This window comes from Rhinolophus sinicus, linkage group LG14 (assembly GCF_036562045.2).
Source record: "Rhinolophus sinicus isolate RSC01 linkage group LG14, ASM3656204v1, whole genome shotgun sequence".
Classification (NCBI taxonomy): domain Eukaryota; kingdom Metazoa; phylum Chordata; class Mammalia; order Chiroptera; family Rhinolophidae; genus Rhinolophus; species Rhinolophus sinicus.
In genome coordinates, this window is record NC_133763.1 from 3,793,520 (window position 1) to 3,915,448 (window position 121,929).

At 42.3% G+C, this 121,929-nt stretch overlaps 5 protein-coding genes across 12 annotated transcripts; 4 read left to right on the forward strand and 1 right to left on the reverse strand.

Moving 5' to 3' along the window:
- Positions 1-17,735: 17,735 nt before the first annotated feature.
- Positions 17,736-39,304, forward strand: SNX16 (sorting nexin 16). Its single transcript, XM_019726292.2, has 8 exons — positions 17,736-17,919; positions 19,588-20,061; positions 23,877-23,963; positions 26,142-26,290; positions 31,057-31,126; positions 35,704-35,840; positions 36,385-36,504; positions 37,406-39,304. The coding sequence occupies exons 2-8, from the start codon at positions 19,687-19,689 to the stop codon at positions 37,500-37,502; spliced, it is 1,035 nt and encodes a 344-aa protein (XP_019581851.1). The 5' UTR covers positions 17,736-17,919; positions 19,588-19,686; the 3' UTR covers positions 37,503-39,304.
- A 12,824-nt stretch (positions 39,305-52,128) lies between these two features.
- On the reverse strand, positions 52,129-77,313 carry CHMP4C (charged multivesicular body protein 4C). Of its 2 annotated transcripts, XM_074318498.1 has the most exons (6): positions 77,180-77,313; positions 72,106-72,602; positions 57,416-57,593; positions 55,207-55,321; positions 52,476-52,641; positions 52,129-52,301 (listed from the first exon to the last, which is right to left on the reverse strand). In XM_074318498.1, the coding sequence occupies exons 2-6, from the start codon at positions 72,293-72,295 to the stop codon at positions 52,237-52,239; spliced, it is 714 nt and encodes a 237-aa protein (XP_074174599.1). In that variant the 5' UTR covers positions 72,296-72,602; positions 77,180-77,313; the 3' UTR covers positions 52,129-52,236. The 2 variants fall into 2 exon arrangements, with proteins under 2 accessions (XP_074174599.1, XP_074174600.1); XM_074318499.1 differs by lacking the exon at positions 77,180-77,313 and having other exon boundaries at positions 72,106-72,690.
- Positions 77,314-80,697: 3,384 nt separating this feature from the next.
- ZFAND1 (zinc finger AN1-type containing 1) lies at positions 80,698-89,599 on the forward strand. Its single transcript, XM_019726294.2, has 8 exons — positions 80,698-80,812; positions 81,845-81,887; positions 82,862-82,901; positions 84,088-84,215; positions 84,303-84,394; positions 85,130-85,251; positions 88,182-88,337; positions 88,441-89,599. Exons 1-8 carry the CDS (start codon positions 80,758-80,760, stop codon positions 88,609-88,611), a joined length of 807 nt encoding a protein of 268 aa, XP_019581853.2. The 5' UTR covers positions 80,698-80,757; the 3' UTR covers positions 88,612-89,599.
- A 2,599-nt stretch (positions 89,600-92,198) lies between these two features.
- On the forward strand, positions 92,199-94,980 carry SLC10A5 (solute carrier family 10 member 5). The gene has a single exon (XM_019726293.2). The coding sequence runs from the start codon at positions 92,293-92,295 to the stop codon at positions 93,607-93,609; it is 1,317 nt and encodes a 438-aa protein (XP_019581852.2). The 5' UTR covers positions 92,199-92,292; the 3' UTR covers positions 93,610-94,980.
- Positions 94,981-95,591: 611 nt separating this feature from the next.
- On the forward strand, positions 95,592-112,187 carry IMPA1 (inositol monophosphatase 1). 7 transcript variants are annotated; one of them, XM_074318493.1, is made up of 11 exons: positions 95,673-95,746; positions 95,997-96,051; positions 97,573-97,694; positions 98,477-98,597; positions 98,959-99,092; positions 100,436-100,540; positions 102,046-102,091; positions 104,254-104,362; positions 105,665-105,773; positions 109,601-109,752; positions 110,599-112,187. In XM_074318493.1, exons 4-11 carry the CDS (start codon positions 98,535-98,537, stop codon positions 110,712-110,714), a joined length of 834 nt encoding a protein of 277 aa, XP_074174594.1. In that variant the 5' UTR covers positions 95,673-95,746; positions 95,997-96,051; positions 97,573-97,694; positions 98,477-98,534; the 3' UTR covers positions 110,715-112,187. The 7 variants fall into 7 exon arrangements, with proteins under 7 accessions (XP_074174592.1, XP_074174595.1, XP_074174598.1 ...); XM_074318496.1 differs by having other exon boundaries at positions 97,573-97,677; XM_074318491.1 differs by lacking the exon at positions 95,997-96,051 and having other exon boundaries at positions 95,592-95,746.
- The last annotated feature ends 9,742 nt before the right edge of the window (positions 112,188-121,929 follow it).

The following is a 121,929-nucleotide window of genomic DNA, read 5'->3' on the forward strand; positions in this document are numbered from 1 at the left end:
GAAAATGATTGAAGGCTTTCGTAATTATTTCTAACATCTGGATTTGGACAATTAGTATTTGTTCTGGAGCTTAAAAGTGGGTAGCATTTCACATTATCAAAGATCTAGTGAGTATTGGAATTTGGGGAGATTATTTTCCTGAAAAGGTGAAAAAATAAATACTTGAAATTATTCCTTCTCTCAGCATGTAAAGAAAATATATTTGTGTTTCCTTTATAAGCATCAACATTTGGGGCATCCTTCATCCATTGTGGTGTTTTTTCATGTATTGGGACTGTGTATGTGTTTGTGTGTATAATATAAAAATGCAAAGTATATTCCTGAAAATTTAAATCATATTCATTTCAAACAGTATATTTAAAAAGTAATTACTGGAAACTTTCTAAACAAGTAAATCAATTAAAATCCTAAACATTTTATTTACACACACACACACACACACACACACACACACACAGAGGGTTCCAAAAAAAAAATGTATGCATATTTTAAGAAAGGAAAAAATGGTATTAAAATTGTAATGCTCAATATATATTGATAACAACAAACGAATACAAGTAACATTTGACTTCTGCAATTACAAGAGGTGCTCAAAATGGTTACCATCAGCGTAATTTTAATACAGTTATTTTCCTTTCTTAAAATGTATATATATATTTTGGCAACCTCTGTATATACCGGAGGTGCCAAAAAAATGTATATAAGTGGACACTTTGGTCAATGTTGCTCAAGCAGTAGTTCACCGTAATCAGACACGTCTGGATGCTGATGGTAACCACTTTGAGCACCTCTTGTAATTGCAGAAGTCAAACGTGACTTGTATTCATCTTTTGTTATCTGTATACATTGAGTGTTACAATTTTAATATTTTCCTTTCTTAAAATGTGTATATATATATTTTTGGCACCATATATATGTGTGCGTATGTGTGTGTGTGTGTGTGTGTACACATATTTTGAGAAAAGTATATATATACTTATTTTGAGAAAGAAATAAAAATAGTTTTGCTTTTAAAACATTTATTTCAGCAGAAAGACAACTAAAGGGTTTTTTTAACTTATGTTTCTTAGGTTATATGATAAAGTCATTATTTCCAGAGAATAATTCTTCTTTCCAGTTGCATAAAACCATTGTCATAATAATTTGATTTAGATTGGAAAGAAACAATCATAGTCTCTTTTCAATTAAGAGACATACTTCATTTTCCAATGCCTCCATTCTCTTCATTTCTCCTAAAACTCATTACAAACCAAATAATTTTATCCAGCCCAAGCAGCCTCTGGAAATGCAATCAATGGTTACAGTACAATTGTGAAGTTTTAATGTTGTCTTTTATCTTTTTCTTAGGAACATTTTACATTAAGGGGCGGAAACTCTGGCTCTTTAAAAATATTTCCTTAAGGTACTATATCTGCTATGAAACAAATATATAAGAAAACTATAGCTTTTCTCCAGGACTAGTATAATACAGCATAGCATGGTTAAAATACATTTTGTAAGATGTGACTGTATCAAGAAACAATGATTGTTATTATATGGTCAAAGAGAGTAATTAAAAGGAAGTCTTCTTATAAAATTACAATGCCAAGTATGTGGACTTTTAAAGTTGGCAAACTCAAACTGCATTTTTTTCCAAATACATATATTTTTGAAATGTAAGATGTAATTTCAACAGAAATGCTATTCTTCTGAATATTGGGTAATCAAGCTGGACTTTGTGATAAGATGTACAAAGGCCAAAATGAGAGATATTTAGAGGTAATATATTGAAATAAAAATTTGATGAAGGGAAGGAAAGAAAAATAATTCAGCAATAATTCTTAGCTCCTAGAATTTCAGCAAACAATTTACATACTTGTATGTAGTTATCTCATCTACTCTTTTCACCAATCCAGAAAGATTGTTAGCATTGCCTGCATTTTATGGATGAAGAAACAAGCTGAAAATGAACAACTCATTTAACCAAGATCACACAACTGGTTAGTGTCAGAGTAAGAATTTCAAACCAAATGTCAATTCAAAAATCCTTCCTTTATTAACATGAAGATTCTTCAACCTACGATGCTGCCGTTTCTTTACATCATTCACATCAAAGTCAACCTCATACACTGTTGGTGGGAATGCAGACTGGTGCAGCCGCTATGGAAGGCAGCGTGGAGGTGCCTCAAAAAATTACGACTAGAATTACCATATGACTCAGCAATCCCTCTCCTGGGTATCAACCTAAAAAATCTGAAAACATTTATACATAAAGACACGTGTGCTCCAAAGTTCATTGCAGCTTTGTTTACGGTGGCCAAGACATGGAAACAACCAAAATGTCCTTCGATAGATGAATGGATAAAGAAGTTGTGGTGCATATACACAATGGAATACTATTCAGCGGTAAGAAAAGATGAAATAGTGCCATTTGCGACAACATGGATGGATCTTGAGATTATTATGCTGAGCAAAATAAGTCAGACAGAATAATCCGAGAACCATATGATTTCACTGATATGTGGGATATAAAACTGAAAGCAACAAAGGAACAAATAAAGAAACAAAACCTCATAGACATAGACAATAGTTTAGTGGTTACCAGAGGGTAAGGGGGTCGGGGGTAGTAGATTAGGGTAAAAGGGATCAAATATATGGTGATGGAAGGAGAACTGACTCTGGGTGGTGACCACACAATGCGATATATAGATGATGTAATACAGAATTGTACACCTGAAACCTATGTAACTTTACTAACCATTGTCACCCCAACAAACTTTAATTTTAAAAATGTCATAATTGAAAAATATATACTAGTAGGAGTTTATCTACATAGCCATCTCATTTTTCTCCTCGCTCATCCATCAGTCTGTTGGACAGACCTTTCTTGAGCCCAGGTGCTGCACAGGCCAGGTGATGTGCAGGTACCAGGGATTCAAGGATATATTCCACATGGTCTTTACCCATGAAGGTGGCTAGTCTAAAGGTTAGAGGAACACATGAAAGCCCTTTTTGTTTTTTGAGGAGTTCCTTCTTCTCTCAAAAAGCCCTTAATATTTTGCTTCCATAAAAATGTGTTTCAATTAAAGTAGTCACAACTTAAAAAATGAAGTTACGTATTAACACATTTTTAATGTATGTTGCTATTCTTCTCCAGTAATTTGCATTATCTTTTCTTATGATCAATTGAATTCTTAACAAATACCTTTTGATAATATTTGCTAATGTTAATATCAAACTACGTATCTCAGAGACCATAGTAAGTGACTTGTATATAAATAATATCAATATATTTTATTTTGCTATCCAATGGATTTCTTGCAGAGCTGCTTTAAATGTTTCTTTTAAAATATATGCCTGTGAAATGCTAAATTTTGCCACAAGGTGGCACTTCTTGGATTCTGAATGAAGTATAGCACGCAAGCAGCTCTGAAAAAAACAATATCCATAGAGAATATATTATCTCTTACATGTTCTTTTAAAGTAAATGCTACTGAGATAAAGCCATTTTGGGAAAAGGAGAAAAAAAATAGAAGCACAATATGTACAACTAAGTGCTCTTTCAATGGTGTCTGTGTGTGTGTTTGTGAGACAGAGAGAGAGAGAGAGAGAGAGAGAGAGAGAGAGAGAGAGAGAGAGAGAGAGAGAGACCATAAAGTATCTATTTAGAAGGAGCTCGGCTCCGAGTGACTGTAGCAGAACACAGCCCCCAGGTGGAAGGAGCCTGACCAGGTCGTTTCCTCATTTACTCCATGAAATCCAAGATTGCTCCTTTTTCACTCGTAAGGAGTGTACCTCCCACTCGATGTGGATGCAGGGTGGAATATGAAATCGTTCACTTAGGAAAGTCTTCACTAGCCTTTGAGGGAGTCTCAAAATACAAAGCATCCATTCGTCCAACAAACATACGTGGGCCCAGACTACATTCCAGACGATGCAAAAGCCAACACAGTGGCGTGACTAAGAACGTGGGCCTTGGAGCCAAGCTGCCTCAGCGCCAGTGCAGCTTCCACCCCTTGCTGCCTCGTGTGCGAAACGGGCGTAAGTATACAGGCTGTCATAAGGATCAGATAACTCAGCATAAGTGACGGTTCTAGAAGAGTGCTTGCCATGGTTAAGTGTCAAGCTTGCTAAGGGTCAGCTATTATTAAGAGGCACTGCAGAGGGTATAATCACATCCGCAAATACCGTGACACTGCCCCCATGAAAAGGTGGGGTCTCATTGCATTTCTGTCGGTATCAGCTGGCCTTAGTGACACATTCTCAACAAACGGAATGGGGTGACTTCCAAGGCCAGTTTGAAAAGAGTGGGACCACTTTATCGTGAATGCTCCCCCTCAGAATCCACTCACCATGTTCTGAGGAGACAAGGAAAGGCCAACAGCCCTAACTAAGGCTCCAGGCGACAGTGGCATCAGAGGGACGCGGTGGTGAGGGAGCCACAGGTGCTCCCATTGCCCCTGGTGGTGCTGAGTGGAGCAGAGCTGAGCTGCGTCCGCCAAGCCCTGTTCACACTGCAGGCCCAGGAGCAGGATAAATGTTGTTAACTGTTTGAAGTCACTGAGTTTTGTCATGGCCAGTCACTCATCAATAGACAACCAGAACAATACCAGAACCACACACAACAAGACCCAGTTCCTTCCTTCAGACAGGAGTCCAGCCTCGTGCACAGGGACAGTGAGACCCACTCAGCAAAATCATGGACTTTGGGTCCCGATCGTCCAAAACCCCAAACCTGTTTACTGCCAGCGCTCTGCTCCTGCATCCGGGGACGCTGGTCATGACACTTGCCCTCTGAGGATGGCTCAGTGCCCTGGCACATCCTCTCCCTGCCCTGCGGCCTGCCTCGCTCCTCTTTATTCTGGACACCAGAGACAAGTCATCTGTCTGAAATGCACATCTGATCCGAGCTCGTCCTGCCCGCCCACTGCCCGTGCCCCACACGAAATCCCAAAGCGCCTCACCTGCTGCCAAGGCCCTTGGTGAGCTGGTCTGCCTGCAGCTCCTCTGCTCTGTCCTGGGCTTGTCCCGACTCAACACGGTGTGCTATTCACTCTGTGAACTTTTCTTACATTTCCTTCAGAAACCCGAAGAGCTCCAGGGCCTCACAGAGTCGTCTCGACGTGGTGTTCCAGCCACAGAAGGGTGAGCCTTGTGTCGGAAGCCTGGAAGGCAAAGCAGGTCTTACCTGTGGGTTCTTGAAGAGGTGGCACGGCAGTTTCACAAAGAACTTCTCAGAAAGCTACCTGAGAATCCCCTTTATACAAATCTCGCTCCCTTGAAGGTTTTCCATTCTGAGCAGCTGGCAAAAATCTTCTTTCTGCATCCAGCTGTCTTACAGCCAGGTAGCCTACCCTCCAGGCTTCCCACCCCTTCATGCACCACACCTGGGCTCCAGGCTTCCACTCCAGCTCAACAGTCAAGGGAATCCATCCAGGAAGGGTCTAGGACACCCAGAGACCTCAGCAGGTCAGGCTTCCAGATTCCTCTCCTTTCCTCAGAAGGGAAGTATAAACGGAACTTCTGAGAAAAGCAGTCTCAGCTCCCTCTCGGTTACTTTCCTTATTACAATAATAATAATAATCATAATAATCAGCCCATTACTAGGTTATGCAAAGGCCTGATAAGTAAGACTGACCCCTCCACCTTAACGTCAATGGTGAATGGAAAGTTGCACACATTCATACATTCATGGTTTGCCCCTAATACACTTGACGGTACCATGCTGGCCTCACCCCCAGGCCTTAGGAAATACTGTCCTGCCCAGAACGGCCCTCCACCTACTTCCCATCCCATCCCCTTCACCTGCCTCACTTCCCATCATCCTTCAGGCCTGAACTGGGTGTTACTTCCTCCAGGAACTCGTCACTGAATGTGCCCCTCCACCCCCCACCTCCACCCCACAGCGAGTGTTGGCACAACACCTGCTGTCACGCCATTATAGTGCTCACTGTGCTGTATTGTAATTGTCCTCTGTCTCCTTCCAGATCTGTCCTACATGCAGTGAGAGCAATAACTAATTGTTTTGTTTACCATTGTATCTCGGTTCATTGTGTGGCAACCGTAAGTGCTCAATAAATACCTGTTGTTGGTAAAAGGAATAAATGGTATAACGTGAGCAAAATGACTCACAGAGAACCTGACACTAGTCCCCAACTCCAAGTACAACTGTCTCGCTCTTCTTTATACTGACCAGGTAGGTCCCCTGCTGAGACACCCTTCCTGGCATCTAGAACACATCCCTGTTCATTGATTTAAATGCTGATCTCTACTTAACGACTTACTGAAGTCAGTAATATCAAGTATTTACTTTTAAATGGAAAGCATTTGAAATCACACAAGGTTCTCGAGAAATGTGGACAGGCTGAATGAATGGGGAGACAGACATGGAAACGATTTCAATACAGTGTGACAAAGGCCAAAATCAACACAAAGCACAAATACAAGCATAGAGAAACAAATGCCCACTAAGCTTGGGAAAACCACACGCAGGATTTAAAATGTGAGTTTTATGAATGGAATCTTTCCAAGGAGGGAGAAGAAACAGCACAGACCAAGGAAAACGAGACATTTCGCATTTACGACAAGTGATTCATCCAGGATACGGACGAGAGAGAGAAAAAGAAAATTAGGAATGCTGCACTGAAATGGTAGGTAGGGGCCAGGGAATAAAGGTGCTTGGGGGCCGGCTGCCAGGCTAAAGGGTTCTGTGCTTTATCTCATGAGTAAAGGGTCGATAATAAAGGATTTGGAGCAGGTGATTATCATGTGTGGAGAGTTGTGTTCCAGAATTCTCACTCTAATAGCACAAGTGAAGAATGAATGTCCAGTGTCAGGAGACCGATTCCGGGATGATTGTATTGGTCCAAGGCAATACATGCGAAGGCTTGAAGAAAGGTGTTTGTAGTGATGATGGAAGAGAAAACAGTTTAGAAAGCTATTTAGAAGCCAGTTGACGGAGACTGCTTCCGAAGTGGAATTCTGAAACAATTCTCAAGTTCTCGCTTTGGGTGACCTGGTAGGTAGGAATATCACCACCAACCAACGTAGAGAGGGGAAGAAACATCAAGGCAGGGCGGGGAAGTGATGCCTCTAAAGTGCTGACCTGACGTTCAACCAGCGACTGGAAACACGCCTCAGTGGTCTGTGCCCCTTTTCCGTCCCGCAGGGTGAGGGCCAACTTCACCATTTCTCCAGCTGGACGGTCGTCAACACGCAGATGCTCCCATCACAAGCGATCACAACACAGCCCGTCCTTCTCCCCAGGGATCGCTAGAGAAGGAGATACACTTCCTCCATCTGCGCTAGACACCACCTACCCTGACTTGCCTCAAACGAAGACAGATCCCAGCGGAAGTATCAGCTGATCGGGAGTGAGTAAGAGCTCTTCAGACCCGTCCCAGCCTTTCTCCAAAAGCGACACATCTGCACCTATTAACTGGGACACCATCCAAGTTCTTCTGCCTCTTCTGTAGGATTTGCAGATGCCCCCATCACCGATCACCTCTCATCCTGCCATTAACTCTCCTTATAGAGAACATTATTGATTGTTTTGCAGCACCCATGTTCCACTCTGCCTTCCTAACAGCACCCAGATTTTCATTCAGCTATCCATCCTATCCCCTCTGCAACCCATGCACTTTGGGTCAAGCTGATTCAAAGTCTCCCACCTCAGGGCTGACCTTGGTTGACTTACGCCAGCAAACTAGTGCTAGTCTCTTGGCCAGTGTCAATTGTGTATTGTTGGGCATGCGACTTAAACAGTCGAATCAAGATGAATCTCAAGGCTTGCTTGGAATATTCAGATGGAGTTCTTTCCTCCACAGGCATAAACAAGGACACATATATTCGTGACTAGTCCTGGCGGCCGTCCTCACTGTGAGAAGAATGACACTCACGCTGCAGAAAATAGAACAGAACCAGGAATTCCGCAGATCACTCAAACCTCACATCTGTCCTATTTCTGGATTTTTAGGTCATTGTGCCAACATATTTTCTTATTGATGTTTTAGCAAGTGGGAGCCATACTTCCTCTTACTGATACCCCCCAAGTCACACCGACTAACTCGGAACCTGGTAGTGAAATGTGAAACAAGCTGAAGGAAAGAAGGCTGGTTGGTGCAGGGCACATCCCAGGCTGAAGATAAGGAGGCATCCTGATAAGGAGGCTGCAAATTTGATGGTTAACCTGTTAGTTGTTGTGCTGGGAAAGAAACAGCCTTTCTTCACAAATGCTGCATTCTCCCAACAGGCACACCACCTCCCTCTTCAGGCCTCCATGAATGTCACCCGGGTGATGTGGCTGACAGGACCGACGCTGAGCTGGCCCCTCAATAAGAACATTGGAGAAGCCTGCTGGCTCCAACTACACGTGCATCATACCTTTAGAACGTGGGGTACTTAGCAACTGGTATCTTTAGGCCTGGGACTCAGCTGCCCTAGGTCATAAGTCTCATTGATCATCTACTTGCCTGTCTTTATCTCTGTGTAAATCTACACCATCCCCATACCTATATCCATATACGTGCTTGTGTCTGTGTACACGTAGATTTATATCTATATATGTCCGTGTCCGTGTGTAAGTCGATACATCCAGCTGCATACATAACACTACGTTGTTGTGACATTAGGGTTGTCTAGCAACTAAATGAGTTAATATTTACAGGTGCTCAATGAATAGCTGTTGAATGAATGAAAAGTGCCTGCACCATTCTAACTTCTCAATGAAGGCTAGGCTTTATTATGTGTATTTATGGTAAGGGAAGGTAGTAACGACCGAAAATCCCAACTGAAGCTTGCTTATCAATGAGGACGTGTGTCACCTCAGACAATTTCAAATCTGGAGCAGAGCAGACTCGAGGCACAGCAAAATCAAGGCTCAGGGACATCGTCCGGATGCTTTCCCCGCTTCATCCCGCCATCGTCACACGGCTTCATCCCAAAGCGATGCCCTGGCAGTTCCAGGGTGACTGCCACAGACAGTCAGGACTCTGTGCTCCCTTGTTCACACCCAGTTGCTTCCCCGCAAGCAAAGGAATGAAGTCCTTCCCTTTTCTTGGCAAGCAGTCCAAAGTGACTGTCCAATTTAAGAATAACGAACATTTTAAGAGATGTTAACTGGCTCCCAGAACCTGTGGGAAGCTGGGGGACCACGCAGCCGGGAACAAAGCCTGAAACCAAACCATGAAACGAGTCTCCTGAGGCTGCTGCTACGATCACTGAGCATTGGAGCCATTCCCTCGGTGCACCCACGCAGCAGGCGTGGGAAAGGATACATAGGGTCAGTAACACCTTAGGTGTGATCCAGACCCCGGCTGCCGAGAGGCTGAGGAAGCAAATACATGGCCATTGGAATTGTACAGTGAGCAGTGGGCTCTGACCTCTCGCCGAGACTCATGGGACAGGAACGCCCGACACACAGATCCAGGAGGTCCACTGCAGAGCTGTGCCAGGAGCTTCTGCCAACTCAGCACCCACACGGCATGGGGCTCCCTGGGGGCAAGAGGACTGGGTGTGCAAAACTGAAAGTGCTTGCTCAGCAAACTCGGTAGCACTTCAGGATTCAGTCAAAAGTGAAAGAAGGTTCTCCATTTCCCTTGGCAGCAGACTGTGGCACAGTGGGTCTCTGGTTCGGTGGGTGCTGGCAGCATTGCTGGAAGATCCCCAGCTTACATCTGGGATGGAAGAGTGACTCAGAAGACACTGAATGTCTACTCTCTGTTAGTGGAAGGCTGGTGTGACGCTGTGCAGGCAAGCATGACTCAGCCAGAGGCAAAGCAGTGACGGCGGCTCATCCAGCAGCAGTGGAGCAATAACCAGACCAGAGTCCCGGAGAGCACAGGAGATGTCCCCTGGGGACTCTAAGGATAGGTAGGAAAGGGGAAATCGACAAGAGACTCGAATTCTTTTCCTTTTTTTTAAAGATTTTATTGGGGAAGGGGAACAGGACTTTATTGGGGAACAGTGTGTACTTCCCGGATTTTTTCCAAGTCAAGTTGTTGTCCTTTCAGTCTTAGTTGTGGAGGGCACAGCTCAGCTCCAGGTCCAGTTGCCGTTGCTAGTTGCAGGGGGCACAGCCCACCATCCCTTGTTGGAGTCAAACCGGCAACCTTGTGGTTGAGAGGATACACTCCAACTGAGCCATCCGCGAGCTCAGCAGCAGCTTAGCTCAAGGTGCCGTGTTCAATTTTAGTTGCAGGAGGCAGAGCCCATCATCCCTTGCGGGACTCAAGGAATTGAACTGGCAACCTTGTGGTTGAGAGCCCACTGGCCCATGTGGGAATTGAACCAGCAGCCTTTGGCATTAGGAGCACAGAGCTCCAACCGCCTGAGCCACCGGGCCGGCCCCGAGACTAGAATTCTTCAAATGAAGTTTGAAACTAGCAAGATCTGGGTATCGATGTTAAAATCCTAAGTCCCATATGGATCCCATATGTGATCAGAGAAGCATCTGCCATCTGATTTCCTGGAAGGAGAGCCTCTTAGGAGAAGGGAAAGGGAGAACTTTGCTAACTGGTTTCCATTTTCCTCCTACAGAACATGTGAGGTCGCTGCCCTGGAATGCTCTGCCAACTGACTTTTGCCAAGTTGTTTTCTTCTCTATATTCAAATCTCAGCAATGAAGACACATTCTCAGAGAGGTCTGACCTGATGTCCCAATGCCACAAGCACTCTGATCATATTACTCTATTTTATTGTCTTCAAAGAACATCGATCTAGCTCAATTCTTCAAACTTATTTCCCATTGTTTATTGTCTGTCCCTGCATAAACAGTCACCAGAACGTGAATGCCAGGAGTTCACCCTGTTAACTCATTCCTAATCCTTCTGGTTCATCCAGTTTTTCAACAAGAAAGAAGTAAGCCATCATAACCAATACCAGAGAGCAAATCAGAAAAACAATAGAGAAGCTGAGGACAGGGCAGCACCAGATAACATCAGTTTATCACGACAAATTATTTTAGGGGCCAAACTAGGATGCATAAATGATACCAGAGCTAGATAATGGCCTAAGAGAAAGAAAAACAGAAATGAAACCATTTGGGCTAGCTACCATAGTGTTAAATGGGGTGAGGAACCAAGAGCTCCTAGAAGTAAGTGCAAAGACATCCTTTTCAACTGATGTCCTGCCAAGTGTGGCTCTTTGAAGGGTCCAGGCTCTACCCAGCCCTCCACCTCCAATGCCAGAGAATGTGTGCTGGAGTAGGAATCTGAGCGTGGGCTTCCCGGGGGACAGACAGACTGGGCTGGAGTCCCAACCTAGCCAACCAAGTTAACCACTCAGAGAATAACTTTCCATAGAAAAAGGACAAACGAATCAGCCTCTCAGAGACTCAATCTGTAAAGTAAATTATAATAGCAGTACCTATCTAAGGGTATTACTGTGAGGACTAAATACATTAACGCATCTGAAATCAGTAGTGCAGGTCTCTGCTCATAGTTAACTACTATTCATTCATGCAACAAATATCCATCTACATGATTATTCATGTCGTCTATCTTTTTAATGAACTACTTAGTTGACTCACGTGATAATAGCTATTGTTCATTTTGCCAGGTCCTGTACTAAACACTTAACAAGGATGACTATTTTTATTTTTTACAACAACCCTGTGAGAAAAGACAATTATTGTTGTAATTACAAATGAAGATGAAAAGATGTCAGAAGTAATCCAAACAAAAGGCCAGAGGGAACCCAGGTGATTTAAACCTCCCTGAGAGATATGAAGCTCGCCCAGAAGATGAGCAGGAATTCTGGTGTTGAGGGAATGGAGACTTATTACTTCTTCCTGGGTTATATTTCTGCCCCCGAGAACTTTTTTTTTTCTTTTTTTGGAACGATCTCTTACACACTGGGATGTTTGCAAACTGGCACTGCGACCTCAGAAAACAGAATTCCTTCTCCATGTTTATACCAGGTGCTGGAGCATATTGGAAACTTAATTAAGACAAGATTTAAATGTACAATAATACCTGATTTGCTGGTCTATTTAATTTCAGAAGTTTAGCTTTTTTGCGTGTTTGTTTTCATTTTATTTTTGCTCTGCTTGATGCCTTTGATAGATCTTACCATTGCTCACCAGGCTGTGATATTTTCTGATTATCTACTCCAGGTTTTAAATGATATGCATAAATTCACAAAACATGAGATCTGAAGTGGACCTTAGAAATCATCTATCTGGTCCAGTGGTTTACAAATTATTCAGAATAAATGAAAGAATCCTTTCTCTTTAATCAGATGTTTCACTTTGTTTCATAGAACTAGCTTCCATTTAATGTTTCTCTGAAACCAAAGTCCATGGAGAATGTATGTGTGTGTGTGTTTGTTTATTTATATTAAACCACCATGCTGATCCAATGAGAAAACTTTAATCACTCATTATCATTCATGTATTCAATTCAGTTCAGTCCCACCATGTGCCAGTGGTTCTCCAGCCAGTGGAGAAGAAGAAAAAGACTTGCTCTCTGCCTCAGGAACCATGTGGTCTAGTCAGGACAGCAGATGTGTAGAAATAACCACATCCAGTGAGAGTAAGACCAAAGCAGAAACTTTCAGGGGCCTGTGAGGACATGGAGGAGAGGGGTTTAGACAAGCTTTCGGAGAGGAGGTCACCTCGCACTGAGACTCAGAAATGGGATGGAGGAGGTAGGGAACTCAGGGCAAAAGCAACAACAAATGCCATCAAGAGAAAAACTGAAGAGCTCAGAATGGGAAATAATTGACATGGCTGGACTTTGAGATTCATTGCATGGGACAGGTACTCAATAAATAGCTGGTTAGTTGATTAGCTAATTAATTAATCTGGAGGAAATAGGCTATAGAAGTGGCTAAGAGTCACTGCATGAAGGGGGACATAGGCCTACTCAAACCATTTGGATTTTATTTTCTAAACTAGGAGTTGAAAATGCAAATGTCTACATGGGTCTTAGAGGAAATGTAAGTAAAGTGGGCCAGGTGTAAAGCAAATGGTAACTATGGGGATTCTACATGAAGTGCCTGCCTCACTCAGGTACCGCATACGGTGCTGTCAGCACGGGGTGTCTAACATGCCCCTGGCCTCCAGGCTGCACACACACACATAGGACTCACAATGTAACGTGGTACTTGCCTCCACTCACAAACCAAACACAATGTGATTATAGAGGAGGGGCTTACTGATGCCATTGGAGGGAATCAGGAAGGTAATACCGATGACATTATACTCGAGATGGACTTGAGGGGAGAGTAGCTCATCTCTCTATCTCCAGCTATACCTGAACACTCTTCTGTCCGATCAGGTTGGTCACCTCACTGTCCCACAACCCCCCACAATCTGTAATGTCCTCCCTCAAGCCTCTGACTTTGCCCGGCGTGCCCTGCCTCCCTCCTTCCTTATCCAATTCCCACCAACCCGTAAAGACCTAATGCAACCTTCCTCCTGCATAAAATCCATGAGGACCTTCCAGGTGTGAAATGTGGAGGCAGGACCAAAGGCAGGACACTGCTGAAAGGCTGGAAGGCATTTGGGACCGACAGAGTGTGCAAGTGTCTGGGAAAAGGGGTCTCACTGTGTGTGGTGAGAAGCTTACTAGTTTGGGAGTCAAAGACTCACTGGCTCGGTGATTACGGGCAGACCCTTCGCCTCTGTGTTCTTCAGTAGTCTTAGCTCTAGCTGGAGTCTTAGCCTCCCATCATTATGGTCCCTTTGAGTTCTAAGATTATACCTGTGGTTTTGTGAAGAGATTGGTCTGTTGTATTTCCAGTAGGATTTGCACACATGCTTTCACCATGTTCCTTATGTAATATGATGAGTGGAAAATCACTAATCAATAGTAACCGTGTGGAAGGCAGGCTTCTCTGTACCATCTCTAAATGCCATGTAATTCCTATCCCGGGTTTAGGAAACTACAAAGGTGACAGGTTCATTGCAATAAAGTTGGCTGTCCTATTGCCCTGTTCCCATTTTAATCAGCTCCTGTTACTCTAAGAATTGAGTACTTGTGGGTCCTATTCTAGACCCTTACAGTGTCATGGCAGTGAGAAAATAGAGAGCGGGTGGGGTACAGACCCTAAATATTAAGACACAAAAACACTGCCAATGGAAAACAATACACATGAACTAGAGAATCAGTGGAATTATACCAAAATAATAACTGAAAAATACTTGGTTTTTTTAATGTGATTTTCGTTATCATAAATCACTGAGAAATAATTGTTTGCACTTTTACTTTTACTTTTGCTTTTACTACTCATTTAGTTTGCTTCATGCCAGCTTTCTGTATTAGCTGTACTTTTGATTATAAGCAAAAGAACCATCTCTGGCTAGATTCAAGCAAAAAGCAAATCTATTGAAAAAACACGAGTCTCTCATGAACTCCAAGGAAAAGTGGAGAATGCGGAAGATCAGATCAACCCCTGGGACCTCAGCAGTGGGGCTTTATGGACCTTCTCACCACAGAGTTTCCCCCAGTCTGACTTTAGCTCCTATGACTCCCAGTCTGTATCTCTCCCCCTCCACACCCATTTTAATTCCTAGGAGAGAGCATCCTTTGGACACAATTTGTGTCAAATGTCTTCCTCAGGCACAATCAACTATGACAAAAAAACATTTGTTACAAGAGTAACATATTACAAACATGGCCATGAGGGACCTAGCCTTGTAGAAGACAAACCAGTTCTACATAAGAAGGTAATGTTACGCCTAGGAAGCAACCTCAAATGATGTCTCCCTACTGTACGTACTTTTTTCTGCTGTGTTTTGTTATTACTTTTCTCCCTTCCCCTAAATCCCTCCTCCCTTCAGTTACATATATAAAATAAAACTGTACATTAAGTGGACTTAAATGGTCTTCCATTCCTCTACACATTAAAATGTATACAATTCAATTTGATTGTGTGCACTGTATAAAGGCATCCAAGCTTAACTAAAATATTCAATACATGGAGAGCAGCCATCAAATATGGTCTGTGATAATGCAGCTTTTACTCTTGACAACCATGGATGTTCTTTCTTAATCATTAGAGATATTCAGGAGCCCAGAAATAAACCCACACATATTTGGTCAATGAATTTACGACAAAAGAGCCAAGACTATACAATAGGGAAAAGATATTCCCTTCAGTAAATGGTGCCGGGAAAACTGGACCACCACATGTAACAGAATGAAACTAGACTACAGTCTTACACATCAAAATGCATTTAAGACTTGCATGTAAGGCCTGAAACCATAAAATTCCTAGAAGAAAACACAGGTGGGAAGCTCCCTGATATCAGTTCTGGCAATTTTTTTTTTTCTTTTTGATCTGACCTCAAAAGCAAAAAATCAACAAGTGGAATTACAACAAACTAAAAAGTCTCTGCACAGCAAAGGAAATCATCAAGAAAATGAAAAAGCAACCTCCTGAATGGGAGAACATATTTGCAAATCATATATCTGGAAAGGGATTAATACCAAAAATATATAAAGAACTCATACAACTCAATGACAAAAAAAAAAAAAAAAAAAAAAAAAAAATCTGATTAAAAATTAGACGGAGGATCTGAATAGATATTTTTCCAAAGAAGACACGCAATGGCCAACAGGTATGTGAAAACATCACTTATCATCAAGGAAATGGGAATCAAAAATACAACAAGATACCACCTCACACCTGTCAGCACGGCTATTATTAAAAAGACTAGAAATAACAAGTGTTGGCAAGGATGTGGGAAAAAAGGGAATCCTTGTGCATTGTTGGTGGGAACGTAAATTGGTACAGCGACTATGGAAAACGGTATGGAGGTTCCTTAAAAAAACTGAAAACAGAACTACCATGTATATGACGCAGCAACTCCACTTCTGGGTATTTAGCCAAAGAAAACAAAGTCGGTAATTTAAAAAGCTAACTGCACCCCTGTGTTCACTGCAGCATTATTTACAGTAGCCAGATATGGAAACAACCTAACTGCCCACTGATGGATGAATGGATAAAGAAGAAGAACATGTGGTGTGTGTATATACACATATAGCTATATGTGAAATCTTGCCATTTGCAACAACACGGATGGACCGTAAGGGCGTTATACTAGATGAAACAGGTCAAACAGAGAAAGGCAAATACCGTATAATCTCACTTATATGTAGAATTTAAAAAACAAAACACCAAGCTTATAGATACAAAGAATAGATTGGTGGTTGCCAGAGTGGGGTGCTGAGGGAAATGAGTAAAGGGAGTCAAAAGGTAAAAGTGCCAGTTATAAAATAAATCATGGGGATGTAATATACATGGGGATATAATACGGTGATTATAGTTAATAATACTGGACTGCGTATTTGAAAGTTACTAAGAGAGTAAATCTTAAAAGTCCTCATCACATGAATAAAAAAATCTTTTGTAACTATCCATAGTGATGGATGTTAACTGCACTTATTGTGGTGATCATTTCACAATATATACAAGCACTGAATCATTATATTGTATACCAGAAACTAATAGAAGGTTATACGCCAATTATACCTCATTTTTAAAAGATTTTTAATTAAAAAAATATGATCAGTTCATTTTCTGAAAGTAAAATCTAAACATTTATCAACAGCAGATATTCTGGAAGACAAAGGACACAGACAGTATGTATATCCCGTATGCTCCTTTTAATATAATCTGTGTAGGAAGCTCTTCTTGGACAATTTCAATGACCTTTTCTAGACCTTTATCTTCCTCCTGTGGGATGTGTATACCTTTACTTCTTGGAAGTTTAGTTTTCCTTGGCTCCCTTGATACTGGGCTATGAGGTTTTCCTCATCACAGGCATCGTTTTCCACCTACAGCCCTGTCCACCAGGGAGGGAAATATTCCAAGACTCTCGTTTCTTGTCTCTCTCTCCCCTTATCCACTTACAGAACTCATGGATATAACTGCCACCTCCGGGCCAAAACTGCCAAGTCTATTGTGAAAACTACCTCGTGTGTTAGTCTACTGTTTCTATAGAATTCCCTTCCTCGGTCTCCTTCACACTGGAAGAGCCATCTTATCAGCCCCACGCCATTATTTTGCCACAAACCAGATTATCTTCGTGTGTTCATTGTGAAATAACAGCTATCAATGTTTCCCAGCCTTGGGAACAATTCCAACTCTTTGGAAATCGTGCAATGATCTTTCTATCACATTGCACACATTTACAGGTCTGTAGAGTGGTCTGAATTTTGGTATTGGCCTACCAAAGTACGACTTTCCCGAAACCCTTACAATTCAGATGCGTGAGTCTAACAAGCCTAATACTGTATCATTTGGGATCAAATTGCTCTACCTGTAAAACGAAAAACAAACAACAAGAACACTAAAGAATGTCAGTTCTCTGCCAAGTGAGGACTTCTGAACTAACGTAGTATGAAAAGGCTGTAGAGCGGTGTTCTAGCTTCCCAGGCTTAGGATAGACTGCCATCCCTTAAGCGCTGCTAATTCTGGAAAACCACCTATAACCCACTAGAACCAGCCCAAGCAGATGGTGACTACAAGTCCCATGGTGCAAAACAGGAGCCCTGACCTATCTTGGCCATAGTTTCTCCTGGGAACTGTTTTCTGCTTTACCTGTCGGGCAAACGAGGTAGCGTAGCCTCCATTGCCCAAAGCGTGACTTATAAGAAATAAAGCTGGAGGGGAGAAAGTAGAATTCTTACCCCAAAACTAGGTTCAACCAGCTGCCAGGAGGCCCTGGCCCCACTGCTGTCAGCGCCTCCGGGGGCGGGGCCCGGGCCTGACGTCACTTCCGGGAGCGCACGCCCCGCCCCTCGCTCCACGGCGCGGGGATCAGCGCGCCGCAGCGCAGGCAGAGCCCGGCGGAGGCGGGAGCAGCTGCTTCGGGGGCGGAGGGTCACGTGAGGCCGCTCGGAGCCGTGGGTGGAGACGCAAAGCGGCGGTGCCGGAGGGTCGGGTTTAACCGTCCGGGGAGCGCGGCCGATCGGGATTGCGGAGCGGGCTGAGGTAGGGACGGGGCAGCGGGCGCTGAGCCGGGCGCCGCGCCGGGACACCTGCGCCCGGAGTCGGGCGGCGGCGGGCGGGCTCCCGCGGAGGGCACCGGGGCGCCGCACAGCCCGGCGGGCCAGCGCCGGCCACCGCCGCTCCGCCTCCGGGCGCTGGCCGGGTGGGACGGTCGCGGGGCTCGGGGATCCCGGCAGCGGGGCCGCCCACGCGCCGAGCCCAAGACGGTGGCCTGCTCGGCACCGATCGTGCTCTCCCGGTGGCGCTGCGCCGGGGGTCTGCGCTTCGCTCCCGCCACCTCTCCTCCCGCCCGCAGGCTGTGGCTCGGGCTCCGGCCGCCGCACCTGCCCGAGGGCGTCCGGCGTGGGCGCGCGGTGTCGGTCCTCGAGCATCTCCCTGCGGGAGCGAAAGCGCACAGGCGCTTCAGGAGCCCCCCGTTTTCTGGACGTTGGGGAGGCGCCCCCCCGTGCAGGCAGCGGCGGTTCTATGGATGTGCGTGTGTCCCCCCCCCCCCCCCCCCCCGGCCCTGCGGCCTCAGGTAGGCGCGTGGCAAAGGGCAGGGCCGTGGCCAGGCCTTGACAAGGCTGCGATCTCAAACTTTTATTTACTCCTTTTTGGGGAGGCCTTCAGGCGGAACCGAGGAGCGGTGAATCAGCAGCTCAAGTTTCTTGAATCTCTGAGGATGGGGAAGGTTGCCCAGAGTCACATGCCGAGTTAAAAATCTCATTTCAGCATCTTTGCAAGTGCGAGCAGCGCGTCTGCCTTTCTAGAGTTGTGGACATGTGTTTGCTTAGGAAGCCTTGTCGTGTGTGATTTCACTGGGCTGTAGTTACTCGTTTATTTAACAACTTAGCAGTGAGCCTTTCTTCTTTGTATTGTTATTAAATTCTGAAATAAACTAGTCTTTTTGACAATAGAGGTTGTTGAGTATGAGTTACAAAGATTTGCTAAGTACCCTCAGCTTACAGCGTAGCAGAATTAGTGAGTTTCTGGAAACTATGCAGAACATTTAAACTTTTAATCATTTAATCTTGTTGGATATAAGTGTAGTGTGCATTGGGTTATATTTGATTAATTTAATATGGCCAAATTTTTTTTCAATTTTGATCCTGGGTTTAATGAATTGTGACTTTAAGAACAGTTGGTATTTAGCTTATATAATAGCATCTAAGCTCATGGTTCACTGTCACTACTCTGGATAATTCTTTAGTTTCAGTAATTAAATCAAAAAAGATATTGTGAATAATTTTCCTCGTCCCTTCCTTCCTTTCCTCCCTGTACTGTATGTAGTACTGTCAGGACCATAAGCAGAAAATAAAGCTTCAGGAAGGTCTTTACCACTCTTCCTCTTTCCAACTCTTATGTAGATGAAATCAGGTTAAAATGAACATTACAGAAATCTCTTACAAAGAAATAAAGTGGGAGAGGGGAATGGATAACATATAAGTGTCAAGATAAAGGGTGTGGAGTAGTTCTGCTCTCTTTACCTTTCAAATGGGAGTCCTTAGAGACGATATTTTGCAGTTAAGCGAAGAGATTCAGGGTGTCTTTCATTCTAAATAAAATAACAGTGTCGCGAAATTAAAAGAGATGGACATGAACATTTTATTTTCTTTTGAATAATGTTCCAGATTAAAGACTAATCTTTCACTATGTTCTCCTCATTTTTAGATAGTGAATTCCTGAGAAGACAATAATGGATTGCGCATTAGTTACTCTCTAAGTGTTTGGATTCAGCAGTGTGCAGCTTTGTTGCAAAGGCCAAAAAAGATGGCAACTCCTTATGTCCCAGTTCCTATGCCCATAGGGAACTCTGCTTCCAGTTTTCCAACCAACAGAAACCAAAGAAGTTCTTCTTTTGGGAGTGTCTCAACAAGCTCAAACTCTTCCAAAGGCCAGTTGGAAGACTCAAATATGGGTAACTTGAAACAGACCAGTGTACCTGATCAAATGGATAGCACGTCATGTGACTGTAGCAGTCCCGTCGTTAGGACTAAATTTACAGGTACAGATTCTTCCATTGAGTATTCTACTACACCAAGGGAAAGTGAAGAACAAAATCCTGAAGCAGTGAATTTGGAAGATAGACCTTCTACACCTACCATTCTGGGTTATGAGGTGATGGAAGAACGCGCTAAATTTACTGTGAGTATTGACTTCTGTACACCAGGAGACAGTGAAAGATTGACTCACCTGTGTTCTAAACCTGTTAAGTTAATTAATGATGGCATGTACTTGTAATTTCTTGAAGATAGAATTCACATGATTTTTACACCTCTAAATTCTGTCATTGTAGTAAACTTTTTGTTTTTCTTAAATGAATTTTCACAAACCAGACACACCTATGAAACTAGCACAGACATTACTTAACCACCTCGCGTGCCCTTCTTCGGTCACACCCACTCGCCTGATAACCTACATTCGTTTTGCCTATTTTCATACTTCACATAAAGGGAATTGCAGAGTATGTACTCTGTTGGGAGGGGTCTCTTTTCTTCAGCATTATGTTTATAAGATTCATCCTTGACCTTGCATGTAATTGTAGGTAGCTCATTTTTATTGCTGATAGTATGCCTTTATGTAAATATACCACCATTTATTTATCCATTCTATTCTTGAAGAGCATTTGGATTATTTCCAGTTTGGGGCTCTCACAAATACTACTGTTATGAACCTTTTAGTACTTGTCACTCAGTAAACCCATGTACGCATTTCTGTGTGTTATCAGCCCTGGGGGTAAAATTGCTGAATCATATGCCCAGCTTTAAAAGACACTGACAAACAATGTCAGAGTGGTTGTACTAATTTATACCCCTTTAAGCATTGTGTGAGAGTTCCGGTTGCTCCACACCTTCCCAACATATGGTATTTATCCGTCTTTTTCACTTTGGCTATTCTAGTGGATAGAGTGATATCGCATTGTGATTTTAATTTGCATGTCTTAATGACTAATTATATTGAAGACCTTTATTTGCCATTTGGATATTCTCTTTTGTGAAGGATCTGTTCAAGACCTTTATTCATTTTTCTTCGGGGAAGCCTTTTCCAGTTTGATTTGTAGTTTTGTATACGTTGGGTGTAAGTCTTCTTTCAGAACATGTATTATCAGTATCATCTCACTCTCTGGTTTGCCTTTTTACTCCCTTAATGATACATTTGATAAACAAAAGTTCTTAATATAGTCCAACTGACTAACTTTTGATTTGATCAGAACTTTTTAAAATCTGCCTATTCCCACTAAAAACATGTTGTCCTATGTTCTAAAAGCAATTGTTGGACCTTTCATATTTAGATCTGTAAATTATAGAATTAATTTTTGTCCATGGTGTGAGGTAAGGGTCAAGACACATTTTTTTTTCTCCATATGGGATCAAGCGATCAGGTTTTTAATTGGAAAGACCTCTTTCTCCTCTGCATTTGCACGATTGCCTATGTCATAAATCAGATGACCATAAATGTATGAGTCTGTTTCTGTGTCCCATTTTTCCCTCCTTTACCACCAGTTCCACACCATCTTAATTATTCAAGCTTCACAGTAGGCCTTGATTATCTCGTGGCCTAAGTACTCTAGCTTTGTTGTTCTTCAGGATGGTCTGGGCTGTTCTTGGTCTTTTGCAATAGGGTTTTATCAAACCTATGGACTAATCTAGGGAGAACTGACATCTTTATAATACTGCGTCTTTGACTCTGTGAACCTGGTCCATTTACTTAAGTCTTTTACTTCTTTTAATAATGTTTTGTAGTTTTCAGGGCAGACGTCTTACATCTTTTGATTAGATTTATTTCTAGGTATGGATGTTCTCTGATGTTCTTATCTTTTTCTATTTGTTCTTTGCTAGTTTATGTATATTGGGCTTTTATATTTTTGTATCCAGGGACTTGGCTAAGTTCACTTATCAGTTGAAATAGTTTGTTCTTTCTCTTGGGTTCTTTAAAGTTTTATGTTTACATCAACGTTTCATACTGTAAATTTACAACAGTATAGAAGGACCTCCAAGAAAAAATTATTGAGATAATTTATTAAGAGACCATCTTTAGAGTTACATTATCACGACTAATGATGTATTGGGAGATCTCCATGAACCTGACTTTTTTTAGAGTGATTTTGGAAATTATAATAAACTGGTGGCTCATTTCCTTACAGTGACCTACTTACAAAGGAATGAGCATTCATCGAGGTGACGTGTGAAAATGCAAGTTCATAGGCAAATTTAAGGCAGTGGTATATAAATATGAAGTCTTTCGCAATATTATAGAAGAAGAAGTAAGCAACAGATCTGAGATTAATCGTATTCATTTATCCACTAATTTAACATATTTTCAGTACCTATTAGGTGCCAGGCACCATTACCTTTGTATCTCCTTTGTGACTACCGTGTTTCCCCGAAAATAAGACCTAGCTGGACTAATGTGTCTTTTAAAGCAAACATTAATATAAGACCCAGTATTATATTATATTATATTATATTATATTATATTATATTATATTATATTATATAAAACCTGGTCTTATAGTAAAATAAGACCAGGTCTTATTGTTGCTCTAAAAGACGCATTAGAGCTGATTGTCCAGCTAGGTCTTATTTTCAGGGAAACAGGGTATCAGGACTTCCTGGAGACTGAAGGGTATCCAAATAATCTTTCTCACTTTTATATGTTACAAAGATAAATTATTTGTGTTTCAGTGTCGTACTTCAAAGCTATAGGATTCATTGTTAATTCTTGTTGATTCTCCCCCTTAAAAGCTGAAAGAGATGTCTGTCAGAAAAATCCAGCGGTAAGGACGGTGTGTGGTGCCTAGGTAATGACTTGTCTCTAGAGCATCCAGTAGGACCATAATGTGAGCCACCAATGTGAGACATAGTCGTAATTTGAAATTTCCTAGTAGCCAGGTTAAAAGACAGTAAAAAGAAACAGATGAAATTATAATTAATAGCATTTTATTTAACATCACATATTTAAAATATGACCATTTCAGCATGACAAGAATAGAAAAATCATTTTAATGAAATATTTTTGCATCTTCTTTCATACTAAGTCTTTGAAATCTGGTGCATATGTTACAGTCACAACATATGTCCCCTTGGACTAGTCACAGGGCACATGTTCAGTCGCCACATGTGGCTGGAGTGCTTCTCTGCAGCTACAACGGAAAGTGACGGCACAGCAGACAGCAAGGGAAACAGCTACTCTTTTTAAGGGAGTTTCACTCATTCAACAGATGGTTATTATTCAGCTCTTTATATGTGCCATGTATTTAGTTTAGCCCAAAAACCTATACCAGAAAGTACCAGATTTTCTCTGAGATTCTGTTATAAATAGTACTTCTCATAATAAATTCTAAAATTGTACTTAAGAAAAGTAGAATCTGGTTTTTTCTTATCCTATGCATTTTAAAATATTGACTTGCTGCAACCAAGTTTTTCTATTCACTAGCCTAGATGATTGCGTATAATGATAGAAATGTAAACTTCTATCTAATGTGGGTAATTTTTAGCTTGTATTTTAGCCTTGAAGATTAAAACATCAAATTTATCGGAAAACTTTGCCTTGTAGTTATTGAGTTTAAAAATTAAACTGATTGTGTAGGACAAAAGTGGTTATTTTTCATAGCTTTTTCAAGGATGATTCTTTTATCAGTTTTAAAATATGTTGGCATAAAATATATTTTGGTAGCTGATGAGTTCATTTATTATTAGTGTGCACCATAAAAAGTATTTTGTCTCAAATTTGTCATAATCTTGTGTCTTAAGAAAGAAATCTTGCTTTTGGTGCCTGCATTGGTGATTTGTGCATTTGATGGTCTAGATGATTTCTGGTATTTTTTACGTAATAATTGTTATGCTCTAGATTATCAACTAAACGTTTTTAAAATATTTGACTTGAATTTTTAAATATATTTGCATATATATAGTTCTTTTTTCTTTTAACCCTCTTTCTATCCCCCACTCCCAACATAGGTTTATAAAATACTAGTAAAGAAAACCCCTGAAGAAAGCTGGGTAGTTTTCAGAAGATACACTGACTTCTCTAGGCTTAATAATAAAGTAAGTACTTTAATAAATCTACAACTGACTTTTCAATTTTGAATTATTATCTGTTCCTGACAGTTCTGCTGTTATACTTGTGTTTTTTCTTCCTTGTTAATTATTGGAGTGAAGTTGTTGCTACGGCCTAAGAAAATTCATTTTTATTTCACTTTACTAGCCTGAAGTCCCGTCTCTCCATATAACTTTCTTATTTTGGAAACAAAAAATTATTTGAAGTATCAAAATGTGAAATCCTTAAAATTATTAATGCAAATACGATTAAAACACAGCTGTGTATGATTTAGTGATTTCGATGGGCTCAGCTGGTTTGGCTGCTTCGGATCAAACACCGTCAAAGGAAGCCTTTGCCTGGACTGGGCTTATCTGGAGACTCGGGGCAGGAATCAGCTTTCCGGCTCCTTCAAGCTGATGGCACAGTTCACTGGCCTGTTGTTGTAAGACTGAGGTTCCAGTTTCCTTGCTGGTTGTCAGCCAGAGGCCCTTCTCAGTGCGGGGAGACCCTGCTCCAGTCCTTAATATCTTCTGAAGTTCCTGGGGTGGTTCCAATGTGCAGCCAAGGTTTAGAGTCACTGGTCCAGTAGGAGGGTCCCAAGCTAACATAAGCCCTGTTACACACCCACTAGAACGGCTAACATGAAAAAGACGGACCATGTCAAGTGTTGACAAGGCTATTTAGCAACTGTAACTCCTGTGTATACACACACCGCTGGGAGAAATCAAGCAATAAAACAATCAAGGTGTAAAAAGCGTAGCTAAATTTATTTACATTGTGATGAACGTCATTTAAAAATGAATTCATGATTTGAAAACCTGTCGCAAATTGTCTTTTCTAAAGATGTCCACAGCACTATTTTCAGTCCCCTGTGCTCTTCTAAAATTGACCATCAAGAGGTAGAATCGATTTTCCCTCCCCCTTTAACTTGGGTGAGCTTGTGACAACCAATACAGGACAAAGGAAAGGCTGCTTCCTGACTGGGCTACGTCATACAAAGTACACAGCTTCCTCCTGACTTTCCTGACATGCTTGCCTTTGAAGCCCAGCCCCTGTGCTGTGAGCAAGTCCACGGCTCTCCATGTTAGGCTTGTGGCTGAGACCCCAGCTCAGGTCTCCGACAACAGCCAGCACCTTCATCCACTGTGTGTATGAGGAAGCAGGAGGGAACTGCAGACGATTCCAGCTCCCACCTTCAGGTCTTCCAGCCGAGGTCCCGACTCCCTGTGGAGCAGGACAAGCCATCCTCACCTCACGCTGCCTTGTGTGAATTACTAACCCACAGAATCCATTGCCCAATAAATGGTTTTTTTGTATCACTGACCTTTGCGGTAACTTGTTACACACTTCTAGTCACTTGAACAGAATGTATAAAGGGAAATCTAACCCAGCTTGGCAGATTAGAAAAACCTTCCCTAAGGAAGTAAAATTGAAGCCAAACATGCAAAATGGATCATAAACCAAAATGTAAAAGCCAAAACTGCAAACGTCCAGGAAAAAAACATAAAAGAGTATCTTTGCAACCTTGGCGTGAGCAAAGATTTCTTAGATAGGATCTAAAAAAGCAGAACCCATAAAAGACAAAAATGGATGAAGTAGATAACATTAAAATTTGAAACATATGCTCTGTTAAAACTTAAAATGAAAAGTCAGGCCACAGTCTGGGAGAAAATATTTGTCATACATATATCTGACAAAGGTCTGATATCCAGAATATATAAAGAATTCTTGCAACTTAATAATAAAAAGACAACATGATTGTTTTTTAAAGTGGAGGGGTCAGAAGATTTGAATAGATAATTCATCAAAGAAGATACGCAGATCCAAATAAGCACATGAGAAGATATTTAATATCATTTGTCAGTGGAGAAATGCAATTTAAAGCCACGATGAAACACTACTACACACCCACTAGAATGGCTAACATTAAAAAGACGGACAATGCCAAGTGTTGACAAGGCTATGGAGCAACTGAAACTCCTATGTATACACAGCAGGGAGAAATCGAGACGTAAGACAAGCATGGCGTAAAAAGTTTAGCTAAATTTACTTCTTTTATTTTAAATTTATGTCTTGAATCAGAAGCTTATTTCTTGAATAATTTCACGTCGTCAGTCGGATAGATTTTGTCGAATTGGTATAATTGAGTTGAGCATTACGTATTCTTTTTTCTTCTTTTTCAGTTAAGAGAGATGTTTCCAGGCTTTCGATTAGCACTTCCACCAAAACGCTGGTTTAAAGATAATTACAATGCTGACTTTTTAGAAGATAGACAATTAGGATTACAAGCGTTTCTTCAAAATTTAGTAGCTCACAAGGACATTGCTCACTGGTACGTAATGAATTGAAATAAGAGGTTATAAATGTATTTCAACAACTCGTTTAAACCAAAGAATAAATCTCGGACCATAGTTACTCAAGGTGAACAAAAACAGGATAGGAGTATAATTACTGGTCCTCTCTAACAAAGCACAGCGTGGAATTTTCTTGCTTTTTTTCAGTAAGCACTTTATTTGGCGTTTGGTTTGCACTAACATTTTTTGAAAAGTCACCAAAGTTAAAAACTCAATGTATCATACTCAAACCACTGTAAGCTTGATTTTAGTATTTAAAATTGTAGCAGTCATTTAAACAAAGTAGCCCTTGTATTAGATTTTTGGGTAATATGACATTGTATAATTTTGAGAGTAATATTCTTTATAGTTTTTTCAAAGTAATGCAAGAATACGAAAATTGTGAAGTTGGGTTAATTTATGTAGAGGATAAAGTGAACATACCTCCTTTATCCAGAGGGTAAAAGGAGAGAAGAGATCTCTACAGATTTGTTGCTTCTGAATGTATTAGATTGGTGCAAAGGTAATTGCGGCTTTTGCAATTATTTTTAACCTGTTAAACCGTAATTTTGCACCAACCTAATATTTACAGGAAAATTGTTTATTAATACCAACTGGGTATCTAATTTTAGAATTTACATTATCAGATACATTAGAACTATTTTGAAAAAGTAGAAAGCAAGGCAGCAGGAACATATTGTACAGGTACCTATGTCTATGCTGTCTTTAGCAGCTTTTTTCACATGAGGATGGAGACCACCCCGTCTCAGTGTTTCTACCCGTTCTGTCGTCTGTGTTACGCATAACGCAACGCACATACTGTGCAGGGACAGCTCACTGCTTCTGTGTGCTCCCCAAGCCTGATGGCGCTGGTACCTCTGCCCACCGCCCTCATTCTCCCAGTGAGAGGAGCTGCAGACCCGTCAGACCCATTCTCTCAAGCCCACTTTCATCCCTGCTGTTGCCTCTCTGACAGCTCCTTGGGATGTCTCCAGTGCCCTCAAACCTGAAACAGACCCGAAACCTTGCTCTCTGGACTCGCGCCCCCCCCCCCCCCCCCCCAGCACTCAGCAATAGCATCTGCCCAGCACCTGAGAGTCGTCCTTGATGCTCCCTTCCCACCTTTATCCCTCGCTTTGCGTTTTAAATTCCACTCACATCTGTCCCCTTCTCTCCAGTCCTGCCGCCCCTGCCCCAGTATATGACCGATCTTTTAAAAATAATTGTGAAATGTAAACATACCTCTAAAAGAAAAACAGTAGGCAGAAGGTGAAGGTTCAGGGGATGAAGTAGTTTTGTAACAAGTTTGAAAATACAGTAAAACTTTTAAAGAAAATATTTTGAAGAGAATCGAAGGACGTGTTTAGGTTATAGGGCAAATTTACTCTGACAATAAAAACAGTGCTAAAGGATGCCGTGTGTGGGCTCCTTATCTTCAGGCCAGTTAAGTCAAACCCGACCCTAATCTTACGAGTTTCCCCAGACACACTGAAATGGTACTCTAGATGATACGTAAAGGGAATAAAAAGAGATAGAGCCTTTCCTTACCTTTAATTCCAGATTGTTGGATGTTCTCCTAGTCAGATACTTTTCTCTCCTATCCTGATGTTTTTCTTGCCTTCATTATCCTGGTCAAATGGAAGCAAAGTATTAAAGACTGAATGCAGAAGAGAACTGAGCGGGCTATACTGAACCTATCAATGAACAATTTTTAAAAAAAGAAAGAAAAAGTAAGACTTCTAAAAAAAATGACTTCCATTTAATCCATAGACCATTTAATAATAATGTAGACTCTTTGGAATTTATATTTGATTTGAATTCAGTTGATGCATTTATAAATCATACATTGATAATATATAGGAAATCACTGAGCCAGAACCATGACACACATAGGCAGTCAAGTGTTTATCAAATCTAAAGTTCTCTAGTCGGTGATTCTCAAGCAGGGGTAAGGGCTTCCTTTTTTGGAGGAAAAAAGTATCAGAATTTCTGAGAAAGAAATTGTTTTCTCAAACACGCTATCCCAGAGATTCTTGCGTTCCCCACTCGTGGGACGGCAATAGAGCTTGAGAGTATTGACTGCCTTCCTCTTCCAACTCAGTCCTGTTGAAACAGAAACAAAGTGAACCACTGAAAAAATGTTTTGTAAATCAAAGTTGTAAAGCCAGTTTTAAATTGCATTCTTACGCTACAGATTAAAGAAAGTAGGGCCTCAACTATATTGACAAAAACTATTGGAAAAAAAACCTCAGAACTATATTGAAAAAAACTTCGGGAATCCATTGGATTTCATTTGAGTAGAACTCGAGTGAACCATAGATCATAAGGGTTTTTAGGGAAGGAGAATGAAATGGAAAAGCCACTCCAAAAAAAGATCCCCAGCTGGATATGTTTCAACATCACTGTTGATCTTGGGCTAAGTTGCTGCTGTAACCAAAGGTATAAAAATGTTTCCCAGCGGCAGCATTCCACCAGAGTAATTTCTGAACATAAAGACGTTACTAAAGAATGAGGGGATCTGGGCATATACCTATAAGAAAATAATGCCTCACGTTGGGTTGTCGGACATAAAGTCCTAAAAGATACCCTTCCCTACGCTTCTTAGGACTTTCCTTTTCTGCCCGAAGAGCCATTATCTCAGTGTTTCATCCAAACTTTTAACTTCTCAATCTTAAGACTAACTTATTTCCTGTGAGTCATTTTTGCCAAATAGTTGGTTCTCCGATACAAATAATGGGTGGTTGGAAAGTATATCTAAGTGAAAAGAATGTGCGGTGTTCCTGTACTTCTCGTGTTATTAGACCAGCTGCAGTATTCTGGAGACTTTGATTAAAGATAGAAACACACAGGTGAATGTGGTCAGAGAGAAGTGGCCAGTATCCACCAGAAGGGAGAGAATCCAAATGAACCAAAATATAAGAGAATCGAAAGGTAGAAAAAGACACATAATTGCACCCAGAAGAGATCTAAGAGCTAGCTCTGCCACTTCCACTGTGTCACCTTGGGCCACTCGTCTTACCTCTCAGCGTTGGTATCATTTGTGAAATGGTGAAATAATGCCTATCCTCACCTCCCATGATTGTGGTGAAAATTAAAATAGCATGTGTGAAAGTCCTGGGTACTTTGAAAATGTTAGAAATGGTAGCAATGTGAGGTGGTGGATGTGTTAATTCGCTTGATTGTAGTTCCTGTTTCACAGTGTATGCATGCATCAAATCTAATTGTACATTTTAAGCGTACACATGTTTTAATTGTCCATTATACCCCAATAAAGCTGGGGGGAAAGGTGGGCCCCATGAATGCAGAGACCATGTAGGCTTTGACATGAAAAGAAAAAGAAGGAAAGAAAATGTTGACGTATTAGTATTGCTTCTTGGAGGCATAAGGTTAGAGAAAATACAACATTCTTGACATAGATTTAGGATTATCGTGTGAAAGAGCACTTTGATTTACCCAGAATAATCCCAGAAAGCAGAACAAAGACTCATGAACAAAAGCTGCAGGGAGAAAAGTCCCAGCTGAGTGAAGGAAATAACTTCCTAATTTTCAGTTGTTCAAACATAGGATGGTTTATTTGAAGAGGTGGAATATCCCCTGGTTTGGAGATGGTTAGGTGTCCTGTGGGCTGCACATGTAAAAGGGATCAAAGCATACCTGCTGTGCGTGGTTCCCTGACCTCCTTTCAGACCCTTCCATCTCTGTCATTCCGTGATTATGAATACTCGAGCTTGGGGTTTCCATCAATGTATCCCTTATTACCTGTATTGTCAAGATTATATAGTCCAGAAATTTGCTCCCCTTTGGGGTCTTCTGGATTTCTTTCTTAACACTGCTTCTCTTTATTAATTCATATTTTTCTTTTGGAAAGATTTCACTAAAAATCCCATTTTGCTCTTCATGGCCATCCCTTGTCATCGTCAGCCTATCTGGCCCGTTCTGAACCTCAAACCCCATCTCCTTTGCAGCGTGGGTCGACGTCCTTTCTGTGGTGCATTAAGAAATCACATTTCTATTCTTTTACACCTAAAAAAATTTAAGTCTCCATGTGTATGTTTTAACATTCACATGGAGTTGTCTCTCTGTCCAAAGCTGTTTTTAGAGAATGGAGTATTTTTGTAACAAGGGAGGTCAGTTTTCTACCTTCTTAACCCATTTCTGATCATTGCAACGTATAAACATAACAACACCATATTATTTCATTATTTTGAAATTAACAGTAATTCAGAAATGGGATACTCCGAATGTTTTCTCCCGAATTCTCTAAAGAAAATACTTAAGAAACATGATTGCAAGAAAAATCCTTAACTGGTTTCTGAGTAAATACTCTTCAGTGACTTTAGATGCACCTCTTAAAAAAGAAATCAGTATAAGTTAAAAATGGTATTTCTTCATAACAAAATAATGGCTTTTTTAGGCTATTTCAAACGAATGTTTCTTTGAAAGTGATAAAATATCTATTAACCATTTAGGTCTACCATTATCCTGAATTATGTTTTATGTCCTGTACTTTTTATGTAACATGAATTCACCATCTCTGTTTCTGTTCATAAGATCTTAGAAAACAGTTTAAATCTTTTTATCTTCTATATATTTTATGTTTATATTTGGTTACTTGTATAAAGCCATATAAACCAACTTGTTTATTTTGGTATATCAGCAACCAACTTGCTTAAAACACTGTGTAGTTTCAAAGTAACTTTTGCTTTTTGCTAACTTTTGTAAGCTTATTTGTACACTAGCTAATTTTTTTTTTTCCTTTGAAAAGCCTGGCAGTGAGAGAATTTCTTTGTCTGGACGACCCACCAGGTCCATTTGATAGCCTAGAAGAAAGCAGGGTGAGTGCTGTATTGTATATCACATGAAAAGAGGAACAAATAATTCAGTACAATAACTACATTGTTCCTTGAATGGAATAGCAAACAGCAAAATATTATCGTGTCAGACCATTGCAAGTTTTGCACAGAAAACTTTTAATATTTGAGTCAAAAGTTTCTTTCAATGAAATACAGGACCTAGTTCAGTGAAAAAATAAAAATTCATACATGCCATATAGTCAGTGAATGTCCAGCATTAAATCCTGCATTTTGTTCTCTTTATTTTCACTGTTTCCAAAAAAAAAGAGAGAGAGAGAGAATTATTTGGAAATTTATTTTACTACATTTAAAAGTACTATTTGTATGTTGCGTTTTCTTCCACCTAAGAATCAAAGTCAAGAACCTACAATTAAAATCAAATTTAAAACTTAACTTTCAGAGGTAGAAGTTATTATCTTGTTACCAATTCAGCTCAAGCTTGATGCTACTCAAATTACAGTAATTGACGTGTTAAAGTGGCCTATTTCTTGAAGCAATTGGCTAGATTCACAAAACAGATTTGGTAATAATAGATCAGCTAGGATTTTTTTGTAACTTTTTTCCCCAAATGCTTAATGGTGTTTAAATGGAACAGATTTAATTGGTAGGTTTGTAATGTTTTCAATTAAACTGAGTCACTTCTTTGTATTAGAGTGAATGCCATAGCTTTTTAAAAACAGCTTTATTGATGTAAAATTTTCATCTATAAAATTTGCTGTTTGCTGTTCCATTGTAAATGTACAATTTAATAATTTTTAGTAAATGTGCCACCATCACCATAACCCAGTTTTAGAAATTCCCGTCACCTCAAAAAAGAATTCCTGCAAGCCATTTTGCAGTCATTCTACACTCCCAGCCCCAGACAACTACTGGCCTGTTTTCAGGCTCTACAAATTCGCGTTTTCTGAATTTTCAGATGAACGGAATCATGCAGTGTATATACATGTATCTGTGTGTGTATGAAATCAGTATTCAATCAGTATACAGTATGTGTAACATGTACAGACTTTGCATATATGAAAATCGCGATCTTTGCACGTAGTTTCTTTCACTGAGCATCATGTTTCTGAGGGTCTCCCATTTCACAGCTCTGTCGATCGTCTGTACTTCTTACTGCTGAACGGTTTCCACTGTGTGTGCCTGCCACACTTTGTGTGCGCACTCCCTGGTTCAGAGACATTCACGGTGTTCCCGGTTCTGTGCTCTTAGAAACAACGCTGCCATGAGCAATCTCGTAGAAGGCTTTGTGTGGACATACGTTTTCATCTCTTGGGTTGATCGCCAGGAGTGGAATATTTGGTTCTACAGCAAATTATCTTTAACTTTTTTAAGGAACTCACAGATATTTTCTAACATGGCTATACCATTTTACATTCTTGCCAATAGTGTATGAAAGTTCCATTTTCTTCCCTGTCCTCACAAACATTTTTTTTTCTTCCATTTTTTCTAGGCTTTAAAAATTAGGGAGATTTTACGTTTAAAATTTACCTCCCAGCTCCTCTTCAAAGATTGGTAGAGCTGGCATCCCTGAGTGTCCCTTCCCCGAGGCTGCAGTTGGCTCAAGATGAGCTCAGTCTGCCCTTTTCAACTGCAAGCGCTCTCCAATCCCCACCCCCCCATCAGCCTAGGCTTGGCCTCCACCAGTTCTGTGCAGAGAGGAGGGGAAGCGGAGGCTGCCGAGGGAGGAGTGAGGGTGGATGGTGCTATGGAGGCCCTACAGCAGCAACCACAGCACTGATGCAGGCATGTCACACCTAGTGTCTCTCTGTCCTTGGGATGACAGCTGCTCTCGTGGCTGTGCACGGGTAATACTTCAGTATAGTTTTAACTGGCACTTCCCTAGTGGTTTTTTTGTGTTGACCACTTTTTCATGGGCGTTTTAGCCATTCGTTTTCTTTGATGAATTGTCCACTTAAGCATTTTGCCCATTTTTGCTGTTCATCTTACTGAGTTGTAAGAGCTCTTTATTTTTTATATGTGATTCATAAATATTTTCTCCCAGTCTATGAGTGCCTTTTGGTCTTACTGGTCTTTTGAAGTGCTAATGTTTTTAATTTTAATGAAGTTCATTTTATCACTTTTTTATGGCTTTTGCTTCTGGGTTGTATCAAAAGACCTCTTTGCCTATTACAAGGTCACAAAGGTTTTCACCTACATTCTTTGCTACAAGTCTTATAGTTTTAGCTCCTACATTCAGGTCTGTGATCCATCCTGAGCTAATTTTTGTTGTAAGATGTGAGGTAAAACTCTTAAGTTCCTATAGATATCTGATTGTCTCAGTACCCTTTATTGGATTTTGTTGCTCCTTTATCAAAAGTCAAATGAACATAAAAGGAAAGGTTTCTTTCTGGACTTTTTCTTCCATTTTCTTCCATTGACCTCGTTCCCTATCCTATGTCAATACCCACGGTGCTGTTTACTACAGCTCTCGCATGTTTAAGTGATGTGTCTTTCCCATCCTTTGCTTTCAGTCCGTTTGTGTCTTGCAGTCTCAGCTCTGTCTCTGGTACACAGCATATAGTTGGGTCTCGCTCTGTATTGTCAGCTATCTGCCCTGTACAGCTGCCATTTTGCAATTTGTTTTCTACCCATCACATCTGTTTTGGTCTTCTTCCTTCTTAATTGCTGTCATGTAAAATAAATATTTTTAGTATGCCATTTTGATTATTCTGTAGAAATTTTTACTTAGTTCTGTTTTTTCAGTGGTTGCTCTCGGTATTAAACTGTGCATATTATTAATACAGTCTACCTCAAATAATACTTAATTCCAGTAAATTATATGTTGGGCTTCAATATTATCTCCTTTTCCTCTCCCCTCCTTTGTGTTCTTATTGTTATATATTTTACATCCATATATGTTGTAAACATAACAACAAAGTATAGTAACTTTCTGTATACAGTCTTTTGTCTTTCAAAGAACTTAGGGGAAGAAATGAGAAGAACATTTTGTACATTCTTTTATATTTATCCATATAATGACTATTTCCAGCCCTCTCTTATTCCTTCCTTCGGATTGGAATTATCGTCTGGTATCACATCCTTTCTTGTAAGGCAGGTCTGCTGGCAACAAATTCTCAGTCTTTGTTTTTCTGAGAACATTCATCTGTGAAGCAGTTTTGTTGACAGACTTTTTCTTTGAGCATTTTGTGTCATTCTACTCTCTTCTGGACTCCATTGTTTCTGGTGACAGTCACATTCGCTTATAGTGTTGTTCCGATGTACGTGATGAGTCATTTCGTCCTTGCTACTTTCAAGATTGCTGTTTTCTTTGACTTTCAGCAGTTTAATTATGATATATTGAGGTGTGTATCTCTTTGTATTTATCATAATTTCGCTCATTGAACTTCTGGGATTTGGAACATATGCTCTATGTCAGACCTGGGAAGTTGTTGGCCATTATTTGTTCAAGTACTTTTTTGGTCTTTGTTTCTCACTCTCCTCCTTCTGGGGTTCCCAGACCTGTATGTTTGTACACTTTATATTGCACTACCTGTCTCTAAAGGTGCTTTTCATTTTTCTTCAATCATTTTTCTCTCTTCAGATTGAACATTTTCGGTGTTCTTCTGTCTTCAAGCTCACTGATCATTTTTCTGTCACCTCAAGTCTGCTGTTGAGCCCCTCTTGTTAATTTTTCATTTAAATTATTGTACTTTATAAAGCCTGAATTTCTGTTTTTTTGTTTTTGTTTTTGTTTTGATTTTTTGTCATTCTGTTTCTTTATTGAGATTTTCTATTTATTGAGTCTATACTGTGTTAATTACTATGGCTTTATAATCTTTGTCTCTGGCAGGGTAAGGGTTTCCTTCCTTGGTCTTCAAACTGTGTATTTGCTCTTCCACAGGAATTTTAGAATAAGCTTGTGAGTTTTATGAAAAATTCTATTGGAATTTTGTTTGGAATTATAATACATCTATTGATTAATTTTGAATAGCACTGTCTTTACAGTATTGAATCTTTTTATCAATAGATCTTTGCTTACTTAGGTCTATTTTTAAAGTCCTTCAATAGATGTTTAAATTTTCTTCCTTAAACTTCTAAGGAAAGCAGTAGGATCTATCTGTATGTTTTTATATCATAGTTGGTATTATATTCTAACTTATTACTGTTGTATTACTTATTTTTGTATATTTACTTTACATGTTATATCCTAGATGAAATCTCTCATTAATTTGTAGATGCTTTCGGATTTACCATTTCTATGTACTATTATTGAGCCAATTCAAATGGAATCAGTAGCCATGGTTTTTTAAAAAAGTATAATCATTTAGGAGTGGGCACCAATAGACTAAGGAGAATAGCAATAAAACAGTGGTTGTTAGTCATTTTTTTTTCATTCCCACTTCAGACACACTGGTGGTGGGTGGAGATTGAGAGAGCCAAGATATCAGGGACCTAAAAAGGTGGAGAATGAACTGTTCGGGTTGCAGCCATATTTTCTTGATTGTCCCTGTTCCTCGAGTCTTCCTTCAGTAATGCTCTAGAGAAAGACATTTTTATTAATTACTGCATGCGTCATTAAATGTATTCTTTTTCCACACGTGGCTTTGTTTGTTTTTAAGGCATTCTGTGAGACTTTAGAGGAGACAAACTACCGTTTTCAGAAAGAATTACTTGAAAAACAAAAAGAGGTGGAGTCACTGAAGAAGCTGCTCAGCGAGAAGCAACTTCACATAGACGCACTGGAGCGCAGGGTCAGGTGTGTGGTGCTTGCCCTTTAGGCTAATCCAGCTCTAATACTCTGGGCCACATGCCCTTTGTATTTGAATATGATTTAGGGAATTTCTAATTCTAAAAGTCACAGACTATCGGTGCACTTCCTTATAGATTGAGAAAATTGTCTTTTGATTATTTATTTAGGAGACTGAGCATTTGAAGTATAGGAAACACAGGGAAAATGAGCCTCTAGCTGTTCAACAAGATGAACATTATTCCTTTTAATCTATCTAAGTGGTATCTTTGTTTCTAGGCATTTATGCCAAATTGTCACATATGAAAGTTCTAGTTTGACTTCTCATCAGCATATACTGAATTGATGCTACAATCATTTTAAATTAATCGTAAGTGCTAATGTATCTGTGGGCTCCCAGAGTCACAATTTATCAGCCATATGACTGACTACGTTAAGACGTAATAGTGGAAGCCCAATGAGGTTACATGCAGGCACAGTAATAAATATATACACATATTAGTCAAGAAGATATTTAACAAGAAAATAACTTGTTGCTGGGATTCACTTTTAGAGCATTGTGTTTAGAACCTGAAGAATCACTGCACTTGTCAGGGACACAAGATGAACAGATCCTAAAGGTGGAGTCCTCTGCACTTGAACTTGACCAAGAAGTCTTGGATGAAGAATATAGGTATTTAATGTTTAGTTTATTACAACCTGTTCATCTGAATAATTGGAGGGAAATTGTTATACTGTGTTTCCCCGAAAATAAGACCCAGCCAGACAATCAGCTCTAATGCACCTTTTGGAGCAAAAATTAATGTAAGACCCGGTCTTATTTTACTATAATATAAGACCAGGTCTAATATAATATAAGACAGGGTCTTATATTAATTTTTGCTGCAAAAGACACATCAGAGCTGATTGTCCAGCTAGGTCTTATTTTCGGGGAAACGGTAATATTCTATAGAGTATTTTTATGAACTCACTTTTTATTTTATCATGAATCTGCTGTATCATATTCTAGGCTGTCTGTCCTGAAAACGAATCTCTGGCATCCAGGCTGTACATTTTCTTATTCCTTATTTTGGAACTATGTCTGAATTAACTGGGCTGTGACTCAATTAATTTTGTAAATCTTGACAAATTACTTTGATCTCCCAGTGTCACTCTTTCCATTCAAAATGTGGGATACTATAATAGCAACCACCCTGCCTACAATTAGGAATGACGAAAAATGGCATTTTTGAAAGCACGTAGAATTTTTTATTGCATATAAATCCAAGTTTTAATCATGAATACTTCAGTGGTAATAGTTAAGCTATAATTATGAGCACAAATTTTATGCTGGTAAAGGTAATTACCAACTAGATTTTTGTTGATAAATGATAGTTGGAAGAGCTGAAAGAGTTACAAACATCTCTCCAAAAGTGCCATCTGGCATGACAAGTTAAAAATACTAAATTTCTAATTGAATATTTAAATAGTTTTCCCATTAAATATTTAAATAGTCTTTACACGAGGTAAAAGATTTTTCAGAGGTGATAGCACTCATCCATTCTTGACACTGACGTGTTTCTCTATTTTTGCAGAGCTCATAACAAGTCATGTTTAAGTTTTGATCAACCTGAAAATTCAGTAGCAGAGATAGAAGTAGCAGAAGTGGCGTACAGAGCTGACGAAGACTAATGCATCGTAAGCAGTTCCCTCCATTTCTACGTTTCAGCTCATTTAGAGTACAAATATTTAAAAAGAAAAAAAAAAAAAACACTGAAGCATTTACAGAAAACAGCAAGAATGCACATGTATAAAGTTTACATAAAGAAAAGTTTTTTAAGTTATTGGAATAGGAAATATATTCACTGCTGCTTTAAATTGTCTTTTATTCAAGCTTTGTATTTACTACTGTGCATAAATTATTTTGGTGTTTTGCCAATATATTGCTCCACACTAATGTGTGTTTAAAGTACCAGTTATATTAGTCAAGTGGAAATTAATTGCATGTTACTATCTGGCTGATATGTACTTCTTCGTATCTCTTGACATGATATATTTTTAGTAATGGTTTGAATCAGTGGTAAAGATGAATTGAGTTTTAAATATTAACATGTCTACCATCTCTAAATAAAAATTGCTTATTTGGAATGTTCCTGCTATTCGAAAGAAGAAAACTTTCTAGTACCAAAGGAAAATGATTTGAAAGAACTGTAATAACATAGTTCAACGATAAAATAGCCTTGATTTTAAATGCTAATTCATTAATATCAAAATACTAGAAATGTCCCAGTTTATTTTCATTTTTTTTCCACATAATCTTCATCTTAAATCTCTACCTGTAGAATCAGTGAGTTTGCCTCTTTCAGAACACTACCTCTTTTTGCTAATCAAGGCATACTCTTTTGAAAATAGATTATAGATTCTAAGCAAACAGGGAGTTATACAAAAAAATAAATATAAGAAGCCATATATACTGCAAAGTTCCTAACGATGTTGACTCCTGGCATTGCATTTTTATGTCTGTATATGTAAATATGTTACTATTCTGTATTCTGGCTGATTTTCTTTTTAATATATTTAGCCAAGTGACGCACTTTATGGTAATTAAACTTTTTTGTGCCAAGTTTAATTGGTGAATTTCTTCAATAAGTAAAGTTGGGGAAAAGAATTGTGTTATGCCATCACTATTTCACTTTTTATGAAAGTCTCCTGGGGTCTGTAAGTCACCTTTACGTAGAAGGGTTTCCTTCAGCATTGCGCAGAGTTGTCGAAAGTGCCTTGTTTCATTTTTATAGTAGGAAGTTTTGCATATTGCTGTTAATAAACATTGTAATCGTGTTAATAGTTTGAAATCACGGTTGGTATATTGAACTCCGTGTACTTTCCAAAAACTGAGGGAACCTTGCTGGGGAAATAGATTAATGAGTATGTCAGTATCTTGATAAGCATATTAAGACATGGTGATTTAAAATTCTGCTGATATAGATGAACAGACCCAGTGCTTATTGTTAGCCTGTGACCTAAAAGGGAGACTGCTTTTTACCAAAGGACCAGAAATTTTAAAAGTCTTCATCAAAATGCATAAGCATGCTCTTAGAGTATTTGACACAGAGTGTATTAGAAATGTGTTCACTCTGCTGGGAACCAGAAAGAGTATAACAAACTGCTGTTTATTTCAAAATATTATTCTAGGCTTTACAAAGGTTTAAAAAGAACAATCATTTAAATTAATATCATTTTTAGGGGAATGAAACAAGAGAATCTGTGCTAAATTCCAGGTATTACAGTGCTATGTGTCTGTTTTAAAGTGAACCGTACACTTTCAAAATCTGCCCTTTCGGAAGATTGTATTTAAAGTTTTGGATGGGTGAAGAAAAACTCTTGTAAATTAGGCAAACCACTATTATTTATATTAGAATTTACTTTTTTACTTTTATAATGCATTTTATTCCCAGTATTGTATTCATGTAATAAATTATTTTTTCAGTACAACAGTCGCTGTGTTGTTCAGATGTTGAATACCGTTTTCCCCTCCAGTTTCTACGTTCTCCCTGTCCCTTACGGTTGTTGTAAAGGTAGTCACAGCACTTATAACCGCTGCATTTCACAGATGTGGAATGAGTTATTACGTTTACACTTTATATTACTGATCATTCTAAGTCTTGGGCAGTAGGTGCGATGCACTTCGTATGTAACCAATATTAATAAAGAAAAATGAATGTAACTGAAACAGGAAACTCTTTTGTGGGTAATCTTTTAACCTTTTAAAAATGAAGTTTATGTGTGGGTAGTCCAGCCGTAAAACTTAGCCTTTTAAAATGTGTTTTATGTGTTTACTATACTGACATTAGCCATTTAAAGCACACTTAGGTAGGAAACTGTGTTCCCGAGATAAATCATCTACGCTGTCTGCTTCAGCTGTCCAATAGTCCAAGGGAACAGTGGCCTTAGGTCTAAGAATAATTTGTCTGGTTTTGAAATGGATTTTGTAATTTACAGGGATAGAAGGGTCTTGGGGTTATGTTACAACAAGTTTGTATTCCCAATTAGGAAATAGAAGAATCTAAACTTTATCCTCTGGGAGGTTTTCAAAGAGCTACACATTCGAGCCACATTTTGTCTCTTCCTAGAATTACCTTTCCTGCGTCGCACTTTCCTTCTATGCTGTTGGCTTCGATTAGCAAAAACAGTCACCAAACCTTGTATTTTCAATACATGTGCTCTTAAGGCTGGTGGCCGCTACGTCACACGGTGTATGTACCCTTTCTGAGGACTGACGGAAGAAAATTCTCTTAGGTCTCAGTTCCGGAAAAACCTGTGGTTTTCCTAAACCGTTACTGATTTTTTTTTTTTTTTAATCTTAAAAAGACTCTGTTACTGTCTTTCTCTTTGTTTTGTTTTTTGGGCAATTCTAAGCCAAATTGTGGTTGACCTATAGCGCTTGCTATATGGAACCTTATGAGTTAACTGTTTTGTGTAGTAAACATGACTTCATTTTTCTATCTTATTTTCTCTTACGTCCAATCTTCTTCCCTATTTAGGTTCTTGTATTAACTAAAGTTCCAGATTTGCGTATTCTCGACTACATGAGGTGGGAACTTGTCTTAGCCTGTGCTAACGCTGCAGCAGAAGTGCCAGCGACTAACAAAGCTAACTGAGTCTTCCCTTGCGAAGGTGTCTTTACGATCAGTGCCTGTGGAATGAAAACTTAGAAATGCTAGTTTGTGGAGAGCCGTGGGTAGGCCCTTGGCTGGAGCACAGTAGTAATAAACTCAGATTCTGATTTTTCACCATAGCCTCAAATTAGAGCAGACCCCACTTGCCACTTCCCGTGTATCATTGACAGAAAAGTAGAGCAGCGTCATGACCTCCACCCAAAACGAACAACGATAGAAAATCCAGCCAATGTCGACTCAGTAGATGAAAGGTAGTGTTTTGTTATAATAGATGCAGATGAGAATAGGTGTGGCCTTGAAGTCCCTCATGTGACGTTTGCAGCCTAGCTCATTGCAATCAGAGGAAGTGGGGTGAGTGAGGTGGTGTGAAGCCCAGCTTGGGGTGACGAAGCCCATAACTGGAGGACCCTCTAGAGTTAGCTCACCCACCAGCCCAGCCTTCCAGTTCCCTGCACAGCCAACCTCATTCACTGACTAACCCAGCAGATATTTTGCAACCCTCTTCTTTGCCCCCAAACATAGGAATTGGATAAACTAAATACGGTCGACACTTGAACAACGTGGGGATTAGGGGCGCTGACCCCCACTCCGTGGAAAAGCCAATTACAACTTGTGACTCTACCGCCAGCCCTTTGCATCAGCGGATTCACACAGCGGATTATCAAAAGTATTTTCACATTCCCAACCGCAGATTTACAACCTTCAGATGTTTTCCATCAGTGGTTGGTTGAATCTGCTCATGGGAAACCCAGGATAGGAAGAGCCCACTACTGATAATAGCCCGGCTATATGTGGGTCCTTGCAGTTCAAACCCGCGTTGGTCAAGGGTCGACTGTATTTGTTTCCTCCACTCCTTGCAGCTAGCCTAGAAGCTTCTGGGAACCAACTGTTAGACACCCTGCCGTGCGGCCTCCCCTCTTGTTTGATCTCTGGTGACGTCCAGGGGGTACTGTGAAAGCCATGTGGCAAACGTGAGATGTGATGAACGGGACAGAATCATGGAGATCCAGCCTCTTGTTAAACCTTATACGTGGTAGTTTTTTATTCGTTGCACCAAGATGAAAATTATCTTAAATTTGGGTAGTAGATTGCAAGCTTGAGGAGGTAGGGGCTGGTGAGGCAAGACTTTGGGGGAAAAAAGGCTTTCTTCCTGGGATGATAGTGTATATTTTGTGAGCAAAGAAAAAAATGTAAGGGAAAAACTTGTTTTATTTGAAAGCTAAAGGGGACAGAAGCATCTGTTAGGCCTAGCAGAGGCCGCTTACTTCCGAGGCCCCTTTTGGCAAACCAAAGAGAAAACAAATACTCTATTCTACGTATATGTATTAGTCTTCTCTGGCTGTTAACAACAAAAAACCCCAGACCAGGGCTTAAACAGCAAACATTCATTTTCTGGAGGCTGGAAGTCCAAGATCAAGGGGCCCCTGCCCCAGGGTTGGTGTCTGGGGAGGGCTTTCCCTTTGGGTGCAGACGGCCACCTTCTAGCTGTGTGCTCACGTGACCTTTCCTGTGTATGCGCACGGAGAGCAAGCTCATAGGGACCCCCGTCCTCTAGGATGAGGGCTCCACCCTTGCGACATCACTTCCTCTTATGTACTCCCTCAGGGGCCCCATTTTCAAACACAGCCAGATACATTTCCAAGTCCACTGGGGGTTGCATGACTTTTGAGGGAGCACAAATGTTCAATCTGTAATTCTGGGATGGATGGAACATCATTAAATGTTTACAAAGATAGTTGTCGGTTGTCAAGATTCAAGTGGGTGGCCTAGTCAACAAACACTGAGCCTCTTCTGTGTGTCGTCCTGGCTATAAAAATTACTGACAAGCTCACGATCCCTTCAAGGCATTCAGAGTGACAAGGTTTTCTGCAGGCTGGTGTACATGGCAGCATGATGGTTAACGGGGTGACAGAGGTGTTCGTGCTGAATTAGGAACATGAGAGGGCCAGTAGTGAGGGCCGAGCTTGGCAAGAGGTGGAAAGCGAGTGCATTGGGCCAGTCAGCTCTGGCTTGTGTGAGGGACACGTGTCTGTCCCTGACTCGTTTCCCTCCTTCAGTGCATCAACTCTCGCTCCAGAACACATGGGAAGCCCACTCCTGATGTGACAGGTCAAAGCGGGGCGCGCACACCATACTATACACCTCAATCACTTTACAGTAACTTACGGCACGTAAGTGTGTATCTGTTCTCCCGTGTTGTAACAGAAGTTGAAGGCCTTTGCTTCAACTCCACTGATGGGCATCTCTGTGTATCTGTCTTCCTACCCTCAGGTGTTTCCTGGTTCCTAGGTTTGGTTTCTATCAAGTGAAGATATGAGACACGTAGGAAGGAATCGGACAGAAAGCACAATGTTTCCTGTTTGGTTTTGATTTTTCCAATCCTGTACTGCTATCTTGCCTATACTTTTACCAAGTCTTTCCAGCGGTCCTCCCTGGTGGCAGCCCACACGGCCACCTCTCTGTTCCTTGAGTCTACTAAGGTCTTCTGCCTCCTCTCCCCGCCACAGCCTCTGTCTAGGTCCAATTTTCTCCAATGCGTGGAGCCTCAGCACCTTCCAAGCTCACTTGCCTCTTAATTCAATTCTATTAAGAATATACTTTAATTGGAACAGTCCTAAATTTGAGTTTTGGCCCTACACTGACCAGGTGGGCTAAGTTACCTTGCCACTCTGGGCCTCAGGGCACATTTAAAATGGAGACAGAAACAGTGCTCACCGGTTTCACAGAAGGAGTGCGTGTGAAAGGGCATGTGAAGTGCTGGACAGAGGGCTGGATGTCTCCTGCAGCCCGGAAATAGCACCCTCGCCCAGGTCAGCGGGGTGTTGTGCGTGTGCTAAGTGAGGCCGCGTGCGATTTTGTGTGCACAGGTAAATACGGGTACCAGTCAGGCATTTCTGCCTCACCCAGTGCCCACCACACGTGTTCTAAAAAGATTAACAGTCCAATCACAATCGGGAGATTTAAAAAAAAAAAGAAAAAGAAAAAGAAACAAGCTGCCTACAATGCTGAACGGCCCGTATTCCTTCCTTTTGTAGGCTCACTCAATGATGGCGGAATCTCTGTTTGAACAGACCTTTTCATGGAAATACATCTTTAACGCACCCAAGCTGACAACAAACTGGAGCGCACCTCTTCCATCTCTTCCATCGCACGTCGTCGCTAACTGCACTAGCCTTTTGCAGTTCATTGAATATTCTAAATACTTTCCCACTTCAAAGCCTTCAAACAACATTTTCTCTACATTTTCTTCCAACAGAAGAAGAAAACCACACATAATTAGGGAAATCTCAACTTCCTACTTCAGCAGTCTTTCCAATAAGTCTTGTTTCATTAGTAACGCTTGTAAATTGTTTTAGAAACACTGGAAGTCACAGTGAATCTTCCAGTGTAAACGCGTGAAACAAAAGGCATGTTATTTAGGGACAGAAAGAAATAAGGAAATTGTGGAAGCTCATCTCGTTGTGGTCAGAAATCAAAGTCCCTGAAACTTATTCTTGGAAGCATTCTTCATTTAACTCAGTCTTGCCTTTCAAGTATGTCAAAGGAATAATATTGATTTAGGGTGCTGTCAAGACGTAAAAGTGACATGGAAGTCACTTCCTAAATGTATCTTCAAGGTACAGAATGGTCTCTGGGACTAAACAATACAGTGTGCCCTGTGCCTTGGTTGGTTCCTCTTTCAATTACAAAGTGAGTTTTAAACTTAGCAATGTTTGAAAGTGAACATTATTAGGTAACTTGATTCCCTTATGTTTTACAAGCTTCTGCTACAGTAGGAGAAGCTCTGCTCTAAGAACGTTGCATTTTGAGATCTGGAAATAAGAATGTCTTCCCGATCAACCAACACACCTGCACATGTTGAGGTATCAGATCAGGTCTGTGAAATCTGGAAAAACATTGGCAACGAAGACATACTCTGCACGCTGGCCTTGGACTCTGTCTAAGAAAGAGCCCAGCCACCTCAGGCATTGCTCTCAGTCACCCAACACTGTGTCGGCTGCACACAGTCAGGCCCTCAGTCCCCAAACACTGGCCACCTACTGAGTATCAGGGCGTGTCCTTGACACGTGTCTGAATGCACACAGCCCTTCATGAGCCAGCGGCTTCTCGTGGGCCCTAAACTCGACAGGCTGTGGCCCAGCTCTGCGTGCGACATTCCCACTGGGACGGTGTCGTGCAGGAGACCCTGCTCGCTGCGCCATTTGTTGTGCAGGGAGTCATGCGGGGTCTCTGCTCCCGCTCCCCACAAGAGAATGCAGGACATGGTGAGGCCAAAAACGAACACCCACGGAGCCATAAGTAGGGGAGTGATACCACTATATTCTCGCTGGCGGCATCTGCCTCTCTGCAATCCGCTCTTGCCAGCTCAGCCACCATCTTCTTGCTAGCCCCCATTTTCTGCTGGCATAGCCACAGCAGTTATATTAGTGGCCAATGGCTCACTGGTTACAGCTGACGGCCAACTAGCCACAGCTGATGGCCATGCAATCACAGTTGATGGCCATTTACTACCTGAGCCAGCACCTGTCTGTGTGAGGCCGAGAGCCTGGAAACTACTTTCTGGGGCTGTGTCCCCACAGACGGCCAGGAAGTTACATCCATAGCACGCTGTGCATTCGCCTCGAGGACCGCTTACCACTTGGGGTTGCCCTCACTTGCTGTAAGTCCACCCACCACCGAGACGCAGCGGCGCGGGCAGGCCAACGGCAGGGCACTCGTTTGTTGTCTGAGTGGCTGCACGGTGCTGATGGGTCCTATGAATTCCTTGAGAAGCAGCGGTTGGGTTCCCAGGAAAGCAAGGCATCTCCCAGTGACCACAGTCGCAGGCCACCTGTACTCAGGGACGGCAGGGCCACCCCAGGTGCCACTGCAAGCCTGGCATTGCCACTGGCAGCCTCACCTTACTGGTCCCCAACATGCACCTGAGAGCGAGATAAAGCAAAAGCGTGGATTCCAGGCGACTTCCTTTCAGGCTCCGTGAAACCACATGGCCTGCCTCGTTGCCTAGTTTATCAAGGACTGTTTTCAGTTCTAAAGTTTCAACTAATAAAATCCAGACTTACCCATTTCCCACCAACGGAGCTGCCTGCGGCGCTTTGCGGGCGGCGGGAGGCCCGCGCTCACGGTGTGCTTAGCGCGCCGCCTGGTGGCAGCGACGGGGTGGCGCTTGCTGACATCTCATTCCGGGAGGGAAAAGCTGGCGGGGCAGGTGTCGGGAATGCCGCAAATGAAGACAAATCCACAGATCTAGGGACACGCGCTGCTGTTTTACAGGCTGGTCGGACGTAAAGGAGATGTATCCCAAGGAGATTGCCACTGACTGTCTCATCGAAGAAAGCGTACGCGCTGAATCAGGGTAGATCTCAAATGGCTTAAGCAGGCCCGTGTTACTGTATTTTGGTGAATTATCCCCTCTACCTCCATAAGGCAGGAACATGAAATTGCCCCATTTTTATATCTGAAATGCTAAAAGTCACTATCGACTATTTTTGAATTTCAATAAATCTTTGAATTTATTCATTTCCATTCTTTCACCTGTTTTTCACCAGACTGCCAGCTACACAACACTGAAAGGTGCCTGTTTCTAAAAGGCTTAAATAATTCGGTACCAGCACTGTTCCCTATATTGCCTTTTCCTATTCTCACATCCTCTTTGTTCCTTTACAAAAACTTGTCTATTTTTTAACGCCGAGTTAAACTAGCTTCCGGTGGTTTTTCTAAACGTAGTAGGTTCGATAACTTTGCGTCACCTTATTTTGAAAAAATAAAACTCTTCCTCTTTACTCCAGATCTTCCTTTAAAGGGGGCGTTTTAAATTCTGAGAGAAGTAGCTTTGTCAACTTATTTAGGAAAGCTGCTATTTGACTGGATGGAAATGGGCCCTTTTTTTCCATATTATTCAAACATGTCCTAGAAGCTAGAAAACCTCCTGGATTTGCTGCTATGTCTCCCACTCCACGTCCTCAGCTGCAATTCCCACTAAGTAGGTGTCAGCCTGTCCCCTACCACCCTCCTCTCTCCAGATACAATTTGCTGACTCCGAATATCGTCCTATTTCAATCCTCCTATTGACCCTATAAAGATATCTGTAAATACTTATTTTACAAATGGAGAAAAGGGGGGTCAACAACATTCAATTATCTAAGGTGTCTGTGGTGGGACGTGCACATACTCCCAAGCCCCCTTCAGGAAAGGGCTTCGTCTGTCATCTGCTTGAAGCCGGGTCGTGGCATGCCTCTCCCAAGATGACGCCCTCTTTTCGGGGCAGCCATCTTCAAGGACACATCCCCTCAGACGTGATTTCGGAGGGTCTCCCGCGGCCAGCTGAGCCTCCTGTGAGATTGCATTGCAGCCACCCTCTCCCTCTAGCCAATCCTTCTCACTTCCCTTTCTCTCCTGGATGATGATGCCAACAGCACTCCTTAGTACGCTTCCTGCACGCTCCTCTGCATCTCAGAGTCAGCTCCCCAGGGAGACCGGCAGGTAAGAGGCATACAGCTAGCAGATGACGAGCCAACGCTTGGACCAGCGTCTAAGTCAGCAGGTCCTGACCCCCTAGACAGCACACCTCCTGCGATAAACAAGGCTTCCTTCTCTTTGCATCCCCGGTACTAAGCACAGGCACTCAATAAGTATTTGTCAATTCACCTTTTTGTGCCTATTTTTTTGGTTTCGTTGATTACGGTCATTTGTTTACAGTTTACACCCTCAAGAACCTCACAGTCTATTGAGCCTGTTGCCAGAAAGGGGCTGGCAAATTATATTCTAACGTTCCTGATTTTAGGATCAAATCAATAAGTGGTCAGCTTAATGACTTCAACCAGTACACCAACATTCTCTAATTTTGGACTTTGTTTTACGTATCAGGACTTTTAAAATCTCAACATTTTAGCAACAATCTTTTTACTCCTAAACACAACCCTACCCAAGTTTTATGTGATTTTACTACATACCTTTAAAGACATGAAAAAGCAAAACAATCTTAGAAGGAACTCACCGGCACATAATGATCCAGGGAGGGTTTGTGTCACAAATTTAGCATCGCTGTACTTTACAGTCTGCACTGGGGGACCAAGCCCTGCAGCCATGTGAGGCCTTGGGCTGTGGCAGAGTGTTCTAGGTCCTGCCAACAAACATCTACAGGAAAAATGACGTAGAGAGAGCAAGAACAGCTCACAGTCCTTTCAACCTTAGTTTTACAATACGGTCTTGAGCTCTTCAATCTTAACCAAGAACTAACCTTCAAAAGGGCTAACTTTTCAAATAGGGACTGAGGGGAGACTTCTTCACCAATATGAGAACTGTGACTGGTTTAATCTTTTGGGCTGAGGTGTGCTTTCTTTCTCTGCCAAAATGAGGAATAGTCTTAAAAAAAACAACAACAACAAAAACTGTCAGATAAATACATACATACATAATTTTAAAACCCTTTCAACCTGGTCCAGTTTCCCGTGCACTCACTCCATAGTTTTAGGCCTATGAAATTTTGCATTGTCCCAATCAAAATAACCTCCTAGGAGAAAAGACAGTAGAGAAAGCAGTGTCTAATTTCATACTAGGAAGTGTTCCCCCTTTTTACAATCTGGCTCTCCGCTGCCCTCTACAGCCAAGGAGTAAGGACAGGCTGGTCTGGAACTATTTCCTGAAGGATTTCATGCCTATGTCATCTTGTGATGGAAGCATTGGTATCAACAGAGATGCTGGAAAGAGATTAAGGATATAGGTATTGCACTAAAGGAGACCTGAATTCAAATTCTTAATCTCAATTTAGGAGTTGTGTGGTTTTAGGACGTTTCTGAGCCACTTTCAATTTTTCTACAAATTAAATATTTATTACCTACTTCATAGCCATGTTTTATAAACGAAATCAAATATTGAACAAGAGCCTTTGCACTCAGTCAACATATAGGGAGCATATGGCAAGTGGTGATAATTGTTACTTAAAGTGCCTCTGTTGCTTTGAGAATTGACAAGAGCAGGAAGAAATAATTTATTAAGCATTAACTTCGTACCAGGTACTGCATTAGCTTTATGCACATAGTTCCATTTAATTCTCAGGACAGTCCAGTGAGATCAATGGTAGCATTCCTACTCTATCATTAAATAATTTCAGCCTCACAGAGATTAAGAAACTTTCCCAAGGTCACATGAGAACAATTTCTCAATAAGGAGAAAGGAATAAAAATTCTGAAGTGGAAAAATACAGTAATTGAAATGAAAAATTCACTAGAGGAATTCAACAGCAAATTTGAGCGGGCAGGGAAAGAATCAGTGGACTTACAGATAAATCAATTAAGATTATTTTGTCTGAGGAGCATGAAGAAAACATGATGGAAAAGCTAGCAAATCCTAAAAGACCTATGTGACACCATCGCGCATACTAACATACATGTAATGGGCCCCAAAAGGAGAGGAGAGAGAAAGGGGCATAAAGAATATTTGAAGGAATAATGGCCAAATACTTCCCAAATTTGGTGAAAGACATAAATCAACCCATCCAAGAAGCTCAATGAACCCCAAGTTGGAAAAACTCAAAGAGATCCACAATTGGTCACATTATAATTAAACAGACAAAAGCCAAAGCCAAAGAATCTTAAAGCAGTCAGAGAAAAGAGACTCACCGTGTACAAAAAGCCTCAATAAGATTAACAGCTGATTTCTCATCAAAAACCATGGAGGCGAGAAAGCAGTAGAATAACATATACAAAGTATTGAAAGTGGAAAAGAAAAAAAAACTATCAATCAAGAACTGTATATCTGGCACAACCATTCTTTAAAAAGTGAAGTAGAAATTAAGACATACCAAATAAAAACTAAGGGAATTTATTGCTAGTAAACCTGTCCTATAAGACACACTGAAAGGAGTCTTTCAAGCTTAAATGAACGGACATTAGACAGTAATTTGAGTCAACACAAAGTAATAAAGAACACCAGTAAATGTAACTACTTATATAAAATACAAAACATAACAGACCAGCTCTCCAGCACTGCCCAAGTGGGGGTCCACCCCTGAAGTACCATATAATATACTGAGGACAATTTTTACCAAACGACCCAGAATGTATAACTTCCAAACGAAAGCTTTCCCATGGGAAGGATGCCTTCCTGAAAACACCTTCAGATGTCTGATTAATGCCTTCATTCTTTTTAGTGCCTCATCAATCTGAGGATGATTTACACCTTTTCCCTCTTCTCTTTTGCTCTGTGCTTAGTGTCGACAGAGGCAAAATATTGTGATTTTATTTCAAAGCAATTTTCTCTTTTCAGAATAAGACGTCGCCTCTTGAAAATTTTATGTTTAACAATATTAATAAGTCATTTCAGTACTTCAAATTGTCAGTGCACTCTGTGATAATGAGGAATCGACCTTGCGATGCAACCCTAAGCACAAGAAATAAAGGGTGGGCCACACACGTAATTTTAAATTTCCAAGCAGCCACATTCAAAAAGGTAAAAGAAACAGGTGAAATAAACTGTAATAATATATTTCATTGAACCACAGCACACCTAAAATAACGTTTCAACATCAAATCAATATAAATGTAGTAATGAGATATTCTACATTCTTTTTATACAAAGCCTTCGAAATCCAAAGATTTGGGTGCCAGGGTTTTCTTTTAGTTGTTTTGTTGTAACTTTTTAGCTTTTATATTCTTTTAAGTATGAGGGGCTTTCGTCCTGGGATGCAGTTAGGCTACTTGGAATCACTTCCTTCTTTCGTAACTTGCGTTTAAGTGTTTCAGGGTGGGCCCAGAAAAGCCTTTAGTCTAGGCATAATTTGACCTCACTACTGAGGCAACGCCCTTCTGGGGACTCAGTCTGATGCCTCCCGTCTTAGGAGGTCTCCCACTATGGCTATAGGGAACACAAACTTTTCCCAGCCCTGGGGATGGATGTGCCTACTTCTTTCCAGCAGTTCTTCTTGGCTCAGTAGATTCCTAATACATGTACGCAGAAGAGGTCTCAGCCAAAGACTTGAAGGGACCCCGCTGCCGACCTCCAGAGCATTCTCTCTCTCTCTCTCTCTCTCTCCACCACCAGGGTCTTCTTGGGTTGCCTTTCCCAGGAAGTCAGTGAGCTGGACACTGGAAGGGTTCCCTTCATTTGTGTCTCTCTCAGGAATCAGTCTCATGCTGCCTGTTGTCCAATGTCTGGAAACTATTATTTCATGTATTTTGTCCAGTTTTCTAGTTGTGTGAGGGTAGCTGGTAAATCAACTTCCTGTGGTGGCCCAAAAAGATATAAAAACAGAATAGCCATTCATTGAATAACCATTTACTGACTGCCTACTGCGTACGAGGAACTGTGCAGAGAGCTGGGGAAACCCTACTGAACTGAAAGAGACACAGCTCATGCCCTCATGATCACCACAGACCAGCAGGGAAGGACAACAATCATTGAGTAATAATTCAAGTAAATACGCGACACGAACCATGATAGGTGATAGGAGAGAAAGCAGAGCATTATGAACGCATATAACAGGGAGACCTGATTTAGTCTGTGCAGTCAGGAAAAGTTGCCCACGATGATGGACATTTTAACTAAGAGATAAGAAATCAGTAAGATTAGGAAACGGTGCTGTGGAGGGGGAGAGACTGCTAAGAAGAACAGCATATGCAAAGGGCCTGTGGCAGGATGGAGCCATGAGAGATCGTCAAGTCCAGCGCTTAGATTTCCCAATAAAGACACACAGGCTCGGACTTTATGAGCTGCCTCATTATTCTGTGTTTGCAGCAGAGCAGGGACTAGAATGCAGGACCCTTGCTGACCTCCAGGTCTAATGTTCTTTCCACTTCTCTGCATTGCTAAGCAAATGTAGGGACTACGAGAACATTTTATACAATGACATTTGTCATTTTATGGCCCATGACATATCATAGATGATACATAATTTTGTAATTGACTTTCATTTAAAAATAATTATGGCCAAAATGTTCGTCAAGACATACTTTTAATTGCCTCTATTTTTTAATGTGTTTACGAGGAATGTGCCATAAAGTGTAAATTAATGTACAAGAGAGCACAAAACAGGAGACCGAGAACTCACGCAGTGGCCTGGGAGTGTCAGCACGGCTCCCCAAGTGACTAAATGACACCCAGGGGATTCCCGCTCAGCAGTGTAAGCCATTAGTGCTTTCCGACATTTGGGGAAATGCATCCAGTGCCCCATTCCAAGCTTAATTGGCACAATAAATGTCAATGAAAGCTCCTTTAAGGTTTTAAATGGCAAAACTCAAGTGAAACTGTGTGTGTAGAGACTCGCGCAAGCCTTCTCTACAAGAAGCCTCTCCTCCAAAAGACATGGTGTGTTTACACAGGCTCCGAGTCTTCTAACCTGGACGCACACCACGCACTTGGATTTGCAGAGAACACAAAGTTCTTTTCCCCAGCTCCCCTACACGCATCCCTCCGAAGTGGCTTACAATCTGTTACATGTTTTATACGTTAACAGGATTCCGCGAGCACCAACAATGGGCCAGGACTGGAAAAGAGCCGTTAACAAGGTGGAAGGTCCCTCCCGTCGTGTGGAGAGACCCCCTAAGATGCCACCACTAAAGTCCCTTCCCACCCCTGGTTCTGTCTGACACGACTCCTTTTTTGAACTTTCATTTATGAGACTTAAAAGACAATTACTCATCCAGTGTAAATACAAAACAGGGTCTTTGTTAACTTCTGAACTTGGCAAACACATTTTTTTTATGTCCTCTGTACATCTCATTAACATAGGTGTCCAAAAATTCCGTTTTAATTTAAGTAGCCCAAGCTGCCAAGTGTGTGATATCATCATCCTCTTCCTCTGCCCTCCTGGAAGATGCTAGAACATAAAATGGGGAAAATTAGTCATTGGTGGCATGCACACTTTCAGCACAGAAAACTATGTATTAAAAGGTTATGTAGTTATAGGATGAAAAATAAGTGATAAAAGGGAGAAAACCGGCTATCATTTTAGGCAATCACGTGACCACAGGTAGGGGACATGGGGACAAACCTGCTCGGGAACGCTGTACAGTGGAGGACAGACCCTGCGTTCTGCCTGGTGTTCTGTCAGGCTGAGCCGGGAGGGATGAAGACGGAACATTTGGAAGTCGGATACTTGTCATTTTCTTATTTAATTCTTCCTGCTCCAATTCTTCAAGTTCTGCCATCAATTCATCCTGAACACGGGAGAAAGAAAGAATGATGGAATTAACGTTTCAAGCAGTGGGTTTCCTCAAACCCAGTAACAAGAACATCTGCTACCCAACTGATATGTAAGAACCCAGTGAAATGGAATATTTATTTTAAGACGAAGTCTTGTTTGCAACACTGAGCAATGACTGAAAATGAATATTTTGGGTTGTGCAAATTTGTTGTAGTTAATCTAATACTTCAGTAAACAGTGATTCAAGTACTTTGTACTAGCTGAATATAAAACCTCCCGTTTCCAGGAAATCTACTCCTTGTCTGTCAGTTTTCCAGTGTCTCTTTTCTACTGTCAAAAATTGAGAATCTGTGAAACTCGAACTGGAGGAAATCAATACTCTCACTGGGCTAGTGTTACTGAGAGTAAAACAACAGGTGTGGCAAAAGCATAAAACGGACAGACAGTAAAACGCTCCAAGATACTACAGTTCCTTTCTCAAACTGCCAAAGCCCATATAAAGACGCTGTGTGTTTGGGTTGGGAAACTGCAACTCAAGGCAGGTGTACTGTATTTCTTTCTTTCAGCAACAGGTCCAGGGTCTGGTTTAATTCTGAACTGCTCTCCATCCCAAGTCCATTGGAGTCACAAGACTAGTTTGAGGCGTTAAGGGTTTAAGTCGCCTTATAGCAGATAGGATATCACTTGTAGTTCAGATCTAATGAGCTCCGTGGGCCCTCAGGTAGAGTCCAGCTCCCCTGAGAGAGGCTGGGAGTTTAAACGAAATTTGTCATCGTTAGAATTATGAGGTTGTCCCCACTACAAGTGACCTAAGACACTTTATAGTCGACCAAGGAGAGTCTTCGTTTCTTCACTGATTCATCATTGAGCAACGTTACTGAGGGCTCACTCCTGGCCTGACACTGAACGCAGACCTGGGGATGCAACGTTGAACCAACAGTCCCACCTGGAAGGAGGGACTGGTCATGATTGAATGTGGGAGAAAAGCACATAAGCAAATAATTCCCCTCTATTAAAATGAGAGTGGTAATACCATCGGCCATAAGAGGAAATCCGTAAGCCAACCACATCTGGTCACCCATGTGTGTCAGAGATGCCGCAAGCTGAACAACTCTCTGACCACATGCATGGTTACACCTACCCACGAAAAGGAAAGAAACCCTGAGCGTGTGTGTGAGCTAGTGTGCCCCGTGCAGTTGTATGCTGCATGAGTCCCCACGGGCTGTATAGATCAAGCCCCTTCAGAACAAATATTCCGAGGTCCGATTTCTACTCAGGAAACCATCAGGAACAAATACAGTAAAGACACTAATCGCAGAGCACGCTACCCCACACTGAATGTGTGCCCAGGATTACGAGGAATGCTTGATAGTTATTAACAGCACTGAAAAGATGGTGATATTTTCTTTCCCAAATGCTGACAGAATCATCATCTCCTCCATCAGGTACCAGTCACTTATTCATTCATTGGTAAAAGAATTTTATAATTTAAGAAACTGTAGTGATTAGTGATCCAGTAACTTTCTTTTTATAGATGAGAAAACTAAGGGGCAGAGAAGTGAAGGGCGTTATACACAGTTTAGTGAAACGGCCCACCCAGAGGTCCTCAGGAGCCGGGAGCCCTTCGAAGCTTGTGAGCCTCACCAGGGCTGGGCCAGCTTTCCGTAAAGGACCACACAGCACTTTGCAGGCTTTGCAGGCCAACATGGTCTCTGTCACATACTGGTTATTGCTCATGGTTATTGGTGGTGGTGTTTTCTGCAATCCTTTAAACACGTAAAGACCATCCTTAGCTCATGGGCTAGGATTTGGCCTGAAAGCCAAAATTTTCCGACTCCTGGGACACACCATTTTTAAAAGTTGTTGACCCCCAATCCTCATTTTCTGGGATTCTGTGGAGCCACATCTCCCCTTAGCAGAGGTGTCATTTTTAGTGGCACGTAGATGTAGGAAGTCACGTTTTTCACCATGCTACTCTGAGAACTGGAAACGTTTCCGAATCTGTCCCCATCCTACTTGTTGTGCTTCGAGTAGGACCACTGAAATTCACAGGGCCGACGCCACCATTATAATTACAGTCTGTCTCATTGGACTGATTCAGCCAAGTGGACTGTGTGTGTTAATACGCCCGCCACGTTTACTTTGTTTCATAGCCTGAGTAATGAACAGAGGCAGCCTAACCTCTCCTTTAGCATCCACAGCGCACGATGCGTCTGTTCCTGGCAGAGTCACACAGCCTGTTTTGTTTTGCCCAGATGTGCAAGCACTCAATTCCTCCTCATTATGGGCCATTTCGGCTTCCACCATTAAAGTCACGCGCTTTACATAATGACACACTGCTTTTCCTTAATAGCTGAAGACTTAACGAGGGGCTGTTTGCCAAACTGTAGTCATCTTTCCTTCGGATCAGAGCTACTAACACTTCACTTCCCTTGTAAGGACATTGCTAGCAAATGTCATGGATTCTTTGATGATATGTAAGGAAACATTTAAGGAGTGCTGCCTGCTCTGCATGGTGGGAAGCTAGGCTTTGCAGCAGCCGTCGTGCTCCATCCTTTAGGTCGTGTCACCCACTTACCTCATCAAAGTCGTCGCCAAATCCAACCCGTTGAGAAAACGCTTCTGAGATTTCTTGGGCGACATCCTGTTGCTCCGTGATCTCTTGCATCAAATCATCTATCTTGTTCAGATCCCTGAGAAAGCATCGTTGGTTGAAATAGTTTAGGATTTTACTTTAAAATTAAGAATTCAGATATAATCCCATATAAACAATGAGTCCATGTAATATAAATGCTTAGTTATTTCAGTAGGACCCCAAAAATTCCTGGCGGTGACCTTGATAACTTTAAAAGTGATTTGCCTTTCAAAAAATGAATAATCCTGTACATGCATGTATAATCCTGTAATACCTTTCAGATATTAAATAAATAGCCACGACATTTGGGAGTCACGTTTGAGAGAGCAAATTATTTTATAGCAATTATTTTATAAGAATCCTTGTAGACCCATTTTGAAATTTTATCTGGTAAGGCATATGTAAAATTTAAATATATGCTACTAGGTATCAAGGCTGCAGGAAATAATGTCACGGACCCCCAAGAACCACCATGAGTAAGATAAGCTGGAACAGCTCTCAGCAGCCCCTGAGTGGCAGCAGCCTTTTGTAGGAGCTCAATTCTGGAACCAGAGGACTGTCACATTCGCCCAGTAGCTTGGTGGCCCTGAATCCCTCTGGGCTTCCCCAGGGCTGCTGCCCCCCTGGGCGCTCACTGGTAAGGGCAGGATTAGGCATAAATCACCTGAGAAGGACCAGCAACTGCAGCAAAGGCATCGGGCAGCCCAGGCCCAGGGTGTACAGCTGCTTCAAGGAACCCCCCCCCCCCCCGCCCCGGGCCCCTAACCATGGGCCTAAGTGGTCAGGGGCTGACGTACAGGACCTGGACGGCTTCTCCAGGATGAGGCCCAACTGACAGTGCCAGAGACGCGATGCGTTTCCTTGTCATTAAGCAACCCAACCCCTGAAATTCTGATTCCCAGAGGAATAAGTCTTTTGCACGTTTGCCAGAAAAAGCTGAGTATTTCGATATAATTTCATGCAGTAATCAGAAAGAACACGTTGCCCACTCTCCTGCCCCCCCTTATTTCTAATTCTTATCATTCTATTTGTGACAAACATATAAAGTATGTATGTATAAAAAGGAGCATTGAAATTTGGGGCTGGGGGTGAACTTTTCTCAAAAGGAACACGATGGGAGGAAGTGGCTAAACGACCTGATTCTCTAAAACACTTTAGCCCCCGGCTTCCAGCAAGGTGAGAGGCTCTGGGCTCTGATGGGGACTATAATGATCTTTCTGCAGCCGTCAAAAGTATGGCTGACCATCAGTGAGTCATCAAGGCAAGAAAATGTTAGCAAAAGTGTCTTCGCCGACCCCGGCCTGGCCCTCTTCACCTCTTCCCATCCATGGGAAGTTCTCCGCCTCCCTCGGGCTCTCACTGCTCTGTGCATCTTCACTCAGACTTCATTGTCATATTTAATCTCTGGAAAGGGTCAGGTCCCAGGCAGTGACTTCCCAGTATGAATACAACGCCCATGGTCACTCACCCCTCGACCACTATGAATAAGCAAATGATGTCTCGTATCTCACTGAGGCTCGCAATAACCACATGAGGCAAATACTATTGTTGTCTCCAATGTACAGAAATGGAAACTGAATAGAGGGGCGAAGTAATGTGCCCAAGAATAGTCGGCAGTGGACCTGGGATTATCACCCAGAAAATCGGAGCCCCAAATCCATGTTCGTAACTATTATTCTGTGGCAGTGGTTCTCATACATGGTTAGGATCAGAACCAGCTGAGGACCTAGGTTACAAACACAGAGGTCCAGGCCCTACCCTCCTTCCAGGAGCCTGGGCAGCTGTATTCTCATAAGCAGCTTTCCGGGTGATTTTGATTCCCACCCACGTTTGACAACCACTCTGCCATCATTCTAACACACCCACAGGTGTTGACATTGAAGCTTTTTTTTTAAATTATGAGATGAGAAGTTACAGGTGGCCTGTCAGGCGACTGGGAAACCTTAAAGGCAACATGAACGTCCTCCATGTTTTCATCTTTTTTTGTTTTGTTTTTCTGCCACCATCACTTCCTCTCATTCTCTGAGGGAGCATTCCTTCCCGACATGTCCAAAAAGGCTCAAAAGGGTAAGTCCACTCTTGCCCCAGTCACCCTCCAGCTCTCCCAACACCCAGGGGATTTCTGGCTCAGACGGAGCCCAAAGCCACTCACATGTTGTCGTGGACGGATTTCATGGCTTTGGCCGCAAAACCCATGTTCTTCAGCACCTCGGTGTTGGTGTGAGAGTTCTCCAGGGCCTCTCTCTGGAACTCGATGGTGGACAGCGTGCCGTCAATCTGTGTGAGCTGCTTCTCAAACCTCTTCTTTCTCTTTAGTGCCTGTAATGCAGCTAAATATGGGAGAAGCCACGTTTGTAAGGCGAGAGCCCAGTCCCTTCCTCGGGGGTCATTTGCTCAGCGCCAACCATGGACTCAGCATTGTTGTCGCCCTACAGACAAAGAGGAGACCAGGGAAAGCTGAGAAACTCGAGGGGAAGCCCTGTCTCCCCGTCACTTGCACCAGGTATCACTCCTACAAACACTGTTATTCTTTTCATCCAAAGACCTGGCATGTGTCAGAGGATGAAAAGTCAATTTTCATAGTCCATAAAATGCACCACAGAACTGTTCCTGTCAGTACTGGATTTAAAAAAAAAGGATAGATATGAAAATAGGAGTAAAAAGTCATGCAAGAGAAAAATAAAACTTTAGAGGAAGGAAGAACTTTAATGACTGTTTACTCTAACCCAGTTTCCTTATTTCAAAGACAAGTTAATTGAGACCCAGACAAGTTATATGACTTGCTTGAAGGTAGACAGTGAGTGGCAGTCCAAACTCTAGGAGGCCAAACGGCATGTCTTGGTCTGAAATGATTATGAGATGGGCCGTTAAGGTTTTGTCTAACCATGAGCGCCCATGAAATCAACTGCTAGAGTCACACTCAAGAATCAGATGGCATACTGGTGACAGAAGTATTGCCTTCAGAGAAATGATATCTCAATACCCTTTGTAGATAATCTGTTTGCTTGTTTCCTCTCTGGAAATCTTTAAGACTTTATTTTTTACCTTGCAGTTAGGAAATTTCACCAGTAAGTCTAGGTACATGCCTCCTTTTTTTTTTTTTTCTTTTCTCAAGTAAGCATTTATTGAGTGTTTTTACTCTGAAGAGTCAAGGCTTCCTTCATTTTGTGGAAATGGTATTCTTTAATTTTTTTAATTACTTCTTTTCCTTCCATTATTTCCGCCTACTTTCTTCTGAAATCCCTATTCATGTTTATATTATCACCCACACTGTGACCCTTTCAAAGCATTCTTTCTCTGTTCTCTCTTTTGAAATCCTCTTGCAACGGATATTGGATTCCTTGGGTCTATCCTTCAGCCTATTAATCTATCTCTCTTTTTGATCTATGTTCTTGGAGAATTCCTTAACTTTATATTCCAGATCACTAAGTAGTCTTCAGCTCTAGTTATTCTTTTTTTTACCCTTTCACTGATTTATTTTTAATTATGCTTTCAATTTCTAAGAACTTTTCCTTCTAGCTGTTCATTTATATGGCAGCCCATTCTCGTCTTATAATGCAATTGCCTCTGGAATCTCCCTGAAGATGCTAATCCAAGTTCTGTTTCTAACATTTTTTTATTTCTTCCATTATTTCTCTTCCCTTGGGTTCAGCTGTTTGCCTTCCTTATGTTGGTCCTGCTCTTTCATGCAATCACCTGTCCCGAGACTCTTCTGATCTTATGGGTTCATAGGTGTAACTAAGAGGCTAGAATAGTCAGCACGAGTTGATGTGCCTCTTGTGGTTCTGTAGTGTGTTTGTCTCTGGGGCCTCTCTCTCTCTCTCAAAAGGGAAGGCTGTGCAAAGCTCTGTGGGTGGGGCAAGCCCGCAGAAGTGGGTGGGGCAAGCCCGCAAGCAGCTGCCTTCAGTGGGTAGGGAGCAGGCAGACAGCCTGGGGGTTCCCACAGCTGACAAAGAAAGGCTTTAATTTGGGTGTGGGACGTTAGTCTATATTTCCCTCGAACGGTGACTTTTCTTCCCTGCCCTTCCCTGCCCTGTGGACAGTGGGGGTCCAGGGTTAACTCAGGCTCTGTTCTGCTTCCCTCTCCAGATGCAACACCACAATTTCAGTGCTTGCTGAACAGTACTTACACTTATTTATAGAACAGTTCCTATTTGTTTAACCTTTCCTTTAGAAAAGAGCCAAAACATTTTTTATAAGTCATCTGGCATCAAGGTCTTTTCACAAAACCACTCTGTGGAGAGGCTCTTCACATCAGAGTTGTATGAGGGTTTCCTGCCCCCACAGGGAGGATGGCCGGTCAACTCCCTGTGCTGACACCCTGCCTGTGGACCCATAGCTGCTGCTACATTGATCACACTGTCCCATAATGACTTGTACAATCAGTTCCACCCACCTCCCCTTTGAAGAAAGATTCTGCTCTCCTGTTTCCCCGGTACCTACCTAGCACATGGCCAATAAAATACGTATCAAAAACTGACATTGATTATCTGCTATAGGCCACGCTTGTGCAAAATGCTTTACGTGCATTATGTGACATATGGCATTAACTCCATAAAAACTCCAAGAGTAGATGCTATTATTGGCCTACTTTACAGAAGATGAAACACACGAGTATTACATGAATAAACCTGATCATTTGATGCACCTGGTGCAATGGAAAACGCATGGCCTCCAAGGCCAGAGTGTGAGTCCTTCTTCCGTCCTCGGTAGGTGTGTGCTCTTGGGGAAGTCACTTCCCTTTCTTGAGCTTCAGTTTGCTCTTCTGGATGTGGGGACAGAATCCCCAGAAGGCTGGGAGACTTAAAAATCAATGTTAATTTATGGAAAACACTTTACATGGTCCCTGGGCATAGTAGGGACTTCCCAACTTGATGTTATTACTAATAATTGCTATTTATTTAACATTCATTAATTATTAAGATGGTCTATCTTATTTCTGAGACCACTGAGCAACAAGTTACCCATTTTTCACCAGACATCACCAACACAGGAATGTGACATTACAAAAGAGCTCCACTTTTCCAAAGGTGCAGCAGGAAATACTCTTCAACAGAGTATCACTACTCACCCTGAGAAGCCGAGCTCCCCACCCACCATACCCACAGGGGAATGTTCAAAGTGCGTCCCCTCCCTGTCTCGTCAGGCTGGTTCTGCGTCTACACTTATTTGGAACCTATTGACCCAAAAGCATTTTCCTTTTTTTTTTTTTCTGAGACAAAATTTAAAGTTCTCCATTAAAAAGTACGCCATGTTTCCTAGTAAGAATTAACTTTAGATTACTGTCTGCAAATCAGGAAGCAAGTTACTATAAAGGATGAGGCTTTGGAGCCACCAGATGTATGTTTCAATCCCACCTTTTTCAATTAATAACTGCATAAGAAGCTCAGCGTGTGACCTTAACTCTTTGTAAGTGATGTTTGTTCATTTGAATCACAGCAACAACAACAAAGACACCTGGAAGATGACAGTAGAACACTGTATTCTGGAGTCAGTCTGCCTCCTCTGAAATCCCGGCTCCGTCTATCCATAGCTATGAGACCTTACGTAAGTGGCTTACTGGAAAACAGAGCTACAGCGCATTTGGTTGCTGAGGATTAAGTGAAATAACATATGCAAAGTGTTTCGTGCAGTGTCTGGCACATAGTGCATCATCACTGAATATCAGAGACTTCAGAGGCCCCATCATAGTCTCCTTCACACGATTGTCAGAACCATGTGGTGTGAACAACGTGGTATAATGCCTAACCTGGCAAATGCTTGTTATAAGAACAGTAAGTTCTGGTTGGGACACAATTTTAAATGCCTCTGTTAACATATGGTAGCTGCCTTTCAGAATATGTGGGAGAGAAACTTGAAAATTCACCCAGCATTGCGATCTCAACTGACACTATCATTCCCACACCACAACCTACAGACTGGCCTGCACCAGAGTCCCCAGCTCTGGGGAGCCAGGCAGGTGATGAAAGTAAGTGAAGCAGACAGAGGTGAGGGGCAAGGCCTTCTTTGTTTTCTCACCTGTGAGAGAGAAAAAGCTAGAGGCACGTTGCTCTACTGTAACAATAGAAAACCGTGCCAGCGTGGTAATGAATGGCAGTGGGCACTGGCCCCGGCATCAGGGAGCCACAGGGAGGATGGGACGTGGCGACTGGAGAAAACAGTGCTGCTCTCATGGAAGCAATGCCGCTGGGCTCCAGTCCACGGCTGCCATGCAGGCCCAGGCTTCCCCTGATTCAAAGAAGCAAGGCGCCTGGATTCGCATGCAAAATCCCCCCCAATTTAAAAGCTGATTTACAATTTTGAAGAAAACCTGGTGTGAGCAAAACCGGTGATTCCCGCATGGCTGGATCTGGCCCCAGGACACCTGACACTTCTCGCAAATTCTGCCAGGCACTGCCAGCTTCTCCCAACACTAAGACAAGAGGCTTCTGTTCCAAAGAGCCAAGCAGCGGACGTGAGGCATCTCCCCGTGATCTGCTCCTCACATGCAATGACGATGCCAGCGGCCCACCATGAATCGGACAGGCTCTGACTTTGTCTTCTAATAAACCATCTGGGAGAGAAACAGCTGTACTGTTTCCAAGACACGCAACAAATCCTGCAAATGAAGGCTCGCTCCTGATTTGGCAAAGAGGAACATTTTTAGGTCTGTGTAACTTAACCTGCATGGAAGGTGCAATTCAATCTCCCAAGCTCCTGTGTGTATTTTGCAGCAGCTGGTGAAACCTGGATGACATTCATCATAAAACAAAGGAATTGACTGTATTCCTTTGTGGTGGAGAAACAGCGGGCCGGCGGGTATCGTCTCCTTGCATAGCAGTGATGTGCCTCCAGCAATGGAGTCACAGACGTGTCCTCTGTCCCCTGCTGCTGGGGGAGCATGAAGAGCCTGCACTCCAGCCTGCTGAGGGTTGGGACTGAAACTGGAGAATTATCCCCTTGAACCCAAATCCAGCTAGCCCTGTACGACTTCACCATGCTGCCAGAGCAGGAAGGCTTCGGTCACCTAGGAAAAGACCTTAAAACAGCAGAAAAGAACTGCAGGTTCACTGCTCATGTAATGACGAGGGCAACAAGGTCCATCTGTTGTCCTTTCACTCAGGGTGTGCAAGTGGGTGCATTGGGGATCCTTTAGTTGGCCAAGGAAGAACCTTTTAGGAACCAACATATCCATGACTGCAGACTAGGAAACTGCTTTACGACAGCTCGTCTCTGTCCTGCGAAGAGATGGTCTCTAGAAAAGTCTGGAAAAAGTAATCCCAGAGATGGCTTAAAATACACATGGCACCCATAATTGGTTACGTCCTCTTTTGCCTTTAACGACGAAGTTTCATAATCACTTTGTTTAATTGGAGACACTTTACTAAACTTTAATGTAAGCCCCGTTCTTACTCACCCACCAGTCACTTCAGTCACTACAGAACACCTTCTGAAGTTTGTGGCCGCTTGTTTTAGCTCTCAAAACACACAATCTGAATAAGCAGCTTCCTAAGCATTCCACAAACGGAACAAAACCAAACTGTTTCAGTTCAAAGTCAAGGGTTCGATTCGAAACAGCTGGGGGAATGAATACTAGAAAAGTCTAGCACTCATTTGGCCAGGGCCACCTCATCACAAACCTCCCTGGCCTTCTTCACTTCTCGAAAATATTCCTTATCATCCCCTTGTCAGTCCACAAGCGCATAGGAAGCTCCGCCAGCCACCCAGCACCACAGGAGGTGCTGCGGGGACAAAGGTATAAGACTCCAATCTCAGAGGAGGAAAAACAGGAAATGGGCCTTCACTCACTTATTCCTCATTCAACGAGCATTTATGAAGCACCTCCTATGTTACAGGAGCTGTGCCCAGGGATACGAGCATGCGTACGTGACATCCTTCACCTCAAGTAGCAGAGGAGACACAGGAGAATGACACGAGACGTGTACAAGGTCCAGGGGCCACACAGAGGAGTGTAAGCTCTCTCTGGAGGGCAGGGGAGGGTGTCCCAGAGGAGGCCGTGTTGAAACAGATGACTGTCCGCAAGGGACTCAGACACACTGTTCACTGGGGAACATGAGTGATGCAGGCATGGCACAGACAGCCCCTTCCAGCACCCGACCCTCTCTACCCTACTGCAGAGCTCCTGCTAACCCGGGTTTCTGGCTGAGATATGTAAGAAATCAGAGATTCGGAACCTCAGAACTAAGCAAATCACACCAGCTTGCCACACTCGCTGGGTTGTATAGGTAACCTCCATATTTTAGAGGGCTCGCCAATACTGAACGCCATAAAAAGGGAAACCGCGAGCTAACAGGAAAGAGAGCATAGCAGTGTCCGACGGGATTACACAGCGCAAAGCAGGTGCCTGAGAGGACAAGCTTGGAGCTGAAGGGATGTGCTGAGGAAAGGGCATTTGCAAGTGGACTATGGCTGCAAGCAAGCCGGTAACGTGGGGCTGAGTTTTTGCGTAATTAAATGTTTTAATGTATTAATTAAAATTTACTTGATATTCTTTGTAAAAGCCCAGTTAATGTTTAACACCAGGCAGAATATATAGCTAATTTAATGAATGTGTTTTTTACTTGCTAGTACTATTAGTAAGCTCACAAATTGGTAACCTGTGGGCCTGCTATTGCCTAGAATATAGGGAAAACAGTATGAATATGAAACCAGCAATAGTAAACAGAGAAATTCAGAAATAGTTGGCTATTCTTAATTCTATAGGGTGGATACGTGTACTTATGGATGTAGTTTTATATTACATGTGTGTATATGCGTATATGTGTATTTGTGTGCATTTCTGTGTGTATGTATGTGTGTGTGTGTGTTCTAGAATATGGTTCTATATTCTACTTATAAACAAATATTTTCTATTCACACGATGCAGCAGTATTTTCTACCATTGTGCCCGTGGCTTACAGGTCCTCTGAGAACCCACAAACTATACCCCTTTCACTTTCACTGTCTATAATTGTATGATTATTCCTTTGAGATCCTAAGATCACCAGATGTCAGGAAATACACAGCTCCTTTCCTCAGGGTGACTATTACTATTACTATTTGAAGTTATTTAAGAATAGGGTTACCTTGAAATTGCTGATGACCTATACTCTTCTTTCCTTTTTCAAACCTAAGTGGGAGAACCATACCCAAAAAATCCAGGTAGTTTCTACAAATGAAACTTTTCAAACTGCTCACAAAATAATAAAACATAGGCTCTTGCATATGTGATCTTTAAAGTAGGTATACATTTATTTAACATAATTATAATTTTTTTCTTGCTGCAGTAGAAATTTTGAGTTAGAATAATATCGTTGTTCAGACTCCAAGGCTATATTGACTTTCACTTGACAGGTATAAAATACATGCAAAGAATTGGTCATGTAAACTGCCCACTGGGAAAACCTGTTGCACAATGTTATTGCTCTAGCAAATAGGACACACCCACTCTGCCCAGGCAGCACACAACCGGTGCGAAAGAACCAAACGAGTCACTAGAGATTCATGTTTGAATAGAAAATAAAATGTCCAAAGTGCTTGTCAAATATTATGGTTGCATCATTTCACTCCTCTAAATTTCTATGTTAGACAAATATAAAAGTGTAAACTTCATTTAAGTTAGGTGCTTGACATTGAGCTTTAATTTTTAAATCTAGAATTGAACTTCTAATGCAAGGGTTCCTGACTTTTAGCAGAGAATAATCAACTTTTCCTGTCCTGTAATTTTTAAAAATCGCCATTTTTGTCGGCTTGCTTTTTGGGGGTTTGTTTTGTTTTGAAGGTAGCCATGCCCATGTTGGTATTGATGTCACTACCGTGTTTCCCCGAAAACAAGACCTAGCCAGACAATCAGCTCTAATGCATCTTTTGGAGAAAAAAATAGTATAAGACCCGGTGTTATGTTATGTTATGTTATGTTATGTTATGTTATGTTATGTTATGTTATGTTATCTTATCTTATCTTATCTTATCTTATCTTATCTTATAGACCCAGTCTTATATTATAGTAAAATAAAACCAGATCTTATATTAATTTTTGCTCCAAAAGACGCATTAGAGCTGATGGCCCGGCTAGGTCTTATTTTTCGGGGAAACACGGTAGTCCTAAATACTGAGAAACACACCGCTAGCACTAAGTACACCCAAGGGCAAGCGTGTAGTAATTTCCTGCCATAGATCCTTGAATCTGTACAAATCAGTGACTTTGGCATAATAAAGTTAGTAATAAACTTTCTACCTTATTCTACCTTATTGTAGCTGATTCAATAAACAGCAAAATAGCACAAATCCAGGAAAATTATATTCTTTGCTTAATGTAAATATTTCCCAAAATATGGTAGGCTATTCTTCAGCTTCGTAGAATGTACATGAGGAGGAGGAGGGAGAAGAAGGTGAAGGAGGAGAAGAAGGAGGAGAAATGAATGTTCCAATATTTATAATAACGCTCCGAATTCCTGAACGAGAAAAGCAAACTAGATGCAAGGTTGCGTAACACAAGACACTGTACCAATTACCCTTCTGGAAGTGGCTATCACACACCAGCAGACTGTCAAAATCTATGCCGCAGATACTTGAAGGAATGATTCTAGAAAAGAAATACTCTGCACTCCAGTTTCTAAGGAAGCAGAAAAGAAGACAGCGGTAACTAGCAGCCAATCTGAGCTCACAGATGAAACACAGCAAACGAAGTTCCTAACCGTCTTCACTCGGGTTCCTGGATGCTGACTCCAGGAGACACCATACACCACCACTGTCCTAACCTTAGGCCCGTCACAGCCATCCCAAAAGCTCTGAGTACCGCAATCCTCAACCTTATCCCTCATCTCTTGACACAGAACCTCCTGGTGTGGCATTTTAAAAAGCTTTCCAGGGGATCTGATGACGCTAACACAGTATCAGTTCATAAACCAGCATTTGTGGCCCATGGGTGTGTGACTGTAGTTTGGTGTTAGGACTATAGTTCTTAAGGCATATTGAGGCATTGCTAGGGAAAAGAGACAACGGTGGCAATTTAAGATGATAATGGCTAGAAATGTAGGTCAGGTGTATTAGTCATAGCTGGATGAATAACTGAACTCATTGAGCGTTGATCTGTCCAACTGGTAATCATTCCTTAGCAGAATCTCCGATGACCTGTGGTTACCGTCATGCAGAGGGTATCCTGGGTGGAGGTCCCTAGCGGCATGCCGTGAGGCTCTGTCGTGGGTTCTGTCTTACTCAGTGTATTTTAACCAAGACGTTGACAGCCATAGAAAAGGCTGCTGACCACCTTTGTGACTGATTCAACTAAAAGAAATAGCTCATATGTAAGACAAAATTAGAATAAAATCTTAATTTTAAGACAACTGAAAAGAAGATGATCGTCAATAGCAACACATGTAAAAATGCCAAATGAAAGCTTAACATAACTTAACTAAGGGGGAGAGAGTCAACCTGGCCAGGATGTTTAACCCCTTCCAAATGCAGCAGGGAAAGCAACTGAGATGGCCTCTGAAATGCAAACTGAGGCTGTACTAAGAGAACAAAATACAGAGCCCTCCGTGCTGGTCAGCGTGCGAGTGAGAGAGTGGGGGTGTGAGTCTGTGCAGGGTCTTTGCCAGGGCTCAGAGGGCACAGGGAGGGAGTGGGAAAGCGAGAACGTGTAAGTGACAGGGCTCTCAGGGCTGCTTCAGATGTGTTAGTTCTCCCACCCAGGGGTGGGGACCCAGGGGGACTCCTGAGGTGGGGGAGGGATTGGAGGTGGGGTCCTATTTCCATTGCTCTGTGTTTTCCAGACAGAGAAGGCCAGTTGAGTGAGAACAATGCCTGGCCCAGACATAGGTAGTTAATGCCCCAGGAATAAAGCTTGTTCTTCTCCCAGCCCCAGAGTACAGTGTGGTAGAAACAATCAGATAACTGGAGGCAAACAGAGCGCTGTGTTACAGTGCTTGGTAGTCGCTGGAAGACTGGAAAACGCGGAGAGCCTTCTAAGGGTCTAGGACCAAGAGTCACGGCACCATACGAACATCCCTAAAGAAAACTAGGTTCAGATCTCTGGACCCTACACTCGACCTACTAAATAGGAATGCTTAGGGAGGTACTCGTGAGTGTCCAGTTTAACAAACATCCTCAAGGAGCTTTGATGCAGGTGACCTGACGATCACATTTTGAGCAACTCTCTTAAGAAAGGCGGTCACCAGGCAAGTGATAGCTCCCAAGGGAACTCCCATCCTTGGGTCCTGCCGTCTCTGTCTCTGTTACCTGAGCTAGGCCGGTGCCCTCACCCTTTGGCTCTCCACTACCTGACACGGATGTGGTTCTCCGCACACAGAAGCACTTGCACAGAATTCTGCTCTGCGCCGACTGTAAGAAAAAGCAAATTCCCGAGCCGGAAGGGGTTCCAGCACTGAGCTAAGCCAGCAGGGCTGCACACACCTGGCCCCAAGGATGACTAGGTCTGTGCGTGACTCTGAAAGCAAAGGTGCCCTGGCTCCAAAATACAGCCCAGGCTGCAAAGAGAGCCTCGTACACAGGAGGCAGGCTGTCCACCACACACACGCCCGAGGAAGGGGCCCAGTGGGCCTCAGACCCGGTTCCCACTGGGGTCATGTGTGACGATCCTGCATAGGGAATTCGGGCCACTTTCGCTTCCCCCCATCCTAGCCTTTCTTTTCCATCAGCCCAACAGCCTGGGGCCCACTGACACCCCAGACTGGACCCACCCCTTTTTACATAGGGACGTGTTTGGAGCTGTTGGTCAGCTGGGACAAGGTATGCAACGGGGCCGGGACTAGGAGTGAATTCAAGGGAACTCTCAGAGTCGCACAATCCTAGGGGGTGCTACCTGGCCTCCCCGGCCCTGGTAAGGACACTTCCACCCAGTAAGGGGTAACCGAGGAAGTGACCAAGGTGGGGCTGTGGAAAGGACTCTCAGAGGGGTGACCGCTGTCTTCAAATATGTGAAAAGTCTTCATGTGACAGATGGAGTAGATTGATTCCAAGTCATTCCAGAAGACAAAATGTGAGCCAGTAAGTGGAACATACTAGGAAGCCAATTTCAGCTTTAAAAAAAGAAAAAAGCTGTCGTTACATTGGCTGGTATTTATAGAACACTGAATAAAGGCCTTTACACAGTCATGTCTTTAAGCCTCATGGCTCTGAGAATCAGCCTTATCATAGCCATTATGCAGATGAGGAAACTGAGAATTTGACAGGCCAGGGAGGTGGTCTAAAGTTACACAGCCCAGGCAGCGCTGGGACCCAAACCCAGGGCTGTCAGCTCTGGCGCCCAGGCGCTTACCTACTACACAAAGTTACTTTCTATCAAGTGCATAAAACTTGGATCAGGATATTAAATTGAAGCAAAATACCTATGACCATCTCTCAGTGATACTATTTAAAAAAAAACTTCATAAAGGAGATTAGGACAGCGACCCCTGAGACATTGCACCAAACCAGTGCAGCGGGAAGGGTTTGCAGTGCGTTAAGATACTGGTACTCTCAGCTCCTGAGGCCGCCAGCCAAATATCACCAGTGCCCGTGGGTGCCATAATGTGACAAAGGCTAGGAAGGGCTGCAAGACTGAGGGACTCAGATTTCTGCCTCATTAACATTACTGTGGATTTGGGTCCCTAATCCTAAACTCTGGACACAGAAAAGAATCACCGGGGGCACTTGGTACAACAACCACTGCCTAAGCCCCACCCACTCAATTATATCCCAATCTATGGGGATGGGACCCAGACATCAAGGTGACTTTGATCTACAGCCAGGATTGGAAACTGCTCTGCGGGGCCGTGCTCAGCCGAAGTAGAAAAGTGATGTATGAAAAGTGTGCTTTTCCACCAAGCACACTCCTAGCTAGAGAGCAGGAGACCTATCGGGAATGGGAACAAAGCGCATTCAAGAATGTCTGACCTCTTAAAGCGTTTAAGCAATTCCTGAATCTCGTTCCCACCATTACTCTTTCGGATCACCAGGGCCTTGGCTGCAGCAAAGCCAGTTTGGTGGGGCACACTCAGGTTCGTTCTGGTAGATCACGGTGACTGCCAAAGAAGTCTGGAGTGAGCAGCATTAGCTACCACCACACAGCTTTGCAACAAGTTACAATGAGAGCAAGTGTCAGGCTAACTCCCGCAAATCACTTAGGAACAAACATACACTGGGCAAGAGACAAAGCCATTTTTCACCCTGTTCCACGAACTCAATGAAGTCCCCACTTTATGTCTGTTTAGGTTCAACCCACCTTATGTGAAAGGCTCCCTGCAGACGCAGTGATGTCCCCTGGCAGGTGCTGTGCCCTGGGGGAGGTGGACTCGCTCAGAGACCCACCTGAGCCAAGGACCAGACACTGCACTGACCTGAGCTGGAGCCTCAGGTACCATCCTGACGGTAAGTTACTTACACCCCCAGCACATTCTTCCCACTGGTTCTTGTGTGGGGGGCAAGGAAGTGCTTCTAAACCCCGGTGGCCAATCCACCTGTTGAGAATATACACAACTTCGCCAATAAGCTCCCGTTTCTAACGCTTACTATGCTCATTTCAGAGTTCCTCACTTTACCAATAAAACCCATTTTCGACAGTCAGAATGCCGTCAAAACTTCTGTTGTTGCAGAGAAATAGACCGCGGGAGAATGTGTAGACGCCAGAACTGTGGTTCTTTCTGACATAATACTACTCAACTAGTACTCTCGACAGCGTGTTTGCTGGCCAACCCCTCTGGAAGTAAAAGTCCAACTGCATGTGCATGTCACCCTGATTATCATGTAAATAACAGCCATTCTAGCTCTGACATTGTGTAACACAAGGTCCATTTCTGTCAAGTATTTTGGGCCTTCCATTCGTTGCGTGTGAAAATACTTCTTAGGGGCCAATGGAAGACAGTATGTGTATATGAGTTACCAGGTTTATTTGGTGATGCCGATATTGCCAGGATATTCCAAAGCATGGTCTCTCATCGCATTCTTTCCATCATTCAGATCGCAGATGACCCATGCTAACCAGCTCTTCCTACTCCAAGGGCCCCCGTAGAACCAGGCCTGGACTAACACCGGTGTAGCTCCCAAAGATAAACTACAAAGAGTAAATGGATTTTCTGACACCAATTGAGTATCTGCACTTGACACTTGCATGTATAGCGTCTCTGACTTAAGGCAGTCAGATCGATGTTCTTAACTAGCACTGGCTTTATTTTTTTTTTTTTTTACTGACTTTATAAAGTCTACTTGTTTACACTTTAGTGCATTGCCAATTGCAGAACATTTCTATATGTGTTTTACAATTTGGTCTTCCGAAAACAAATGTATATTTTTACCACTTCCTAGACGCAGATGTTCAATTTTTCAGATTTTTTGAAACCAATATTTACTAAGCAACCACAGTAGATAAAGCTACATACAGATCCAGACGGATGACAAAACAAAAAAGAAAAGAAAACCTTTTACAGACACTAAGCAAACATCAGTTTGATAAAAAAACATCAGTTTTTATCAAACTGAAGAGGAAGGCAGAGGAACAGAACAACCAGTGAGTTTTTGGGAAGCCATAATGGCAGTGCCTCTGTAGAAATTGCCATTTGATAACGCCCCAAAATATTTTCAGACATAAAGTAAAAATAGAAACCAGCACTTAACTCAAAAACAGGCTATAATGTGGCCAAAAGTTATAAGCAATGGCACAGAAAAAGATGAAACTTGACTTTTTTCTATTGTTGGTAAACAGAGGGTATGAATGTATCAGGACCATTTTTATGGGAACCAGTAGGAAGTCAAGGTCAGCTCCAAGAGATATAATTCCTTTCCTGCATTGAACAATGGCAGCCTCATTTGGGAGAAGCTCAATCTCCCAGGCTTCGTTATGACTTAAGAAGGCAAGTTCCAGCTTTGGTGGTGAGCAGAGTACTGTGTGGCCACTTCTATTTCAGGGTCTGCCATTGACCTTGAGTTAAAAGAGCAAATCCCTTCAACCTCTGGCTGGGTTTTATATGTTCCACAGGTGCTGTTTACATCTATTGTCTATAGAGAGAGCTGTACACCGAAGAAACCAATTAACTCTGACAAAGAAAGAAAAGTTCAAGGTGCAATGTGGGGCCCGAAGAAGCATTACTGACTCAAAGTCCCTTGTGTGTGGCAAAGCCAGTGCTAGGAAATTTAATATTTAATTCCCTGTCTTTTTGTTGTATAATGTCTCGACTGCATGACAGCCAACTAAAGTCTCCGACAGCTGAGGCATCAAGGAAACCAACACTACTAGAATATACTTCGCTGGAGATTTGCATGCAAGTTAAAAGGTGTGATTCAACAGCCAAACCCGGGGTAGAAAGCCTGATTTTGAGTGTTGAGCTCAGCAAGCCAGGAGCAAAATTTAAGGAGGCGCCAAAAAATTCAGTCATCAAGATACATACTATGTTCATGCCGTATATTTAAAACTCAAAATTAATGAAAAAGTCCACAATGAACAAAATATCCCATTTAAAAACAGAATTTTAAATAAAGAAGTGCCATGCAAAACACATAAGAGCCAGAGGCAAAAGACAAAAAAAAAATCAATAATAACGATCCTGTCTTTATTTTAAATTTTGATATTTTGTTCATCGTGGATTTTTTCTTTTGGCATTAATTTTGAGTTGTTAAAATATTGCATACAAATAGTGTTCCTCTTGGTCACTGAGATTTTGGGGGCCCCCTTACATTTTGCCCTCCAGGAGCATACAGGGCTCAGCTCAACGCAGTCCCAGTGCAGGGGTCAGTGCCAGTTCCTAGAAAGGCTGTGGAAGCACACCTGGCCGCCCAGGGGACAGGTGCGGTGGGCTGGGCTGGCCTGTCCCCAAGGAAAGTGCTGGGGCAGGAAGGTGGGAGTCCCCCCGGGCCAGTCCCGGAGCCTACCTCGCTTATTCTGCGTGCCGTGCTTCTTGGCCAGGGTGAGTTCCCTCTGGATTCGGTTTTCCAGGTACTCCTGTTTCTTGCCCAGCATCTCTTCAGTTTCTCGGAGTCGGGCCAGGGCCTCCTGGGGGCTGGGAGCTGCTCGGCTCTTAGAAGAGCCTCCCCCTTTAAAGAATTTGCCCAACTTGCTCATGGCTGTGGAGCCGGGGGCCGCCTGGGGGACAGGCAGCGAGACCGTCCTCCAGTCTCCAGGTCCCAACCTAGAAGGCGGCGCTCCTGGGAATCAACAAGTCGTCGGGGCAGGTGACACACACTCCTGGGCATTTCCTGGCGCCAGCGCCCCGCCCTCGGCTTGGCCGGGAGGGGAGGGCGCTGGAGTTGGACTTGGCGCCACCTGCCCTGGGGAGTTCGGGGACAGCTGGGAAGGAGCGCAAAACTCAGGACCGCAGCCAAGTGCCGCGTTGTCCCCGCTGGGGACAGCAAAGCCATGTCCCAGGGGTCTTGTGGGGAGAGAGAAAGAGAGAGAGAGACCCTGATAAACAAAATGCTTTATTCCATAAGTGTTTGTGTGTTGTGTTTGTGGAGTGTGTGTGTGTGCAGTGTTCCTGTACTCCGTCTCTGTCCTGGTGAATAAAAGCATTCAGACTTGCCCGCGGGGGTGTGTGGGTGTGGGTGTGGAGGCATGGGCTCACAGGACAGGGGTCTGCCACTGTGACGCAGGTGTGCAGGCCAGCGGCTTTCTCTAGGAGCGGCTGGCCAGACTGGGCTTGTCTCTGCAGGTGAGGAATCTGGGCAGGCCCCTGACGCTTGGCTGCCAGCTGGCATGGGTCACTTCTAGATCAGCCTTCCGTGGCTTGAAGGGGCTGAGATGGCGGTCATCTCTTTCCCTAATGTCAGGAAGCTGAGTGTGTGTGGTTGTTGCATCCGATGCTGTAATTAGGAACCAGCGTGACTGTTAGTGTATCAGAAACCTTTCATGGGGTGCCCTGGTGTTGGGATCTACGTCACAGGCCTTTACAGAGGCAGCGAAGTGAAAAAGGAGAGAATGTCCTAGAGAAAAGAAGCATTCTTTTTCCTTCGTGCTCCCTATGCGTCAGTCCCGTCTAGGAGAGCTGCAAGCAGAGTTTGGTAAGATGACAGGACAAGATACGTAATGTCACAGGCAGTGCTGAGCCTGCGACAAGGGATGGACTATGGAATAGGGTTCTAGCTGTCAGGGGCCAGCATGGGCCCCACGTAATAGAGCCTTATTTGAGCAACATTACCCAACCTCACCAGAACCACTTTCTGGTCATTAGCTAACCACTGACTGTTAAAGCGGAAGAAACCACGTCCATCACTAAGACATACACCTTGACAGCCAAGATCAGTAACCCAATTTGTCGGCCATCGTACTGACACAGAAGCAGCAGGTTGATCCATTTTATCCAGCACTGGAATCGCCAGCATCAAATGTTGCCAAAGAAATTAGACATTTTCACAGGAGGCTCACAGGTTTATGTCTCACACACTAAACCATGTGAACTTCTTTCCCCCAAGCCACAGCCAGCCACATCTTACCATTTCTCACCTGGCCATCCAAAACACTGATGGTCTGTAACACATATTTTGCTCTAATGTCCTCTGTATTGGAAACTGTAATCAGTATTGTATTTTATCATTATCTAAATGTTTCATGAGTCTGTTTTGGAACATATTTTCTCAGTTAGATTGTAAGCCCCTTAAGAGTTGAGAAGTAGCGTGCATTCTGCTACAGTTTCCATTGCGGGTCAGTTTAACCAGCCTTTACTGAGTGTATTCTATACATAAGGTGTTGGGAATGTAGGAATAATCTGCCCAAAGAAGGTTTCTCTTCCAGCCATAGCAGTAACATCATTTTTTCTGAGCACATACTGTATACTCAACAAAATACTGGATGCTAAAGATTCAGCAGTGAAAAAAGAAAAACTAAAAGCACGCATTGTGGGGAGCCAACTTTCTAGGTAGGGAAAGGCAGACAACTCATTAATTAAGAAAGCAAAGTACTAGATGTACTGTGGGAAAAATAAAGCAGGGACTGTTAGAGAATTTAGGTTTTAGACAATATGTGCAAAACTCTTAAGTCTGATGTTTTAGGGTTCAATAGAGGCAGGGCTTGGAGACAGAAGAGGAGAGTACTGTGAGATTGTCCCCAACTCACATAGGGTCCACACGACATGCTAATAAAAATCTTGCATTTTATCCAAAGAGCAAATGTGCATCAATCAGAAATTAAAACAAAGCATTTAGTCATTAATTCCTATTTCAATAGAAAAAAATCATCAGTTTCACCCAATTTAATGTTTAGCACTTTCAGAGATAAGATACATGAATTAAAAATCATTCCCTCCCATTAATACATAACCTCAGTAGAGAAAAGATAACACTTGCAGGCAAGCAAGCCATCCAAATATCTATTAGTACTTAATCCAGCAATGGGATATAGAGAATAAATTTTTAAATCAATGATGTAGAAGCTGGAAAATAACACATTAATCTTCATTCAATACTCATCCAACAAACGCGGTTTCATAAAGAGTTCTCAGCATCTAGTGTATTTTTCACTTTCTAATCTCAATTGATCTCAGCTAATACAGAGGCTGTTGTGAGAGAGAATGATCTTGTTCAGGATGATTTACCATGGTTAAGATGGCAAAGGAAATTGGAAATGTATAGATCTGTTCAAAGACCTAGGCGTCGGGCTAATTGATCCATTTTGGCCACCCCGTGGAATTACATCCATTTTTGGAATACCAGATAAACTCTCTAAAGCAACAGAAGAAGAATTGCCCTTTAAACATGCTGCAGAATCATCATCAGAAAGCTATTTATTAAGCAGCTCAACAAGCACGTAGACATTGTTTTCATCGGCAGTTCTGTGTCTTAGAACCAAATATTCGTTGTATATAATACTCGGTCACAACAATGGGTACAAAAGTAGCCATTATGAAACTAATAATTTTGCACAAATAAAAACTGTGCTGACCTAATTCGGAATGCAGGTATATGGTGCCTGTGACTGAGTTCTGCCTGCATAGCTCTTTATCCACGTTGTCTCATATCTCTGTCTGTCCTTGACCAGAAAAAAAGTCACAGAATCTAAGGATTATCACATTTGGCTGTAAAATGTGTTCTACACCAACCCCTTGATGGACATAAAATGGATCTAACCCTCGACCTCACTGTCGCCCTTACCGCATAACCTACCAAAGTGGATTCTTGCGCTTTCCTTTCCCGCCTGAGTTTTGTTACACTACCTGCAAACAGCCACCTGAGATTCTGGACCTAACCGAGGAATGCACAGACCATCTCTCAGTTAGTGCTAACCATAGCTTTCCTTTTGTTCAGAACAGAAACCGCGACTCCTCTTTCTCTCACACCCCACACCCAACCCATCAACAAGCCCCATGGCTCTAACTACTACACAAACCTGACCACTCGCCGCCACCACCACTGCTCACTCCTGCTCAGAGCCACTCTCATCCCGCATAGCCATCACACAGACTTCTAACCTGACCTCGCCAGGATGGCCTTGAGCCTGCGGCTGTCTCCCTGCAGAGTGAGCCAGGGTCAAACCCCCACTGACTTCCCACCTCACTCCAATAAGAAGCCAAGCCCTTTCACAGATGTCTTCACGCCCCTCTATGAAGTGCTATAGACCCCCACCCTCACTTCACCAGAACCTCCCCGTCCAATCCTACCGTCCCCCCATGTCCACTCTGCTCCAGCCACCCTGGCCTGCCCACTCTGGCTCAGATTCACCACGCACACTCTCACCACAGAGCCTTTGGGTGGACATGGGGGATGGTAGGATGGCTGCTCTTCTGCCTGGAAGCCTGTCGACACTGACTCGTTCATTCATTGATTCAGTGGACAGAGTTTTTTTTTTTTTTTTTGAGGACTTACTATGCACCAAGCACTGAACAAGGATCTGGTGACACAATGAATAAGACACAGCCTTTGTCCTCAGGTGACAAAGAGGAGACGTATTATCAATAGTCGTACAAATACAATCGCAGAAATTGTACTAAATGTCACCAAGGAACAATTCTGGGAAATATAAGAATGTAAATTGGGATAGGTAAAAAAAATATCCCCCCCTCTGGTTGTCCACATCCTAATCTTGAAACCTGTGATTATATTACTTTCTCTGGCTAAAGGGACTTGGCAGGTGTGAGTAAGTTAAGGATCTGGAGAAGGGAAGAGTATCTTGAAATATCGAGGTGGACTCAATGTAATCGCAAGGGTCCTTATAAAAAGGAAGCCAAGGGGTCAGAGTCAGAGAAGGAGATTGCTGGAAGGGGAGGGATGGTGAAGGAAAGCATAAAGGAGAGATGTGAGGATGCCACTTTGCTGGCTTTGAAGATGGAGGAAAGGGTCATGAGCCAAGGGATGCAGGCTGCCTGAGGGACTGGGTTCGCCCCTGGAGCCTTCAGAAGGAACGCAGCCTCGCCAACACATTGGTTTTAGGACTTCTGACCATCAGCCCTGTAATATAATACAGGTGTGTTGTTTTCAGCCACTAAATGTGTAGGAATTTGTGACAGCAACCCTAGGAATCCAGGATATGTTACAAAGGATCTGATCCAATCCATGGCAGGTCCTAGAAACCACTTTTGAGAGCTGAAAGATGCGTTGGTGATAACAGCAAGTTTAGGGAAACCAGAAAGTATTTTTTTGCTAAGGGTCTAGCCCGTAAGGGTGGACAGGAGGATAGCTATATGCACAATTAGTGAAGAGGTCATTGGGAAGGTGAAGGGAGACCGTGGTTTTAGGTGTTGGGAACAGGGAGGCAGGAGTTCAGTCACTTTTATAAGCCATTCTATGAAATATGGATATAATTAATAATAGTAACTATCTTAAATTGTTGTGAAGATTAAATGAAATGATCCACGTAACTGCCTGGTACATAATAAAGTAACCAAAGAATTTTCGCTGTTATTACACCTAAAGTTGGAATTTAGAATGTTCAGGATTTGATTTAGAACATGGTACACAAGATAAACTGATATTCGGAGAGGAGAAATTATTTTGTCATGTGAATTATGTAATATCTTACCTTTTGTTTTATTTATTCCCGGAATAGAAGTGAGCTATTGCCGTGAGGATGCTGTGTTACAAAACACCCCAACACTCCAGGACTTTTGACCATAAGCATTTCTACTCAAACTCACAGACATAGTGAAATTTGGCTGGGCTAGAAAAGGCTTGCCTGCATAGCTCTTCTTCAGCACTCGGTCAACCGAGGTTGGCTCCATGCTGTGGGTTGGGCGCAGGTCTGTTCCATCTGTATCCCTTCTGGGGCCAGATTGAATGGCATCTTCATAGATTGAAAGAATTACAATGATGAATGAAACATCAATCCAGCCATCAAAGCGGTTATAGCCTGTAAGGGAGAAAATATGCATAAGAATAATTATAAATTTAGAAATAACTAGATTTAATAGAGAAGTACAGATAAACCACCATTAAGAGTCCAAAAGAAGGAGTGACTCCTTTACAGTGGGAAGAATAAGGGAAAGCCTTGAAGAGGAGTCTACATTTGAATTTGGCCCTCAAGGATGGACAGTAATTTGATGTGTATAGATAGGAGAAAGAATGTTCCATGACAGTGAGAGTAGCACAAGACACAAGGGCATGTATAGGCTATCTGTAACAATTCAACTTGGCTAGTGCATAGAAGAATTAAGAAAAAAAATTTTTTTTCATTCATTAATCCACTAAAAATTAATCTAAAATATAGGCTCAGGGCAATTATAATACAATGAACAGGAAAAACAGACATGTTCCCTGTCCTCACAAAGCTTACATCTTAGCATGGGAGACAAATTTTAATCAAGTAATCATACAAACAAGCGCAAAAGTAAGTCTGGGATAAATGCTTTGAAGGCGATATGAAATGAATGTAATCACAGCAGGATGTGTCCTAGTAAGGGAGAACAAAGAAGAATTTCCCAAGGAAAAAATACTTGAGCTGACAACTAAAGGAAAAGCAGAAATGAACCAGATCAAATGGGGGAGAGAAGAGCATTCCAAGTAGAAGGGACAGCATGTGTCAAGGGCCTGTGGCCATAGGGAGTACAGAGTGTGAAGAGACATTTGAGAGAGAAGGAGTGAGAGAAAGGTAAGTTGGGCCAAGATTCGAAAGATTCTAAATGCCAAGCAGAGACATCCCTCCATAGACTAGGTGAGTGCCTTAAAGTTGGGGACCATATCATATTCAATTCTGTATCAAATGTAGAATAGTCTCTGATATGTAACAGATGTGACTTGAGTGCAGATTTTATTTTGTAGCTAATAGAAGCCACTGGAGATTTGGGGGGCAGGTCAATTATAATACTGCCTGGTTAGTGCTAGTAAGAAAAGAACGTAAGAAGTGCCGCTAGAGCTGATGGCTGGTGTCCTGGAAGGACTGAATTTTGCCTGTGCCCTCAGAAATCCTTCCCAGGAGAGAGAACGACAAAATCACATTCTGTAGGTGGGGTAAGAGAGAAATCCATTTCTTCAATTGATCCGATGATAAGGATGGATTTACAGTTTGAATTTTTAAACATAGCTTCTCTGGACCCACCCCAGGCCCTCTAAATCAGACCCAGAGTGCGGTCTAGGCAGCTGTATTTATAAACAAACATTCCACCTGATTCTTATTCTCAAGAAATTTGGAAAACCCTGGTATAGAGAACATTGAAGGGAAAAGAAAAGGCATGTGCAAAAGCACGAACAAATGAAGAGCCAGAAGGTATATTCAGGAAACGGTGGGAGAGTGGGGAGGCAGAGGGGAAGGGGTCATTGCTGAGGCTGGAGACTGTGGGAAGGTTTACTTATAAGGCTTCTCCTTACCAAGCTAAGGAATTTTGTGAGGAAGCTCTTAGGCAAGGAAGTGAGCTGTGGGGGAGGAAATAACCAGAGAAGTGAAGAGTACAGGTTGGAGAGACATTTCTGAGGCACGATTGACAGTTTAATTGGTACTTCCCTGAGAGAAGTAAGAAAGGAGGTGGAGACTAACTCCCAGATTTGTAACGTGGTACGTTGCCTTTGTTAGGGAGGGGTTGGCATGTGAGACAGCACTCCATTTTGGACTTGAGGTTTACACGACAAATGACACCAAGTACATATGTCTAATAGACAGATGGAAATAGTGGCCTCCAGCTTGGGAGACAGTTCTCAGGGCTGAGAATACGGGAGTCACTGGAACTATGGGAATGTCCCTTGTGTAAGGATGTAAATTGATAAATGGACCAAGGACAACATTGTGGGCAAACAGACGTGTAAGTGGCACCTAGAAGAGGTGTCAGCAAAGGAGACTAGATACGGACGGAAGAGCTGGCAATTATAGTCTTGGCTACTCTAATCGTCTAACGCTTCCCCCCGGCTAAGTGAACTGAAAAAAAATAACAGTATTTCCATTCTGATTACATTGACAAAATATATATTTGCCACCTAGCTAGAACATTCTAGTAAAACAGAATTTACGTAGTAAATGCTAGAAAACTTAGTGAACGTCTAGAAAACCTGCCATTGATGGACCCAATCGACTAAAGCCAACATACAAAATCCAGGGAAGCCACCCATTTTTAGAGTCAAGAATACGAGAAGTCTTGGATACATGGATTTGAGTCCTGACTCTTTCATTAATTCGGGTGAATCCTTTAACTTTTTTAGGACCCTGTTTCCTCACCTTAAAAAGGAAAAGCTACGGAGGCTGGGATGGCTAGATGACAGCTTAGGTCGCTTCCGGCTCTAAGCTCTAAAGGGTCTAGAGATCCACGCAAGTCTAAGATGGACAGACTTGCAATAACTGTTGAACAGATTAACTCAGGAGTGAGGACTGGAACCTGTTTCCCACGCCCACCTTCCCCCTTCCTCAGTGCATATTGACGTGGGGCCCCCCAAAGTCCCACGCGAAGCCCTGGGACGCCCACGAGCACCTAGGGGGCGCTGGGTACTGTGGGGGTCCCGTCATGAGTTGTTCATTGTCACTTATCCACCGTGAGTGGCGTCCGGGTCGCGTCCGCGGAACGGCATCCCTCGGACCCGCCCACCGGCCGAGCCTCCCTCCGCAGCGCCTCTGCAGCGGCTCATAGGCGCGGGTCTCCTCCGGCCGACGGACTCGCCCACAGCCTGCTGCTGGCAGCCGTGCTCAGTGAGTCTGGCTGGGGAACCAGAATTCAAAAGACAAAAAAGAAAAAGAAACCTTTGCCTTTAAAAAACGCTAACAACTCCTTGACAAGGGGCCTTCACTTTATAAAACTAAGTACCATTGGTACCCAACGAATCAAATTGCACAACCGGTGTCCTCTCCTTCACTTGATTCTTGCGCTTACTACTTGCACCAGGCACCGTGCTGCTTCCTAGAGTTGTATTAATTTAAACATTTCTAACATCCCTTTCTTTGGCTTCACTCAGGGCTCCGCGCACTTACAGCAGCCCCCCTGCTTCCGGCACTCGCCCCGCCCACACCTGCAGGCTCCGCCCCTGGGTCCGCCGCGCTCCCAGCAGGCGCCGCGCGCGCAGGCGCCCCGCCCCTCAGGCCCGCCCCTGCAGGCTCCGCCCCTGGGTCCGCCGCGCTCCCAGCAGGCGCCGCGCGCGCAGTCGCCCCGCCCCTCTGTCCCGCCCGCCCCCTCGCGGCGCTGTGTGATGGCGGAGTTGGACATCGGGCAGCACTGCCAGGTGGAGCACTGCCGGCAGCGAGGTGATGGAGGAGGGCCCTGCCCGGGCCGCGGGAGACGCGGTCCCCTCTCTGCCACCAGGAACGGTGGCGGCGCGGGAGGGGAGGCCTGGGGCGGGCGCGCGCCCCTGTCTGTGGCGCGAGCTGCGCTGGGGCTTCTCTGCCGCCCCCAGCCTTTGGGACAGTTACCGTTTTGTTTTTATAGTTACCCTGTGCAGTAGGTATAGCATAGATCACATATATATATACCGTGTTTCCCCAACTGTTAGACCTACCCCGAAAATAAGCCCCAGTTAAGATCATCAGCCAGACATGCATTTAGTACGTTATGACGATGTTCCAGAAGAAGATGACACAACTGTATTTGAATAAATGTGGATTGTTGTACATGAAAAAATAAGACATCCCTGAAAATACACCCTAATGCTTTTGGAGCAAAAATTAGTATAAGACCCGGTGTCATTTTCGGGGAAACACGGTATATATACACATACACGCACAGATACTTATCACCTAGTAATAGAGCTTTGGTTTTTTGTGCATATATGTGTGTGTCTTTACCTTTATAAAATAGCATATATATATATATATCCATCCCCAAGGCTCTACTACTAAGTAACTTGCCTAGCATTGATAGATTAATAAACAGTGGAATCAAAATTGAAATCCATCAATAGTAAAATGTCAAAGGAGCATTCTATTGCTCCTTTGACATTTTACTATTTGAAGGTTTTTCACTTCAAATGCAGGATTTTTGCAGCATGCAGTCCTCAAAAACAATGCCTCCTAAATCTGGGAAATAAAAACAAACCAAACAGACAACACCTTTGTTTGCTCTAACGTGCTTCTATTAGTAACACTGATCTCCTCCTCATCAGCTAGTTACTCTCCCAGGACTCGAGATCGCCATAGCTCTTGTTTAACCACCGCCGACCACACTAGGACGTTGGTCAAAAAGGAAAGTCGTGCTGTAGAGGCAGTTCAGTAGTTTAAGAAAGAAAACGAAATCAAAATCAGAAACTGACCAGTAAATACAACATTTTTTCTCAATTTTAGATTTTCTGCCATTTGTATGTGATGCTTGTTCAGGAATATTTTGGTAAGTTACATTTTTATGCAAGATTTACAAGTAGTTTTAGTGTTGGTAATGTGGGGTTGATTTCTGAACAACAGAATGCTTTAAAATAGTTGTTACTTTAGCCATTGATGTTCGATATTCGTTATGGTCATCACTTGGAAAAAACAGACTAGTCATAGGCTCTGATTACTGCTGCGTATATGTGGCTAATCTTTAAACTTCCAGAGATGGCATTATTTATGTGTGTGGTTTTTATGTAAAAGTTGTATTAGTGTCTTTTAATCACAGGGCGAGAACATATCCAAAATATAAAGAATATGGGAATAAAATCCAGTTATAAATATGATATAAATATAATATAAAGTTACTCTTTATTTCAATTAATAAAATGAAAAGAGCCCAATCTATACATTTCTTACATTGGCTATCACATGTCCTTTGTACACACATAACATTCAAAGTCAAACCCAGGAACTAACCAAGGATTTTGGAAAGTGTATTTTCTCTGTGATCAAACTTTTCATGAATCAGGCATTTAATTTATTAAATAGAGCACTGAGAGAACAAATTCTTTTCAGAAGATAATTGAGAAAGATTTATTAGAAGAAAAGTAATGCATATTTTCAGTCATTTAGAGCTAGAATGCTCCTTTGACATTTTACTATTGATGGTCTTTGAAAAATAAAAGGAATCAAAAGGTTCTTTTGTGTGTCTTTTCACACACCTCAAGCACTCAAAGTGAAGGTAATTTAGAGTGGTGAATTATTGTTACTGAAGTTGAACAGTTGTGGTTTTAAAACTTTTGAGACTACAGACGCTCCATCTTTATCTGGCATTTCAGTTTATTCTTATATAGAGAGTTCTTAATGTGGTGTAAGTGTAATTAATCTTAAGGACACTAACCATTAAAACATCTCAGATTACTGCCATTATCTCAAATGCATTATTTGATTGCATTTAAATAAACACTCGTGGTTTTTTTTTAATTATTTAAGCCTTGAACACAGAAGCAGAGAGTCGCATAGCTGTCCTGAGGTATGTTAACGTTCTCCTATCTAATAACGTGTATTTTGTTCAGATCTTGAAGACATTTCAAGACAGTCAGTGTACCACAGAGTGCTGTTGGGTTTACTAAACTGATTATGCACAAAGAGGCTATTACTTCACTTATATTATATGTGTCTGTTTTAAAGAAACATTGGTCTACTTGGTATTTATACATTTTTATTCTTAGCATTCTTCTTTCTTTACACTTAGGTGGCCCACGTACAGCTCTGGGCTCTACATTTATAAATCTACAATGAAATGAACGTCCTCGTCACATACTCCTTCCAGTTTCCTTCCCTCTTGTGTTCCTTTCCACTGGGGTCTGGTGTTAGATTCTGTGGTAATAAATTGTCAGGCTTAGACCACCGGGAAGAAACCAACAAAATCCCCAGTATGATTCTGACCTAATAGATGATTAAGAAAAGGGCTGGCAGACGGAAACCAAAGTGTCATCTTTATTAGGGATAAAAGATAAAGTAAATGATGAGCTTTTGGTGTAGAGCCGGCCGGATGAGTCCACAGAGCAAGGCCAGCATGAGGCAGGTTTGCCCACCAGTCGCAAGGTGCTGGGCCAGATGAGGCCCCCTCCTTGAATTCCAAGAAGCATTTGCCTCACACTTTTCAGTGGGTATTTATTCCTGCCCACCACTTACTGAGCACTTTACCAAGGATTTTTATATCTGCTCTAGAAAATTAAGGTTAAAGGAGCTTTGGTCAGAACATATCATTATGAAAACTGACTTTAACCCTCTGTGTTATGGATAAACATATAATTTTTAAGTGTTCATTTAGATATTTAACCACTTAAAATTGCTGTACAAAGTGGGCATGACTTGCCATGTGAGGGTTGATGAGATGATTACCTGAACGTATTATCATGGGGGCATCTTTGTGTGGGAGTGGTACAAAGTAGAAAACTAAAATTATAAAGAGAAACTGGATCGTCATTTTAACTTGACTTAGAAGGTAAATACACCACAGCAGGAATATTATGAAACTATAGCACAGTCAACACAGCGATCATTTCTCATACAAATATTTATTGTAATCTTTAGTGAGAGTAAGTTGCTCTTACAAGTTTAAACAAAAACAATGTGAATGCTGCCTTCCAAAATAGATTTGATTTGCTTTATATGTGAAATATAATGTCACTTGTCCTTCTTTGCCTTTCCAGGTGACTGTAAACAATGGGAAACTGAAGTCAGATACCCATTCATCTTACCCATGCTCATTCAAGGACTGTGCTGAAAGAGAGCTTGTACCAGTTCTGTGTCCTCACTGTGAGAAGAATTTTTGCCTGAGGTGATCATTCAAACCACGCAGACTCTGTGTATCTGTTTCATTGGTATGCACATGTATGAACCAGTGTCACTCTTCTGTTGCTCGTAGACACCGTCATCAGTCAGATCATGAATGTGAAAAACTGGAAGTTCCTAAGCCTCGTATGGCTGCCACTCAGAAACTTGTTCAAGACATTATTGGCAAGTATCAAGAAAGCTTGTTTTGTGGCTTTCCTTATTGTTGTATATTCTATTAGTTCCAAAGCTCCTGCTTCTTATGTCTGCTTGCCAGTATGGAAGGCGTTGTTAACAGCCCCAGTGGTTATAATTCGCTGTAGATTTTGATGACATTCTTATGACAGTATTTTTTACAAGGCTTACCTGACCAATGAAGATTTGGAGATTCTGTAGAAGTATCCTATCAGATGTTCTCCTTTGCTGGGCCACTTAGATCAGCTGGTTAACCATTATGGCTATAAATGGGATTAATGGGGCTAAAGTAGTGGTTTGTCGTCTGTAAACACTAAACTTTAAGCCTCGTTAGCTGTCCTATGAATGCTGCTGATAATCTGAGGTATCTGTGACTTAGTCTGTCTGCCACATGTAAGTTCTCCAGAATTTTCTAGATTGTTAAGGATGCTACCTTTATGAAAATCTTCTATAACCAATCTTAAAGTTCTCTGGAGAAGTGTTAGTGATTAGATTAAATAGGCTTCAGTTGGAAAGAAGCACATAGCAATGAGTTTTTTGATGTGGATATTGCTTCCATTGATCATGTAAGTATAATACCTACAAAATGAATGTGGTCTCTGTATTTCCGTTGGGGGTAATTTGTGTACATTTCAGAGCCATAATAAATAAATAATAGTTCATAAAACTCTGGAAAATGCAATGTAGAAGTTCTTATGTGCTTGAATGTGTATCCTTATTTCTTAGATTCCAAGACGGGACAGACAGCAAGTAAGCGACGGAAAGGTGCAAAAAATAGTGAAACAGCTGCAAAGTTAGCCTTGATGAAATTAAAGATGCATGCTGATGGAGATAAGTCACTGCCACAGGTTGGTCTTAGAGATTTTGAAAAACAAAACAGTTTAAGTATCGTAGACGCTCCCTTCCACTGTTCCCTCCCATCAAGTAACAACTAACCCGAACCTGATGTGTGTCATTCCTAATATGGCATGGTCTTTAGCTACACAAATGATACATAGCTCTGAGAGATTTTCCACTTTACGGAAATGTCAAGGAACCATATGTATCCTCTTTTAACTTTTTTTTTCACTTGGCATCATGTTTTTAACATTTATCCATGCTGACACATTTAGTCTAGTTCATTCATTGTGATAGCTGCATAGTATTCCATTGTATATACATTCCACATTTATTCGTTCCCTTAATGAACAAGATTCAGAATTTTTTCAGGTTTTTTTTTTTTTTTTTGCTGTTGTAAACTGTTCAGCAGTGAACATTATTTTATGTGTGTGAGAATGTTTCTCTAGGGCAGTCCCTTTAAAACTACATAATATCAATTACATTTTATATACCAACCCAGTACACATATGCATATATACATACATGCATACACACATACGTGCATACAAACCTTAACAGAGTTTCACGTTGTCTTACAACTATGTAGTATATACTCTGATATTTTTTATTATATTTTATTTTAAAGATCATTGATTTTATAACCTCTAAAGAATCAATTCTTTTGATTGAAAAATGCTACTCTAGGGAATATATTGAGAAATAGAAAAGCTGGGTCTTGGGATTTGCTCATCTTCAGCTTTACTAAATGTCAGCTTTCTACTGTCAGTGGTTGTACTGATTTATCTCTTTCCTGTCTGAGAGTTTCAGCATTTCCTGGCAACACTCAGTATTATTCATTGTTACAATTTGATAGATGTGAAGTGATATCGCACTGAGATTTTTAAGTTCAATTTCCCTCGTGACTACTGAGATTCTGCTACTTTCCATATGTTTATTGGCTGTTGACTTTCTTCTGTGAATTATTTGTTCATATCTTTTGCCCATAGTTTTCTATTGGGTTGTTCGGCACTTTATAGATTTATAAGATTCTTTATATGTTCTGAAATCTAATTCTTTTTGATTCAGTGTGTTGCACATATCTTCTCCCAGTCTGTGGTTTTTGATCTCTTTAGTGGTCCAGACTTAAAATTTTAATACACTCAAACTTATTCATGATTTCCTTAAGATTTATACTTTGAAAAATATATTGTTTAATATTTTTCTTATATTTTCCTTTAAAAGTTTTTATTTTATATGATTTTTTGTTTGTTTGTGTAGCTCTTTATCCCCTCTGGAATGTAATTATAAGTAATTAGAGGTAAAGATTTCCACACCCTCCACCCCTGAATGCATTACCTGTTGTCATAACATAACAAAAAGTTCATCCTTGTAATGACACATCTGTCACACAACACGTTGCTCTGTATGTGTGGGACTAGTTTGGGAATCTCAACTCAGTTCCTTTTTGCTATTTGTCTATCTCCGTCAATACCAAACTGTCTTAATTACCATAGCTTTATAATAAGTAGGGCAAGTCTCTCCACCTTATTCTTTGCTTTCAGCCATGTCTATTTTTGACCATTCTTCTGTAAAAAATTTGGGATCACTTTGTCCTGGTCTATGAAATTGTGATTTTGATAGGAATTGTGCTAAATTTTAGATTAGAACAGTTAACCTCTCTAGAATTTTGACTCTCCCCATCCATGTTTATGCTTTTTTTCAGGTCTTCTTTTATGTCTTTAAATAACATCCTATAATGCTTATCATACATATCTATATATCTTAGGCTCTTCATAATTTTTGCTGCAATTATAAATTATAACTATTTTTTTAAGTAATGTTTTCTTAATTGTTTATTACTGATTGTTGTATGTAGTCCTTCTATCCAGCAAAGAAATTCCTAATTGTTCCCATAGTTCATAGATTTTTCTGCAATGTTTTCTGTGCAGTCATATGACAGTTCTGTTGCTTTTTTTTTTACAAATTTTCTTTCCTCTTCCTCCTCCTCCTCTGTTATTATTATTTGTCTTAATGAATTGGCTGAGCTCTTCAAAACAATATTGAATAATATGGCTCATAACAGGCACCTTCATTATGTTTCTGACTTTAATCCAAATGATTCTGAAGTGTTATTAAATGTTATCTTTGCTATAGATATTTGATACTAGCTTTTATCAGGTTAACAGTATTTTTCTACTCCTAGTTTGCTAGGAATTTATATCATGAATAGGTATTAAGTTTTGCTGTAAGGTTTTTTCCTACATCTAATACGATGATCATGGTGGGTTTTTTCCCCCTTATCAATGGGATAAATTACATTGATGAATTTTTCTGTTGTTGAATCACCCACATATTCTGGGGTAAACCACTTGACGCTGGTATATAATTGTTTTAAAATGCACAGCTAAATTGATTTTATAATATATTATTTAGTGTTATTTTGTGGCATTAGGAGCAAGATTATACTAGTAAAATTAGTCGAGTAGCTTTCCGTCCTCTATTCTTTGAAACAATTGTAGAGGGTAGGGATTATTGGTTCTTGAAGGTTTGGTAATGGTTGCTATAACCTTTGGATCTATTGCCTTTTTGAGGGGAGAATTTCTATTTTGAAGGGAGAATTTCTACACTATCTCAAAGTGTTAAATAGTTTTTGGTTCATTTGGCTAATCTATTTCTTCTGAAATAAATGTTGGTAAATAATATTTTTCTTAAAAATTTCTGATGTAGACTTTTCAGTTTATTGTTACAAAGTTGTTCGAGTTATTCTCTTATGTTCCAAAATCTCTACTGTGTCTTCCAGTATCGTTCCATTTCATTCTGGTTAATATTTCCACTAAGAGTTGCATCATTAGAGAGTAATCCTCTGACCAGGAGAAGAGAGGAAGAGATGTCACCAGACAAAAACCAGAGGTCTATTTCATATACATAATCTGTATCTTAACTTTTTGTATTGTTACAGACAGAAAGAACGTACTTTCAGGTTTTCTTACCTAAAGGGAGCAAAGAGAAGAGCAAACCAATGTTCTTCTGCCACCGATGGAGCATTGGGAAGGTCATCGACTGCGCAGCTTCTTTAGCTAGTCTTAAAAATGACAATAACAGACTAACAGCTAAGGTAACAACTCGTTAGAATGACTTCTCCCTAAAACTGTTAGGATATGCTGTACTCATACAAGTATGTTTGTTTATTACAGTGTGATTTATTTCTCTCTTAACAGAAACTACGGTTGTGTCACGTGACTTCAGGAGAAGCCTTACCTTTGGATCACACTTTGGAAACCTGGATTGCCAAGGAGGATTGTCCTTTACATAATGGTGGAAATATTATCTTGGAATATCTTAATGATGAAGAACAGTTTTTAAAAAATGTTGATTCCTACCTAGAATAGTTTCATTCAAGACTCAAGCAAGAAATCCACAAGAAAAAATCTATGTTAAGGTGGTTTCTTTTACTACAAATACTATATATATTTATTATTTTTTAAATTTTAAAAAATAAATTTGTTTTAAATTTATTTCCATGATGTCATTTACAATGATCAGTTTTCTACTAAATGGAATTTGAATTTTTGTGCTTTCAAGTTTAACTATGAGCTGACATTCACTTATTAGCAAATTCTTGTATTTAATTAGCAGTTAGATGCTGTAGTAACAACAACAAAGGTGTATTTCCCGTTTGGTTAACGTCTGCTGTTGACTGATGGTGACTCTGCCCCTGTCATCTTTACGCCAGGATATAAACTGAATGTTTCCATGTCCTTTTTGGGACACTGCCATTCTTATGGCAGAGGGAGGAAGAAATGGCTCTTAGGAGCTACAGTATCACTTTTGAGGCAAGTGACATGACCAAGCTAGCATGATGCGGCCAGGAAGTGCAGTCGTACTATCTGCCTACATCGTGATGTATAAATTGATGTGTCTGCGTGAATGAGAGAAACCTGGACACCGTCTCATTCACTCCTCAAAGTTTTTGGATGAGGGGTCTCAGACCTCGGAAGGGGAAATGATTCTTTTGGTGTCACCTAACTGCTTGGGGCATATCTCTGATACCGGTCCTCCTCCAGTGGGATTTACTTTGTTTGTTTGTTTGTTTGTTTGTATGAATGTATTACAAGTGAGAAGAAAGATGAGGTAGCTCAACTTCATTATTCTCTATGCCGAAGCAAAATACATGCCAACAGTAACTCCATTTTATTGACATATTAAAATTAATGCTTCGGGCCGATTTATTCCATCTATTTTCAACAAAGTACTACTATATAGAAGGAATAGAAATAAGTTCTATTTGTTCTTTGTCCCTTTTCCATTTTAATTGTCATGGGCACGTATAGTGGCTTTAGGTTTAATTAAAGGAATAAACTCAGAATGTTCATTTCATCTCTGATTTTTCTTCATATTATTTTCATGCAAAGAATGGAGATAACTTCCAACTTACAGCAGCTGCTTATCCCTTCATTTATAATATCCTAGTTTTTGGAGTACCTACTCAGTGTAAGGAGTTGATTCTAATTACGGTGGATACAATGAAGGGCTGTATACATACTTATAACTACAATGCAAAGCAGTGTGGCAAGTCCCAAATGAGTAGATAGATAAGAAGTATAGCTATGTCCCAATAGCTCTTTTATCACGAACTGTGAGACCAGACGTAGAAATAATCCTTAAATACATTTCCAGGCACCAGAAAGTTCTAATACCAACTAATACCTTAGCATCTGTCATATTATTTGCACATAGTAGGTGATCGACACATGTCTCATGAATTGAACTAAAGCTAAATTTACCAGAAAAAAATACCAGCGGGGTTGAGAAGAGGGGAGGTGAGGCTGGCGGAGACTGAGTTACACCCAGGGAGAAAGAGAAGGAAGAAGTGGTCTTGCCAGTGATTAGACAGAGAAGAGACAAAGCGGCATGGAGGGAAGGACTTATGTCAGTAGGCGTACCAGTGGTGAGTTACGTCTGGTGCCTGAGAGGGGAGCAAACTCGGCTGGAGGACACGGGCTCAGCATCCTCAGGCCCTAGGGACCAGAGGTTTCCCCAGCCATCTCCTAAAGAGAGCAAGGGTGTGGGTGAGAGCGCCCCCTAGCATCTCGTTTCCAAATTACTCTGCCATCAGACAGCTCGCTCTAGGGCTTTCTTTCAAGGCTTTAAGTTCAGTATGCTCAATGGAATTTTAGGGTTTGACTGTCCCCACCCTAGTATCTTTCCACGTGCTTGCAGATAAGTAGAATAGTGAGTAGAAACCCATAACTAGTTTTAAATTCAGATAAATAGTTGTAACAACATGATGCAAACGAGCTTCAGTTTAAATGTAAACAGCCAGAAAAGACACGTGATGAATGATAGATTATTAAATTTTCCCCGATTTCTCAGGGTTTACTGGCTGCAGTTTTTAGAGAGTAAGGAGAAGACTTAGAGAACTTGATAGAAGGGAAAGTTTGCAGACAGAGGAATCTGAGGAAAACAAAATGAACACTCCTCACATCTTTGACCTGGGCGGCAAAAATTGTGTTAAAATATTTGGTCACGTAACTGGAAACGGAGCTTTAGTTTCATAAAGTTTCTGATTTGTGTTTGTTTATTTTTGTTATTTGAACTAGGGACGTTCCCTGAGAACCTAACTGGAACATCACAGAAACAGTAGTTCCATTCCCTGTTTTCAACCTTGGTATGATGTAGCTCATTTTTCTTTATGTGGTACCTGGAAATACAATTTATGAAATATAGGGTCTGTTGCATTTGAAAGATGAACCCACATAAATAGACTTTTTAAAAAAAACTTTTTAAAATATCCAATAAAAATTGATTTGGTAATTTTAGAGGAACAATTATTTTATGACCTAAAATACTTAATATAAACTGTCATTGTTGCATTTACCAACAGGTTATGTCACGTTACATGAGGGATTCGCTGAAATGGTTTTATGTTCAGAGACTACTAGATCCATAGGCTTAATAGTAAGTAGTTGTAGTGGGAGTTTGTTTTCTTGTTCCTTTTTCTTGATTTATTTTTTCCTGCTTAGCATCAGAACCCCCTCCTCTTGTTTGGGAAATACTCAGTTGTGGGAGTGTGTGGGTTGAAGTCCAAAAAGCCTGATCCTTTTCCTCGTTCCTGGCAGCCAAGGCATGGGTGTCTGGCCTAAGCTGGGTCAGCCACGTGTCCTCGCCCTTGGCTGAGTAGGGTGCAGTGTCACAAGGAAGGAGTGACAGGTTAGAATTAGTGCCCGGGGGCCTCCTGTGCCCCATGAGTCAGGGTCTGAGTGGCCAGCAGCTTTAGCCCCGTACCCGGGTGGCACCTCTGGCCGTGCATGCAGCCACCTGCTTCCCTTGGTTCCCAAGCTATCTGGTAACCCTCCAGGAAATCGTTTCCTCCTTAAGGGCACCAAAAACAGCTGCAGGGTTTGCCTGAGACAACCGCTCTTCAGAATTGTAGGAAATCGATGAGCAGCCTAAGAATTTGGCAAGGCCAGTTTATGGGCTCTGTGGTTTTCTAAGCAGTGATGAGCCCACCAGCCAACGCTCCAGGAGGGCCGAGACCGCACCTGGCTTGGTCACGGGCACGCCCAGCGCCGCGCCCAGGGCCCCAGCAAACGTGTCCAGTAACTACTTACTTCGTTTGGACTTGAATGAATAGTAAACACCGACGTGTAGGCCTCCTCAGTATCTACTTTAGATTTTTGGATCCTGACTGCTTTCAGTGTAGCTTTTCCTTAGGAAGAAAGAACACTCAAAAATAGTGACACTAAGTTTTTAAATTCAGATGAATAGGAGGCTGTTTCTTCACGAGCAGAAATGAGGAAGTTGGAAGGAAAGGGCTTAGGTTCCTGCTGTGATGAATAGACCCTGTTAAGTGCTATGGCTGGTGCATTTAATAACTACAAGTTGAACAGGTTGTGTCACTCACTAGATAGCTGTGTTTATTTGAAAAGTACAGCAGTCCTCCTACTGAACTTTGATTCAGCAAAAACAACTGTTACCTCACAACCTTGGGGAGTCCGTGGGTCTCCTGCACCAAGAATGTTTTCCGGTTCCTTTTTTAATGCCTTTGCATATATGATTCAGCTTTCAAAATGATTAGAAAACTTTTTATTGTCTTGCTTTTGTCATTGGTGACTCTGGGAGAAGCAAGGAAATCATTTCTCAGTTTTCTGAATATAGAAGACACTGAAATACTACTTTTCACAAAGACCCAAGAAACCGTCGTCGTAAGATCGAGTTACAGAGATAAACGGCCAAACTCCAGCTACCTCTTTGTGCGGTTAGAAGAGCCTCACGTGCTGCAGGTGGTGAACGTGACCAAGACCTTGTCAGATGTGACAAACTTTATCATCCACCTAGTGACACATGAAGAAGGAGAGACAAACCTGACCGTTCAGCTGTGGGCCTCTGAAGGTAGGCAAGAAAGACTCATTGAAGAAGTAAGGAATGTCAGAGTCAGAGTGCTCAGACAAAGAGCAGACAGCCTCTTCCAGGCCTCAGTGCACATTGATAGAAATGTCCTCGTGCTTGTTCTACCCCTGGTGCTGCTGAATAAGTGTGCATTTGGCTGCAAGATTGAATTGCAGGTGTTTCAGACAGTGTGGAAGAGACCCTTGCCGGTAATTCTGGGGGCGGTGACACAGTTTTTTCTGATGCCATTTTGTGGCTTCCTTTTGACTCAGATTTTGGCATTGCCTGAGGCCCAGGCTTTTGGATTTGTGATGACCTGCACGTGCCCCGGAGGGAGTGGAGGCTACCTGTTTGCTCTGCTTCTGGAGGGAGATGTCACTCTGGCCATTTTGATGACTTGCACGTCCACGTTATTGGCCCTGATAATGATGCCTGCCAATTCTTACCTGTACAGTAGGGTGTTAGGCCTGTCTGGCACATTCCATGTTCCTGTTTCGAAAATTATGTCAACACTCCTTTTTATACTTGTACCGGTATCAGTTGGAATAGTCATCAAGCGTCGACTGCCCGAAAAAGCAAACCGCCTGGAGAGAATCATTAGACCTCTGAGTTTTATTTTAATGTCTGTAGGGATTTATTTGACTTTCAGAATGGGGTTAGTGTTGCTAAAAACAGTTAACCTAGAGGTGCTTCTGTTGGGTGTCCTCGTTCCTGCTTTGGGTTCGTTGTTTGGGTTCTCCTTTGCTAAAATCTCTAGGCTGCCTCTTCCTGTTTGTAAAACGGTTGGTATCGAAAGTGGGATGTTAAATAGCTTCTTAGCCCTGGCCGTTATCCAGCTCTCTTTTTCCCAGCCGAAGGCAGACTTAGCTTCTGTGGCTCCTTTCACAGTGGCCATGTGTGCTGGATGTGAAATGTTACTGATCCTTCTGTTCTACAAGGCTAAGAAAAGATGTACCCTTATCACAGAAGATAAAAGGAAACAAAGTCCCCTGATCTAACAAAGCATGACAGAAACCCTACTCGGAATGAAGTACTGTGGGAAATTCAAAGAATATCTAAAATGATGCCTGCTCTCAACCCACTTATGATCTAACTGAAAACTTGACACTCGGAGGGGATACACACATCATTGTATGTGCTAAACACCCAATGAGTAGTACGAAAGTTAATTGTACAGGCGTTCAGGAGAAGGAAACTGTTTTCCAGCTGGAAATGTTTTAGAGTTGCTTTTGAATGATACTTCATTATGGCCTCTTAAGTGGGAAAGAGCAATTTAAAAACACCTTCTGTAGTGATTATGATAATATCCCAAGTATTTACAGAAGGGGTGTCCACATAACAGGCATTCAGTAAATGCTTATAGTATTAGCCCATTTTTGTTTAGTTTGCCAGCCGATAAGACAACCAAAGTTCTTTTTTTTTTCTATTTACACCAAATTCAGTATACAAATACCAAGATTTATGAAAGACATGCTTTGGCATGGTGGAGGATGGTTATTATTCACTTTATAAAATGATAATTGCCTACATGGAATAGCTTACTACTGAGTCCTTTACACAGAAATCTCCACGTAGGGGTTTAAAATATAATGCAGCTTGCACAAAGTTAGCTTATTTACATTTTCATGAACATCTTTACTGATTGGGAGACAAGTGCCCTGCTGTTCTAGTAGCACTTTCTCATTAACCTCGTGATCCCAAACAAGACACTTCTGTGCACTTCAGTTTTCAAATCTGTAAAACGAAGAGACTCAACCGAGGTTTAAGATCTTGCTCAACTCCCAAGTCTGTGGCCCTGGCATGAAACTCTAGGACCCAGCACCGTGGCAAGGGTGATGGGATGGAGAAGGTTCAGGTCGATGCCTAGTGAAGGCAGCAGCCAAAATGCGAGCCCACGTATTATCCGTTGAATTACCTACAGAGTTTAGCACAATGCCTCGACCAGACTAGATACTTATTAAACACTTATTGCATTAATTAATCAGTAATATCAATAAAGGTCAAGATCACATATGCTGGAGCCAGACTATGCCCGGGTCTGCAATTCCAGCTCTGTCACCTACCAGCTGGATGACATTGGTCACATTATTTAAAATCGCTGTCTAATTTCACATGGGAAGTGGGGATAATGATAGCACCTACCTCAGGGTAACTGTTGTGAGGATTAAATGAGTTACTATGAGCACGGTCCTCAGAATACTGCCTAACACACAGTAAACTCACTAGTATTGTTACTCTATGCATATTTGAATGATCTTCTACATTAAAAGCAGTTGAATATGTATCAATTGAACTTGGAATATACTTTATTTCTCTTATAGATGTATCAGAAAACAGATTTTTACATAATAAAATTTGTCTAAATTGGATTGGGATGTATTCAAGTTACTTCTTTTTAAAATAGTGAGATGCATACAGCATGGTGTCTAAGTACTTTACACAGCCATGATCGACTGGAAAAAGGTAGAGGGGTCTATAACCTGGACACCACGCCAGGGAGGGGGTTTTGTCCTGGCACCACGTGTGGCTGAGGCTGGAGCCTGTCCCCGCCCCATGTCTGTAACACCCTGACAGATGACCTTCAGGATGGGGAACAAGGGCTGCAAATGCAGCTTTCAAATTGGCCCCTTTGGGAGCCCAAGGGCAACGCACCAGGCACTGAGGACCCTGCAGCCATCTGGCCGCTCACAGGACCAGACGGAAACCTTGCGGACTGTGTGGGGCCGGTTTGCAGCACTGCAGCCGATCTGAGCAGCCCTCCCCGTGCGCTAGAGGACCCTTCATTTCACTTCCCCGCAGGCATTTGGGAGCAGAACGGCCCGTTTGGACCGCAGACGCTCTGAGTCACTTGAGAACAAGACGGAAGAAGGGAAGCGCAAAATAAAGAGGAAGGGATTGTTTTTAAATGTCAGAAGAACGTGCAGGCAGGAAAAAGGGAAATCAGAATTACCAGAGATGAAGACGAAGACGCCAAGTCGCGAAGGCCCAGGCCGGCCAGGATCCCGGGGGGCGGGACTTCCTGTCGGGGACTTCCGGTCGGGGACTTCCGGTCCGGGGATTTTCCGTTTTTCTTGCGGGAGAACGGGGCTGTGGGTCCCGCCGTAGCCTAGTGATCGGGACGCCCTCTAGACCAAGGTAAGTCCTGTCTAGACTTACCGGTCCCGGGCCGGGCTTGGCGGGCGATGCGGGCGGCGGTGCAGCGGCCTGCGCGGCGCGGGGCTGGAGTGGGCGGGCGATGTCCACCCGGCGGGAATCGGCGCCCACGGAGCAGCCACGGCGGCCGCGTGACCCCACAGACAGGCCCGCGGTGTGTAGGGGTTTCGCCCCGGGGTCTCACTGCACCCTGGCGGCGCTTAGGTAGAAAAGTGCCCCCTTTTCGTCTTAGCGATTGCGAAGAAGCTCGGGGACCTGGCATATTCCGAGGGTCACCGAGTCACAGTGTAAGTGACGCGGCGACGTCCCCCTCCCCTGCGGGCCGCAGTCTCGTTCCTGGGGGCAGGCGCCGGGGTCGTTGGCCTGATTCCGCCGCCGTGACCTGGGACGCCGCCATCAGGGCGGGAGCAGTGGGAAGCGCTTCTGGGCTTTGGGGAATAAGGTGACGGGCCAGCGAGGTGGGAGCGATGAGGCTCGCACACGAGTGGCCGGTGTCAGGGCGTCGCCGAGCGCGGAGTGTGACGGGCGCCCCCGGGCTGCGCGTCCTCTGCGCTCACTCGTGTCCCCTCCTGGAGGCCGGCGTGGCGACCCGGGACCCTGCTGCCCACCGGGCTGCCTGACACCTGTACAGGCCACACCTCCGAGCTCAGCGACCCCGTGTCCAGCTTCCTCAGTCACATGTCCCTTGGGTTTCACAAAGGCCCCTCATCGCCCACTCATTAAACTCTTGATCTCTTCACCTCCTGCCCAAGCCCAGAATTGACTCTTTCGCTCCCTGATTTCACTACAACCTGTTCAATTGCCAAAGTAGGAAATGTGGGCCTCATTACACTCTTCCTCTCCCGCACCCCCACTCCAGTCTATTACTCAGGGGCCCCAACTTTGCCTCCCAAAGCAAGTACCTCTTGATTGTCTCAACTTTCCTAGCTGCGCCCCCACCCCAGCCCCAGCCGGTGTCCTGTGGCTCCTGCATGTGTGTAAACCTGAGTCCCATGGCCGATGTACCCACACGCACTCTCCACTCTTCCCTCCACCCTCCAGCCCACTGTGTCCAGCAGGCACCGTGAAAGGGTGCCCATGGCACTAACATCAAACTCTTACCTCTTCAGGCCCCGCACAGGATGATCCCCGTCTCCCCAGCCTCACTGCTCCCCGTTTCCCTTGATCGCTGCTGAGCTGTCACACTGAGACCTTGGGTTACTCTTCAGTACCAGCTGTCCTGCAGCTGTGTCAGTAAATGCCTACTCACTTGTCCTGCAGATCTTGGTTTAGTCACACCCTCAGGGAGACCTTATCTGATACCTGAGGACAGGTCAGAGCTCCTGTTACACGTTCCTCTTTGTACGTCTCCTCCTTAGCCTTTGTTACATTAGTGATTTTGCGTGTCGCTGGTGATGTTTTGATTAATATCTGACTCCGCACTAGAGAGGCATTGTGAACAGGGCAAACGGTGATGCAGTGCACAGCACACAGTAGGTATTCAACACGTGGTTGTGGAATGATTAACCAGGTGATGATTTCTGGGTGCAGAGTCCCTAGGAAAGAAAGACAGCTTTTGAAGTGGGCGGTGGAGAAGGCAGGCATCCTGTCAGCGCTGTGAGATGGGGAGATGGGAGTGGTTTGATCAGTTTCTGGCCAGAAAGCAGGTACATGGTGAGAAAGTCTTCTGTGAGCCTGGAAGAGAGGAATGGGAGTAAGTAAGAATGAAAGAAAAAGAGTTTGGGAACAATTCTTGAAGCGCGCTAAGCAATTACTTCAATAAGTCAAAAAGTGGCTTCCTTTTTAATTGTTTAAAATGCTTCTCCCAGGAGCAAGAAGCAGCTAGCAGACGCAGCTCAGTGTCTGCCCTCTGCCCTCCCTCACCCTTTTCCTGGACTGTGAGCACCTTGATGGGGAGCCCTGCGTCGTTCAAGGTGAAGCTCTGTGTCAGGTATTCTCAATTATAAAGGCGATGTAGTCAGAGTTGTTTCATAAATGATGCCACATTTTTCTGAGTCTGACAGCTTAAAAAGCTTCACTGTCCTATGTACAGATTTTAGCGTGTGGTCCAGCCAGTGATGACTTATTTTAGTCTTCTCTTCAGAAGTCAGAACATCAAAATATGTTGGTTTTTTCCTGGTCTCATTTCCCCTGGCCTGGGTCAGTAGTGAGATTAATCTGTCCCACATCTGTTTGGAGTGCGTTATTTCTTTGCGTGGCTTGTGAAGAGATACTAGGCTGCATGCTCATGGCTTGTGGAAATCCCGCAGCAAACCTGTGGCAAAGACAGAAACCAGCCTCTGAGTATAGCTGCTGCCTCCTCCCAAATGAAACACTGGCAGTTGAGGGCGTGGTATAAAGCTCTTCCTGAGTCTGTTGAGCTTTGATTGCCTTTAGCTCAAAATAATCCACATGCTAACCTGGCACGTTTTGGGGAGATTTGTTCCGAACCCCTTCAGAAGCACCTATCTTTGAAAATATAGTTCTTTGTCCTTTCTTTTCCATTCCCCAATGTGATATGACATGGGCACTTTGGGAGACACTGTCGTAGAGTATTTTTTGTTATGAAAAATGTGTCTACAATAGATGTGGAGTCAGTTAGGTGAAAATCTTTTTTACTGCGTCTACCAGTGAGTCTTTAAAAAAGTTGAACTCTAGAATCAGGAAGCTGGTGAGAATCTCGAATGAAAGTATTTTGCTAATTGAGATGCTTTTGTGGACTAACTGTTCTAGGATTCAGACTTGTAGAGATTTGCTGCTTGGTCCTGATAAGTGTTAAATCTGTTCCAAGATGGCCGACCCTTGGCAGGAATGCATGGACTTCGCGGTAACCCTAGCAAGACAGGCTGGAGAGGTAAGAGCTGAAATGCCAGCCCTAACGTGACAATGGGGCAGCCTGTCATTGCCTTGTTAAACACATCTGTATTTGTTTTCTTTTTACCGAACACTTTACATGGAGTGAATACTCCAATTTTATGTCATTAACTTTTTGTGAGGACACTTGTGAAACTAAGATAGGATGTAAGATTATATAATCTTGTACCTAGAAGGTCATACCCACTAAAGCTTGTTTTATAAACATTGTGGAGAGAAATGTTAAAGAATATCACTTAAGACAGACTGAATGTGTTAAACCGTTGCTCTATTTCATTTTTTTAGTTTAACTAAAAATTACTTATGCTTTTTCTGTTTGCTTACCAAAAACATCTTTTTAGGTAGTTCGTGAAGCTCTAAAAAATGAAATGAATGTTATGATTAAAAGTTCCCCGGCCGATTTGGTAACTGCGACGGACCAAAAAGTTGAAAAAATGCTTCTCTCTTTCATAAAGGAAAAGTACCCATCTCACAGGTATTTCTTATTTCAATTGCAAGTGAGAAAATGAAACCTGGTTGGAGTCAATAAACTAGACAAAATTTTGATTCTGGACACAGAAATTAAAAAGGAATTGATGTGGAGGGTGTGGGCAGCTCAGGAGCCCTGAGAGGGGAGGTCAGGCAGGAACCAGGGAGGAGGGCCGACCCGGACACATCACCGAGCCATGGCTGCCACTGCTGGTTGGTGGCCTTGCCCTTGACTCTGACTCCTCCTTAGCGCGTGATCACAGCTCCTGGTCCTGCCCTTGGCCATTCCTGCCTGGTATTTTAGACATTGAGCAGAAAACAATGTTTTAAGGTGCAACTAAATAAATACACTTGCTCTCAGTAAAAAGGTATACAACTAAGAGATAAAAGATCATAATAATGATTATTGGGACCATTCGATATTGTATAAAGGAAAAATATAAAAGTGAAAGTAGGAAAGGAACGAAAACAGTGATCTCAGGCACCATTTATGGAATTTGCCTGAGATTTATCGCGCAGTGTGTTTTAGGAAGGCATGAAGACCCAGTACTTGTCGTGGGTGATTTGCCTTCTCATTGCCTTGTTTCATGCTGTCTATTTAGTTACCTGTTGCTGCAGAGCAATTTACCCTAAAACTTAGCAGTTCTAGATGACAGGTATTTATTACCTCAGTTTTCTAGGGTCAGGAACGTGGGAGCAGCCTGGCTGCGTGGTCTGGCTGGGCCTCATGCAGTTACGGTCAGTCCGTCGTCCAGGCCTGCGCCATCTCAGGCCTCGAACGACCCGCTCACTTAGGTGACTGTTGGCGACTTCTGTTCGTCCTGGTTGTCTGCTTCCCTGGTGCCTCGCCACGTGGGTCTCTCCACAGAGCAGCTCCTAACAGGATGGCCCGTCCCCTAGAACAAGAGAGGGAAGGGGAGGGAGGGAGAAATAGAGTGAATAAGGTGAAACCACAGCGCCATTTTGTGAACGAGTCTTCACTTAGGCGTCACACTTAGGAGTGTGAGAGAATCGGTGGCCATATTTTTAAAACCACCATGTTTCCTTAATAAATTCTCGCCTACAACCAGGGCCCTTTTCAGCAGTGTGTGTGCACACGCATGTGCCTATACTTATTCTGGAATTGCATTTCAGGATTTTGAATCCTGTGATTTTTCACATGACTTTGCTCTGAGGGAAATAAAGCTTTCTCACTCTTCCCAGTCTGAAGGAAAAAGGAGCGACAATAGGAAAGTGTGGTGTATAGACTTTCGTTAGGTTTTATAGCCTCTGTGTAGCCAAGGAAATGTTAAGGTTTGGAGACTGTTGAAAGCAGTGTAAAGAGTGGGAGCTTGTCGTTCGTGTTTCCAGTTTCATTGGTGAGGAATCCGTGGCCGCCGGGGAGAAGAGTGTCCTGACCGACAACCCTACGTGGATCATCGACCCCATTGATGGGACGACCAACTTCGTACACAGGTACGTTGCTAACATTTTAGTGTTTTCATTACTGTTGGTATATTAACTGAGTGGACCTTTAGAGTACCTTCTTCATGAACGTACATACTTGAGAGAATTGTGTAATTTGTAACGTAAACGTGTTACGCAGAATTTTCATCAGATACAGAAGAGATGATGAAATGTTAACATGTGGACGTGTGCAATGAAGAGCCCTGTTCACCCCCCTTTTTCTCACTGTCGGAGTCACATAAAAATGGAAGCAAGCAACAGTGCTGCTTTGAGATCAGTTAATGGGATCAATATTGGAGGGTTGTCTGTGTAGGGCGGGTTCAGTCCAGGAGAAGAACTATTAAAAAGAACATGGGTTTTAGGGTCCACACACTTGGGCTTGAATCGGATGCTTTTTACAGGCTTTGTGACCTTGGGCAGGTTACTCATGCTTCTGAGCCTCAGCTGTTGTTTTCCTCTCATGAAGTGAGCATGCTAATAATGGTAGTAGGCTCATCGCATTGGTGGGCCATTTATGAAAGAACTTAGTATAATGCCTGCTACAGAGTAAGTGTAAAGCTCGGTATATTAGCTCTAGAAGAGAGCCCGAGGGAATTGCCAGCGAGAGTTAACATGAGTAGCCGAGTGTGGTGGGATTACACAGGGGTGTTACACTGGACGATGCTGTGTTGCTGTGCCTGTTGTTACTAAGACAGAACTGTTGACGGCTATAAAGCTGAGCTCTAGTCTCGATGTGATGGAATGTTAATGTAAAACGATGCTCACAGCATATTGTAACATTATAATCAAGGTATGTAGTATGGTCTCATTTTTGTTAAAATAATGTAGAGTTTTTATTTTGAATTGAATATTGAACCCGTTTTGTGTATTTTCTTCATCTATTCTCCTCTGAGTCACAAATGACAACCTGCGTGTTCAAAGTGTCATAGCGACTACTAGCTAACAGTTGACTTTTCAGATGTGAAGCTCCAGGTGTTAGAGTTGAGATATTTAACAGTTTATTCTGTACAATCCATACCTGTGTTTATAGGGCCAGACTGTAGGAGAAATAACCAAAGAGAGAGAGAGAGAGACTTTTATTTTTAACCATGATAAATTAAAATTTTTTTTAAAATATTTGTTTTTATTTTTTGAAAAAATATTTTACATAATTACTTACTTGTGGCATTCAGCACTCAAAGGACATAAAATGGCCTGCAGTGCAAAGAGGCCTTCACACTCCTGTCCCCTTTCTTGGGCCCCGTCTCGGGAGGCGACCACTCTATCAGTTTCTTGTGGAGCCTTTCGGAGACGTTTCATGCCTGTAGGAGCTTCCTCTGTGTATGTGTCTGTATACGTGGCTCTCCCGCCCCCACCATTGCCACAGAGGGTTGCAAACTGTACACACTGTTCTGGGGGAGGACGGACAGACTTTATGTGAAAAATTTTGTAAGCAATTAATAAAAAAAAATGTTTATTGAAAATAAGTTCTGTCTTTGTAAATTTGCATTTTTGTGTGTGTGTTTTTTTTAAAGATTTCCTTTCGTTGCTGTTTCAATTGGCTTTGTTGTAAATAAAAAGGTATGTTGTTCATAAATTTATGCTTGGTAAGATGTGTTGTTCTCATTTTCTGAGAAAAAGTAAAGGTGTCCCCATAATAAATTTAGGTTTGTGTCTATATTCAACTTATACAGCTGCATTATTTTAAAATAGGCTACAGGAGTGTTAAAATTACCATGATACTTTTTTCCAGTGAAGAAAATTTAATGTGTTTTGAGAAGCATGAGATACACTTCAGTATTTAATCACCATCGCATGTGTGATAGAGTCAGAAGCAGCAGGAATTGACGCAGGACATGAAATGCCTAATGGAAGGGGTGGGATGTGAGCTAGGAGTGTTTTCCTAGGCGTGGGTGACAGACCAGGAAATACAGGGCCAGGGCTAGTTGGAAAATGCCGAGTGTCTTAGGAAACCAAGTAGTTGCTGGATCTAAACCCAGTAGAGCTAAATCTATAGCCTTTGCATTTCCTTGTGGTCTGGCTGGCTGATTGAGCAGTGAATGACACCTGCTCACACGTTAGGACCCTGTCTTCAAGGGGCTGGTGGTATATTTGATCAGCATGTACACAGGAGAGTTCAGAAATCTCTGAAAATGAAAACACAAACTAGTGCAAATGAAATCTTAGCCCCGGGGTGTGCTAATCAGTGAGAAAGTCCAAAAGGAGCTAAGTGAGCAGTTAGCATATAACCAGCCCTGGGCTGTGTGCCTCCTGGCCACTAAGCTCCCAGTTTGGGGGAAGGTTAGATGTGTGAACAAATAAGGATAATACAGGGCAAAACTGAAAAAAAGGACTGAGAATATGAAGAGGATTAGCCAGTTCTGCCAAGAGTGGTTGGGGAAAACCTTCCTAAGAGAACGGGTCTTAGAATTGGGCCATGTATGTGAGTTGGGTCTTAGAATATTAAGGGTTTGCCAGGCAATGAAGAAAAGGAAAGCATTTTAATCCGAAAGAGCAGCTTGGAGAAGAGCAGGAGTGTATGGGGAGTGGTGGGGTGGCTGTCACGAGTGGTGCCCGGAAGTGGCGGCAGCAGGGTCCAGGAGGTAAGTCAGTTGTGGTCTTACTGTGGGATTGTGGCCTGTGTATGCCAGACATGTAGGTGTGCTTTCTCGGTGGTAGGAAACCAATGGCGGGTGATTCCATCAGCGTCGAGATTAATACAGGAGGGCGGGTGGTTCTGAACTGAGATGGTACAGTGAGAGTAGCTGAGGAAATACCCAAATCAGGAAGTGTTTTCAGGATAAAATTTGGAGGCGACATGGGGAGGGAACGAGGTGTGATCAGGTAATGAGTGTTTGCCCTCTTTGGTTGAGGTTTCTGCAAGACTAGGTTCTTCCCTGTGATGGTGGAGTTGATGGGGCCACAATTGTATGTGGTAGGTGATTTGTGGCCTGGGAAGGACCTGTGAGGATAGAGAGAGAGCTGAAAGGGGCGAATGGGAAAAGGCTGAGGAACACAACTTTTAAGGGTTAGGCAGAGAAGAAGGTCCTGAAAAAATGTGACACCAAGACTGGTGAGTGGTGTGGGACTGAGAGCCCTGCCAGAAACATGGGAACTGGATTAAATCCTGAAAAGGCTTTGCAGGTGGTCAGTCACCTCCAGTTCGAGAGAGGAGGAGGCCAGAAGGAGTTGCCTGTGACCTCTGTGCGGGGGTTTCAGGAGATTGTAGGATTACGGCAGAAGCCAGTTGTAGTGGATTAAGAGGAGATGCAAAGCGTAGACTAGTGTTTGGCAGTGAAGGAAAAAGGAGGTAACATTCTGGAGGTTTTCTAAGGGAGGGAGAATTCGGTGAGAATGTACCAGAATTGATGTTTAGGAGAAGAGGGATCCGTTGATGGAGCAGCTTTTCAGAGAAGTGTGAGAGCGTAGGAATCATAAGTTGGGAGGAAGGATTCGCCTTAGAAAATAAATAGGAAAGGCCTTTCCTCGTCTGCGGCAGGAGACACAGAGCTCAGGGTGGGTGCCCTCAAGTTTAGAAACGATGGGATGAGAGTCAGGGATGCCAGTCTGATGACCTCTTCCCGCTGATTAATCTAGAAGTTGGCAGTTTAGGTATCCCACAGGTTAGCCATTTGAAAACATTAGTCAGTGTAGCAGATTTTCTTGTTACTTTCGTAGATAAAGTATTGATTTCAGGAAGAGAAGCCCAGGCTTGGTAAAGGAACCTTGTTTCCCGTCTGCAGATGGAATTCGGAGTTGTGTACAGTTGTGTGGAGGACAAGATGTACACGGGCCGGAGAGGAAAAGGCGCCTTTTGTAACGGGCACAGACTGCAGGTTTCCCGGCAAGAAGGTGCGTATGGCCAGACATTTGTGGTGCCAGTGATTTCAGTGCTTACATTTGGTTGTTCTCCAACGTTAGCCAGTGGAGTTCAACAAGTGTGAACTGATTCATGCATTCTCTTCGTCTTGACCAGAGCTGTGCGTGTGATGGGACAGCACGTGTTGTTGAGCAAAGTCCCTGCCCTCAGGAAGTGCCTCGTGTATTATTATTTTAGCCGCTGCATCTCAAGTTCTTTGTACAATCCCTCCGATCTGATGCCGCTGGCACCAGTCATTAGACAATAAGTTGGACAGAAAAGTCTGCTAAAGTTGGGAACCACGTGTGCACGTTTTTTTCTGAGTGTGACGATTAGTATTTGAAGTCTTCTTTCTGCGTGATGGCTGACGGAGTCCCAAATCACCTTTCGCCATAAACCGTGCCCCGCATTCTACATAGTTTCCGAATCTTTTAAATATAGCAGGAACTTAAAGATACAACACAATTAAGATTCAGAAGCCTCCCACATTGTTATATTTTTCTCTTCAAAACTTAATTCGAGAGCAGATTGTTTTTCATTTCCTTGTTATTGAACTCTAAGAGTCCAAAGATTGGAGTTTGCACCCTGACTTTCAAGATGTTCATGTGTGAAAACAGTGTGCATCTCAGAGCTGAAGAAATGTGGGGCCTTTCCTACAAAGAACTCTCCCTTTTGATAATTATTTTTTTCTCTGTATAATATTTAATCATGTGATTCTTACCAGTCCAGCAGTTACAGACATGTTGGTAACAGCTGGTGAGCATACCTGGCACCTGGCGGGCAGACAGGGAGTGTGGGGTCTGCTCCCCAGCCCCGGGAACCCGGGTGCGCAGTTGTCGTGAATCAGTCAGTTCCAAAGGGGAAGTGGAGAGCATTGTATAACCTGGCGCATTAGTCAATGGTGGTCAGACAGCAGCTGCCACTTCTAACTTTCATCTTGTTTTAAATCTATGTATAAATTATTTCCTGAATTTCTAAATTCCACTTTTTAAATATTTACGGTATTTGCTTGTTTCCCGCTAAACATATTGTGCATGCTAGCAAATTAGTTATATTCTGTATTTTGGAGGGGTATGGTCTAAAAAGCTAGACTGTGTTTGATGATTGTAAAACAACCATTTAGGGATAATAAATTTATCAGTATTTTAATATTTAAAGGCTTAGAAGTAAACAAATTTGATACAACTAGGAAGAGGGGTAAGAATGTCCTGTTTTATTCTGAATTCAAGTATCAGATTTTTCACCAGAATTCTTATTATGAAACGCTAGTTATTATTTAAAACATTTTCTTTTAGATATTACCAAATCACTCTTGGTGACTGAGTTGGGCTCTTCCAGAACACCAGAGACTGTAAGAATTATTCTATCTAATATGGAGAAGCTTCTTTGCATTCCCATTCATGGGTAAGTTCATTTCCTCCCGAAAGTTCCAGATAATTTAACATTTTAAGGAATGAATTTTCTTTAGAAATGAAATTTTTTATTAATAGACATGGGATAAGTGCCATAATTCTAATTTTGTAATGTAATTTTAAAAATTTATTTGAAAATAATTTCAAACTTAAAATTTGCAGAAACAAAATAAAACACACAAAAAAAACCACAATAGTATACCCTTTAGCCAGATTTCACCCCATTTTTTTTATCATTTTATCATTTTCTGTGTGTGTCTGTGTGTGTGTATGTATACACACACCTTTCTTTCCCTGAACTATTTTAGGGTCAATTACATCATGGCTCTTTACCCCCAAATACTTCAGTTTATTTCCTAAAAGTGGGGATATTCTCTTCAATAACCACTGTGCATTATTGACTTCATAAATTTACTTTTTCTCTAATCTACCGTCCATGGTCACTTGTCAGTTGACCTCATAACATCCTCTGTAGCATTTTCTTTGTCCAGAGCAAGATCCAGTCTCAGGCCAGGCATTACGTTTAGCTGTCATGTGTCCTTAGCCACCTTTGATCTGGAGTATTTCCACAACCTAGGAAATTACGATACCACTTGCTCTTTAAGTTTTCAAATGATTCGCATAGAGGTATGCAAGGAAGACTGATAATTTATTTCTGGTTTCTCTGTTTCACTATTTATTTCTCCTTTGTCACTTCTTTTGTATATTTGTGCTTTCTTCTTTTTTTAAATCATGGAATTACTTAGAGGTTCGTTTAAGAATCAGGATTTTGATTTATTATTCTGATCTACTATTTTTCTCCTCTCTACTTTGTTATTTTCATCCTACTTTCTTTTGATTCATTTTGTTGTTTTCTTTTTGAGTAAAGAATATATTTATTTTTATTCTTTGATTTTTATTGCTCTGAGTATTTAGGCTGTGACTTTTTATCTGACCACTGCTTTAAATGTATCCCATAGGTTCTGATATGTAGTGATTTCATTATAGTGATTTTTCACAAAATCTGTAACCTCTGTTTGTATTTTTTTATTTCCCCTTTCACTCAGGTGTTGTGTTCTGAAATTTCCACAAGGAAATGCTTTTTTGGTTTTTATATTTGATTTTCTTTTTTTTTTAGCTGATGAACCCTTTTATTTTAATTCTATTCATGAGTGTTACATTTAGATATTGAAATAAAAATCCTCAGTTTTCAATCCAAAGGGGAAAAATAACAATCTTAAACAAGTTAAACTGAGGGTTCCTTATTGGGAAATTAGGTGTGGACTCTCATATGGAAGTCTCTCCCCACACGTGTCTGATTTATTTATTTTATTTATTTTTTAAATTTATTGGGGTGACAATTGTTAGTAAAATTACATAGATTTCAGGTGTACAATTCTGTATTACATCATCTATAAATCCCATTGTGTGTTCTATATTTGATTTTTTAATTTGAAGTTTTATTACATTGTAATAAATCTACTTAATGGGACTAATGTTTTCTTTTGTGCCCTAGTACATGATCAGATTTTTGAAAGTTCCATATGCACTGGGAAAAAGTATACCCTCTGTTTATCAGGGTGTCATGTTTGATATGTTGTCAAAAGATCTACCTGATTATGTTGTTTATTTTTTTGTCGACTTGACCTGTGTCTTAGTGAGAGCAGTATGTTCAAGTCTCCTGTTATCAGTGTGTTTCTCTGTATTTCTCCGTGGCAACTCCTACAGCTTTTAATTTATACAGGTAGAAGCTGTGTAGTAATTATTAGTGCCGTCTGATGTTTTGCAGTAGTTTTGTGTGGAAGCTTTTTTATATTTCTGTTCATTGTGTGGTTAGGGTCCCTGGTTTCAGGGCTCCTTAGTTCTGTGCATTTTCTTTTATGAATATCTGTGAAGGGTGGAGGACGGCTGGCATGTATTGCTTCTCTTTCATTTCTGCAGCATCCTTCATTTTTCTCTTTTAGTTCCTATGTTTTCTTCATTGTCTCCAAGCGATACTGCCTCTTTTTTTTATTGAGGTGTAATTGACATATATTAATTTCAGGTGAACAACATGATTCAATATTTGTATATATTGCAAAATAATCACCACGATAAGTCTAGTTAACATCTGTCCCCATACATAGTTACCGAATTTTTTTCTTACGATGAGAACTTTGCAGGTCTACTCTTTTAGCAACTTGCAAATATGCAGTTACGGGTATTGTTACGCGTGGTCACCATGCTGTAGCTTACATCCCGTGACTGACTGATTTTGTAACTGGAAGGTGTTTTCACCCTTTCACTAACCCCCTACCACTGCCTCTAGCAACCTCCTATCTGTTCTCTGGATGTAGGAGCTCAGAGGTTTTTGTTTTTGGATTCCACACATAAGTGGAATAACCTCTTCTATCTTACCTGATTCTTACTGTGGCTGCCAGGTTTGGTTCTGTGTATTTCCGGCCCCTCCCCTGCAGCTGGAGGTTATTCCATATACTTCAAATAAGGCTGTGAAGTATAACATCACTGAGTTATAAGACAGACCTGATCCAAGAACAGCTAACAATCTAGCCTTATTTCTGGGTGAGTTGACTGAGGTCCCGAGAGGAAAGTGACTGCCTGAAAATACGCCTCTAGATGGCGATGTGATGGGGCTCGGTTTCCAGACTTTCTCTTTCTCCAACATTAACCTTGGTTTTTGGAGTCAGGCCACTCCGTGTGTGGTGTGGCCACTGTATAGACTTTGTTCTAGGCTGTAAATCTGTGATCTGTGTAGTCAGGAGGAAAGTGAAAGAGAAGCATCGCTGTCAGGTCACTGTGGAACCGCCCAGATGGTGCCCTTGAGGGAGGTGCAGGACGCTTAGAAAGCCCGTGGCCCGAGTGCCAGTCAGTGCCAGGACGTGAATGGTGGACAATAAAAGGGTCACATTAGCACGAAAGGGCTGCGAGTGCTCGATACCTGTCACCTTCATTTCCCAGTGCCTCAACTCAAAAGTAAGCGGGGACTTCTGGCTCAGCATGTTTTCAAAAGTGTTACCAAGGAGAGGTGCAGACATACTGGTTTCTTTCTCTGATCTTCTGCATTCAGCTGATTCTTCAGTTTTTCAGTGTGAACTTGGAAGCATTACTTATACAAAAAAAGTGAAACTCAAGAGATTCATAATTTGAGTTTGAGTCTAATAGGTTTCTAATTAGGAGGTGACATTTATGAGGCAAAGTAAACCATCATAGGTCCATTTCCCTTGTTTAAGTTCTGGGACTCATTTAGATGAAACACTACTTACACGTTTTCTGGCATCGTGGTTGAGGGAGTAATTTCATCACAAACAGTTCCTCTTTATGGAGGCTCCTTTATGTGCCAGGCCCTCCGCTGGGTGTTCCATGTCTCCTGTTTATAGTCATTGCAACAGTGGGCCCGGGGAAGTTGCTGTACCTATTTTGATAACAAGAAAGCTACAACTTAAAGAAGAAACTTTTTCAATTTACAGTTTTTAAGCAGCTGAGCAGGGCAGCAAACTCAGATCTTTGTGATACCAAAGACAGTCCTTTCTACTGGATTTAGACAAGTGTAAATATACATGCATGCCGTGATAGTAGAATTAGAGTATTTTCTCCCAGAAAACATCATAGTTTTAATGTTTATCTTACTAAATTGCCTTGTGAGGAGTGTTGGTCATTTATGCAGTGCGCTATGGTGATCAGATTTTATGTATTCTTAATTTAGCATTAGATAACGACCTTTTTTTTTCATGCATCCTCTAGATTGGTTCACATCATTTTAGTCCACACTTAAAGTTCAGGAGGAATGCCTTATTTGAAAGACTTCTCTTTTCACATCTCACTTTGAATGCTGTTTGTTAGGATCCGAGGCGTTGGAACTGCAGCTGTTAACATGTGCCTTGTGGCCAGTGGGGTCGCAGACGCGTATTATGAAATGGGCATCCACTGCTGGGACATGGCAGGAGCTGGCATCATTGTCACCGAAGCTGGTGGCGTACTAATGGACGTGACAGGTAGAGTGATGGGACAGTAAAACACTGTTCTCTCCGCGTCTGTTGGACTTCCCTCCACACATAACTGTTTTCTTTGAATGTTTGACGTATGTTGTACTTCAACTCTTAAAGGCAAAACAAGCCCTGCAATTTCCTGCAGAATCAAACACTGGGTGGGAAATAGAGGCAAGGAAAGATGAGATGCTCATGGTGGTCTGGGGTTCATAATGAGAAGTGGCTAAACCTCTTCAAGTGTGAGGAGCAGGGGCTCTTGAGAGGCTGTAGAAAAAGTCTAGAAGGTTCCTGAACCTGAAGATTGTACCAAGAGCCCGGGGATGGTGACTGGTAGTTGAGGATGGACTTCCTCCTTGGGCCTGGAGAGGTTTAAATACTTTGAACTGATGGTGACATTTTTCATAGTGAGGGGTGAACCTGGGTTTATAGAAATTCACCAGTGGTCTGGGGGAAAGGCAACGAAGAAATAAAGAAATGGGAAGGAGAGCGGTCAGAAAATGCACTGAAGTCAAGTTTCTTGTCCATAGATTCCCAAACAGTAAAGAGGTAATAAGAATAATAAAAGTGCGCAAAAGAAGAAATAGAAAGAGAAAAGGTGACATTTTTTAGACTGGTGTGCTTGAGATGCCCCTCTCCCTGAAACTGGGATTTACTGAAAAAAAGATGCTTAGAAACTCATTTCTGTATTGCCAGAGCTTATATATTATGGTTATGTGACAGAGTAGCTTTTGAAAAAGATAACTAAAAGTGTTGAAATGCTAGGATTGACCATAGTACATATCGCTGTACTAGCTTTATAGGAATTACTCTGGTACAAGGTGTAACCATTTTCCATATTTGATTCCATTTTAGGTGGACCATTTGATTTGATGTCACGAAGAATAATTGCTGCAGGTAGTAAAACCTTAGCAGAAAGGATAGCCAAAGAAATTCAGATAGTACCTTTCCAAAGAGACGATGAAGATTAAATCCAACCACCTCACAAATTCAGTGACAGCTGCATCCTCTCCCCAGATTGGCTGATGCACTGAGGATGTCACAAAATTGAGGTCGTCTGTTTCAGTTGTATAGTAGGATTGGTTTAAATTGTCTTCGATGTCCAGACTAAAAAAATTGCTACTTGTTCCATATTTTACTAAGACTAGTATGCAAGAATAGATGAAATGTTTGTTTCATCGTTTTAAAACATTTTGTGTGTAAGAATGGACTTTGGGGAAAAATATGCAGGCAGTTGATGAGATGCATGTCACCTCAACTGAAATACCAATTGCTATTATTTCTGTATGAGCCTCTGAAATTTTGGCTTATTATTTATGTACATAAGCATTCTTAATTGGAAGTTATCATTTTGGGAAAAAATTTCTCTTTAGATTCAAAAGCCATATTTCATTGGATTTGTAAGGTATAAGGAGTACTTCCTAAACCAAGGTTTCTTTCTTTGCAGAGAGCCTTGTTTTATGTGTCAGCGTACATGTCGCACCTAACACAGTACCTGACAAATAGCAATCTAAAAACAAGCGTTGAAAGAATGAATATTTTGAAGGTAGCGATTCCTAGTTATAACAGATACATAAAGTAATGGGTTCACCATCCTGTACTTTTACTTCAGGTTTTGAGGTAAAAATGACCTAGTCATCCTTTTTATATTTCACATCAGCATTTTTTTTCACATTTCATTTCCGTACCATTTCAGTGACCACATGGCCAGCTGGCATTCGTTGCGTGGGCCTCTCTGCAGTGAATGTGTTTGCAGGGCATTGTTGCAGTATTTGTCTGGATTCCTTTAAAAGTCTGTGTGTTCAGCCTGATCTGATTGAGCGCCAGCAGCCGACCGTGTTTCCCTGAAAATAAGACTGGCTCTTATATTAATTTTTGCTCCAAAAGACACATTAGGATTTATGTTCAGGGATGTCATCCTGAAAAATCATACTAGGGCTTATTTTCCAGTTAGGTCTTATTTTCGGGGAAACACGGTAGAACTTGGCAGATGCACTGCATTGATAATACTGTTCGTTTCTTCTCAGATTCCTCATTTAACTTGGTTGCTGCTGGTTTCTCTTCAGCCTTTAAATATTCCTTCGTTGTTTGGGGCTTATCAAACTGAAAAAGAAAATTGTTCTAGTTCATAGATACTTTTAAAGATTGATTTATTGCTTGGCCTTGTCCCTGGCATGTGAACAGACTATGAAGTTGTGTTACAGGCTTACGTGAGCCTTGTATTTCAGGAAACAGAAAATGCTTCTGTAGTTTTCAAGAGAGGGGGTGTCTTACTGTTGTGCACATCTAGCATATTAAATATATATGATACTGAGGTTTGAGTATTATAATTCTGTACTTGTGCTGTTGGACACGTGCAGTAAAAACATCTCATTCTGTGTTATTCTAAGACAGGTTGTTTTTGTAATTTAATTAAGACTCATGAATAAAATTTTAAATAAAAAGTAGAATCGAAATTTTCATTATTAAGGTTTGTAGTTGGAACTACTTTTTTTGTTTATCCCTTTTAATAACTCATAAAACATTTGCCTTGATATGAAATGTTAATATTTAACATTTGTTGAGCACAGTCCCAGGCATTATGCTAAGCCCTGGCCATCGGAGATCATATGTAATCCCCACGGTAACCCAGCAGAGAGGCTTATCCTCCTTTTAGGAAGCACATAGATGTTATTTAATTACCCCAATTTCCCTGCTCAAGATGACACAAACAGGCAGTGAACTTACGTGGAGACACAGCTGGAGTCCACAGTGGTAACTCATTACCAGCGGTCCTCCCCTTGGCCGCACAGGAGACTCTCCTGGGACTTTGTAAACGTGCCCGATGGAGTCCCACCCAAGGGAATCCGATTTCCTGTCTGCAGCGTGGCCTGCATTTGTATAAGGTAGTCGGAATGGAGAACGATTTGCTACACTATGCTACTTCCCAGAAGCACCTGATTTCTTAGAAGCAGCCTCCCCACCTCCACAGGCCTCAGAGGGCTTCTCTGTACAATTAGATATCTCAAAATGAAAATGTGGTTTTGAGTCATCTCTTTGCCATTCCGGGAGCCCGATTTGAAAATTACTGTACCGGCCTCTTTTATTTCCACATATTACCACTAGATGGCAAACTACACATAGAGAATCATCTTATGTTAAGCATTTTCAACTCTGAAAGCTTTTCATTTTTCCTTCAGGTAACCTTACTAACCAATATTCGAGTTAAATCATGTAGTATTGAAATCAGGGTAGTTTTTTCATCAATTGAATTACTCTGTTGTGGATCAACTCATATTCCCTTTAGCAGAGGCTTAGATGTCCTGTATATACTGTGGCCTAGATTTCAGTCATCTTCCAGCTTGAGCTTTAAAAATGATTCATTAATCATAAACATAAAATGAAATGTTTGTATTTTGTTACATAGTGAGAACACTTTTCCACCAATACATTTCAATGTCCTGTCCACTAGGGGGCGTGTTGCATCTCCACCCGTGCTCGACAGGGGGCGCTGACACAATATGCCCGCTTTTCCTCTTGCTTAGAACCTGTTTGCTTGGGTAATGGACATACAGTGGTGAGACGTGAGGAACGATGTAAGAAGTATGTTAATGTGGTCATTGACTTGGGATCTCACAAGCAGCGAAGCGCCTCCACATTCCTGACCTCAAAGTGGCAGCAGCCACCCCTGTGTTGGCGAGTTCGGGCCGCCAAGAGGGTTTGTTTGTGGAGCTGCTTGGCTTCTCGGAGAAGCCATGGGGGTCTCCATCCTAAATTTCTTTCACTTCGGTTTTCAGGGGTTAAGTAATGAATTCCTTTCTCCGACCTTACACATGATGAAAGATGTGATCGGAGAGATTTAGAGAGTCAAGTAACATTTCTAAATGCAAATAAATGATCTCGTTTAATGGCTCTACCAAGCTCAGTCCAAATTCCTTAATGTGGATTCCAAGGCCATTCATGTGACCCGTCTCCTGTCAGCATTTTCATCCTCAGCCCCACATAAGGCATGTAGAGGTCAGATTGGATTTCTTTCATCTTCAACAGCAAAGGTACCTCTTCTGTCTCAGGAATGTTCACTACAAGCTGGGTGGTGGTTTTTTGTTTTGTTTTGTTTTGTTTTTGTAACATTCTCAACTTGCATTCTGAAGCCCATCCCAACCCATGTTTAACCCACTTGCACATACTTAACATTCTGCCTGTAGATATTAGGTGTTAGCTCTCAGCTTACATGTAACATCCTCCAAGAAGCCTTGCCTGACCACCCAGGTATGACTTTCTAGCCTCTCTTGAGTGTTCTGCATTTCCTCACTCAGACTATTTACCGTGTTATGTTAGAATCACCTTTTTCCTTGTCTGTAAAGATAAGACTGCAAAGACCACGGAGGCTTTTTAGTTTTTCTTGGATTCTCATGATCTGGCTCAGTGCTTGGCAAAAACCAAGTCCTCCTGAGAGATTCATTGGATGAGTGAGGTCCCTACACCTAATAGCACCCTGTTAGGCACTTTTGTACCCAGGTTTGATAGCAGTCACTTTATGCACACATACAAATAACAAATTGTCTAAAACCAGGCCAAGTTGTCCATTTCCTAGAAAAAAAGACCATCTCGTCTTGTTCTTGATTTATTTAAAAAATAAAACGTATGAAGCATCACCAAAGTCTTTCAGATCCAAGGTGACAAGAGGTGAAATGTGAAAAATATAATAAAATTCGAGTTTCTTCTGCAAAATTGAAATGGATGGAACTACACAATCACACACTAGATGATGGATCCACTGAAAACAGGTCTTCACAAAGATTAATTTCCATAAAGAGACACTCCCTTCTATTGCCCTCCCTCTGCCCCTGTCTGATTCAAACCCGGAGGATAATGCAATCCTCAAGAATATAAAAGAAAGGATTACTAGCTTTCTTCAAAACCATATTAGAGTTTGTAGCTACGCCTCAGTTCTGACATAACCCTGGCTCTTAATACTTTGCTGACACATTTACAAAAGGGTTCTTAATTTTTGCCTTGATTCAAAGATAATGGAATTGAGTAGATATAAAATCTTTCTTAGTTCCTATCCTGGGTCAAGCCAAACTGGCAGAAATCAAGTTCCTGGAGAACATGTTTTTTGCCCCCTCTTGACCAAATCTCCACATAATTTCATATCACTATGTAAAAGCCGCTTGTGGAGGTTATTACAAGCAACAGCCCGAGGACCTCTGAAACGCTTCTTGACTGCGGGAACTGCGGGAATGTTCGCTATATTCCACAAAGTCCTAGGAGAAAGTCCTGTGTGATCTTAATATCAAAAATAATCGTTCTGAGAACTTGGTTTTCTTTTATCTGAGAGATCAAGGGGAATGTGTAAAGACCATACATTCTAGGATCTCACCCCAGATCTATAGAATTTGAAATTCTGTTGGTGGGCCTGAGGGATTCTAGTTTTATAAGCTCTCCGGGTGACCGAGGTGCACACAAACATTGGGGAATCCCGCTTATAGATGACAATTATATATAGCTGAGTAGGTTTCTCTTCAAATGTGGCCACTGGAAAGCTTAGGGGCAAGTTTATGGTTCACTGGCAGCAGGTGTATAGATCATTACATTATGCTGTTTAATTCTTTTCCCGTCCTGTGTTTTCATCTTTGGTTTGTATTTATTTCTTCTTTCAGCTCTCTTCTAATTTAAATTCTTGTCATACTGCATATCCACCTAAGCCATCTTAAATCTTTTTGGAACGTGACGTGAAACAAGATAGCCAGACAAATACGTAAATAATTTTTACACTCTGCTTCTGTAGAGAAATATATATTCTTGACACTTGGTGCCACGTAAGCACCCTTGGCTGACCTCAAGAAAGCTGTGTGTGTGTGTGTGTGTGTGTGTGTGTGTGTGTGTACCTGTGCTCACTCATGCTAGGGAAAGTGAAGGTCATATAAGTACTTCTGTTCATCAGTGAATGATTTTTACATTTTTCTATCCAAAGGCAGCTGTACTTCCTTGTTGCTCTAAATTCCCATCTGAAACAATGATGGGGTGTTTTGAGGGGACTACCCCTTTCTCGATGTGGTGCCCTTTCTTGCTTGTCCCTAAACCTTTCCACCTGAACCCCTGTATTGTTTTCTATTACTAGCTAGTGAACCCCCACCAAGGCCGTGACTGACAGGAGCTTTAGAGAGTAAGTCTCAGAATTACTGAACCTGAAGGGGACGCTTAGATTGTTGTGAGATGTTTCAGGGAGAGGAAATGCACTCTCTGTCTTTCTGTCTGTAACACAACCACCGTGCCCATGAGAATCACTAGTAACAGGTAAAGCCTGAGAATACAACCGCGTGGGAAACTATCTGTTCTCTTTACCTGAGTGACTGGCCGTGTCTCCTCAGTCATTTCCAGGAGGCATCTACGGTGATGACCACAGATTGGGGGGACATTGCAGTTAAGTGACCTGAGGCAGCCATTGCGTGACACAGCCTGACACTGGCTCCATCTCAGAAACAGGTGTGAGGCTGACAGGCTTCTCTGTACCTGCTGGGCTCTCACTTTGGGAATATCTACTTGTGACACAGCCCATCTGTTCTGAAACGTAAGTGACAGCTAGGCTTCACCATACTGAGATCAGCTTTATAATAATTGGGTAAGAATAGGGTCATTTTGGTCCAACTGGAAACTCTAGAGTCTGATACGTCCAGTTGGGAAATGTTTTTCAGTGCTCTGTATGTCAGCCAGTGCTTGTCAAATGGCTGCGAAATTGGAGACAAGCTTTAAGCAAAAGACCCACCTGAAGACAATGTTCTTCAGTTCAGCCAACACATGAGGTCCGGGTCTGTGTGGGGCGTGGGCCAGACATCGCAGGGGTCTGGAGACGGAAGACAGTAACCAGAGTTAATGAGATAACAAGGACCAGCATTTAGTGAGAACCGGCCAGTTCAGATCCAGAATTCAACTTCACCTGAAGAAGTTGAGCATTACTCACTTCTCACAACACAGAACTAAACCCAGAATGGTTAGGGAACTGGCCACAGCCATGTAGACAGCTGGTAGAATCCGAAGCTGCTGCTTTTTCCACACTGTGGGGCCACCTCCAGCAGGGGTGTGGGGTGTGAGTGTGTAATAAGACATGCAAATCAACTATAATACCAAGAAGAAGAAGATACAGGAAATATGATGGGAGAAAGACACAACACTCTGCTGTAAAGATTTGGAGGAAAACGCTCTCACTTAGGAGGGGTTGGAGAATTGGCTGGTGAATTGAGCTAAAGGCCTTCACGGATGGGTGGAATTGGGAAAGATGGAGTTGCGTGGCATACCAGGAAGAAGAAACAGCATGAGGAAATAGCTGGATACTGGGAAGGACTGGTTAGTTTGGGAAAGGACGCAGGCTCCCGTGCAGTGAGCATGTAGGATCTATCCAAGGGCCCGTCAGGAGGACCCCATGGTGGGGGGCCCTGGACGCCCGGCTGGCCTGGGGGCTCCTCTCTCGTTTGCTGGTGGACTCTGCAAGGTCGTTGGGCAGCAGAGAGATCGACAACCGTCACATGGAGAGGAAACATAGCAGATTGCTTACGGGAGTGTAAGTGGACAGCAGGGAGGCCAGTTTCGACCTTTAAAGAAGCCCAAGAAAGGATCAGAGCGGACAGCATGGCCGAGAGCAGCAGAAGCTCACAGGAGGAGGCAGATCTGCAGCCCGTAGTGGAGACATCGATGTGAGGCCCTTGCCTCTGATTAGGGAGATGAGAAGCAGAGGCAGAGATGGTGTCGTGCGGGAGACCCTGCTCGCTGCCCCATTTGTCATGCAGGGCGGCCTGCGGGGTCTCTGGTCCCGCTCCCCACACAAGAACGCAGGATATGGTGAGGCCAAAAAGGAACACCCACGGAGCCATAGATGGGGGAGTCATACCACTACGGTCTCACTGGAGGCTGGGTTCACTGGACGTGCGACCTGCTGTCCCTTTTGTCTGCAACCCACCGGCGACTCTCTTTCACTCTCCTCCACTCTCCTCGGCTCTCCTTCGTAGCCGCAGCAGTTATATTAGTGGCCAATGGCTCACTGGTTACAGCTGACAGCCAACTAGCCACAGCTGATGGCCATCCAATCACATTGATGGCCATTTACTACCTGAGCCAGCACCTGTCTATGTGAGGCCGAGAGCCTGGAAACTGCTTTCTGGGGCTCTGTTCCCACAGATGGGTTTTCAGTTTGGGACATGTTGAGCTTCAAGCAAGAATAGGAAACCCAGGTAAAGAGGCCCAGAGGACACTTAGCATAGCCACATAGAGTTCAGAAAGGGAGCGTTTGTACCCGGCGAGACTCCTGCACAGAGGAGACAGTGCACATTCCAGGAGAAGAGGTACTTGGCAGAAAGGCAGAAGGAAGAGATCAGAGAGAAAGGGTTCCCCTGGCAGGGTCTTTGCAGGGTGTGGGTCCAGCCACCTGGACATAGGTTTATCAGGGAAGTTGGTACATACAAAATAAAATAAAAATAGGGACTAAGCAATTGAACCCCATCCGAAACGGGTGCCTTGACCTCTCAAAATAAGATGGTGGTGACCAACCAAAAAGACACTCTGACTGTGGAGAAAAGAATCTGGGCACAGTGAAAGGAGAGCGTGTAGAGTCAGCTGGCAAATTAACCTTTCGGAGGCCCTCAATCACAAAAGACTTCCCGAGGAGCGAAGCCCCACCCCTGTGATCTTACTAAGGTTGGGTGGAGGTCTGGGCTCCTCGCTGGTGATATTTGGGATTCCCTTGTGTTGTCCCATTGTTGTTGTTTTAAATAACTGTCTGTGAAATAACCTTTTAGTTTCTTCTTTTGGTTTTTTCACTCAGCTTTGTGGAGCAGGGACAGACACTGGAAAGTCCTCTGTAAAATGCCAACCTGAAGAGTTAGGCTGAGTGACGTCACCCCACGGGCTGTGTCTGCTCCTGGTCATCTTTCCTGCTTGCCCACCTCTGGCAGGTGACCCTGCTTCCTTACCTCAGAACTACCTGGGCACTGCCGCAACTGAGCAAACATGTGTTCAAGCCAGAAGCACTTCAGGTGGTACGATTGCTCTTTCAATATTTACCGTCCTGCCCCAGACGGCCTAGGCCAGAGGGCAGCTGATGACTTTCAAACACACGAAGAAAGGTTGATAGACTTGAACGAGAGACCTATCGTGATCTTAAGGCACTGTGGTGAGTGGCAGGTAGTGGTCCAGGGCATATAAAGCCTGAGGAAATGGCTAGTATAAAACAAGTAGCAAAATAACACCGTGGAAACGGACGCTTTGCAGGGTCTACTCCCAGCAGGTGAGAGTAAAGGGCCACTCACCTCTGTCCATCCCACGCTCTCCACCCCAAAGCATGCCTGGCTCTTTAAGGGGAGTCCACTTAGTAGTAAAAGTCAGGAGAGGTGGCAGGTGAGACTCTGTTTAAAGATTTCAAATCTTCTAAGAATTCAGATCTTGTCATTTGAGACTGTTTCCTTCCCTTACTCTGTAAGGGAATGGAGAGGACATGGAACTAAAATCACTCACTTGAGCCACCAGGAAGGGGTGGCTTCCTATTTTAGGGGTGCTCGTGGAGGCGTTGACCACGTGGGTGAGGAGAGCTGGGAGCCAGTTAGTCCCGAGTTCAATTGTCACTCATTGATCCGTGGTCACTGAGCCATGTAAGCCAGTCACTGGAGAACCCAGGTGGCCGGCTTTCGTTGCTGGGTTACGGTGCTCAACACGCAGTTCCAGCTCCCCGGAAGCATGGAAGGAAGGAGACAGGCCATTCAGCAAAGTGCCATGTGGAAACCAGCATCGGGTTGCAAGGGTGGGAGTTACAGGTGGCCCGGTCCCGGCAGCTCTCCCCCATTCTGTGCCATGGAGGGAGGGAGTCTCCCTCCTCCCTCCTTCCAGAGCGCAGGGTGGAGTAGCAGGGCGTGTCATAGGCACCAATTCGCTATTTGCCAGCAGTAGCAGTCATGCCATCCTTGTGTCCATCTGGCCCAGAGGGGGCCTTGGGCAATTGCTCTGCTGTGTTCCAGTGGCTTCTCCCCTAACTGGCCTCTCAGACTGTCCTCGCCGACAGCCCCATGCTGACCCAGGGCGTCCACTGGCGTCCTGCCCACGGAGACTCTAGGCCATGGGGACCGGGTGTTGCTTTCCGGCCCGGGACCGAGTGCACGGAACAATGTGCATTTATCTGATGAGGCCTATATGAGATTTTAAAACCCAATGGAAATGACTTTAGAATACACCCTTTTTCTCACAATAAATGTTTTAGTTTTCTTCTTTGGCTAATAACAAAGAAGAAAATGGAAATAGAAAGCAAAATGGGAAATACAATCTTATTTTTTAAAAAAAATTAACAAGTTTCACCCAGATGTCAGCAAGGACCTCCCTGTCATTTAATAAAACACTTAAAGAGTTTAATTGATTTCAGACTGAACTGAAATAATTGCTACTGGTGTAGCTTTCTTTCAGGCAGCGAATCTAATCTTACAGTCATGTGGTATGGTGTTCGGACCAACTTCCACCTGGAGGTAAGTTTTATTCAGAGTACCACCTTATAAGAAAATATGAAAATCTGAGGCACCTACAGAGAAGAATAGGAATGATGAGGGATATGAAACCATGTTCTATAAAGAAGATTCCAGAAATTAGTTACCTTCTTCCTGAAAAACATTGTGCATCCTTAAAAGGGAAATGTTAGCTATCTTCAAATATTTGGAAAACAACTAGATTTATTTTGTCATATCAGGAAAACATAATTATATCTAATAAATAGGGAGTCGTAAAAAAAACGAGTTTGACTCAGTATAAGGAAGACCGTTCCAGCAGCTGGTGTCTTCTAGAAATGAGATGCTGTGCCAAAGAAAGTTTCCCTTCCCCAAAATCATTCAATTCACAAATATTTTTTGTGGCTAAGTGCCAGTCATTGTTTTCACACTGAGACATAGCCATGAACAAAGGCAAGAAAAGGCCTGAGAGTCACATCTGGGCCGATATAGGAGACCTTAGAATCTGAAGAGGAAAGTGAAATTACACGATTTCCATGGGATTTTCTCTTATTCTAAAATTTTATACTTTTATTCATTTGAAGAAAATAATAACCAAGGCCTATTTATCATTTCCTATTATAATTAGTACTTTCTGGACAATGATCATTGTTTTGTTGTTTTCCTCCAGTGCTAATGAATTGTATGTTATATAGAAAAAAGGGTTTTCCAGTAGTTCGGGACTCAGCAAACCCAGTTTCCTATTTTGCTGCCCTGACAGGTCTGCCCTTTGCAACTCGTCCAGTTAATCAAGATGTTTTTCATCTAACCTTTCTTTTCAAACACATTCGCTTTCAGCATAGACTTTGGGCATCAGTACATTTGATAACACGCCGCCCATACCCTCACTGAAGTCACTGCTAGAAATGTTAGAGAGAACAGGAGTCGATAGAAAGTATTCCTGCAAACTTTCCATCAAACCACAAATCAAAGTTATTGTGCAACCGAGAATGAAGCTTGCTAACGACAGTATTGCATGTACAATTTTTAAAGTCTTCTTAACACAGATATTGTGAAATATTTTGAGAAGTGACGTGCAGATATACCAAGGCACTATGGTTGTAGCATGTTTTGTTCTGCTCATTAAAAAAATATAATTTGGTATTAAGATACCATGATTTCTCAGAGATCAGCACTTCATTTCCTACCTGCTCACAAACTATATTCAAGAATTTATTCTACCAATTTTCCACAATCCAAATTTACTTAAAAAAAATAAAATTAGAACATCTACAGTCTGTTCACTTGAGCTCACTTTCTCCTCCAGTATCTCTAAGGGTGAAATTATTTTCCTGAATTCTTTTCATTTTATCCCATGTCCTCTTATTAAACATTCCTACTAAGAATACACTTTAAAATTTATTAAAGATGGAATTTAATAGAATATCTATATTGCAACTATGGAAGAGGATGTTACATTAATTGAATTGATATTAAGTAATAAAGAATACTTATAAAAAATAAAATTATGATAAATTTCCTTAAACAGATCAAAGACCTTTTAAAAATTCATTAAAAAATAGAGAACTATCCTACTCCACTATATTCTTTTCATCATTTCCATGGATGTTTTATCAGCTGCTAAAAAAAAAAAAAATTCACTTTAAAACTACGTTTCCATTTTCAAGTATTGTATTATTAATTTAAAAAAGAAAGAAAGAAAAAAAGCTTGACACTGTTTGTCTGGCAT

Excerpts from the sequence above, each read along its gene's own strand:
- SNX16 (XM_019726292.2), top strand. The coding sequence starts at position 19,687 with ATGGCAACTCCTTATGTCCCAGTTCCTATGCCCATAGGGAACTCTGCT. Across the intron at positions 26,291-31,056 it reads CACAAGGACATTGCTCACTG|CCTGGCAGTGAGAGAATTTC; the intron begins GTACGTAATGAA and ends TCCTTTGAAAAG. Across the intron at positions 36,505-37,405 it reads GTCTTGGATGAAGAATATAG|AGCTCATAACAAGTCATGTT; the intron begins GTATTTAATGTT and ends CTATTTTTGCAG.
- IMPA1 (XM_074318491.1), top strand. The coding sequence starts at position 98,535 with ATGGCCGACCCTTGGCAGGAATGCATGGACTTCGCGGTAACCCTAGCA. Across the intron at positions 104,363-105,664 it reads GCAGGTTTCCCGGCAAGAAG|ATATTACCAAATCACTCTTG; the intron begins GTGCGTATGGCC and ends ATTTTCTTTTAG. Across the intron at positions 109,753-110,598 it reads CGTACTAATGGACGTGACAG|GTGGACCATTTGATTTGATG; the intron begins GTAGAGTGATGG and ends ATTCCATTTTAG.
- CHMP4C (XM_074318498.1), bottom strand. The coding sequence starts at position 72,295 with ATGAGCAAGTTGGGCAAATTCTTTAAAGGGGGAGGCTCTTCTAAGAGC. Across the intron at positions 57,594-72,105 it reads CGGCACGCAGAATAAGCGAG|CTGCATTACAGGCACTAAAG; the intron begins GTAGGCTCCGGG and ends TCCCATATTTAG. Across the intron at positions 52,642-55,206 it reads TTGGCGACGACTTTGATGAG|GATGAATTGATGGCAGAACT; the intron begins GTAAGTGGGTGA and ends TCCCGTGTTCAG.
- SLC10A5 (XM_019726293.2), top strand. The coding sequence starts at position 92,293 with ATGATTAGAAAACTTTTTATTGTCTTGCTTTTGTCATTGGTGACTCTG.
- ZFAND1 (XM_019726294.2), top strand. The coding sequence starts at position 80,758 with ATGGCGGAGTTGGACATCGGGCAGCACTGCCAGGTGGAGCACTGCCGG. Across the intron at positions 85,252-88,181 it reads GAGATAAGTCACTGCCACAG|ACAGAAAGAACGTACTTTCA; the intron begins GTTGGTCTTAGA and ends GTATTGTTACAG. Across the intron at positions 88,338-88,440 it reads ATAACAGACTAACAGCTAAG|AAACTACGGTTGTGTCACGT; the intron begins GTAACAACTCGT and ends CTCTCTTAACAG.